At 42.0% G+C, this 143,849-nt stretch overlaps 7 protein-coding genes across 10 annotated transcripts in view; 6 read left to right on the forward strand and 1 right to left on the reverse strand.

Moving 5' to 3' along the window:
* Positions 1-478: 478 nt before the first annotated feature.
* Positions 479-11,774, forward strand: LOC121328766 (leucine-rich repeat neuronal protein 1-like). Its single transcript, XM_041273811.1, has 2 exons — positions 479-746; positions 9,139-11,774. The coding sequence occupies exon 2, from the start codon at positions 9,213-9,215 to the stop codon at positions 11,406-11,408; it is 2,196 nt and encodes a 731-aa protein (XP_041129745.1). The 5' UTR covers positions 479-746; positions 9,139-9,212; the 3' UTR covers positions 11,409-11,774.
* Positions 11,775-16,147: 4,373 nt separating this feature from the next.
* Positions 16,148-46,939, forward strand: LOC121328770 (OTU domain-containing protein 5-A-like). Of its 3 annotated transcripts, none has more exons than XM_041273821.1 (8): positions 16,148-17,072; positions 19,975-20,068; positions 37,437-37,501; positions 38,155-38,311; positions 39,635-39,792; positions 42,687-42,875; positions 46,076-46,280; positions 46,809-46,939. In XM_041273821.1, exons 1-8 carry the CDS (start codon positions 16,488-16,490, stop codon positions 46,928-46,930), a joined length of 1,575 nt encoding a protein of 524 aa, XP_041129755.1. In that variant the 5' UTR covers positions 16,148-16,487; the 3' UTR covers positions 46,931-46,939. The 3 variants fall into 3 exon arrangements, with proteins under 3 accessions (XP_041129755.1, XP_041129756.1, XP_041129757.1); XM_041273822.1 differs by having other exon boundaries at positions 42,690-42,875; XM_041273823.1 differs by having other exon boundaries at positions 19,978-20,068.
* Positions 46,940-51,935: 4,996 nt separating this feature from the next.
* LOC121328785 lies at positions 51,936-53,664 on the forward strand. The gene is made up of 2 exons (XM_041273840.1): positions 51,936-52,692; positions 53,469-53,664. Exons 1-2 carry the CDS (start codon positions 52,135-52,137, stop codon positions 53,583-53,585), a joined length of 675 nt encoding a protein of 224 aa, XP_041129774.1. The 5' UTR covers positions 51,936-52,134; the 3' UTR covers positions 53,586-53,664.
* Positions 53,665-55,311: 1,647 nt separating this feature from the next.
* LOC121328781 (serine/threonine-protein kinase pim-2-like) lies at positions 55,312-60,235 on the forward strand. The gene is made up of 7 exons (XM_041273835.1): positions 55,312-55,636; positions 56,621-56,721; positions 57,194-57,244; positions 58,280-58,509; positions 58,814-58,983; positions 59,535-59,711; positions 59,973-60,235. The coding sequence occupies exons 1-7, from the start codon at positions 55,570-55,572 to the stop codon at positions 60,137-60,139; spliced, it is 963 nt and encodes a 320-aa protein (XP_041129769.1). The 5' UTR covers positions 55,312-55,569; the 3' UTR covers positions 60,140-60,235.
* Positions 60,236-68,121: 7,886 nt separating this feature from the next.
* Positions 68,122-75,737, forward strand: LOC121328775 (UDP-galactose translocator-like). The gene is made up of 4 exons (XM_041273829.1): positions 68,122-68,345; positions 72,696-72,878; positions 73,246-73,397; positions 74,212-75,737. The coding sequence occupies exons 1-4, from the start codon at positions 68,264-68,266 to the stop codon at positions 74,977-74,979; spliced, it is 1,185 nt and encodes a 394-aa protein (XP_041129763.1). The 5' UTR covers positions 68,122-68,263; the 3' UTR covers positions 74,980-75,737.
* A 6,589-nt stretch (positions 75,738-82,326) lies between these two features.
* On the forward strand, positions 82,327-99,592 carry LOC121328783 (B-cell receptor-associated protein 31-like). Its single transcript, XM_041273838.1, has 8 exons — positions 82,327-82,496; positions 85,812-85,917; positions 86,101-86,201; positions 86,784-86,928; positions 90,836-90,971; positions 93,296-93,422; positions 93,710-93,810; positions 99,510-99,592. The coding sequence occupies exons 2-8, from the start codon at positions 85,826-85,828 to the stop codon at positions 99,546-99,548; spliced, it is 741 nt and encodes a 246-aa protein (XP_041129772.1). The 5' UTR covers positions 82,327-82,496; positions 85,812-85,825; the 3' UTR covers positions 99,549-99,592.
* Positions 99,593-108,774: 9,182 nt separating this feature from the next.
* Positions 108,775-143,849, reverse strand: part of LOC121328767 (sodium- and chloride-dependent creatine transporter 1-like) — a 37,888-nt gene continuing 2,813 nt past the window's right edge. For both annotated transcript variants that reach the window (XM_041273813.1, XM_041273812.1), the window contains exons 3-14: positions 132,281-132,412; positions 130,649-130,913; positions 128,170-128,302; positions 122,813-122,947; positions 120,876-120,979; positions 120,007-120,131; positions 115,182-115,294; positions 114,855-114,992; positions 113,780-113,882; positions 111,763-111,863; positions 110,780-110,950; positions 108,775-109,040 (exon numbers count right to left, since the gene is read on the reverse strand). In XM_041273813.1, the coding sequence (XP_041129747.1) occupies positions 108,900-109,040; positions 110,780-110,950; positions 111,763-111,863; positions 113,780-113,882; positions 114,855-114,992; positions 115,182-115,294; positions 120,007-120,131; positions 120,876-120,979; positions 122,813-122,947; positions 128,170-128,302; positions 130,649-130,913; positions 132,281-132,412 (1,661 nt within the window). In that variant the 3' untranslated portion in view covers positions 108,775-108,899. The remainder of the gene's footprint in view (positions 109,041-110,779; positions 110,951-111,762; positions 111,864-113,779; positions 113,883-114,854; positions 114,993-115,181; positions 115,295-120,006; positions 120,132-120,875; positions 120,980-122,812; positions 122,948-128,169; positions 128,303-130,648; positions 130,914-132,280; positions 132,413-143,849) is intronic.

Below are 143,849 nucleotides of genomic sequence, written 5' to 3' on the forward strand. Positions count from 1 at the left end.
AGAGAGTGTAAGAGCCTCCCTTTCTCTGTCGCTCTCTGTCACACAACGTTTCCACTAAAAGTCTTTCTCAGTGTCTAGAAATATTGTCTGTTTGTCATTACATTATGCGTTGATTAATAATAATAATAATAATAATAATAATAATAATAATAATAATAATAATGTTTGTATGTGTGTGTTATTAGTTTATTTTATTGTTAATGATGCCAGTCAGTTCTGCATTACCTCATGCATTATTTTATGTAACAGTGTTTACAAAAAAGGCACTTTGCCAAACACAAGACAAAAAATCAATGACGGATGAGTCAAACGCAAAGTACATGACCGGACTCCCGCGATACGGTATGAAATCAGCTCCCTTTATTGCATGTTCTGTGCATCACTAAACCCAACCGAGACCTATGACATCATAGCGGTACCGGGGGGAGAACCCGCCTTTTTGGTATGATTGGATGGGCACGGGGAAAAGGGGGCGGGACTTGTTTAGCGATTGGGCTTCAGAGTTGTCGGTCAGCGCTAGGTGGGCGGATCCGAAGGGGGCCGAGTTGAATATAATTATAAGGTAAGTTACAGAAGAGGCGAAGAGGAGAGATCCGTGCAGCAGAGAAAAAAAAGAGATGGAGAGATAGAAAACTACACAGAAGAAAGAAAGAAGCATGCCGGATGAAAAAAAGACTTATTTAAACATATAGGTACAGCCATAAAGCGGTTCATCAGAATACTCCCAAGCACACCGTGTTACCAAGGTAAGGGCGTCTCTCTCTCTCTCTCTCTCTCTCTCTCTCTCTCTCTCTCTCTCTCTCTCTCAGGAAATACAGTTCACATATATTACATAGTACTGGGGAGAAATATATGTTTATCTTAGCTGTTTTTTAATGGTTCTCTCTCTCTCTCTCTCTCTCTCTCTCTCTCTCTCTCTCTATCTATCTATATATATGTATAGTAGATAGATAGATAGATAGATAGATAGATAGATAGATAGATAGATTTTACTATTTTACTACAACCTAACTAGCAATAGACACGCTATTAGATTCTGCGCAAAGTTTAAATTTTGCTTCCACCTGCACTAGCCTGCTGTTTGCAGTATATCTCTCAAAGGATAATGTGCACATATATATGCAAATGTGAGCGTGTAATAAACCCGCATACGGTTACATGTTCTAAGACGCTTTGAAATGTTGCCTGCATCGTTACATCCAATAAACAATCTCTTTTAAAATCACACGCTAACAAGTTTGATTCACCAGTCCCTCCAGGATTGCTCCTACAGAAAATCGTTTTTTTATTTCTTCAGTCAGAAATACGGGCATGTTAATTTGGTTTTGTTTATTTTGCTACCCAGCTGCTCAGCGGCACTCTTTAAACTGTAGGATGACACGTGCTGCACACAGACACTGCCAAATAATGCTGAACAGAATCACCCGAACCTCGCAGGATGACAGCAGGAAACTGTTTTGCAATATTGAGAGACCATTGTGCTAAATTACCCAGACATCACCGTGTCTTGTGACACGTCTTTAGGCAGACAGATACAGCACAGGACACTGCGCACAGATACAGCACAGGACACTGCGCACAGATACAGCACAGGACACTGCGCACAGATACAGCACAAGTCACTGCACACAGATACAGCACAGGACACTGCACACAGATACAGCACAAGACACTGCACACAGATACAGCACAAGTCACTGCACACAGATACAGCACAAGACACTGCACACAGATACAGCACAGGACACTGCACACAGATACAGCACAAGTCACTGCACACAGATACAGCACAGGACACTGCACACAGATACAGCACAAGACACTGCACACAGATACAGCACAAGACACTGCACACAGATACAGCACACAGATACAGCACAGGACACTGCGCACAGATACAGCACAGGACACTGCGCACAGATACAGCACAGGACACTGCACACCGATACAGCACAAGTCACTGCACACAGATGCACACACTGCACATACAGCACAAGTCACTGCACACAGATACAGCACAGGACACTGCACACAGATACAGCACAAGACACTGCACACAGATACAGCACAGGACACTGCACACAGATACAGCACAAGACACTGCACACAGATACAGCACAAGACACTGCACACAGATACAGCACAAGACACTGCACACAAGACACTGCAGACAGATACAGCACAAGACACTGCACACAAGACACTGCAGACAGATACAGCACAAGACACTGTACACAAGACACTGCACACAGATACAGCACAAGACACTGCACACAAGACACTGCAGACAGATACAGCACAAGACACTGCACACAGATACAACACAAGACACTGCGTACAGATACAGCACAAGTAAACGTTTCCTTATAGATGTGGAGGCTATGTGAGCGACATAGCGCGAGCGTGTTTTGTCGAGTTCCTGGGTGCAGAAGAGGAAGCTGGCTGGGTCGTGGGATCGGAGGACACCCGCTGAACCTTCAGTTCTCCTGAGCAGCTGTGCAGGGGAATTGCTGCAGTGAGGGGGAAAAAATAATTGAACATTATAAATTGGTGTTCAAAACCATTCTTTTATACTTGAACTATTTCATAATAAAATGTAGTCAACATACAGTACAAGCAAACCTTTGGAGGCAGTTCATTCAAACAAATTCAGCTGGCGAAGAATTGTTTGTATTGTCGGAAGCAAAGCGATGTCGGCCGTCCTTCCGGGTTTGTAAACAAATAAAGCACTCTCAGCCTCAAGACCTGCTGGGAAAGAACTGCCAACGCCAGTCAAAAATTAGCACGGAAACTGAGGGAGGGTTCAGGAGACATGCAGATTTGGCTGTCAGTCTGTCGTCATGGAAACAAGGAGCTCTTTAGAACCTCAATATGCAGTGTTTACTCAACAGTGTTTAAGTTTTAATTGATGTGAAAAGATTATGAGAGATGACAGTGAGCCCTTCGAAGTCAATCTAGTGCGAGGGCCTGTTGGCATTTATCTTTGTGAAAAAAAAAAAAAAAATTAAAAAGAAATCAGGCTGTCTTAATTATTAATAAAGCTGCTGTGAATTTTTTTATGTGCTTTTATATGTATCTATAACATGCTGCTACAATTGAGCTGATTTCTGCTGATTTTTGACTAACTAGGTTGAAATGTTAAGATGTTAAAAAGTTAAGGTATCATTTTCCTGCCTCTCCTGGTCACTGTGTATTTGAAGTTTTAGGAAAAAAAAAGAGAAAGGGAGGCTCTTATACTCTCTGAACAGTCTCCCTCTGCTTTGTGTTGGTGGATCAGAGAGAGAGAAAGAGAAAGGGAGGCTCTTACACTCTCTGAACAGCCTCCCTCTGTTTTGTGCTGCTGGAGCAGAGAAAGAGAAAGACAGGGTCTTATAATCTCTGAACAGCCTCCCTCTGCTCTGTGCTGGTGGAGCAGAGAAAGTGAAAGAGAAAGGGAGGCTCTTATACTCTGAACAGCCTCTCTCTGCCCTGCGCTAGTGGAGGAGAGAAAGATAGGCTCTTATAATCTCTGAACAGCCTCCCTCTGCTCTGTGCTGGTGGAGCAGAGAAAATGAAAGAGATAATCTCTGAACAGGCTATGTGATTAATTCAATGCGTTTTTAAAATAGTTCATTTGAAGTGAATCATTTTTGGGGGTTTTTACGTACTATTCAGCAAGGCGAAAAACTCCTTTGTTCCCTCAGTACAAGTGGAAGGTGTTTCTGTTCCCCTGAGGGATGCAACCGCGCAGTCTGAGTGCTAAATTATGCTGTTCTAACTGAGCTTCAAGATAAAAGGAAAAAAGTGAAATCTAATTTGTAATGTACTTTTATAAAGTAAGAGGCACAGAGCAGAGGGAGGTTGTCCAGAGAGTATAAAAGCCTCCCTTTCTCTTTCTCCAAAAGTCTCCCCTCCCTTCTTTAAAGGAGTGCTTTCTTTCTGTTTTGCTGGCAATACAGTAGCTGTGCACTAGATGGCGCTGGTGCTTACTAATGTAAAGACACCGATCTAGCCTACATTACTTCTGTCTATGGCAGGAAATGACGAGCAGCTCCTGAATTTGCAGGCACTGTAAAAGGAAATGGCACATTAACCCATTCAGTGCCCTTATCCTTGTTTGAGGAACAGGTGACTTTGTTATTTTCCGCTATACTTTTTCTCTTGCACTATGTTGTAATGCTAGCTTACTCTGAATTTTGAATTTTGAATGCTATGCGACAGGCATGCGTTTTTCTTAACCATGCTCGTAACAGGGTCAGAGCGCATTCATTTTATAAAAGGGAGTGAAATTTTAAACCTGGTTGGGAAATGCATTTAGGGAGCTGATCAATGGTCTAGCTTTGTTGCACAAGTCAAGTCTTCTTACCAAACACAGTTTCAGCTTCACTGTAATGCAATCTTACCTGACAGCAGTGGCTGGTTTCACTAAGCACAGCTACAGTTCTGGCTAAAAGTTTTGCATCGCGTACAATTTTAGGATTGAGACATGAATAATAAATTCTCTCTCTCTCATATATATATATATGCTTTACAATGCTTCCCTATGCTTTACCAGACCTATGTGCTTTACAATGCTTCCCTATGCTTTACCACACCTTTCTGTGCTTTACAATGCTTCCCTATGCTTTACCACACCTCTCTGTGCTTTACAATGCTTCCCTATGCTTTACCAGACCTCTCTGTGCTTTACAATGCTTCCCTATGCTTTACCAGACGTCTCTGTGCTTTACAATGCTTCCCTATGCTTTACCACACCTCTCTGTGCTTTACAATGCTTCCCTATGCTTTACCAGACCTCTCTGTGCTTTACAATGCTTCCCTATGCTTTACCAGACCTCTCTGTGCTTTACAATGCTTCCCTATGCTTTACCAGACCTCTCTGCTTTACAATGCTTCCCTGTGCTTTACCATACCTCTCTCTGCTTTACAATGCTTCCCTGTGCTTTACCAGACCTATCTGTGCTTTACAATGCTTCCCTATGCTTTACCAGACCTCTCTGCTTTACAATGCTTCCCTGTGCTTTACCATACCTCTCTCTGCTTTACAATGCTTCCCTGTGCTTTACCAGACCTCTCTGTGCTTTACAATGCTTCCCTATGCTTTACCAGACCTCTCTGCTTTACAATGCTTCCCTGTGCTTTACCATACCTCTCTCTGCTTTACAATGCTTCCCTGTGCTTTACCAGACCTATCTGTGCTTTACAATGCTTCCCTATGCTTTACCAGACCTCTCTGTGCTTTACAATGCTTCCCTGTGCTTTACCATACCTCTCTGTGCTTTACAATGCTTTATTACACATTGCTGTGCTTTTACTACATTTGAAACATGGCTTTAGCTAGCTTTAACATCATTGGTTATCTGAGAAAAAAACATTGGTACAATAAGATCCAAAGTTAGGTTGAGCTAAGATGTAAACATGCCCTCCATTAATAAAACAGAAGTTTTGGCTTAACATATCTAGCCTTTTTATGTTTTTGACAATGATATGAGCAATATTTGAAAGAAACAAGGCGGTCGGCCTAAAAAGGTTTTTGAGAGCCTGCCATTGGTTCCCTGCTTTCTCGGGCGGTTACCATGGCAGCCTGGCAAGGTGGCCCTGTTCCCTGCTGTACAGAAGGCCCCCAGAGGCAGCTGTCTTGACCAGCACCTGTTAATGCAATCAGGCAAGCGTAGGAAACACTGTCACGCTGAATGGGCGAAACATCGGCTAGGGAAAAGGGGGGGGGCACCTTTTAATAAAACCTGGAGAAAGTGAGAGAAGGACACAGGCACATTCAAAAACATACATATATATATTTTTAGTAGCAGTGAAACTGGGGCAGAGAGAGAGAGAGAACAGCTTTGTCCAGCCCCAGATTTAAATTTAAAAGAGCCAGCTTCCCAACACTTGTCAAGGGAACGTGTGTTTGAAAACAGTGAAGTTGCTTCTAGGCTTTTGATGCCACGGTAACCGCACTCGCTAATTTCTATTTGAAATCTGTATACAGACAGAAAAGAGAGAATGTCACAGACAAACAGACCAATGAAATGTAGGCCAAAGTGTCTGTATATCAGTAACCTATTCAGCCGATGCTTTTATCTAAAGAGACAGAGACTAGGGGGGTGAACTCTGCATCATCAACAACTGCTGCTGCTGCAGAGTCACTTCCAATAGGACCTCGTTTTGTCTCATCTGAAGGACGGAGCACAAGGAGGTGAAGTGACTTGCCCAGGGTCACGCACACACACACACACACACACGCACACACACACACACACACACACACACACACACACACACACACACACACACACACACACACACACACACACACACACACACACACACACACACACATGCACACACACACACAGTGGCCGAGTCAGGATTTGAACCTCCTGGTATCAAGCCCCTTTCTCTAACTGCTCGATCCACCAAGCCTCCTTATGCTCCAATAAAATAAGGAAGGGAGTTTTCAAATCTCGATTCTCGCTCCTATGATACACAGTGCAATCTAAACTGGCTTCAGCTACTGGGGGAAAACAAAATCCCCCCTCCCCCTGCTGTGTAATTCACAGTGTTTATAGCGATCTGTCTTGGACTGTATTGAAAAGCTTTGAAAGCCCTGGCTGTTTTTTTTCTCTCGTCTGAAAGATTGATATAAAGCTGTGGAGAGTGCTGGCATTTTTATCACACACTCCGGATGCGTTTTGTATTTATTGTGGCAATTTATTTTTACAGCCCTTCTGCCGCGGTGATACAAGGTGTCAAGCTTCTTCCATATACTTAGAAAAAAACAAATTAATGCCATACTTTGTTTAAGCATCAAGCTCGGGAAAGGGTGTAGTTAGGAGGCTGTGTGGTCCAGTGGTTAAAGAAACAGGCTTGTAACCAGGAGGTTCAAATCCCAGCTCAGCCCCTGACTCGCTGTGGGTGACCCTGAGCGAGTCACTGAACCTCCTTGTGCTGCGTCTTTGGGGTGAGACGTTGTTGTGAGTGACTCTGCAGCTGATTCATAGTTCACACACCCTAGTCTCGTATCTTGTAAAGCGCTTTGTGAGGGTGGTCCCCTATGAAAGGCACTATATATACATTATTTATCAATGTAGTTAGGACTACCATTCTACCATGTGCAGCCTCATCCCTGTGCTACCAATGCCCCTCACTACAGAACCATTATTGCATTGCATTATTTAATTGATGCTTCTTGTAGTGTCGCTTCATGGCCCTGAATGTGTCTGGGGGAAGGAGAGAAGCCACTAGACTGCAGTGACACTGAGTGAGAGAGGCAGTCAGACTGCACTGAAATGAGCCAGCGGTCCTGCACTGAACATTATACCCTCCTGTGCAGTATTTCCACGCACACTGAGATCTCTTAGCAGAACCAGAGACTTGAAACCTCATTTAGTCTCTCTTGGTTCTCGGAAGACGGAAGAGGCTGTGCTGACTCTGCGTCTGGATCGCTAACCATTGGCCGCATTCCGTGAAGGACAGGCGTACTGCCCAATCAGGCATGAAGGGGACAGAAGTGAATGTGGAACCTGGTTTTTAGTATCTTGTTTAGGTTCTACTGTCGAAAGTGTTGGGCTGCAGTAGCTCAGTTGTTGGAGAAGGAAAGAAAGCGGAGGCAGTGGGTTTGAGGAGCTCAGTGGTTAGAGAAAGAAAGCGCTGGGCTGCAGTGTGGAAGGCAATGGGTTTGAGGAGCTCAGTGGTTAGAGAAAGAAAGCGCTGGGCTGCAGTGTGGAAGGCAGTGGTTTGAGGAGCTCAGTGGTTAGATAAAGAAAGCGCTGGGCTGCAGTGTGGAAGGCAGTGGGTTTGAGGAGCTCAGTGGTTAGAGAAAGAAAGCGCTGGGCTGCAGTGTGGAAGGCAGTGGGTTTGAGGAGCTCAGTGGTTAGATAAAGAAAGCGCTGGGCTGCAGTGTGGAAGGCAGTGGGTTTGAGGAGCTCAGTGGTTAGAGAAAGAAAGCGCTGGGCTGCAGTGTGGAAGGCAGTGGGTTTGAGGAGCTCAGTGGTTAGATAAAGAAAGCGCTGGGCTGCAGTGTGGAAGGCAGTGGTTTGAGGAGCTCAGTGGTTAGAGAAAGAAAGCGCTGGGCTGCAGTGTGGAAGGCAGTGGGTTTGAGGAGCTCAGTGGTTAGATAAAGAAAGCGCTGGGCTGCAGTGTGGAAGGCAGTGGGTTTGAGGAGCTCAGTGGTTAGATAAAGAAAGCGCTGGGCTGCAGTGTGGAAGGCAGTGGGTTTGAGGAGCTCAGTGGTTAGAGAAAGAAAGCGCTGGGCTGCAGTGTGGAAGGCAGTGGGTTTGAGGAGCTCAGTGGTTAGATAAAGAAAGCGCTGGGCTGCAGTGTGGAAGGCAGTGGGTTTGAGGAGCTCAGTGGTTAGAGAAAGAAAGCGCTGGGCTGCAGTGTGGAAGGCAGTGGGTTTGAGGAGCTCAGTGGTTAGAGAACGAAAGCGCTGGGCTGCAGTGTGGAAGGCGGTGGGTTTGAGGAGCTCAGTGGTTAGATAAAGAAAGCGCTGGGCTGCAGTGTGGAAGGCAGTGGGTTTGAGGAGCTCAGTGGTTAGATAAAGAAAGTGCTGGGCTGCAGTGTGGAAGGCAGTGGGTTTGAGGAGCTCAGTGGTTAGAGAAAGAAAGCGCTGGGCTGAATGGTTGAATAAAGGAGAGGCAACATGTTACAATTTGATCGCGTTATAGGCCTACAGTGACCTCTAGTGGGACAGAATTATAATGCCATCATGTGTAAACACTCTCTACAGTCAAATAAAATGCGCAGTATGAAGGCATGAGCAGAACTTGAGAGACTATTACAAGAGTTATTAATGAAGAGTGCATGCTGCTTATGAGGTTAACTATGACATAGAAACACACATAGCTTACAAGCTGTAATTTAAAGAAATCTGTGTTATTGCTGTAATGAATCCTTTAATGAGGAGAGGGGGTTTTTTTTTTTTTTTTAATAATATATATATATATATATATATATATATATATATATATATATATATATATATATATGTGTGTGTGTGTGTGTGTGTGTGTGTGTGTGTGTGTGTGTATATATATATATATTTATATATATATATATATATATATATATATATATATATATATATTATATATATATATATATATATATATATATATATATATATATATATAAATATATATGTATTTTTTGTCTTTGCAGATTGCTACCATTGTAGCTGACTGGACGCTTTCCAATAGCTGTAATTTCGGAGTCTTCTCTGTACCTTTGAAGAAATGGGGAGGAGAACCGTTCATAGGTGGCCCACCTTGGCATCCCAGCTCCTGGCGGCCTGTCTGGTCCTGAGCACCTCCCCTTCCTACTGCCCCCCGCAATGCGTCTGCGACACCCGTCCCTGGTACACCCCGCAGTCGGTGTATCACCAAGCCAAGACGGTGGACTGCAACGAGCTCCAGCTGAACAGCGTCCCTTGGAACATCTCGATGGACACTCAGGTCCTCCTCCTGCAGAGTAACAACATCTCCCAGGTGACCTTCGAGCTTCAGAACCTGGCCAACTTGACCGAACTGGACTTGTCCCAGAACCACTTCGCTGGGATCCTGGATGTCGGCTTGGCTAACTTGTCTCATCTCATCACCTTGTACCTGGAGGAGAACCAAGTGCAGGACCTCCCTGATTACTCCTTGAGGGACCTGGCCAGCTTGGAGGAGCTCTACATCAACCACAACCACATCTCCAGCATCGGCCCCAAGGCGTTCTCTGGCTTGGGCAACCTCCTGAGGCTCCATCTGAATTCCAACAGGCTCCGGACCATCGACAGCCACTGGTTTGAGACTTTGCCCAACCTGGAGATCCTTATGATCGGAGAAAACCCCATCCTAGGCTTGAAGGACATGAACTTCCAGCCTCTCTCCAAGCTCCACAGCCTGGTCCTGGCTGGGATGGAGCTTAAGGAAGTCCCTGCAGATGCCTTCAAAGGTTTGGAGAACTTGGAAAGCCTGTCGTTCTTCGATAACAAGCTGGCGGCCGTGCCCAGGGCGGGCTTGAAGACCCTCCCGTCTCTGAAGTTCCTGGACCTGAACAAGAACCCCATCGTGAAGGTCCAGACGGGCGACTTTCAGGATTTCCCGCACTTGGAAGAGATCAGCCTGAACAACATGGAAGAGCTGATCGCCATCGAGGAGAAGGCGTTCGACAACCTGCCAGAAATGGGCAAACTGGAGGTGAAGAACAACCCCCGGCTCTCCTTCATCGCCCGTGGGGCTTTCCGGAGAATGTCCGGCCTCCGCACCCTGATGATCAGCAACAACGACCTGGGCTTGCTGCACCATGAGGTCCTCGCCTCCTTCCCCAGCCTCGACGAGATCAGCCTCCACAGCAACCCTATCCGCTGCGAGTGCCTCTTGAACTGGGCCTCGGCCTTTGGCAGCCCAGCGAACGTCCGCCTGCTGGAGAGCCAGATCACCCTCTGTGCCTCCCCGCCCCAGCTGAGCGGCCACCAGCTCCAAGAGGTCATCTACAGCTGGGGCTCGACCTTCAACTCCTGCCTGCCCCTGATCTCCCCTCACGGGTTTCCAGACCATGTCAACACAACCAGGGGGGCTTCCTTGTCCCTGGATTGCTGGGCGACGGCCGACCCGGCTCCCCAGTTTTATTGGATCACCCCCGCTGGGGTTAAGGTCACGGTGGATACCACTTCAGGGAAGCACCGGCTACATGGACAAGGGACTCTGGAGATCCGGCAAGCAGGCGCCAATGATTCCGGGCTCTACACGTGCGTGGCGTGGAATTCAGAAGGCGAGGACACCAGGAGCATCACCTTGCACGTGGAGGGGGGTGGCCTCTCCCTTCCTGCTTCCGAAGCCTCCAATTCCACGGACGCCCTGGCGATCCTGGCCAAGCAGGTCCACGCCCGTTCCATGGTGGTGGAGTGGAAGCTGTACCCGGGAGGTCCCAGCCCTGCCCACGAAACCGGCCAGCCTAAATGGGCTTCGGCGACCGTGACGATCCACAACGCTCAGATCAGCTACACGGCTAAAGTCCCAGTTGACATCCCAGAGTACAACCTTACCCATCTCCAGCCTTCAACGGAATACAAGGTCTGCTTGACCTTGTCGGCCGCCGCTGGGGGTCACCAGAGCCAGAGCTCCTGCGTCAATGTGACCACCAAGGCCACCTCCGCCATGGAGATGGTGGACCAGCCCGGCAATCTGGCTCTAGCGGCCGTAATGGGGTCTATGTTCGCCCTCTTCTTCATGGCCCTGCTGGTGTTTTACATGGGCCGGCACATGAAGCAGAAGGCTTGCCACCACTCCCTGAAAAAATACATTCAGCACACCACCTCCATCCCTCTGAGCGAACTCTACCCTCCCCTCATCAATCTGTGGGAGAACGAAACCGAGAAAGAGAAAGAGTGCTCCCTGGAGCCACAGACCGTGCAAATAGACACTTCAAAGACATACATGTGTTAGTTACCTACTGCCACGGGACTACCAAAAGAAAAACTGGGGCTGGGGGGGGTAGATGCCATTCCTTCTAGGCTGGAAGATGCCAGATCACCCCCTCACATCTATGGAAATGGCACAGTCCGCATAAAGCATTAGTGGAATTCTGGGAAGTGTAGTTTTTTATTTGATGTTTCCTCCTTTGTATGAAGTTGCAGTTCGTTTTTTTTTTTGTATTTTTGTTTTTTTTATTTAGCTTTGGTAGGCAAAGGGCCTTAAGCGGATATAGTTTAGCCAAGAACAAAGTATAATTAGGGGGATTAGAGTCTTTAAAATCTTGGTTGACAAAGTTAACCCCAGTTATAAACACAGCACAGAAACCTCAACCAGAGGACACACAGTTGGAAATGAAGTGGAGATAGACTCAGGACAGAGGGAAGGAGACTCTTCTTCACACAGAGAGTGGGGAGGGGATGGAATGGGTTTCCTAGTCATGTTGCTGAAGGAGACTCTTCTTCACACAGAGAGTGGGGAGGGGATGGAATGGGTTACCTAGTCGTGTTGCTGAAGGAGACACTTCTTCACACAGAGAGTGGTGAGGGGATGGAATGGGTTACCTAGTCATGTTGCTGAAGGAGACTCTTCTTCACACAGAGAGTGGTGAGGGGATGGAATGGGTTACCTAGTCATGTTGCTGAAGGAGACACTTCTTCACACAGAGAGTGGTGAGGGGATGGAATGGGTTACCTAGTCATGTTGCTGAAGGAGACACTTCTTCACACAGAGAGTGGTGAGGGGATGGAATGGGTTACCTAGTCATGTTGCTGAAGGAGACTGTTCTTCACACAGAGAGTGGGGAGGGGATGGAATGGGTTACCTAGTCATGTTGCTGAAGGAGACTCTTCTTCACACAGAGAGTGGTGAGGGGATGGAATGGGTTTCCTAGTCATGTTGCTGAAGGAGTCTCTTCTTCACACAGAGAGTGGGGAGGGGATGGAATGGGTTACCTAGTCATGTTGCTGAAGGAGACTCTTCTTCACACAGAGAGTGGGGAGGGGATGGAATGGGTTACCTAGTCATGTTGCTGAAGGAGACACTTCTTCACACAGAGAGTGGGGAGGGGATGGAATGGGTTACCTAGTCATGTTGCTGAAGGAGACTCTTCTTCACACAGAGAGTGGGGAGGGGATGGAATGGGTTACCTAGTCATGTTGCTGAAGGAGACACTTCTTCACACAGAGAGTGGGGAGGGGATGGAATGGGTTTCCTAGTCATGTTGCTGATGCTGAATCACTGGGATCCAGCCAGGAACTGGATGAATGCCAATGGGCCGAACTGTAATCTATGACATCACAGAATCCCTCGATGAAATGATTTTCCTGTAACTCACTGAAGCTCATCTATTATTCTATATATTGGATTGGATTTTTTTTTTTTTTTTTTTTTTTTTTTTTCTCAGGAAATATCTTTTGTATTTAATTTATTGTTTCATAAATTAATAGTAATACATATATAACAATACTACAGTACTAGAATACTGCCACTATTATTATTATTATTATTATTATTAGCAGCAGCAGCAGCAATAAGAAGAAGAAACAAAAAAACGTATTATAATAATAAGTAGAAAAAATCCACTATACAAATCATTACTAAAATAACAGGTATTTACTGATACATTAGAAATAAAGAACTTCTTACAGTATATTTATTGAACTGTAGAATATTTATTAAAATAACAAAACATGCCCAAAAGTTTAGGGTTAATAAAACACACCACAAGACCCTGCGCACAGATATAACACAGGACACTGTGCACAGATACAGCATTTTACCCGATTTTTTCCCCCAATTTGGAATCGCCAGTTGTGTTATTATTAATCCCGGTTCACCGCTGCAACCCCTCGGCGACTCAGGAAACAGCAGCCGACACATGAGTCCTCCGAAACATGCTCCTGCCAAGCCGTCATTTTTTGCACTGTGGATCTACCACACCAATAGTGCCAGAGGACAAGACAGATCGGAATGTCTCCACTGCAGACCCGCAGACGCCCTGTCCCCTGCCCGCCTAAGCCCTCCCCACCCGGGCGGCGCTCGGCCAATTCTGCGCCGCTCCCTGGGAACCCCCGGTCACGGTCGGCTGTGACACAGCCTGGATTGGATCCTGCCATCTCCAGGCTATAGGGCGTTTCGTTTTCGCTATTCGTTTTCAATTCAGCACCCTGTTAATGCGTGTGGGCCAGTCATTCTAGGTTCCTTTGCAATAATATGATGTTGATCGCGTGTGTAAGGCATGGGCGATTTTAATTCAGAAAGTGCTTTATAATATCTAGGAGTGTATTAATAACAACAACAATAAATTAAACTGTAAAGAATTATTGATTGGGAAAATTGATCAGTCCAACAAGAAATGATATATTGGGAACACTATAAATAATAACCACGAGGAACCAGGATTTACTGACAACGAATGTCGATGATAACGAAACTTGGTGAATGGGATAAATGACTGGATTTCAATCAAATTTCATGGCATTTTTTTTCTTCATATTTTTTTCACTGGATTTTTCCCCGTACTGATTGTCAACTGGTTTGTTTTCTTCCCTATATTGTAGTACTGCAGACTTCATTTCTGAGCAATTAAGTCCTGTTTTGCAAAACATGCACAATATCACTGTAAAGCAGAATTGAATTCAGGATGATGAAAATAACTTAACTTAAAAAAAAAAAAAAAAAAAAAAACATTAATTTCTGTGTGGTCTTTCTTACTTTCTTACTAATGGCTGCAAATTCCGCACTTCCTCGGAAGTTCTGAAGTCATTCGTTTTGAATCCAGCACCCATGTTAATTCATGCGGGTTTCACACACACACACACACACACATATACAGTGTATGTGTGTGTGTGTGTGTGTGTGTGTGTGTGTATGTTATATATATATATATATATATATATATATATATATATATATATATATATATATATGTGTGTGTGTGTGTGTGTGTGTGTGTATATATATATATATATATATATATATATATATATATATATATATATATATATATATATATATATATATATATATTGAAGTGATATCTTGAGATAGCCGATCGTGACGAAAACTTGGTACGGGCATTCCATTGCACAAATAATATCCCCTTCAGTTACTGCTTGCACAATTCTACCATGTTATGTTTCCTCTCTTAACTGTGTGTATCTATTTTTATAAATGCATATATGTTTTCATTTCAAAGTTCGGGCAGGGGGGGACTTCTCAAACTCCATAGAGTTCACACAAACTGTAAAAAAAACCCCCCAAAATCGTGTGGCTCTACCGCTCTTCCTCTTTGTTACGCTGTCTGACTTGCACATAAAAAAGCCATTAATGAAGTACAGAACGTAAACAAGTCAGCGGGCTCTCTCAGGATTCAGCCTCTCTCTCTCCCTCTCTCCTCCCCCACGAACCCGCTTGCTGTCTGCAAGCATCACTCACTCACTGTCCCTGCTGCTACTTCCAGAAAAAGGATGTTATTCATGAAGTCTTCAAAATCAGTTTATCGCGTAAGAAAAGTCCTGTTATATTTTCCTCTTGTAAATTATGTATGTGATGTTTTATCGAGAACAGGTTGCCTGTACGTCTGATATTCTACAGTAAATTTTGTTTTTAATATATATATATATATATATATATGCACATTTTAAGTGTGACATTTTTAAATGCTTTTGGTAGAAAAATAAAATTAAATGTCTATCTACATATACAGTATCTCTCTCTCTCTCTCTCTCTCTCTCTCTCTCTCTTTCGCTCTCTCTCTGCGAGGTTCTGTTAGGAGAATAACTTTTTCACGTACAAATTGATGTTTTTGATTTCAGCATAACTTTATTCCAAATATAATATTTAGACGGTTGAAAATGCGTCGGTCACCTGTGACGACCTGCCCCACACTGGGGTTGGGTGTCACAGCGTATGTTCTTGCTTTTACAGTAGACAATTATGCAACTTTTTAAAAATAACAGAACGCTGCTACTGTGTACAATGACAGAAAAACGTTTTTACCTTTTATGTGAACATAAAATACAGAACTATATATAAATATGTGCCTGAAACGTTGACCCATGCTACAAAATACCACAGAATAATTGAAATACAACCAACCCCAAAAACTGTGACTAAAGTCTGCCCCAGTTGATTTCACATGCACGGTGGCGTGTTGGTTAGCACCCCGGGTTCGATTCTGCTCTAGGGGTCTGTCTATGTATAGTTTGCATGTTCTCCCCGTGTCTCCGTGGGTTTTGTCCCACTGTCAAAAGACACGCTGTTCACATTGATAGATCACTGAGTTGCGTGCATGCCTAGTCTTGCTGTAAATGAGAAACTGTTCTCAACGTTGATTGTGTGAGTGATTGATTGACACTCGAATGCATTGATTATTATGTCAATGATTACGCTACTCAAGAAAGACGACTCGTGTAAGTTATGCAGAAATAACTGAATAATCGGCGTACCTTGGCTTTTTTTTTTTTCTGCATTACCATTTTAGGAGGCAAAATATAAATGTTAATGTGAAATAGGTCACGGTTATGATTGTACTATTGTCAAACTTCCCCGGGAAATTCGTGCAATATTGGGACTCACATGTGTGTCAATAATAATAATAATAATAATAATAATAATAATAATAATAATATCATCCCCCTGTTGCCAGGCAGAGTGACACAGGGAGGTAAGCAATGACGTCAGCGGTCCTGTGCTGGAAGTGACGCCGACGCAGCTGTTTGTTATGTTTTGCGAGGCGCTGGAGGACGGAAGGAGGGCCGGTTTGTTTTTGTCTTGCGAGCGAAACGCGCTTGGGGAGGGGGGTGTGGAATTTTAAATAGTAATACATAAATAAATAAATAAATAAATAATACCGATACACAATCTATTGACACAAATACAATTAACGGGCAGCAAAAAAAAAAAAAAGGAATTCCTTCACGCAAACGCGCGTACGACAGCAAGGAGGAGCCGCCGCCAGCGTCGTCGTCGTCGTCGTTGTTGTTGTTGTTGTTGTTGTAGTTGTTGTTGTCTTCTCAATTCCCGCAAACCCACACAAACAAAACAGCCATGACGATCCTTCCCAAGAAGAAGCCGAGCTCCGCTGTCGGCGTGTCGGACCACCCGGACGAGGCTGACCGCCGCAGCGGCTCGGATCCTCACTCCCACCAGCACCAGCACGGAGGCCGAGCCGGGGCCAGGCCTAGGGCCTCTCCGCCCCGCTGGAGCTACCAAGCCGCGCCTCAGTCGTCCAGGGAGGACCGGCGAGGCGAATGCAGCTCCCGGCCGCAGCAGGCCTCCCCTCCGCCCGTGGGTTCTGGCTCGCCCGCTGGGCCCGGGGACGTCAGCGGGGGCGGCGGGGGGGGCGGAGGGGGCGGCGGTGTTCCGTGCGGCGTCGGCGGGCGAGTGGAGCTCGGAGGCGGCGGAGGGGTTGGGGTCGGCGCGGGGATTGGTAGCTGCTGTTCGGGACCGGGGCTTAGTAAGAGGCGGCGGCAGGCGGCCTGTGCTGGCGGAGTGGCCGGTGGAGGAGTGGTTGGAGTGGCCGGCGGGGGAGGATCGAGTCCGGACCCCGAGGAAGGGGCTGGCTACAACAGCGAGGACGAGTACGAGAACGCGTCCAGGTTACAGTCGATGGACCCGGCTACAGTCGAGCAGGTATAGTAACACCGGCTAACACACATTTGATTTGTGCCTGTTCTTGTTTTTTAACGTATTTCAAACAGAAGGCCTGTTTTTCTTTTTTTACGTCTGACAGACGTCCAGGCACGTTTCGTGCTGTCAAGTGATCCACTGCACGTAAACAAAGCGCAAATCTGTCACAACAAAGAACAATAGAGCTACATGTTTTCTCTTTGATGCTGTATTTTACAGTTCACAGTTGCCATCTACAGCAGGGCAGTGCAAACAGAAGCTCAACGTTTGGCAATGAAGATGTTATAAAACGCTCTTTTACAACAGCGCTGCTGTGCTCTGCAAAAGAGAGCTTGTGCAACATTTTAAAAACATTTAGAGTTTTTTTTTTTTTTAAATGTATTCTCCATGTTTCTGTAGCAATTGTCACGGGAGACAAAGTGCACATTTTCTTGTTTAACACAAGTGTAATTGGCTTCATATTCTCCGTGTCTGTATCAGCGTTTCATTTATGAAGTGTGCGATTGATGATTGTGTACCTTTGCACGATTGTTGCTGAGAATGCTTTTTTTTTTAAATTATTTTTTGCTGAGCTGCCAAGGTCAGTGTGTCGCTAAGAGGAGGCAGGCGCTGCGTTGTTGAAATTAGATTGAGGTGGCTAAGAATAGACTCATTTAGATGTTTTGGCTGCAGTAAGGTTGATGGAGAAGAGATGGTGAAAAAGAGGCCAAGCACTTAATCTAAAAAGAAGTAGACTTGGCAGGCTTGTTGTGGTTGTTATTTGTTGGCGGTGCACCTAAAAAAAAGGGGATCGTACAGTGCGCAGTACAGGGATGAAAATGAGACTCCCATTGCATAGCAGTCTGTAATAGTCTTCATTTTTTATTTAGCGCCTTTCATAGTGGAGCACCATCACAAAGCGCTTTACAAGATACAAGACTAGGGTATGTGAACTATGCATCAGCTGCAGAGTCACTCACAACAACGTCTCACCCCAAAGACGCAGCACAAGGAGGTTCAGTGACTTGCTCAGGGTCACCCACAGCGAGTCAGGGGCTGAGCTGGGATTTGAACCTCCTGGTTACAAGCCTGTTTCTTTAACTAGTGGACCACACAGCCTCCTATTCATTTAGTAACACACCTGAGCTTGTTACCTGTACAGTGGGGCTGAACAAGCTTGGAGGAAAACCTGGAATGGATGAAAGTGCTATGCAGTAAGAGTCTTAGTTCCATCCCTATATTGTATTGCATTGGCTGTGAGGAACTTAGACGCTACAGATTGGTCAGATACCATGGTTTTGTGTGCCACTCTGTGAGGGTGGACAGTAACTTCATTCACTTTAATAATTAGTGATGGGACATTAATGTTCACTGGTAAAAATTACCATTTACATATTTGTTCATGATTTGTATTTATAGAAGGAGTGAAGCAATGGATTGTGTATCGATGAACAGTGATGCTCCCGTCATCTTCTGTGTGAATTGCGATTTTCAGGGATGTAAGAAGTTATTGTGTATCGATGAATCGTGATACTTTCTTTACGTGAGCTGTGGCATCCTAATGCAGGAATGTTTGTGTCGTGACACAAGACCAGCAGCACAGCGTGGCTCGTTGTGGTTAACTGAGTAGTTCTTGCACGAAGAATCGGTGCGTTTTGTAGTTTTAGTTTGTATTTTTATCAAAATGCACAGAACCAAAAAAGAACACTAACCTACATCGTCTAGCTCAGTCTTTCTCGCTTGTGGCTCTTTCGATATCCATTCTAGTCCATGATCGTTTTTCCATCCAAGCCCTTAATTATTGATTTGGCAGCCCAAAGCTGTTCCAACCAGTTCTGACTGTTTAATTGATGACTGAACCTACATTTTGGAACAAAATCCTGGACTGGAATAGATCGAAAGAGCCACAAGTGAAGAACACTGGTCTAGCTAAAGTCATCCACCAAATGGTTCTTCAATCAGAAATAATGGGATTTACAATATTGAGGCTTTTTCTTCTTATGGCAAAGTAGCCCATTATCATGGCTTACTTGATATTAATCCATTAGACCCCTGCCATGCTGGCTACTTCATTAGGCATAGCTTTAGACCACGGGTGCTCAATCCTAGTCCTGGGGGGCCGGTGTCCTCCTGGTTTTTGTTCCAGCTGTACACTAAATTGCTTAATTATACCAATTAAGCTTCTAAAGTGGATGATTGGACCAATTAAGTAATTTAGAGGACAGTTAACAAAAGCCAGGAGGACACCGGCCCCCCAGGCCCAGGATTGGGCACCCCTGTTTAGACCCTCCACCCACTTCCAAAAGCACTTTGATTTTCCTAGAAGACGCTAAATAACATGCCTTGACTACCTGAACAATGCTGCTGATCAAGTTCCCAATCCTGTTGAGGTATAGCTTAAGACTCCCATTTCATACCAGTGTAATTGAAAACAGACACAGACACGTACCTAAATAAATAACTGTTAAGGCTCGCAGAGGTAACCCTGGAATGGCTTTCGACTGCAATGCAATTGGAGTCTGAAATTATTCCCGCTGGAATGATGGAAATAAGACTCCTAGTGCATAGCACAGTTTAATCCATTCCTGTTTTTACTCTTGAGTTTAACAAGACACAGCTGAGCTTGTGCCCTGTATATATTGGGGCTTATCAAGCTGGTAGTAAAACCTGGAATGGGTGAAACTGCTGTGCAGTAGGAGCCGTCCCAGTATTCCAGCCGGTTTACATGCAGGGTATTTAGAGGATTCTGGATTTAGAATTGAAATACGTTTGTCGTCGAATTTCTGAAAGTTTCTCTCGGCCTTTCTGAATGTCCCGGCTCCGCTCCCGCTCCCCCTCCCCGCTCCCCTTCCCTTCCTCTTTTCTCCCCGCTCAGGTGAAAACGGGGAACTTCCTTTTCTTTTAAACGTTCTTCTCTGTTTCACAGCAGGAGCACTGGTTCGAGAAAACGCTGGGAGAAAAGAAAGGATATGTCATTAAAAAAATGAAAGAAGATGGGGCTTGCCTCTTCAGAGCAGTCGGTAGGTTCCTCTTTATTGATGCCTATAAAAAAAAAATTTAATAAAAAAAAAAAAAAAAAATCACATACCTACCCAGGCTTTTCGTCATTGGTAGAGTAATTAGCCAGCAGATGGCTGCTTGAACGATCCAGTTCGATGGCTGCTTGAACGATCCAGTTCCAATCCAGTAAGGGCATTATATATATATATATATATATATATATATATATATGATAATTATATATATATATATATATATTGTATATGAATACAGTAGTGTGCAAGTGTGTTGAAAAACTGAAGATTTGTCACTGATATCCTTTTATATTCCTACCTGCATGCAAACCTCTGGGTGTGAGAATTTCAATTTTCGGTCAGTAGTCTGTGCTATAGCAACAGCAGGCACTCGTGTGTGAAAACGTTAGACCGCTTTGTGCTTTAATCAGGCATCTTAAAACAACTTCTAAAGTCTCGTGCATTTTACCGTCTGTGGCTCTGTGGTCCTTTACTCTTAAGTGAATTGCATGTGTGGCTTATTAAACATCACTTAAATTAGATTAAATCACTAATTTTTCTATTTTGACAATTTTCACAGATTTTTGGTTACAGTGGTTTTGATCTGATATGCAATGGGGTGTTCTCATACATTTGCACAGTACTGCATTTGTATGAATTTTAAATGGCATACATGCAATCTTATATTACAAACATATCCTCAAATACACAACTACTGCCAAAACGTTTTTCATCACCTAGAATTTTAGGATTAGGATTTTAGGATATGTGTGTGTGTGTGTGTGTGTGTATATATATATATATATATATATATATATATATATATATATATATATATATATATATATATATATATAGTATATAACAGAATTTAGATCTTTATTTAATATCATGGCATCAAAGAAACTACAAAATTATCTGGCCAAAAGTCATCTGGAAGTCACCATAATAGTAGTACAGTTAACAAGGGAACATTATCCAGCAGGTTTCATTCGACTTTATGAAGCAAAATGAGTTGATTCTGTGGGGTGATGCAAAACTTTTGGCCAGAGGTGTATAACTTCAGTTGTTAAAGTTGCAGGAATATTTACTTCCACTTGGGGGCAGTGTATGCATACATTTCCCCAGCTTAATTTAACACATTTCTTTTCACTGTGTGTTCCGGTCTTAAGAACTCTTGACCTACCTTCCTGAAAGCTACAAACCAATACCAAAAAAACTGTTTTGTGAACTGATCTTTAGGGGAATACCTTGGTTTGTATTCGGTTAACGGACCAGTAACCAGAGATGGAAATCAGACTCCCAATGCATAGCAGTTTGATCCTGGTTTCACTAGGAGTCTTATTTCCATCCTTGGATAATAATCAAATCATTGAGAGGATGCATTATTTAAGAAGCAACAAATAAATAAATACATAAAAGGAGAGTGTCTGCACAAAATCCTTCAAATACAATGGAAAATACTCCTGGTGCAGAATATTGAGCACAATGTGTGCCATTGAGAACATGTTATCATTAAAACTGTGCAGGAACAGATCAAATCCAACTGAAATCATAGAAGTGCGTATTAATAAACATAATAAAATGATGGCTTGAAATGTATTATTAAAAAGCAACTAGCAAAACCATGTACAGTAGACTTTGTGAAAACGTCACGTTCAGCTGAACTATTGTGCATATAATGTGTATATGTGTGTGTGTGTGTGTGTGTGTATATATATATATATATATATATATATATATATATGGATCCAACCCTAGGGCACAGAATCAATGTAATCGATCAATGAACGTTTAACTAAGGTTCGCAAAATTCAAAACCTTGGTGGTTTATATTTAACATTTTTTGTTTAAGTTGGTTTGCAGTAGACAGCGCTGAATATCTTTTTCTGCACCTTGCAGTTTGGACTTATTCTAAGCTGTTCCCGTCAACGCGGACATGTTGCGGCTGGGGGGGCTGAGGGGGTCTGTATCACTCTCTGGACGGGAAAGATGTGACAACCTTCCAGTAAACTCTTTGTATCTGTCAATTTTCAGTGCAGTGAGCTTTCTCTTCTAAGAACTGAGCTGTGATGTGGTTTGCTAGCGGTCTGCAGCTATTAGGTGTTACTAGGTTGGTTATTTAAAAAAAAAAAAAAAAATGTTAAAATGAAGTCTGCAGTCACAGAAAAGACTCTTTTTTTACCCCTTATAAACGTTTTGTCTTCTAGTTGTGCTGCACGTAGGATTGGGGTTCAGCTGAGTTTTTTCAGTTCGATGGTGGGGGTGGGGGGCCTGGTTATTGGCCTGTGGGTATAAGTACCCGTTTTCATTTTGTGTTCCTTTTGAAAAAAAATTTTTGATCGCATGTCTAAGGCACGCATTCATGTCAGGGGATTGTGAAAAGTTTCATTTCATGCGTGATTGCACGACTGACACGTGATCAACGTCATTTGTGTCAAAGGAACGTGGTATGAATCTGGGTAATTAAACCCATGTAAATTAACAGGCTGGATTGAATGACCTCAGATAAAGGTGGTGTACATGTGGGAGGTTGGAGATGTTGACATCAGGACCTCTTGTTGCAGAGATGATGTGGGAGGGAACAGAATAGGGTTTTTTGTTTTTGCCCTACAACATTTAATTTCCATGGAATCTGTGTCCCCATCCCCCCCCACCCCCCCACCCCCCGACACTTGATACTATTAAATTTCCCAGGGACTGCCCTGTAAAATATGAATACTAGCTAGCTAAAATATGAATACTGTGGCAGTAAAGATAAAGCTGTTAACGGGCTTTGTGGGAGAGCCTTAGCCAGAGCCTAAACCACTTGCTCAAAAGGGTCTTTTAGGGTCCTTTTTTAAAAAAAGATATGCTGACTCTTTCACGCTAATTGTACTCACCCCTCTCCGCACGGTGGAGAACTATCTTGATTTTGCAGTAAATTGCAATTGTTATTGCAGGAAAATTGATTCTGTCCTGTATGAAGTCCAGTGGCATTCCAAGTAAATTTTAAAAACAGAAGTAACTGAATTTCTACTGTATAAAAAACTATGTCAAGTAGACCAGCATTTCCGCTCAAGCCTTCGTGAGTGTACTGCTAATTGCGTTGAAGGAGACACTAGAGCCAAATTAGTTTCTTGTAGTTTTACCCTAAAAATGACCTGCTCCCCCTTTTCAGTGCTTCAGCATTGCATGGCTTTAACTTTACCCCTGAGTTACTGTTTAAATTAAAATGAATGCTTAAAAAAAAATAAATAAAAAAAAGTGAAACGCATGAAGCAAAAAATATATTGGACTTTGTTTTAGGAAGAGCACTGAAAAGCAATAATTTTGCAGGTGGGAATCTTAAGTAGACGCGTCAAAAAGAGATTATTCAAATATGAGGGGTTGGGGCTTCAAGCCTAAGCATGCCGCAGAAACCACATGCTGCCCGTGGCTTGCAAATTCACTATATCACTATATTATATGTGCGTCTTGTTCCTGTTGCTTTGGAATGTTGCCAGGGTGACTGGTAACCAAACCTGTTTTGAAATGCCATGCTTCAGTTGACACGAAGCTCAAACCTGAGTGGAGTGTTGGGGGAAGCTAAGCAAGGCTGGACCTGGTTAGTTTTCAGATTTAGGAGCCCAGGCCGGGTCAGAACAACTTCATCTTCAAAGATAAGTAGTTAAGCAGGGTTTGTTTTTCATCTTCTTGTGCTGTGATCTCCTCAAGATGTCTGGAAGATCAACACAGCAGGGTCAGGTGTGATCAGAACATCTTCAACTTCTTCTTCTTCTTCTTGGATCTCAGTAGACTAAGCAGTGCTCAGTCTGTCTAGTCTTTTAGTATTTTGATTTGGTCAGATATCAGGAGCAGCAGCAGGTTCATGTCTGGTCAGAACAACTTCGGATTTTGATCTTATAAATACCTCCACCTTGCTCGTTTGGTCATTAGCAGCAGTAATTCGTTCGAGAACTAGGGTGTCTCTCAGTAGCTCGTTGAAGACCCTCACATCTATGGGTACCCACAGGTCAGAAGTATTGTTTACTGGGGAGTTGATTCCAGACCCTCACAATTCTGTGTAAAAAAAAAAAAAAAAAAAAAAAAAAGTTCCTCCTATTTTCTGTTCTGATGAAACAGAAGCGCACACACGCTTCTCGTGGAATGCAACCTGGGCAGAAAAAAATAAACACAGGGCTGTAGGAAGACAGAAAAGCTATACGGCAAGGGAATCGCTTTTACACAGAAACTCCCGTGTCACGTTTCAGCTGGACTGTGTCCGGAGGCAGCTTTTGTTCCAATTCACAAATTGAACCTGACCGCTGACAGTTACTTTCTGTCAGCAAGCTGTACGCTTGGATTGGGCCCAATAACTGTAATTATTAACACAAGATCTAGGGTCGGGTACGGTATGTAAATTGGTACAACTGAATCTAAGGGGCCACTGTTTGGCAGGCTGTAATGGTGTAATTGGGGGTAATCCTTAATAGCCGAGCCATTTATGCTGCTATTTCTAGCAAACACGCAGACGTGCACAATTTGTGCCGTAATTGCTGGCTTGTGTATGCTTTTTAATGCTTCCCATCATTTAAAAAAAAATTAGACAAATAATATCTACAAAGCTGATTTTGTAAAATGTTCATAATCTTTACAACTTGACTGTTTGTTTTGTCCCAGAATGTATAATGGTCTGCTGTCCAGGTAGAAATGATTTTTGACAAGCCAGCCAAAACTTTTTTTCCGTTTTCTAGGAACGACTAACTACCTCCATTTATTGATTATTATCCCCAAATCCTGTCATTAGTTGCAACGTTCTCTCTAGTTGGTCATTCTCCCTGTCGCTCGCAAACTCTTTCTGCTTTGCGCTTGTTAGCCTTTTTTTTTTTTTTTTTTTTTTTTTTTTTTTTTTTTACAGCCTTTGTTCTCTCAGGAGAGAGAGAGATGGACTGAAAGAGGTTTTTATAGACAGATTGGTGAGGGAGAGAGAGAGAGAGGAACAACACATTTCTCTAGCAGTGGCACTTGTTCTTTTTAGTTGTGGACGACTGTCAGAAATAGTTATCAACTCTAAACGAATTAAGGGTAATGTAACGATAACATAATGGTATTCTGCAATTGCCCTAATCCCCCAAATCAAACTATATATTAATAAAAACAGACTTCCCACACATGTTTGCAGTGGGCACTCACTGCAAACGCTGGTGTCACATTGCAAGCACCAGTCTTGGCTTTGAATCTATCGGGGATGCCAAGTAGCCTTTACAGCTGTGGCCGAAGTTTTCTATCAGGTTTACATGATGTTAAATAAAAGATCTAAGTTTTGTTCATACAGTTACTGTGTTTTTTTTTGTTTTTTTTGTTTTTTTTTTATTGCCTCAATCCTAAAATTTTAGGTGATGCAAAACTTTTGGCCGTAGCTTTACAGTAGAGTGATTGGTCAGTCATTCTTTTTGTAATGTGAAAAGCATTTACGAAATGCGCAAGGGAGAGATGTTTAATTTCTGGAGACTTTCTGCTCAATTGCAATGCCGGCAACCGTTTTTTTGGAGATTGAAGAAGAGTGATGTAATGTTATGCAGCCCTGCCCTGCCGTGAACGCTGTGCCTCCAGCTAGCTGTGACTTCCACTTTCACTTGAAATTCAGCAGGAAAGGAAAGAGGAGGAGAGGGGGGGGAGGGGACTGACTTATCGGTATCATTGCTAAACAACTTACTACTGGCCACCTCTTGAGCAAGAGCCAGTGTGTTTTTCATTTGCAATGAACTCTTTCTGCAGGTAACTCTAGTGTCTTTTTTTTTTTTTTTTTAAGGTTCTTTTTCCCCCAGTTTAATGCAAAAAATTTGGTTATGAGAAAAGGCTATTCGGCCCATCAAAGCTTGTCTCTTGTCAACACACCAGTCTTCCTTATTTGTGTGAGTGGGGGGTGGTGGGTCAATTTAAAAACACAGAATTTTTTGGTTAGTTTTTTTTGTGAATTAAGTGCATCGATATTGATTATTGCCTGTTCGGTTTTATTAAGAGATTGATTGCTCTAAAAATCAACGTGTGTGCGCGTGTTCAAATGCATGGTTAGTTCGCCGGTCTGCTGTGTAGTAGAAAACCGAGGCACGATCTTTGGGTGCGGCTTCTGGTTTCACTCTTTCTAAGAATTGTGCACATCTTTATGTAGGTCTGTGGTGTTGAAAAGAGCTCCTTTTGTGTGTATGAAGCTGGCTCAGGGTTTGGTTAAAGAAATCAGCAGCAGTCTTTTTAAAAAAAAAAAAAAAAAAAAAAAAAAAATTTATTCATTATTTATTTATTTTTTTTGTTATTGGTGCACCACGGGGTTTGGCCAAAATCCGGTTACACGACTTCTCCTCCACCTAGGCCAGCAGGTTTACCGGTCGAAGGTCAGGTAGAGACCTCAATGCTTGACCGCGCTCTCCAATGTCATTTTAAGAAGAAACCACTTGAACGGCAAGCGCTCAATTCCTTGTGTACCTGAAGGCGTTCAACTTATTTTACTCCATAATAACAACAGAAGAAAACTTGTAAGTTACAGCTTGGTGTGGACGGTAGGACCCGGTATTTCCTTGCATGAGCCAGTCTCTAGCAGGCTGTATGAGGTTGCACTCGGGTAACAGCCATGATGGGAGCACAACCCAGTGCCCTTTACCCCAGACAGTGTCAGACGGAATTGATTTTGCACGCAGCTTGCTGTGGCTGCCAAGTCTCTTTGCAACATACCAGCAGCAGAGCCCTCAACAGCCTGCCGGTGACTCTCAACAATAAGCACTGAGGTGTGGTAACTCCTCTCAGTTATCCAAATAAGAGTGGGTAGGGCATACGGCACTGTTTCACCCAGACTGGCGCCCTTTCACCTAGTAAACCCGTACCTCCGAAAGGGTGTTAGATGGACAGTTTTAGACTTTAAAATGCAATAAAGGGGTTATTGCTCGCTTTTGGTGAAACGTAAAATGATTAATTAGTCATTTAGCAGATGCTTGTACCCAAAGTGATTTACAGAGACTAGGGTGGTGAACTCTGCATCATCAACAACCTCTGCTGCTGCAGAGACACTTCCAATAGGACCTTGTTTGTTTTGCGTCTCGACCAAAGGACGAAGCACAAGGAGGTTAGCTCTTTGCAGTCCATTTATTTCGGGTGCGTCAGGTCCAGTTTATTTACCCCCCCCCCCCCCCCCCCCCCCCCCCCCCCCCCCCCCCCCCCCCGAGTAAAACAGGTTTAAAAGGCACTGCATAAATCCTTTCCTGATCACTCGTTTTATCACCACCTCCTGGTGACAAGCCCCTTTCTTTAACCACTGTCTTGGATAAGGTGTTTTTTTTTTTTTTTTTTTTTTTTTTAAGTGCAGTCAACTCTGAACATATTGCTAATCTGAATAAGGTCAGAGTTACATTTTTTGTCTGATCTACCGAAGGCATAAGGTTGGCCTCAACTGATAAGCTCAGTCAGCACATGTCTTTGGACACACATTGGTTGAAGTGAACAGTTAGATGCGTCCCGGCCAACTTTTCTTAGAAAGCGCCTGCCTGACTGGTGCTCAGAAAGGGGCGATCTTGTCTTGCTGGTGTGCTTTGGGTACAGCTTCTGGTTTTACTCTTTCTAAGAACCACACAGTTTCCCTTCTTCCTTCTACGTTCTTTCGAACTCTTAGCTCTTTCACTCCCCCTTTGCGTTATATATATATATATATATATATATATATATATATATATATATATAATCTGAAATATATGTATATCAAGCTTTATAGAACCAGTTAGGTAAGAGCTTTTTTTTTTTGTAGTGCAAGAATTAGTGTTTCAGAATCTGGTGGTGTTTGTCAGTCTGTCTCTCATTACACTTCCACATGGAGTTTCATTTGTATGATCTACCCCTTGTCCAATAATGATACAGCTGCTGGGGTGTTTTCTACCACCAGATATTCGGGGGGGGGGTGTGGATCACATACAGTTGTGAAGACAATAACCAAGTCATTTTAAGATGAGACGTAAAACAAACAAGGTCCTATTGGAAGTGACTCTGCAGCAGCTGATGATGCATAGTTCACCCTCTAGTCTCTGCTTAAATTGCATTGGATAAAAGTGTCTGCTAAATGACTATTTAATAATAATCATACTACTACTACTAATAATAATAATAATACAGTTTTACCCATGTAATCTACAGCTTGTCAGACTGTGATAATCCTGCTAGGGACATTGTTTACCACCAGATATTGCCAGAATCTGGGGTAGTGTGGAGCTGTCTGTCCCACAGGTACATCACACACAGTTATGAGGAAAAATAACCAAGTCGTTAAAGATGTCCCAGTTTAAGGGATATGAAAATGTATGTAAATTAAGACTGAAAGAACGCATATTTGCAGAAAGCGTGGCTCTGGTATAATTGCTTAAACTTCCTAAATGAAATAGAGCATGCTTTATCATGACAGCATGGTGGCAAATGGGGCCTAAGAATTTGTTTTACTGTTATTTGTTTATTTAGGAGATGCATTTATCCAAGGCGACTTACAGAGACTAGGGTGTGTGAACTATGCATCAGCTGCAGGGTCACTTACAACAACGTCTCACCCCAAAGACGCAGCACAAGGAGGTTCAGTGACTCGCTCAGGGTCACACACAGCGAGTCAGGGGCTGAGCTGGGATTTGAACCGGGGAACTCCTGGTTACAAGTCTTTTGGATTGGTAATTTTACTTGTATTTCAAAATCTGCAAGCCCGTTGTCGACCAAAGTTAATTTCCCTGTAACACTGACACAAGCTGCTTTTTTTTAAAATGCCGTTTTACACTCTGAATACTTCAGCAGCCAAGCAAAAAAAAAAAACCTGCTGGATCCTGATATATATTTCTTAGAATCTGATGGTCGTAGAACCCAAGAAAGAGCTTTCGATGGAATTTCAAAGTGTGACTTTTTTTTTTCTGCAGTTCCACCCTGATAAAGCTACTTCGAGGAAGTGACAAACTGTGCCACGCCTTTGTTCTCAAGGGCGCCAACTTTACTAGTAAACTTGTTTAACCAATCGGAAAATTATAAAAAGCCCTCCATCACTTTGCATGAGTATTTGTGAGACTTTGTATGTGCAGCATTTAACTGTCCATTAACAGTTTAGCATCATCCTATAGAATGAACTAATTTTGTTTCATAAAGTCGAATGAAACCTGCTGAATAATGTTCCCTTGTTAACATATTGAATCACACACCCTCTATATAGAATGAACTCACTCAGCTTCATAGAGTCCAGTGAAAGCTGCTGAATAATGTTCCCTTGTTAACATATTGAATCACACACCCTCTATATAGAATGAACTCACTCAGCTTCATAGAGTCCAATGAAAGCTGCTGAATTACCTAATTAACATTGAATTTGTAGTTTTTCATATACTTAACAGAACACTGACATAAATTGAAAAAGGTTAGATGCATGACAAAACAAACCAGAAATACTGAAGCACTACTATTATGACTTCTGTGAATCTTGCGATATCATGTTGTAGTTTATTAGATTATACGATGTTAAATAAAAGATTTAATTTATGTTTCAATATATATATATATATATATATATATATATATATATATATATATATATATATATATATATATATATATATAATATCTTCCTAAAATTTTAGGTGATACAAAGCAGTTGGCTGTAGCTATACACAAATTGCCCAGCAGGCAAGTGGTTAAGCTTGTTCGATTTAGATTTGCCAATCGAAGTACCTCGTTATGTACATTTGACAGCAACTGAGTGACCAATTTGTGCTTAAAGAGCTCTTGTTCTTTAGAAGCAGTCCAAGAAAAAAATAAAAATAAAGGGTTGACTTTTTTTTTGAATGAAAAACTATTACACAGTTTAGCTTTTGTCTCAATTTTCCCCGAGAAAGAGATTGGAATGTTAGTTTTTTCAAGACCCAGATTTTGCAATGTGCAGAAAAACCAGTACAAGAGTCAGACAAAGCATATCTCAGCATCTCGGTGTAACTTTATATGAAAAGAGAGCAGGCAGTAAGATGACAGGCGCAGAATTTCTAAAGTTGAACTAATTGTAGCTAGCAGAATAGTTCCATTAGTGTTCCCTGCCATGCACGCCCGTACACAGTATAGCTCTTAAATGTGCATTTAAGTCGCATTTTTATTTTAATTATATCTAGTACTACACTAGGCTAAAGTAATCTCGGTTTTGCAAGCCAGGTTTTTGCCACATTGCTGCCTTGGGTCATTTGAGTTTGAATAGTCTCACCACTTCATGGCTGTCTTTCCTGGCAGCAACCAACCAGCACCTTCCCGCTAATGACTGACATGCTTTGCAGTCAGTCAAATGCTTTGACCCCAAAGACAGTTTCCCGGGGTAAAATGACCATGCAAATAAAGCAATTGCAAATCTCCGGGAGGACAAGGTACAAAAAAAAAATAATAATAAAATTCTGAGAATTTTGAGAATTTTGAGGGGATTGTCACGCCAGTTCTGGGTGTCCCCCGGGTTAGGGAAGCTAAACCAGCAGGGACTGTTTCTCCTCGTGGCGCTGCATTGAACCCTACTGGCCAGGCGGTTAGTGAGCTTGGAGCGGACACCTGCAGGGCTGGCTGTTGTCCTCCAAGGGCCGGTAGCTCGCTGACATCCGTGCTATTGTTCCTGGGTGAAAAAGGAAACTGCCTCAGTCGTGGGATCGGAGGACACCAGCTGAACCTTCAGATCTCCTGAGCAGGGAGGGGGGAAACCATTTGGGCATTCCAAACTGGGAGAAAAATCAGAGAGGAAAAATAAATTCAAATGTCAGTGGAACACAATCTATATATATATATATATATATATATATATATATATATATATATATATATATATATATATATATATACTTCTGTGAAAAAGTCTTCTGACACATTCAGGAGTTACAGTCAACAGCGAGCATCAGCGGTCTTTGGTTTGCGTTCGTCAGGGTCTTCAAGAATTTGTAATCACGGCAACCTAGGGGGTCCACATTTTTTTTTTTATATCTGTAATAATCTTTATTTTTATGTAGTGCCTTTCATACTGGACCACCATCACAAAACGCTTTACAAGATACGAGACTAGGGTGTGTGAGCTATGCATCAGCTGCAGAGTCACTCACAACAACGTCTCACCCCAAAGACGCAGCACAAGGAGGTTCAGTGGCTTGCTCAGGGTCACACACAGCGAGTCGGGCTGAGCTGGGATTTGAACCTCCTGGTTACAAGCCTGTTTCTTTAACCACTGGACCACACAGCTTATCTGTCAATGTCTTTCGCGAAAAATTATTAGAAACATGCAAAAATGTCTAAGACCTTTGCACAACAGTGTGTTTTTTTTTTTTTAATGCACAGTTCAGTTCATAAAAATTGCAGAACTGATTAAGATTTATGAAATTGATTCTTGAACTACAGCCACACATTCAGCCCAGGTGGTTCAGAGGAGTTGGGGTCCCCTGGGAGAAGCATAGAAAGATTCTCTGCCTCTCGTGGGATTTTGTGTACCGGAGATGAGTCAACGGTTTAATGGTTTGGCGAAGGGGAATTTCTGATCGAGCTGAAACTTTCCCCTGTCCTGTAGCGCTGCTGCACTATAGTGAGGAAGAGTCAGAGCCTTCTGTGGTCTGCCAAATGAAAGGCACAGGGGTGTGCAAGTTTATTTGAATACGACTCATCTTCCCCTGGATAAATAACATTTAAAAAAAAAAATAGTGTTGTGACCTTTTTTTTTTTCTTTGTATCAGCTGAAAAGTTTCAGTTTCAATAAAAAAAGCATAGTTGAAGGGAGAAATCCCCCCCCCCCCCCCCCCCCCCCCCCCCCCCCCCTTCTGCTGCGGGACTAATTAGAAGAGGTAAGGTCTGGCGACTAGTTTTGTTTCTTTTAGTAAGAAAATCATACGATACGACCACACACACACAACACACACAGATATATATATATATATATATATATATATATATATATATATATATATATATATATATATATATATTTTTTTTTTTTTGTTTGTTTTTTTCGAGTAGTGATTTTGCAATGTACCGAATTGGCGTGACCTGAAGAATGAATGAATTGTCTTGGTAATCCACTTCGCAGAGGTAGTGTGTAGTTTTAGTGTGAGCTTGCCATTAGGCATGCCCTGGACTGGAGGGAGCATCCTTTCTCTTTGGGGAGAGGGAGGGAGCAGTTCAGTCTCCACGCTTCAATCCTGTCCTGGACTGGAGGAAGCATGCTTTCTCTTTGGGGGGAGGGAGGGAGCAGTTCAGTTTCCACGCTTCAATCCTGTCCTGGACTGGAGGGAGCATCCTTTCTCTTTGGGGGGAGGGAGGGAGCAGTTCAGTCTCCATGCTTCAATCCTGTCCTGGACTGGAGGGAGGCAGCAATTTTTATCGTTGTGATGGAAATTGCAAAGATAATTTATTAATATGTGGTAATCTTGGGGGGGTGGGGGAGCTGTCTGTACATCCGTCCAGACAAACCTCTCCACCACGACGCACACAAGCGATTTGTACGCATGGTCCTCAGTGGAAGTAATTCATAGTGATATATTTCTTCATGCAACTGATGGCTGAAGTTTTTGTATTGAGGCACGGGGGGGGGGGGGGTTTGTTTACAGATATAAAAATTAGCTACACTCACACAGAAGCCGCCAGTAGCTTTTTTTATTTTTATAAGCACTGCTTGCTTGACTTTGACTTTGTTGTCACAATTTCATTGTAGGTCAACAAAGTGTAGGATTGTTAACTTGTAACCTAACTTGGTAAATATTGCCAAACACCACAGATAACGCAACCTCTGTGACTGGCTTCCTCTTTACTTAGAAAGGGCCTCTTCGACTTCCTTTTCAGATGTGTGTGTAAGATTGTGTGTAGATTTTGCAAATGCTTGTCGCCACGATTTGGTGCTAGATACTGATGTCTGTCATGGGTGCTTGATGGCCCGGTGGTGAAAGAATGGGGCTTGTGACTAGTTCCCGGTTCAGTCCCAACTCGGCCACTGACTCGCTTTGTGTGACCTTGAGCAAGTCACTTAACCTCCTTGTGCGCCGTACTTTGGATGAGACGTAAAGCAAACGAGGTCCTGTTGGAAGTGACTCTGCAGCAGCAGTTGTTGATGATGCAAAATGCACCCCCTAGTCTCCAAGTTGCTTTGGATAAAAGCGTCTGCTAAATGACTCATTAATAATAATCTGTACTGCAAAAGTCAGTCATTGCCGTAAAACCATTTAGGCTTGGGCGTCCCACCATTTATTGTCCTGTCTGTAAGCCCAATCTTGAAGAATAGCCTAGACAGCCCATTCGACAGTCTTCATTTCCCTACAGTTTAGATGAAGCTAGAAAGTCGTGTTTGAGGAGCTCAGGGATTAGAGAAAGAAAGCAAGCGTTGGGCTGCAGTGTGGAAGGCAGTGGGTTTGAGGAGCTCAGGGGTTAGATAAAGAAAGCGCTGGGCTGCAGTGTGGAAGGCAGTGGGTTTGAGGAGCTCAGTGGTTATAGAAAGAAAGATGGCGCTGGGCTGCAGTGTGGAAGGCAGTGGGTTTGAGGAGCTCAGTGGTTAGATAAAGAAAGCGCTGGGCTGCAGTGTGGAAGGCACAGCATTAATTTTCTGCAGTTACTAACACCTGTTCACCAAACGTTAATCACAAATGATTTGTAGAAGATACTGTTTGTTTCTATATATATATATATATATATATATATATATATATATATATATATATATATATATATATATATATATATATATATAAAATCACGCACATAAATAATACGTGTGTGTAATTTTTTTTCTCGTCTGTAATTAGCTTTGAAGTTTCGGAAGTGTGAAGTGAAATGGGTCTGGAGGTTTGTTGTTGCAGTCAAGACTGGGTGAACTGCGGTCACATCAGCTCGCGTAGAGATGGATCAAACACAAACTTGGCAAATATATTGTTTTTAATTCAACGCAGCCCCTCCCCAAAACCGTGGCCTGAGCTTAAGTTAAACCACAAAAGAGGAAATTGACTCATGAATTCTCAGAAGTTTTGTGGCGAGGTCATGTGACTTGCTGGAATGAGAGCCCAAATTGGTTCTCATTTGCATATCGGGCCCTCCTCCCCCCGGGGGCTCATTTTGCATATCGGAGGGGGGGGGGCAAAGGAAACCCGTAGTGCTTGTTTACATCTGCGGTGTTAACTGACTTGCTGCGCTGTAAGAAATAAGACCGCCAAATTGTCCTGGGTAGCTGCCGTTGTATATAACGTTATTGAAATGATCAGAATCAGGGTGGGGTGAAACTTGAAGATGTGTTATGTTTAGCGTGTTGCGTTTTTATATCTCCTTCGATCATTAATTGCATTTTTCTTTTCTGGAAATGTTAAAGTTTGTGCGAGCTCTATGGAGTTTGAGAAGTTGCCCTGCCCCTTTTTCTGAGATCTGAGCAGATCGCAGTCGAAGAAGTTGGTAATTGCTCTCGACAGCCTTTTTTTGGGTGCTGTTTCTGTGGTTTCGATCAGCTGTAATATTAATGCGTGCCACCCTCTCAGCTGTGCTTTATTTCCCATTCTGCTCCTGCTCAATAACAGAACGGCTGACCTCCATTGAAAACAGTTGGAGAACAGTGTCAGGTTAACTAACTTTTATACTGTTCCATTGTGAATGGTCTAAGATCTGGTGCTGTTGAATACAGCCTTATTAAATATTTAAGCCAGTTAGTAGGCAAATTTTGAAATGCTGATTGTTTAGAGCTTACCTCGGTTTTTGCATATTCCCACTGATCCTGTGAGTCACTGTGTAGCTTCTTGCTGTTTTTAGACGTGTTTGCTTTTAAAATAGCTTTGAAATGCTACCCAGGGTCATTACATATACAGCCTGTTAGCTTTATTTTCAGTGTTTACTTCATTAGAAAGTAGATTGTACAGTGTTTTACATGTAGGGGTACAGCTCTGGCCAAAAGTTGTACATCACCCTATAGAATGAACTCAGTTGTATGAAAGCTGCTGAATAATGTTCCCTTGTTAACATATTGAATCACACACCCTCTATATAGAATGAACTCACTCAGCTTCATAGAGTCCAATGAAAGCTGCTGAATAATGTTCCCTTGTTAACATATTGAATCACACACCCTCTATATAGAATGAACTCACTCAGCTTCATAGAGTCCAATGAAAGCTGCTGAATAATGTTCCCTTGTTAACATATTGAATCACACACCCTCTATATAGAATGAACTCACTCAACTTCATAGAGTCCAATGAAAGCTGCTGAATAATGTTCCCTTGTTAACATATTGAATCACACACCCTCTATATAGAATGAACTCACTCAGCTTCATAGAGTCCAATGAAAGCTGCTGAATAATGTTCTCTTGTTAACATATTGAATCACACCCCCTCTATATAGAATGAACTCACTCAGCTTCATAGAGTCCAATGAAAGCTGCTGAATAATGTTCCATTGTTAACATATTGAATTGCACACCGCTTTGGAGCTTTCCGTCTGCTTAACGAAAAACTGACAAATTTGAAGTCTAACGTGAAATACTGTAATGCTATTATGGCTACCAGTAGACACTTTTTTGCGATATCATTTTGTAGTTTATTTGGTTTCATAAGAGATCGAAATTATGTTCATATGGCTTTTATTTTTGACGTATATGAGGTCTGTCCTTTTAAAATCTAGGTGATGCAAAACTGAAATGTGGTGAATTGAGTTAAAGACAATGCAGTAAATAAAGGAAACCTTGCAACTCGCATGTCAACAAAATACTTAATTGGTTTTAAAAAAATAAAAATAAAAAACCACACATTTTGGCTTTGCAAATTGCTTTTATCAGGGTACAGCGCAGACGAAAGATAAGACCACTTCCCTCCCTCCTTAGCGCCCTCCCCGCCTCGCCTCCCCCCTGGAACCCAGTTGCTGCCTGCAAGCATGACTGACGCCCTGTCCCTGATGCTACTTGCAGCAATAGGATGTTATACACAAAGTCTTCAAAACCAGTTTATCGCTTAAGAAAATCCTTCTGTGGTGGTGTTTTGTCCCCCCCCCCCCCCCCCCCCCCCCTCTGTAAATTATGATTGTGATCTTTTATTGAGAACAGGCTGCCTGTACGGCTGATATTTTACAGTAAATTTCGTTTAAAAAAAAAAATATCTGCACATTTCAATTGTGACATTTTAAAATGTTTTTGGGAGAAAAAATAAAATGTCCATCTATCTACATATACAGTATGTCTGTCTCTCTCTCTATATATATATAATGCTCCCTCGCTATAAGGCTCTCAATTATAACACGCATCGATTACAACGCTCCTATAGCATGTCCCCCAGTTCCCTATGCTATGAACAACTTCTCGCTGTAACTTCCGTTTCTGTCTCCCCCTTTTGATCGAGTATCTGAACTGAAGAAAAGCTGCACTAGCGCTTTATAACACAGACGTATTATTCAGCATTCGTTTTATAACTAAATAAATGTTAGGCCTATTACGTGGTTATCTTTCCTAATGTATTTATTTTTTTGATGCGAAAGGAGCTGCGGCGTTCTCCGGGAGACCAGAAGCTTCAGCCCAGCTCCGGCAGCCGAACCTGGGGCGAGCCCATTCCCTCTTCCCCTCGCCCGACCCGCTCTACTTCTCGCACTTGGTTTGCTTGTCTGTCGCTTTGAACTGAACTCCCGACCGCTGTTTAGCCAGGCTGTTTATAGTTTTAAAAACTGCTGATTATAAATGATCCACGAGTGGGAACGTTACCTTTTTTATTTGTAAAATTATAGCGTTGATTACATGGTGCTTTATGCATGGTTAATTCACGGAAAGTTCCATGTTTGCTTCACTATATGTGCATTATAGAGAGGGAGTTATTTTTTATTTTAGTCAGATGTTTGTTGTTCCCGTGGCGCTCCCTACCCCCTCCCCCTTTTATTATAATAGTAATAATATATATATTTTTTTATATAGCGCCTTTCATAGTGGACCACCATCACAAAGCGCTTTACAAGATACGAGACTAGGGTATGTGAACTATGCATCAGCTACATAGTCACTCACAACAACATCTCACCCCAAAGACGGAGCACAAGGAGGTTCAGTGACTTGCTCAGGGTCACACACAGCAAGTCGGGCTGAGCTGGGATTTGAACCTCCTGGTTACAAACATGTTTCTTTAACCACTGGACTACACAGCCTCCTATAAACGCTCTTCGGTTACGATGCTCCCTCCACCCCAGACCCACGTTATAGTGAGGGAGCACTGTGTGTATATAGATAGATATTTATATTTATTTGAATGTGTTAGGCAAGACTTCCTGCCATAATTTTTGTTGGGAACTGTCTTTCTAGACTGAGTTCGATTTTGAATAAAACCGTTTTAATGAATTGAACACAAGCATTGAGGGTAAGAAAAAAGCCTTTTATATTGATGTATTTTTTTCTGTCTTCCAGCTGACCAAGTATATGGGGACCAGGATATGCACGATGTGGTCCGGAAACACTGCATGGATTATTTGGTAAGAGTCTTAGAGAACCGCTTATCCAAACCAGGTATCGCCTTTAGCAAAGAATTTGGGGAGGATCGGATTCAGGGCATACAGCTGTGGCCAAAAGTTTTGCATCACCCACAATTTTAGGAGTGAACATAATTTCCATCTTTTTATTTAACATCATGTAATCAACAAAACTACATAGACATCACAAAAAAAATCTACTGGAAGCCGTAATAGTAGTACAGTAGTATTTCCTGTTAGATTTTTGTCAGTGTTTCATTAAGTAATAACAGAACATCTGAACCGCATCGAAAACAATGGGAGAGCGGTGTCAGGTTAAAATGAACTGTAATGCCATTGTTGTTCTCACAAATATATTTAAATTAGTTATTTAGCAGGTGCTTTTATGCAAAGCGACTTAGAGACTAGGGGGGGTGAACTCTGCATCATCAACTGCTGCTGCAGAGTCACTTCCAATAGGACCTTGTTTGTTTTACATCTCGTCCGAAGGAGCACAAGGAGGTGAAGTGACCTGCTCAGGGTCACGCACACAGTGACTCTGAAACTGAGCCAAGACTTGAACTGGGAACCTCCTGGTATCAAGCCCTTTTCTTTTATTATTATTGTTATTGTTATTATTATTATTATTATGGTTTTGTTGTTGTTGTTATTTCCAGATGAAAAATGCAGACTACTTCTCTAATTACGTGACAGAAGATTTCACTACATACATCAACAGAAAGAGGAAAAGCAACTGTCACGGGAACCACATAGAGATGCAGGCCATGGCTGAGATGTACAACAGACCTGTGGAAGTGTACCAGCACGGCACAGGTCAGTACAGCACTCCGAGCACACAGCCTGAAACTAGCACAGGTCAATACAGCACTCCGAGCGCACAGCCTGAAACTAGCACAGGTCAGTACAGCACTCCGAGCGCACAGCCTGAAACTAGCTCAGGCCAGTACAGCACTCCGAGCGCACAGCCTGAAGCTAGCACAGGTCAGTACAGCACTCCGAGCGCACAGCCTGAAACTAGCACAGGTCAGTACAGCACTCCGAGCGCACAGCCTGAAACTAGCACAGGTCAGTACAGCACTCCGAGCGCACAGCCTGAAACTAGCACAGGTCAGTACAGCACTCCGAGCGCACAGCCTGAAGCTAGCACAGGTCAGTACAGCACTCCGAGCGCACAGCCTGAAACTAGCACAGGTCAATACAGCACTCCGAGCGCACAGCCTGAAACTAGCACAGGTCAGTACAGCACTCCGAGCGCACAGCCTGAAACTAGCACAGGTCAGTACAGCACTCCGAGCGCACAGCCTGAAACTAGCACAGGCCAGTACAGCACTCCGAGCGCACAGCCTGAAGCTAGCACAGGTCAGTACAGCACTCCGAGCGCACAGCCTGAAACTAGCACAGGTCAGTACAGCACTCCGAGCGCACAGCCTGAAACTAGCACAGGTCAGTACAGCACTCCGAGCGCACAGCCTGAAACTAGCACAGGTCAGTACAGCACTCCGAGCGCACAGCCTGAAACTAGCACAGGTCAGTACAGCACTCCGAGCGCACAGCCTGAAGCTAGCACAGGTCAGTACAGCACTCCGAGCGCACAGCCTGAAGCTAGCACAGGTCAGTACAGCACTCCGAGCGCACAGCCTGAAGCTAGCACAGGTCAGTACAGCACTCCGAGCGTACAGCCTGAAGCTAGCACAGGTCAGTACAGCACTCAGAGCGCACAGCCTGAAACTAGCACAGGTCAGTACAGCACTCCGAGCGCACAGCCTGAAACTAGCACAGGTCAGTACAGCACTCCGAGTGCACAGCCTGAAACTAGCACAGGTCAGTACAGCACTCCGAGCGCACAGCCTGAAACTAGCTCAGGCCAGTACAGCACTCATCAGTACAGCTGCTGCAGAGTCACTTCCAATAGGACCTTGTTTGTTTTAAGTCTCATCCAAGTGACAGAGCACAAAGAAGTTCAGTGACTTGCTCAGAGTCACACACACACGCACGCAGAGTCAGTGGCTGAGCTGGGATTTGAACCTCCTGAACCTCCTGGTATCAAGCCCCTTTCTTTAACCACGGGACTTGCCTTGTTTGTTTTTTATATATATATATATATATATATATATATATATTTTTGTTTTTGATGAGAACCAATCAACACATTTCACGGCATCCATCAGAACAACGACGAGCCGATCCGCGTCAGCTACCATCGCAACATCCACTACAACTCTGTGGTGAACCCCAACAAAGCCACCATCGGGGTGGGGTTGGGGCTGCCTGGCACCAAACCTGGGGGGAGCACTGTAAGTACCCAGCTTCTGCTGTGATAGAGCTTTTATGTTTTTTATTTGGAATCACCAACCACCCCCCCATTTTTCTCCCCGATTTAAAAGGTCGGCCAGGGTGTCCTCAGCTCGCCGCTCACCAGCGACCCTTGTAGTCTGGCCGGGCGCCTGCGGGCTTGCCTGGTAGCTGCCGGGGAGCTGTGTTGTCCTCCTGCGCTGTAGCTCCTGGGCGGCTGCATGGTGAATCCGCAATGTGTAAAGAAGCGGGCGGCTGACGGCACACGATTCAGAGGAAATCGTGCGTTTGTTCCTCTTCGCCGCTCCCAAGTCAGCACAGGGGTGGTAGCGGTGAGCCGAGCATAAATAATGATTGGCCATTTCAAATTGGGTGAAAATAAAAAAAATAATTGGCAACGACTAAATTTATTAAAAAAAAAAAAAAAAACAGTACTATTTGACATTGTTTTGTGGTTGAAGGCGGCTTGAAAAATTCTCTGAACAGGTAGTTGCTGATAAAGTCTTTTACTTAGTCTGTCTTTCTTTCAATGAAGTGCTCCAGTAACCTAAATTCTTGGCTGTACTAGTACCACACTTGACAGGAAACCAAGATTTGCAAAATGCTGAGCAGGAAGGTGAGAGTTAGCAAGATACATTGTCACCTCAAAAAATAAACTTCCAAGCGCTGTGTCTCCTGTGAGCTTTCTGTACTTGTAATCTCAACAACTGGGAAATTACACAAGCAACATGTGCAGCTGTCCCCAAATGTTTTGCATCAACAGCCTATAGAATGAACTAATTCTACTTCATAAAGTCGCTGAAACCTGCCAAAACTGTTGCATCACCTAGAAATGTGGAATTGCGACATAAAAATAAAACAACTACGAACTTCGTTTAGGTCTTTTTATTTAACATCAGTTAATCAAAGAAACTACAAAAGTCTTTCGAAAGCCATACTAGTAGGACAGTATTTTATGTTAGATTTCGAAATGTCACATTTTTTCCAATTCTTTAGTTTCTGGTGAAATATATGGGAAAACTACAAAGCTGGTTTGTAATTTGTTAACGTTAAATCATTCAGCAGGTTTTATTCAAAGCAAAATGAGTTAATTCTATAGGGTGATGCAAAAATTTTGGTCAGAGCTGTACGCTAAACCTTCTGCCGTTTTCACCTGATCTAGAACTACAGCTTTTAACAAAGAAAAATAGTAAGTATTTTGTTCATTATTAACTTCGTTCATTCATTTCAGGTTTTTAAGGTAAGATAGGGCAAGATATTTGCATGCTGGTACTGCTGTCAGTGGTCATATTCTTGTCTCTTGTTTTAGTGGCTAGCTACTTTTTTACATCACTATCAAAGGGACGGCACTGGTTATCAACCAACATCTAAATTTCACAGTGTCACGTTCGGCCCCTTCGAGGAGAGGCTGTCTGGAGCTCTCAGCTGAGGAGGGGACAAAAGTTCACAAGGCTGACTCCTGTGATCATCTTCCTTTCCTAGTCGTGGTCGACGACAATGTCCTTTTAAGTTCTTGACTGTCCCCAAACAATTATTAATCACGGTTTTATGTCTTAAATGAATCGCGACTTTAGTTGGAAGTTCTTTCTTTCTTTTAAAATAATAAATTCAATGGCAAGCGTTTCCACTGGAAGTCTTTCTCAGCGTCTTCAACAGAAACACTAAAAAGAAACGTCATAAATTCAACGACAAACGTTTCCATTAGAAGTCTCTCTTTTTTTTTGGTCAAGTTTCTTTTCAGTCTTTCTAAACTCGGCACGGCTGTGTGTTCAGTGGTGTTCGTAAGTCGTGTAAAACACAGCGGCTGCAGTTCAACAGAGTTCACTCAGGCAGCAGCTTCTTGGCTTTATTACTTGTGTTTTTACCATGTCTCTTGGTAGCAGTTTAGTGTGAGCGCCAGAGGCTATGGTCTGACCTCTTGGATACAGCTCCATTCACACAAGGAAAAAAGCAGCTGCAATTAGAGTGCGGAAGTGATGTACAGAACGTGTGTCGCTGTGGCTGGGGAACTCTTAGCTGCTCCCTTGCTGCACGTAGCATGTTAATGACCATGACCACTACTTCACAAAGATGCTGCAGAATGATCTGTCGATCTTGGGCAGGTGTTGTAAATTTACTATAATCGTAAATCTCGAAAAACTACTCACTTCTAAATCTTTTGTAGTCATTTTTGTATTACTTTAGTATAAATACATGTTAATTTGGATTCATATGTTGTTTTTATCTGACTTTATGTGAACAAAAAGACACAAGTGCCCGTTTTCTCATTGGAAATAGTGGTATTTTGAAATGTACCTGTCCTGGTCACAAAAGCAAAGTTTATGGTGATAATAATATAGCCATTTTCTATACTTTTGAGGCATAAGCAATTAGGAAATAACACTATCCAGGAACAAAAAAAAAAAAAAAAAAAAAAAAAAATAAGTTACACAGTGTTGTTATTAAGTTATTAAGTGCATGTGTTTGTTGTAGTCACTCCAGCGTGTCGTGGTCAAGGATGAATGATCGAGTTCTTAAAAAGAAACCAGAAACATTTCATCAGTGTTCGTCATTTATATACCTTATTTTTTTTCGAAAGTGTTGTAATAGTGATAAGTTTCTTTTGATGATCTTTGTACAAGTCTATTAGTCATTGCACTGTCAGCATAGTGTGATCAAAACTACCTCACATATTGTGAGCCTTCTTTCAGGTCTGGATGGAGATGCATTTCAAAAAACATATTTCAATCCCAGAGTCAACTCTTTGTTAATAGCATCTTTAGGTCTGTACCACAACCCCCCCCCCCCCCCTTGCCCCCAACTTGTTCCCATCCATCTCCAGCTGGCAGATATTCTTCTGCTTTCATTGAAATGAACTATTCGCTGCTGACTCTCTCACTCTCTGCGTCTCCTTCAGCAGTACGCAGACCAGTCGCTCATGAAGAACGCAATCAAGACCTCGGAGGAGTCGTGGATCGAGCAGCAGATGCTGGAGGACAAAAAGAGAGCCACGGACTGGGAGGCCACCAACGAGGCCATCGAGGAGCAGGTGGCCCGGGAGTCTTACCTGCAGTGGCTGCGGGACCAGGAGAAGCAGGCCAGACAGGTGAGGGGGCGGTGTGAGGATGCGATTCTGTTTGCGTGCGGGTATCGTAGTGTCTCTGCTGTGTGCGTCACTGTGAGTGTCTGCTGTGTGTCTGTGTCTCTTGTTACTGTGTCTTTGGTAATTGTCTTTGTTGAGTCTCATTGCAGTGCTAATAAAGGTTTTAAGCCCTCGCAATATTAATTACAGCTAAGTTATTTTTTTGTGTGCTAACGCTGGGTAGAAAAAAAATAAAATAATCAAACACGTTTTTGTACCAAAGTCAGCGTTAAACGAAACTGCGCCACCACGGGACAGTACAGTCCTGTGCACTGCAGAGGCATTTATGGGAAACCCTGCTGTTTCACTGAAGCCCTCACAATAGAGGTGTGAGGCTCAGAGTTCTAACAGCAGCACACTCTGGGTTCCTTTGCATCTGCTACACACATTCTCACCATGCCCACCAGCCAGGACACCTCGACCACCTCCAGTGCCTAATCCCCTGTGCTGTGTTATATAGTGAAGCACCTGAGATAACACCTTGAAACCACTGTGACCCAGCAGAAACTTTTGCGAAATCGACAGTTTCCCGTAAATGCAGAGCTCGACGCTAGAGGTGGTACAGCATCTCATTGGAAGAATAATAATAATTAAAAGTCTACATTTAATATCAATCAATCTAGCGCCTTTCACAGTGGACCACCATCGCAAAGCGCTTTACAAGATAGTGGAGATCAATGCATAATGCCTTAAATACAGTGAAATACAGGGCATAGCACATTCAGTACACACAATAAAGCATCTCCAGCCAAGCCCCACCCCTTGTTCTCTGTATTTTTCACATACCCCACTATAGACGTGCATACTGATAAATCCTCTCCTGATCACTCGTTTTATCACCAAAGTCCTCAATAATGTGATCCAAGTCATTATTTTATTACTGTAACATCTCAAAAAGCTCTGCAGATGTCTGATATTCTTTGAGCGCTGGATGCAGAAGCAGCTCTCTCCTCTGTTTGTGTCCGTGGTATCTCTGTGGTGCAGGGGCTGTGTGTTGCTCAGACGCGCCCCTTTTTTCGGCTCCTATCAGTCTTACTCGGCCATTGAAAGGTTTTCTCGACTTTTTTTTTTTTCCTGCAATTTTCAATGTGTGCGTCACTGTGAGTGTCTGCTGTGTGTCTGTGTCTCTTGTTACTGTGTCTTTGGTAATTGTCTTTGTTGCATCTCATTGCAGTGCTAATAAAGGTTTTAAGCCCTCGCAATATTAATTACAGCTAAGTTATTTTTTTGTGTGCTAACGCTGGGTAGAAAAAAAATAAAATAATCAAACACGTTTTTGTACCAAAGTCAGCGTTAAACTAAACTGCGCCACCACGGGACAGTACAGTCCTGTGCACTGCAGAGGCATTTATGGGAAACCCTGCTGTTTCACTGAAGCCCTCACAATAGAGGTGTGAGGCTCAGAGTTCTAACAGCAGCACACTCTGGGTTCCTTTGCATCTGCTACACACATTCTCACCATGCCCACCAGCCAGGACACCTCGACCACCTCCAGTGCCTAATCCCCTGTGCTGTGTTATATATGTGAAGCACCTGAGATAACACCTTGAAACCACTGTGACCCAGCAGAAACTTTTGCGAAATCGACAGTTTCCCGTAAATGCAGAGCTCGACGCTAGAGGTGGTACAGCATCTCATTGGAAGAATAATAATAATTAAAAGTCTACATTTAATATCAATCAATCTAGCACCTTTCATAGTGGACCACCATCGCAAAGCGCTTTACAAGATATCAATGCATAATGCCTTAAATACAGTGAAATACAGGGCAGAGCGAATTCAATACAAACAGTGAGGATAAATGCAGTGAAATACAGTGAAATACAGGGCATAGCACATTCAGTACACACAATAAAAAACAATGCAGATACATTAAATACAGTGAGATACAGGGCATAGCACATTCAATACACACAATAAAAAAACAATGCAGATACATTAAATACAGTGAGATACAGGGCATAGCACATTCAATACACACAATAAAAAAACAATGCAGATACATTAAATACAGTGAGATACAGGGCATAGCACATTCAATACAAACAGTAAAAAAATGCAATGTGAAATACATTAAATACAGGCATAGCACATTCAATACAGGGCTAGGATGTGAATTCTAAACTTTGTGAATGTGTGCGTCATTCAGAATCAAACGATTGAGATGGAGTGAAAGACCTGACTATTTAGACAACAGTTAATAATAGAGGTCAGGCTTGAAGAGCATTGAAAGCAAGAGAGAACAGGCAGGTCTTCAGAGTTGATTTGAAGGGAGCGACTGTGGGAGCTGCACGCGCTAAACCTGGGAGAGAGTCCCAGAGAGTCGGGGCCATGAAGCTAAAAGAGCGCTCTCCGAGTGGGGTGCACTTTCGCTTGGGGATAACAAGCGGGCCAGCGTCAGAGGACCTCAGCTTGCATGGAGAGACATAGCGGATCAGCAGGGTGGAGAGATACTTGTGTGATAAAGGGCCTTGTAGGTAAATAGGAGAATTTTGAAAGTAATCCTGAACTTTTTACAGGTAGCCAGCCGGTTTTAACCCTTAGCGGTCCATTTGTTCAGCGCTTGTCAGGCGCGTCAGGTCCAATTTATTTTCACCCGCACTGTTTATTTTACACGCGCTGTTTAAAATATATTTTTTTCAGAGTAAAGCATCTCCAGCCAAGCCCCACCCCTTGTTTGCTGTATTTTTGACATACCTCTTGATAGACGTGCATACTGATAAATCCTCTCCTGATCACTTGTTTTATCACCAAACTCCTCAATAATGTGATTCGAGTCATTATTTTATTACTGTAACATCTCAAAAAGCTCTGCAGATGTCTGTGATATTCTTTGAGCGCTGGATGCAGAAGCAGCTCTCTCCCTTGTTTGTGTCCGTGTTATCTCTGTGGTGCAGGGGCTGTGTGTTGCTCAGACGCGCCCCTTTTTTCGGCTCCTATCAGTCTTACTCGGCCATTGAAAGGCTTTCTCGACTTTTTTTTTTTTTCCTGCAATTTTCAATGAGGAATTCAACTTGATTTAGTATTGATAGTCCTCCTTTTAAATTTCCAATTTGATGTCAACGTTTGAAATGCCTTCTATGTAGGTTTTTCAAGTGCGCGTATCAAATTCAATATCTGTAAAGTAAGGCTTATTCATTCTCTCTCTCTCTCTCTCTCTCTAGCCTCGAAAGGCGACCGCCACTTGCAGTTCAGCCACAGCTGCGGCCTCAAGCGGATTGGAGGAATGGAGCGGGCGGTCCCCTAGACAGCGGAGCTCCGCCCCCTCCCCAGAACACCCAGAGCCTCACCCCGACACCGTGGGGAAGCCCCCCTCTCCAGCAGGGGCCGCCCTCCTCGCACCCAAACCCCCCTCGCCATGCGCTGCAGGTCGGAGCTCAAGAAATGTCTTCACACACCTGACCTGTTTTGATCAGTTTTATCACCAAACTCCTCAATAATGCGATCCAAGTCATTATTTTATTACTGTAACATCTCAAAAAGCTCTGCAGATGTCTGTGATATTCTTTGAGCGCTGGATGCAGAAGCAGCTCTCTCCCTTGTTATGTCTGTGTTATCTCTGTGGTGCAGGGGCTGTGAGAGAAACCCTTTTTTTCCTGTTTCATTCAGCTCCTCTCGGTCTCACTTGGCCATTGAAAGGTTTTCTCTGCTTTAACTGGAGAAAAAAAAATACCTTTTTTTTTTTTTTTTAATTTAGTCGTCTCCTCATTTTTACCCTGGTTTTCTCCCCAGTTTAGTGTGTCCAATTATTATCTGTATCCTCGGCTCACCGCTCGCAACCCCCCCCACCCCCTGGCAGCAGATTGCCTCTGGTGGAGTCTGTGGTTTTACTGAACCCGTTTCAGGTCATGACACGGATCTCTTCACTCTCTCTGTCTGTGTCTCTCTCCTCCACAGGTCTGGCGGACTGGGAGGATGACGAGATCATGGCTTCGGTCCTTGCTGCGTCTCAACAGGAGTACCTCGACAGCATGAAGAAGAACGCGACACACAGAGAACCTTCGCCGGAGAACAGCTGATACCCTGAACAGAACATACTCCCGCAGAGAAAGAGTGACAGAAACATCTTTATTTCATCATGAGAACTTCCAGACAGCCGTCGCCTCTCGATTCTCCCCGCCCCGCCCCTCCCCAGTATCATAATCCGTGATCTACCATCGTCTCCCCCAACCCCCCTCCTTTTTATCTCTCTTCTTGTTGCCTAGACACTATCGGACTTTATTTAGGTGCATGTTTAAATAAACAACAACCAAACAAACAAAACAGACAATACGCAGGAAAAAAGGAAACATTGTAATAATGTCATACTTATCTTCTTATTGATTGATGGTTTATTGATTTTTTTTTTTTTTTTTTTTTTTTTTTTTTTTGAGGGGGGTGGGTTTAAAAAAAAAAGACACCTGTTTTTTTTTTTTTTGTTTTTTTTTTTTCTTGGAATAAAAAAGAAGAAAAACAATAATGGAATAACGTTTCTTTGTGGAATTACACTTGTATTGAAAGTTTTGGGAATACACACACACACACACACACACACACACAGTTCTTTTGAGGGGAAACTCCAATATCTTATCATTCAGGGTTTTAAAAGATGGTTGGAAGTGGATTTCCCTCCCCTCTCTGGGGCAAATCCTCTTTCACTGCCCTTTACAAATGCCCTTCTCCCTCTGCTCCACCAGCTTAAGAAGTGTAGAGCTGACCTTAGTGCTTACAAAAGTTTGAAATATTCACCTAAAAACTAACATAACATACCCATCAATCTTTACATAGCTAACCTGCATCTTTGCCTATCGCTTTCAGGCCATCTCCTTTTGATGTTTATGGCTTAAAGTTTGACCCTCAAACCCTAGATTTTTTCCTTATTTGGGCGAAGTGCGCTAAGAATGCTTTGCTGTTCACACTGGAGCGTGTATAAATGAACCCGTTTTTTTTTTCCCCCTAGAGGGATGGTCGATCGTGGCAACAGTGCGTTGACAACAATGTGGTTTCCACAACACTGCTTGGACATTAAGGACTCCTCCTGAGGAGACGTTCATAAGTCAAATTGGGTAACGCAGGCAACCGCGGAGATGAAGAAATATTTCTTTGAAGTGCAGACTTCCAGAATGGTGTTCGGCAAGAGCTAAGATTCTGGGGACAAGCGTACAGCTCTGGACAAAAGTTTTGCATCACCTAGAATTTCAGGATTGAGACATTAAAAAAAAAAAAAAAAAAAAACTATATGAATATAATTTAGATCTTTTTATTTAACATCATGTAATCAAAGAAACTACAAAATGATATCGAAAAAAAAAAAAGCGGCTACCGGAAGCCATAATAGTAGCACAGTGAGTATTTCATGTTAGATTTTTTTTTAAATGTCACATTCTTGTTTCATTTGTCAGTGTTTCGTGAAGTATATGGGAAAACTACAAAGAGGTGTGTAATTCAATATGTGAACGTGACATTATTATTCAGCAGGTTTCATGAAGCAAAGAGTTCATTCTATTGGCCATTGCTGTGCACCTCACTGTTTAATAGGTCTTGGTAACCCCTTTGGGGAGAGAAGAATGAAAACCAACCTGCTTGTTGGAGGACTTGTAAGCAAGCCTGCACAGTAGCAGGCTTACTCAAACTAGGGTCGCACCTTTTTAGTACCTCTCTGGGGGGTTCGCTTACCTGTTGATGCAGAGCATCCAGGGGTGCTGGAACTGGGGGTGCAGTAGCACCCCTTGGTTTTGCATGCCTTCCATCATATACAGGGGTTACAGTTTTGTTAAATGGCTTTCAGCACACCCACTTTAAAAATTGTTCCAGTGCCACTGAGAGCACCTCAAGATTTTCCTTTTATATAGCTCCCTGTTTGTGTGGGCGCTCTTCATAGTTGCACCTGATTTTTTATTTTTTTATTTATTTATTTTTGGTGATGTCACAAGATGATGTCATCCCCAGGTAACGCTTTGATCTCCAGACTTCAAAAAGAAACCGTGCTAAACACCCTTACTTAACAGAAGGTGCTGTAAGTTACAACTTTGAAAAAGTTAAACCGCAATGAACCTGTTCAGTGCTTTCTTCCAGTCTGCTTAGGATGTAGTCTAAAACAAACTCACATACGGAAAGAGCCTAAGAGAAAGGGTGCTCCCTCCAGTCCAGAGCAGGCTTGAGGCACAGAGACTGAACTGCTCCCTCACCCCCCTAAGAGAAAGGGTGCTCCCTCCAGTCCAGGGTAGGGTTGAGGCACAGAGACTGAACTGCTCCCTCACCCCCCTAAGAGAAAGGGTGCTCCCTCCAGTCCAGGGCAGGCTTGAGGCATGAAGACTGAACTGCCCTCTCCCTCCCTTGCCCCTCCAGTCACTATCCAGCACTTTTCATGAACAATAAAACTCAAGAAGAAATGAACAGGAAATAGACCTGTCAACATTTTTTTTTTAAATGTAAAAAAAAAAAAAAAAAAAAATAAATGTTTTAAAAAAAAAAAAAAGTTATGTTTTTTTTTTTTTGTATCCTTTTTAAGAAAACTCAAAAGGCGTTATTTAGTGATATTGAAACGGTGCCTATCCTGATGAGGCGACATTTCTTACTCATTCTCTATTGTGGGACAGTCCCTAAAGCTAAGGGACGTGTCACCACAGTCAATTACAGCAACAACAAAAAACAACGTTTTTTTTTTTAAATGAGACAAACAATGAAAGAAAAACACTGTTAAACCGACCATAACTGTTAAACACAATAGTGCTGAATTTAAAAAAACAAAACCAAAAAAAAACCCAACTTATTAAATTCAATGATTTCTCAAATACAAGCTGTTCAGTTCCAAATTGACTACCGTAGAAATGTTACTAAGTAGGCCAGCCACTAAGTCTTTATATGACTAATCACAAGTGCACTGAGAGCAGAGTACTGTCTGCAAAGTCAAGCAAGCCTGCTCCAAAGTAACTGTTCACTAGATTGCACTAGCCTTTACTTCTTGAAAGACACTAGCCTATGTTACACCTAACTGTGGCAACTAGAACTGAAGATTTTAAAAGCCAAAACTTTTGAAAGGGGGAGGCGGGGGGGAGGTCCCCCCTTTTCACCCCCTCCCCCCCCTTGTCAATTAAACAGTTCGTTTTAACAGCAAAATGAAATTTACCATGTACAGCATTTTACAAAATAAGCAGAACATCTGCCTGGCAATCACCAGCAGGTTTTGGCATTATGACATCACGGTGACATCACAGCGACATCACATGCAGTCGCCATGGTGTTCGGAGGTAAACGCAAGAAAAAGCGGCAGATGTTTAAGATTTGAAAATAGGGGCTATGCTTTTTGACCAGGCGAGATTATTTCAATGGAGAGCGATCCTACAGTGGATTTTAATGAGAATCTCTCTTCTCCAGATGTTAGGTCCCCAGGTAAGACTCACATCTGTAAAGGTTATAAGTTAATTATTTCAGTCTAATTTTATACTTTTTTATATTTGTTATATCACTACTTCTTGTTTTTCTATTTTCCAGCTGATAAGTTTTATATTATTATTATTATTATTATTATTATTATTATTATTATTATTATGTCTATAAAGATCTCTAGTTCTATAAAGTCAGTCAGTCTATCGCCCTCTATAATTAAAATATCCTTCACAATCACTTCATATATACTTTTGCCAAATTTGAATGAATTATTCTAGATATTTAGACAATATCTGTAAAGCTGTATTTTGACCAGGTGACGGAACTTTTTAAAAAATTCATTATGATGTCACAGCATTCTAACTCATCGGATTGCATCAAGCAATGATGTCAATGCAATCTCTTGAGAGTTTGTATTATAAACAGGGTCCGAGGGAGGGAAAAAATGGGCAATGTAATCCCCACCCTTAGTCTTGCTGTAAATCATTTGCTATTGTCAAACTTTTGAGCACAACTGTAAGCTGGAACCTGCCCATCTGTACTTGTGTCGTCTAAACTTGGAGATAATAAATACAGGTAGTGGACAAAACAATGGAAACACCTGGGTAAATGAGGGACACTAAGTATATTGAAAGCAAGGGCTAACACACAGGCGTGGCTCATGCATTAAGCAAATAACATCCCAGCATGCTTAGGGTCATGTATAAAAATGCTGGACAGGCCGGGTTGCCTATAATTCTGGCTAGCATGGCTGCAAGAGGAGACCTCAGTGACTTTGAAAGAGGGGTGATTGTTGGGGCGCGTTTAGCAGGAGCTTCAGTGAGAGAGACAACTCAACTTGCTGATGTTTCAGGAGCAATGGTGTCTAAGGTGATGTCAGCATGGAACTCCGAGGGAATGACATCATCAGCAAAGGGCAGCAGTGGAAGCACATGCTCCTGATCGTGATGTCAGTGCATTAATTCGAAGTGCGAGGAAAAACAGACGAGCGACTGCAGATCAATTGACTGCAAATTTCAACCTGGGCCACGCAGCCAGTTCCATCAAAAACGGTCCGCCGAGAAATCCACAGAGCGGGATATCCTGATCGGGTTGCAGTGCACAAACTGCTCATCACACCTGGCAATGCACGTCTGCGAGTCCAGTAGTGCAAAGAGCATAGGCAATGGACTACCGAGCAGTGGAGAAATGTGAAATGGTCAGATGAATCATCCTTCACCTTGTTCTCAACAAATGGACGAGTGCAGGTGTGGCGCCAGCCTAAAGAACTCTACATCCCTGAGTGTTTGGTTCCAACAGTGAAGGGTTCTGGTTGTTCTATAATGTTGTGGGGTGCAATATCCTGACATGGTTTGGGTGCACTCATTCCCTTGGAAGGCAAGGTCAATGCTAATTGCTACTTAATGGTACTGAGTGATGTTGCAGCATTTCTTTCCTGCCGGAGGAGGGGGTGTCTTCCAGGAAGACACTGTCCCCATCCACAGAACACTTGTGGTCGCCCAATGGTTTGATGAGCATGACACTGATGTCATCCATATGTCATGTCCTTCTCAGTCACCAGATCTGAACCCAATCGAGCGCTTATGGGATATTCTGGAACGACGCGTGAGACAACGTTTTCCACCTCCATCAACCAGACGTGAGTTGATTGACTTTCTCATGGAACAATGGTGCCACATCCCTCCTGCACAATTCCAGAGGCCAGTAGACTCTATGCCACGGCGCATACAGGGTGTACTGGCCGCACGTGATGGCCCAACGCACTATTAAGTGACTTTACATTGGTGGTTCCAGTTTTTTGTCCTCTACCTGTATATCTCAAGTGTAAGAATGTTTGACACGGTTAAGTTTGTGTATGTCGCATTATGTCCTAAGTTGTTTCCAGTCTGTCCTATTCGTCCCTTCAGACATGGAAAACAAGAACAAATCTGGACAGAAGAGGAAGCAAGAGACCCACGATGAAGGAGAAGTGACCGAAGTCTTAAAGACAGAGAAGGATGCCACCCCTCTGCTTTCCGCCCGAGCGATCGGGGCAAAAAAACGGGAACCGTGCGGCGAGGTCGACCCTGACGGGAAACCAGGAAAGGAAGCGAGGAAGAAAGAGGAGGAAGAGGAGAGTTCCCCCAAACCGCGTAAAAGGAAATTTGAAGACGAAAGCTCAGAAGTGCCCGAAACAAAGATCCCCAAGAAGGAACCCCAGGAAGGAGTTGCGAAGGGTCCCAGATCGAGGGACCGAACCAAGGGGAGACGTCCCAACAGGACCCAGTCTGACAGCGTCATCGGCAGACAGGCGGCAGCCACTTCCGTCCAGGTTTTCCAGAACCGTAGAGGCAAAGACATGGAAGATTCTCCCGGGGGAGCGAAAGTGCCTGACGTCATTCTGAAGCAGGATCCCGTCATCACTTACTCCAAGGTGAATATCTGAGTTTTTTTTTTTTTTTATCATCAAACTGAAAGTGTTTTGCAGGGCAAACGATGGTTGTGTATGTGTGACGAACCTCATTGACCTTTATTTGAAAGAATGACGCAGATAGATACTGGAATACAAGGCGTTATTTTTTTTATTGTTATTTTAATTTGAACTAAGAAGAATAGAATGAAAAAGCAAGACTTATTATATAGCCAAGAGGCTCACAAGAGCAGTGTGGAATGGCTTCTGGTTGAAGAGACAAGATCCCACAGAGAAAGACACAGTGGGAAAAAAACTGGACATATTTATTATAATACTTTTAATATTAGTGTTATTGGGGTTAACTTGAGTCTACCAAAACCTAAAAGAAAAATAACTTTGAACAAAAAGACTGTGAACGGAGAATTGTTAAAGTCTAAAAATATAATGTGCTTTGTGATGTCAGTGTTTATAAAGACAATAAAAATAAGGACAACACATGGAAACCAAACAATTGGAAACCGATGATCTGTCTTTAGTTCATCTTGATTTTAGTCCAAGTGACGGGGAGCGCCACGCACTGGCTTCGTGTTTCTGTAAAAGGACGCTTCCTTGTTTTAATAACGTTGATCGATAATAACTATTTCTTTGTGTTTTAAGTGTTTTATTTTGTCTCCACAAAAGGAGACAGTCTTTTTATGACTAGCCTGTGTGCATGTTATTCGCCTCGAATTTGCTCGCTCGCGTCGTTCGCTCCCGGTGTGCATCGCCCTTTTGATAAGCCTCCTTTTTCTCCTCAGGTGCTCAGAGACCCTCCGCTCATCCTTGGGTTACGAGCTGAAAAAGAAGACAAAGATTTGACTCCTAATACAGATGACCCAAGGCGGGGTCCAGCGATCACAGGCACCCAAGGTTAGTGTAACTGTTGAACACCCAGAACTCATTAGTTGTTCACATTAATCAGCCTTAATTAGGGGAAATGCTTGCTTACCTCCATCCTACTTCCGTCCAGCAAAAATAATTTCCGACCTTTACCCAGCTGGTGTGTGTTTTTCGTTGAAGGGATTTTAAATAAATCGTGCAGCTCTACGCAGGTAAACGACTCAGTTGTTTACCGGAAGGAAGCGAACTGAACCGGCTGCCAGGTTCCTGAACGCAGCGTAACAGGCAGCGCGTCCGTCAGGCAAATCGCCCCAGTTTTGTGCCGGTGAGATGAACACGTTGACAGCAAGGTCTATTTTAAACTATGGCTGTGCTATTACAGTATATACTTATTTTACTTGCTTCAGAGTTGCTAGGGCTTCAGTGAAATGAAGAATATATATATATATATATATATATATATATATATATATATATATATATATATATATATATATATATATATATATATATATACAGGTTTTTTAAGTCTGGAAATCTTCCAACACTGTATATACCACGAAGCAAATGTCCCAGGAGAGCTTGAGGGCGATTCTCCATGTGAAAATACAGAAACAATCTATATCATGTATTACATATTATAGATAGACAGACAGATAGATAGATAGATAGATAGATAGATAGATAGATAGATAGATAGATAGATAGATAGATAGATATCATGTACTATGCATTTCTCTGTATTTGAAGTTTTATGGATTTGCTTCTTGTCATTGCATCTTGTAAAGCACTCTGTGGTGGTAGTCCACTCTGAAAGGCGCTATATAAAATAGATTGATTGATTGATTAATTGATGAATACAGTATGATCATAGTCACTTGTAAAACCAGGAGAGAAACGGGCAAGTCACTGAACCTCCTTGTGCTGCGTCTTTGGGGTGAGACGTTGTTGTGAGTGACTCTGCAGCTGATGCATAGTTCACACACCCTAGTCTCGTATCTTGTAAAGCGCTTTGTGAGGGTGGTCCGCTATGAAAGGCGCTATATAAAATAAAGATTGCTTGATTGAAACAAACAAACCACCTCGTTAATTTGCATGTCCTGGTTTGCGCTTGACTTTCTGGTGGGACAATAACGTGTTTTTTTGTTTTTTTTTTCTCTCTCTTTGTTTAATTCGAATTAAAAGAGACCTCTATTGAGCGCAAATGAGAATTCATCGTGATACACACACACACATACACACGCACTGACACACACACACATATACAATAACGGTTAAATTAAATACAAAATATGAAATTTAAAGTATGAACAAAATAATTGTCCCCTAGGCAAATATATCATTTAAAAGTAATGCAAATTATTGTATTGTAATAACGAAGACCTATACTGCAAACTGTACTATTTACAGTGTACTTATTAAGAAGCCTGACTTTGTTTTTTGCAATACTAGGTTTGATATGTGCATATTCTAAACGTGTATGGGTTAAGATTGCGATGCAGCAAACCCTCAGCCGTTTGCTAAATGTTGAGGGTGCAAAAATAGTAAAGTTAGTAATTCGTGTTACTGGAAGTGCGTGCAATCAATTCGCGTTCTGAGAAAACGCTCTCAATACCTGCTTAAACCGCCCGACTGAAATAACAGTGCGCTCTCATTGGCGGGCAGCGCTGCCAGTTGCGACGCATATTGCGCTGATTGGACAGTGCAGCTGGACGGGCGTGGCTGGAGTCTCCAATTTTAATAACGCGGCGCGCTGCGGAGGCGCTCAGTTTACTGGAGGAGTTGCCTGAGTTGTTGCGCTGGGGTTTGAGGAGCTCGTTTTAAGCGCTGTTTTACTCCGCTGAAAACGTTGTTGAGGTCAGAGGGAGTGTATTGCTTTTCAGTATGGACCTATACTTTCCCGAAGTGTGACCAATTAAAGTCGATTTTATTTCTTTTCTTTTTGCTGTATTAACCTTTTTGGTTTGTTTGTGCAATAATCGTACTTACTCGAGTTCTGTGACGTAAATACCGCTAGCAATGTTGGACATGCGAATTGAAGATTTGTATTTCCATCCCTGTTCCGAACTGAACGGAAAAAATCGAGGTAAGAAACGAGGTTTTAGGATGTGAAATATAACGTGATGACCTGACTGTGTTATATTAATGGACTGAAACAATAATAATATATAATTATATATGATAGATATATATATATATATATATATATATATATATATATATATATATATATTATATATATAGATAGATCGATCGATAGGCTGTAGACGGCAAGTTACGAACTGTAGATCGGCACTTACACGGCAAGTTAAGAACACAGTGTATCAATATTAATAACGACACTGCATTATAAGTTAAATAAACGGGGAGTATTTTTAGTCCGAGGTCGAAGGTAATTTCGTTTGTAAAGGTAAAGGTTTTTCGTTTATTTTTTTTATTTTGTTGTTGTTGTTGTTGTTGTTGGCGTGGCAGCTCCACGGTTGTGTAAATCCTTAGTTTAGTTATTTTATACTTACTGACACACATGTGTGTTTGTGTACACACACACACTTTTTCACACACTGTACATACACACACACACACACACACACACACACACACACACACACACACACACACACACACACACACACTGACACACACACACACACACACACACACACACACACACACACACACACACACACACACACACACACACACACACACACACACACACACACACACACACACACACACACACACACACTGACACACTGACACACACACACACACACACACACACACTGACACACACACACACACACACACACACACACACACACACACACACACACACACACACACACTGACACACACACACACACACACACACACACACACACACTGACACACACACACACACACAACACACACACACTGACACACACACACACACACACACACACACACTGACACTCACACACACACACACTCACACACACACACACACACACACACACAGAAACACACATTTAAATAATAAAAAGTTTAACCCATCTTATTTATTTATTTGTTGTTTGTGTTTTAGCCAGGGAACCGTTCGAAACTCGGTACGAAATGGGTTCGCTTCTAGGTCAAGGCGGGTTTGGATCTGTCTACGCTGGGCAGCGTGTATCTGACGGCTTGCAGGTAATTACTAAAATAATCAAATGTACATAATATCCAAAAAACGTGAAGTGTGTTAGTCTCTTTATATCACATGCATGAAATAGCGTGTTTATTAATTATACTATATTATAGTATGCATTAGAGTAAAAACAGAAAATAGAAAAACGCCTTTTTGAATTCAGTTTATGGAGTTGTGCAAAACACATATGCAGATGTTCGCGTTTGTTTCGGGTCTGATACAGAATTGCAACGCGAATCAGTGTTTGAAATTCAGCTAGATGTTAGATGAATGCCTTTATGGTTTATAAAGAATCCATGCATTTGTGAAAAGGCTTGAACTGCATATATTTTTTCCTTCTTTTTTTTTTTAAAGGAATTAAACACGCGTTTCAAATTAGTGAACCTGCCTCCCCCCACCGCTCAAATATCTAATATGACTGTTATTTGAAAGTTGCAGTACAGGGATTAAAATAACTCAAATTTCTTTACGCAGGTCGCAATAAAACACGTTCCAAAGGACAAGGTGCAGAAATGGACACGCTTGGTGAGTACTGGATATATTCATTTATTGCTTTTTTATTGTGATGTTGTATTTGATAAAAACGGTCATTTATAAGGTTTATTTTACCGATTACCTGGAAATCTTGAGATAACGCTTTCGAAGTTTGCTTTGTACCAGTGGGGTAAGAGTAGATAGGGTTTTAGTTTGTTACTCGTGATAATATAAACTGTAAACGCATTTGACATTGCAGGATGTCGTAAAAAAAAAAAAAAAAAAAAAAAAAGCGTCGTCATGGTGCTTTCTCTAATTTTAAAGATAAACACGAACTTTTTTAAATACCTAGTATTCGAGTTAATATTGGTGTTGGCAACCACTGTTTTGTTTACGTGAAAGGTGAGCATGGCCTGGGTTTTGGGTCGGTTTCGGTTTTGGGGCTGTTATCAGTTCTGCCCAGAGGGAGCGGTGTGTCTCCCTCGCAACACACACAAAAAAAACCCCGTGGCGCACTGCACAGGTCCCGACGGTCTGGGGCCCCCCCCCCCCCCCCAGGCCGCTCCCCAGTAAGAACCTTCAGGGACGACCGCTTCCCCCCAGTCAGAACTTGAGTCAGCTGGGCTGAGGAAACTTGGAAACAACTCCTCGTCGTGCTGACGTGTGCCTTTCTGGGGAGTCCGAGAAAGAAGGCGAGCTGTGGAAATTCCGCAGTGTGGTTCCCCCTACTGGAAATGTAAAAAAAAAAAAAAAAAACAAAACATCTGCGGTCTGCATATGGTGTCGTGTCGTGTCGTGTCGTGTCGTGTCGCGATTATAACACGGCGTGTTTTTAAGCATAACCAACAACATTCGAAGATATTATTATAAACACATACTTATTATTAACCGTCTAAAACACAATTATGGTTTTGTACAGAGAAAATATAATTGTACTGTTATGGTTTCCTGTAGACTTTTGCGATATCATTTTGTAGTTTCTTTGATTACATGATGTTAAATAAAATATATAAATGACGTTCAATGCTATTTATTTATTTTAATGATGTCCCTCGCTTCTTTCTCCCGCTCCCTCTCTCTCTGCAGCCCAGCGAGCCCCGGTGCTTGCCGATGGAGATCGCTCTCCTGCAGCGCCTGTGGAGCGGCGTGGCCACCTGCAAAGGCAGCGGGTCCCCCCCCCGCGGGATCATCCGCATGGTGGAGTGGTTCGAAAGGAGCGACGGCTTTCTGATCGTCTTCGAGCGGCCGCCGCATTGCCAGGACCTCTTTGACTTCATAACCGAACGAGGATGCCTGGAAGAGCCACTGGCACGAAGGTTATTATTATTATTATTATTATTATTATTATTATTAGTATGTGTTACAGGGCAGTACAGGATTACAGTGCAAGCTTCATATTTAAATAAGGTATAGTTTACAGTGGGTGCAAATAATAATGCTACTAGAATAAAATATGAACTAGGAGGCAACAAGTTAGGGTGACAGTGAGTTATATCTACAGTGACACAGCAGCAGTGCAAGGATAAGCGCCTCAGTGGAGGAACACGGTGCTGAGGTCAGTGCTAGGAGGTGCAGATCAAGAGCTGTCAACTGTTTCTAACACTGCTGGCTCCTCCTCAGATTCCTGCGGCAGGTGACTGAGGCACTGCTTCACTGCCAGTCCCTGGGAATCGTGCACCGCGACGTCAAGGACGAGAACATCCTGGTGGACACTCGTAAAGGGGAGACCAAGCTGATCGACTTTGGGTCCGGGGCCCTGATCAAAGAGAGCGCGTTCACTGAATTTGAAGGTGAGGGAAGTCAGGCAGAAAGAGTTCTGTTTAGTTTGCCTCCTGGCTCCTGGTGAAATTCTTTTAAAAAAATAAGAATAATATCTATATATATATATATATATATATATATATATATTATATATAATATATATATATATTGTAAGTATATATGAAGTATATATAACTTAACGTGTTCTATCGACTAGCACAACTTTTGTTCACCATGTGCACCGTAAGGTAACGTGTTATTAATAGGGGAAGTCAAAATGACGTTTTACACGTGTTAAGATTGGGTACAATATGTGAACACTGGTAAAAACAACAAAAAAAAAAAAAGACCCCTAAAGGAGAGAGAATTACACACATAGTAAAAATATTTATGATATACAAAAATTACATGATAGTTTTAATTTCAAAGTTAGGGCAGGGGGAACTTCTCAAACTCCATAGACTTCACACAAACTGTAAAAAAACAAAAAAAAAATCCTGGGGATCTACAGCTCTCCCTCTTTGTTACGCTGTCTGACTTATGCTCTCTATCTATCTCTCTCTTTACTCTCTCTCTCCAGGGACCCGAGTGTACAGCCCTCCTGAGTGGATTCTGCACAGTCGCTACCACGCTCGTCCCCTCACGGTCTGGTCTCTGGGGGTGCTGCTATTTGACATGGTGTGTGGAGACATCCCCTTTGAGGGGGACGCAGAGATCACCAGGGCCCAGCCTCGCTTCACCAAGCCGGTCTCCCCAGGTAAGAGACGCTCTTCAACTCACCTCGTTCCCCTTTAGAAAAACACAGGCCCGCGATCGCTGTGCATCTTCTAAAAGAGTTCCAACTGCATCTGTTCAAATCTCTTTTAACTATATTCATTCAAGACATTTTAATGGGCTGATCTTAAACTTGGCTTGGATTCCGCTAGTTCTCCTAGTTTGGTGTTTGACAGCCTGTCTTCTCATTGGCTAAAGGAAACGTTCTAATGCTTTGTCCCTCCTTCCCCTCCTCCCCTAACAGAATGCCAGTCTCTGATTGGCTGGTGCATGGCCTTCAGACCGGAAGAACGACCAACCATGGAAGAGATTCTGCTTCACCCCTGGATGACGGCTTCAAGCGCCGAAAGCGAACAGTACGACCCGATCCTGGGGGTGTGCAGAAACACCAAGACCCAGAAGAGCCCATAAAACAAGACTGGATCAGAGGTGACAGGGAGAGGGAGGGAGAGAGAGGGAAGAGGGGGTGATTGAGACGTGCCTAAATTATATATTTTTTGATTGAAAAAATTGTGTGGTTTTACAACCCCCCCAAAAAAAAACATTTTATGGTTTAATCCCATTTAACAGAACATGTTATTTATTTATTTATTTATTTTGTAGTTTAAAATTTATTTTTTTGGCAAGTCTAGACGTCTCTCCTCCCCACCACCTCACTTCAATTTCTCCCTCCTTCAAAGTCAGAAAACTAAACCAGCTTTAATTTATTACAATCGCCGTCATCGTTGACGAATGTTCTTTCATCTCTGAGCACCTGGTTTTACAGGTGACAAGCTACAGATCAGAAACACTCTTGAATAAACAAAACAAAACAAAAAAACCACGACAGCAAGTAAGGGGAAAACCAGTGACTGAAACTGTATTTAACAAAAACAATGTAACAATGATTCCTGAAGGCAAAGGAGTCGTCTCAAAGGACTTCGAGAACTTTGTGCACCTGCATAATTCTGTATGCGAACCGAACTAAACTGTGAGTGTAAAGGATAGCTATTCAGCATCAGGCAGCTTGCATAGAGAGAGGGGTTTATAGGATAAATTTTCAACTTGGTAGAGATACAACTCTTACGAACGTTGTACACCTCTATATATATATATATATATATATATATATATATATATATATATCTGTTTATATAAAGTTCTGTCTATTCAGAAAGTTTACTAAAACTACCCTACCTTTTCAAAACTCTTACGTCTTGTTCTTTTTAGATGTTTTTATTATTATATATATATATATTAATATATATATATATATATATATATATAATATATATATATATATATATATATATGCTGACCTGGATCTCAATGGAAGATCTTGTGCAGAAATCTGTACGCACACTTGAGCAAAGTTGCGTATGGACTAGGAGACTGTGTCAGGCAGCTGCGACAGAGATCGCAGAGTAGTTTTGCATCCTGAAGAATACTCCAGATAAAACGCTAAGCGATCACTTGCGGAACATCGCTCCTGCAGAAATCTGTTAGAAAATATCAATCCGTTCTGAAATGTTATTTTTTCCTTTCCCTCAGCTGAGACAAGTTGCAACTTGCCTTGTTTTTGAACTAAATTATGCAAAAAAAAAATCTGATAAAATGAAAGCAGATCTTACCCTCCTGTCTTGTGCTTGGCACAGGGACTGTTTGAATAGATTTGATTTAATCTTTTGATTACTCCATGAAATGCGTCCAACTGCATCTCTGACTCGCCATGCTTAATTCTGTCACAATCCTGATTTTGTTTTTTTTAAGTGCTGCGCTCTTGAAACTACATAAAAAAGAGAGATCTTTTTCGTTTCAAAGGCAGTTTCAATTCGGGGGTAATTATACTGCTCTGCTTTGTTAGCGTGGCTGCTAAGGAACAGAATTTGAACTCCCTGCACTGCGCTGTTTACTTCCTCTTTCAAAGTCCCTCTCCAGGACTCCTGTTCCATTCCTCACCTCTACACGCTGGGGCTGTGCAAGCTGGTAGTAAAACCTGGAATGGGTGACACTGCTGTGCAACAGGAGTCGCACTGCCATCCACAGTCTTTCTTTCATCGTTTTCAGTGCCAGTTTGGTTTGAAAAATAAAAGCCTTTGCACTGATCCACTGCAAAAGATTGAAGACCTAGAAATGACTTACCGTTAATCCTGACCTGAAGCAGGGTTGCTGAATTGATGTATTGTAAATGCTTGTGTATTTATATTTTTGTAAAGTTACATCTTTTCCTATTTCATTGTTTAAATGGGGAGAGGTGTTATTTGTTATGTGACCATGAATAAAATATATGGAATTGAAAACTTAACTGAGGACTCTTTTTTCTGTTGTAATTATTATTAGGATTATTAAGTGTTTTATTCATCAAGTAACTTTTGATCATATAAAAACATTGTTAGTATTTTCCCCACTGACAGTAAATAGCCTGACGCAGGCCTGTGCAAGGTTGGCCCCTTATTTCTAGATCAGTTCAATACGTAAATTTAAACCTGTTCTTCAAAGAAACTGCAAAATGAAATCGCAAAAGAAGTGTCTCCCGGAAGCCACAATAGCAGCACAGTGAGTATTTCATGTGAGATTTGGAAATGTCACATTATTTCAGCTGTCAGTGTTTCGTCAAGTATCTGGAAAACTATGGTGTGGAATTCAATATGTTAACAAGGGAACATTATTCAGCAGCTTTCATTGGACTCTATGAAGCTGAGTGAGTTCATTCTATATAGAGGGTGTGTGATTCAATATGTTAACAAGGGAACATTATTCAGCAGCTTTCACTGGACTCTATGAAGCTGAGTGAGTTCATTCTATATAGAGGGTGTGTGATTCAATATGTTAACAAGGGAACATTATTCAGCTGCTTTCATTGGACTCTATGAAGCTGAGTGAGTTCATTCTATATAGAGGGTGTGTGATTCAATATGTTAACAAGGGAACATTATTCAGCAGCTTTCACTGGACTCTATGAAGCTGAGGGAGTTCATTCTATATAGAGGGGGTGTGATTCAATATGTTAACAAGGGAACATTATTCAGCAGCTTTCATTGGACTCTATGAAGCTGAGTGAGTTCATTCTATATAGAGGGTGTGTGATTCAATATGTTAACAAGGGAACATTATTCAGCAGCTTTCATTGGACTCTATGAAGCTGAGTGAGTTCATTCTATATAGAGGGTGTGTGATTCAGTATGTTAACAAGGGAACATTATTCAGCAGCTTTCACTGGACTCTATGAAGCTGAGTGAGTTAATTCTATAGGGGAATTCAAACACGTTTAGCCAGAGCTGTAGATGCTGACCAAAGCAATATTGAGTCACTGGGACTGATTTTATGAAATATTATAATATATATATCTAGATATATGATCTGTATATAGATATCAGATAGATGTACAGACAGATCTGTCTATATGTCTGTCTGTCTTCTCTGTGTACAACAGATATAGATCTCTATATACAAACACACACAGTCTCAGACTAAAACCGTATTTGGCAGTTAAAAAAAAAGAGAAAATGAAAAAACCAACGAAGAAAGTTTTTACTTTTTGGTGCTTCTTTAACTAATGTTAGTAAAGATATAACAAAATAACTCTATATGTAAATTATGCCAGTGTTGTAAAAAATACCCTGTCAAAGGGGACCCCACAAAAGTGCTGGGGGACATTCCAACAACCACTTTATGAACCAACCCCGAATTGAGCGCTCATAGTTTACTTAATTAGACCTTATTTCATTGTTGTCAGCTGTTAAACAGTGGCAGAGTTTAAATTACTTATAAAATGTTATAGTTAACTTGAAATCTGCAAGTGTTTAACAGCTGACAACAATGAAATAAGGTCTAATTGAGCAAATTATCAGTTCAATGAAGGGTCTGGTTCAGTAATTGAGAGATCGGTTGGAATGAAAACCAGCAGCCACAGGGGGTCCCCGGGACAGGGGTTGGGAAACACTGGCATAAATGTACAGATAGCCTTTGTGTACAGATTCGGCTTTCTAATAAAAGAAAAAAAAAAATTATATATATATATATATAAAATATAATAATATATAATATATATATATATATATATATATATATATATATATATATATATATATCTATAGTATATATAGATATTATATATATATATGGTATATGTAATTTACTTTTATCGTACGTCTTTTGATAAACGTAAAACGGTTTCACGAACGCAGACAAAAGTGCTGCGTTTTCTTCTTCCTGCGACGGTTTCTGATCAGCCTGGTGTTCACATGCATGGATTTGCGTGAATCTCACAGTGCTTGAGGCTGTCAGTGGCAGGTTACGACATTTTCCTCTTCAAATCCCCCCCCCCCCCCCCCCCCCCCCCACACACACACACACACACACACAGTTTGAATAGGGAGGCCATCCAAAAAAAACATTCCACAGCATCTATATGGTTAACAATTCTCCCCATTGTGTTACCAGACCTCTGTGTGCTTTACAATGCTTCCCTATGCTTTACCATCCCTCTTTGTGCTTTACAATGCTTCCCTATGCTTTACCACACCTCTCTATGCTTTTAAATGCTTCCCTATGCGTTACCATGCCTCTCTGTGCTTTTCAATGCTTCCCTATGCGTTACCATGCCTCTCTGTGCTTTACAATGCTTCCCTATGCTTTACCATCCCTCTCTGTGCTTTTACAATGCTTCCCTATGCTTTACCACACCTCTCTGTGCTTTACAATGCTTCCCTATGCTTTACCAGACCTCTCTGTGCTTTACAATGCTTCCCTATGCTTTACCATCCCTCTCTGTGCTTTACAATGCTTGCCTATGCTTTACCATCCCTCTCTGTGCTTTACAATGCTTCCCTATGCTTTACCATCCCTCTCTGTGCTTTACAATGCTTCCCTATGCTTTACCAGACCTCTCTGTGCTTTACAATGCTTCCCTGTGCTTTATCACCCCTCTCTGTGCTTTACAATGCTTCCCTATGCTTTACCAGACCTCTCTGTGCTTCACAATGCTTCCCTATGCTTTATCAGACCTCTCTGTGCTTTACAATGCTTCCCTATGCTTTACCACACCTCTCTGTGCTTTACAATGCTTCCCTGTGCTTTACCACACCTCTCTGTGCTTTACAATGCTTTTGCTGTGCTTCATTTCACTTTGCTGTGCTTTTGCTATAGGAGGGTTCACACAGTGCAGTTTTCTGTGTGCTAGAGTACCAGAGCTGTAGCTTTTAATTGCCTGCCTAAGGCTCCGGAGTTGTACTGACGGTGAAACGAGTGCATGTGACGTTTTATGGAGCTTTAGACCTTGTGCCGAGTTTGGATAATTGAATTGTTTTATGCTGTAACTTACACAGGATTACAATGGTTCAAAGTGTGATAGAACCAGGGTTTCTTTGTATTATTGCTTTACATCAAATACGAATTCGTGGAACAGGACCCAGGTGGCTTTTTTATGACGTGTGTCATCATCCCTGAGTGCAATTATGCAAATTGAACTTCCAGCGGAAAGTGGCTGGACTAGTTAGGGAGCTGTTGCGTTTTATTCAGCAATAAATTCTACTGATAGTCTCAAATAAAGCCAAGAGAACGCACTCAAGGCTAATAATAAAGAGAACATCATAAATCTATTTATAAAAACGTTATCAGTGTTTATTGCATTTCTGGGAAAGAGAAGGCACATCACGTTATAATGATACCGATACAGTATTGACCTGCATAAATTGCGTTAACCCGGTTGAACTCTTAAAGGTGCTGCGCTGGAGTCTCGGTTTCCCAGCCGCCTTTTGCAAGACATCTGTCGGTTGTGACTGAGGTGCGCGAATTGGCTTCACTTGAATTTTTAAGGGAGAGTTGAAACGCCGAAAAGGAGAAGCTCTAATTAGATTGTATGCCGCACGCCACTCTCGTCGTTAAAGTTCTCTCAGGGAAGTAGCTAAAGACTGCCCTCTTGTGGTTCAGTTCAGTATTGCACTACCCCTCATACTTTATAGATGTTCTGGTTTAGTGGCAGAATGCGGTGAACCGGCTGGAAAAGGAATACACGCGAACCGTGGGTCACAGGTGTGAATAATGCAAAGGTGAAGGGAGCCTGTATTAACACTGTGGCTGAGGTGTCGGCGTTTTACAACTAGCTATAATAACTGGAAAACTTGTCAGCCCTTTCAAATACCGTAAGGACTTGTGAGCAAATGCGGCTCTGTTGAGTGTATGGGGAGACGGGCACTATTTTTTAAAGCAAACGCTTTTTTTCAGTTTTTAAAACATGTTATCTTGTGCTACGCTATCGATTACAGGCTTGTGTTTGTTATAGGCTCAAAGCACGACCCTCAATCAGGGAAGCGCAGGCGGTAGAATGCCCTGAAGGGGTGGGGACAACTCCCAAAGAACAAGGATATATTAAGCACACACACACACACTTAAGTATAATAATATAATAATATAATAATAATGTTTTTTTTTGGGGTGGAAACGCTTAGAAAAAAGTGTCCAACAGTAAAAGCATAGCAAAGTGTAATAAAGCATAGGGAAGCATTGTAAAGCACAGAGAGGTCTGGTAAAGCATAGGGAAGCATTGTAAAGCACAGAGAGGTCTGGTAAAGCATAGGGAAGCATTGCAAAGCACAGAGAGTTCTGGTAAAGCATAGGGAAGCATTGTAAAGCACAGAGAGGTCTGGTAAAGCATAGGGAAGCATTGTAAAGCACAGAGAGGTCTGGTAAAGCATAGGGAAGCATTGTAAAGCACTCTGAGGTGTGGTAATGCATAGGGAAGCATTGTAAAGCACACAGAGGTGTGGTAAAGCGCTAAATATTAAGGAGTCTCGGGTTGATAATGCAATTAGATTAGTGGTATAACTTTAAAATATTGAACTGTTTTCATGTTTGCAATAGTGTTTGGGATACAGCGCCAGCGTTAGTATTTCAATAAGGGGATCGCGCTGTAATTCGGTTGATGGTCTGGTGCGAATGTTTTTATGTAATTTGTCCCTTCAGAGCTTCTGTTCGCAGTTGTAGGCAGTGACGTGTGGATGAGCTGTACTGGGACTTGTAGTTTTTATCAAATTTATACCCGGTATCTTTTCTCACGAAGGCTTTTGATTGTTGTTTTTTTTATGCATAGGCCTGTGTGTTAATAATAAGCTTGTTTTCAGTTCAAACAAATTATTGGTCTATTTTTTTTAGCTATTTTTGAACTGACTTAGGGCTATATTAAACTCTGCAGCAATCTGGCAACCCTGGCAATGCATGAAGATTATTCTGTCTGAAGTAATATAATATGTTACACAACCATAACAAAACATGGTGTGTGGTATATAGCTCTCTCTATTCATCCATCTATCTATCTATATATCTATCTATCTAAATATATCAATACATTTTTAGAAGCGTTGATGGTTTCCCCATTATTGAAGTACTTCAGATAAATACAGTTTTCTTATTAAAACGATGCTAGTACTCCACTGGTATAATAAGGAGGTGTTTTTTAAAAGTATTTTCAAACTTCCATCCACTTAAAATATGGAGATACAATCTGTAGAAACTCAAACCGCAGAGTGTGGACGACAATATAAACACCAAGCTCCAGACAATGCGTGTCAGACTTTAATTGTGCTCTCAATCGTTATGGTAAGAATAGTTTTATTAGTTTAAAAATGTTTACTAGTTCCCGCTGACTGTCGCCGCTGTCGCTTCTGCAACAGTGACGCGCTCTCCCCTGTCACGACACGCTTACTAACATGTCAATCATGACGGCTGTCTATTAGGATTGGTGAAGTGGACAGGAAAAGGCGGGTACAGGCATTCTGCGAATCTGTGCTCGTTTTTTTTTTTTTTTGTTTCCTTCTGCAGGTTAGACAAATAATAATAATAATAATAATAATAATAATAATAATAATAATAAAGCATCTGTAATGCAGTTTGATAATCAGGTATTTAGCGTGTACAGTAGTAGTGTCATAAATATTATATTTTGTAAAAGTGACTTGTTTTATGAATTAATCGATAAAAAGCTATTTTTCTATATATTATATTATATATATATATATATATATATATATATATATATATATATATATATATATAACAAGTAAACATCAATCTCTCTTTCCTAATTTCACCTGAAGAGACCTTTGAGGTCTTGAAAGCTTGTGAATAATTATTATTTAGTTAGTCCTATAAAAGGCATCACTTCTCCTTCATTTTGGTGTTAATTCTTATACTTCTCAGATGTTCCACGAAGCGATCAGCTAAGCGTCGTCTTGTTTCACCAATATACAGCCTGTTACATTTGATGCAGCCAATGCAATATACTGTTTTTATATAGCATTGCTACTATTATATAACTGAAATAATAAAAAATTAAAATTACTGTATTATTTCTCTCTGTTCACCGTATTCCTCCAAACCGACAGGGGGTGCTCTGAGAGACCTGGCACCGGGCGACGATTGTTTTTGCTTCATAGGAGGGGCGTGCACATGGAAGAAAAAAACTAAAAAAAAAGGAAGGAAGAAGTAAGCCGAATGAAAAAGGAGAGAGGGGGTAGATCTGGGATCGGGTTACAGCGTGTCTGAAACAGGACTGCCAACATGACAGCAAGCAACGAAACAGCCGGTAACGGGATCGGAGTTGAAAAGACAGCAGCTACCGGGACCAGGCGGCAGAGTGAAGGTAAGAAACCCGGGGGGCGTAAAACCGACACAAAATCGACACAAAATCGCTCTTCTTAAAAAAATCTGCATTTATCCAGGTAGCTACGTGTCGGAATTGTGCTTCCGGTAGCAACCCGGACAGGAGATGCTGTGTGTTGAATTTTATCTGTATTGGTGGGCTGTATATATATTGCTGAACGGCCACAGGGATCTATCTATCTAATATATATATATATATATATATATATATATCATATATATATAAATATATATATATATATATATATATATATATATATATATATATATATATATATATATATATAACCCATACCCCCTGAAACATATACCGAACATCAATTAAACTTATCACTCTTGTAACACATTTTCCAAAATAAATAAATAAAGGTATATAAATGATGGACACTGATGAAATGTTTTTCTTTGTAATCACTCGATCGTTCATCCTTGCCCACGACACGCTGGAGTGACTGAAGCTCTTAATCACCTACTTAGTGAGACACTTGATTGGACGCTGGATACGGAGTAATTTCAGCTGCTGAATTGCAAGCTTGAATAAAAACAATGAAGAAAAACACACACAAAAAAAAAAACATGCCACGTCTGTGAAGAGAGCAGCGCCTTCGTGCGATCGGCATGCTGGAGGCTGGACTGGGGCAGCGCGCTGTGGCTCACAGTCTTGGGCGCTCACAGCCAGCGATTTCAAACCTGGCGAGACGGTATAACCAGACACACTCTGTCAAAGACAGAACCGGGAGAGACCAAGAGTCACAACACCAGCCCGAGATGGACAGATCATTCTGCAGCATCTTCGTGATGTCCATTGATAATCAGCACAATAAGTCACTGCACCTGCTCTGAAACAGAGTGTATCATTTTTCGACCATATCTACTGAATTTTATCCAACTCTAACTGATACGTTTCTTTTGATGCTCAGTATAGGGTATTACATTAACACAAAAACATTTGCTGTGATGTAGATTTCTGTCTGTCCCGGGCTGTTGATGGTCATGGTATGTGGATTGCCTCTCCCAGTTCAGGGGCTGTGATGTAATGTGTTCCATTGTGTTTACAGATCTTGGTGGTCCAGCGGTTAGAGAAAGGGGTTTGTTAATAGGAGGTTCTGGGTTCAATCCTGGCTGAGTCACTGACTCGCAGTTTTAATTTAAAAATCATTTATTTTTAAAAAAAGATGTCACTAAAAAAGAAAGTGATATAGGCAAAGTGGCCTAAACAGCGAGATTACATTTAAGATGTAACACTGGTATTTTATAGACTTGTACCCAGATTCACACATTAACAGTGTGTATTATTAGAATTCGGGGGTTGGTTTCACTTTGCAAAACGAAAAAAAAAAACAGCATTTTCCCATGTTCTGGATACATGCCTTCAGTTTGCTGAGAGAGTTAATTTGGCATTATTAGCAGATTTATTGAAACCTTTGGTTATTTGCAGAGGTTTTTTTTTTTTTTTTTTTTTTTTTTTTTTTTCCCCACAGCATCTGATTGATTGATATGCAAGTATTTCACATACAGCAGGTGCTACTGTGCTTACTGGTGTGTGATTTATCATAAAGGTCCCAGAATCAGCAGCAGCTTTTAATCTCTGTTGTTTTTCAAAAGGAGCCAAATTTTAATTTTGTAAAAAAAATTCAATAAAAAAACAAACAAAATAACAACAAAAATACAAGATAATAATATTGCTGGGAAGGAGTCAGAATCCTCTGGTAGTTCTGAACTTGAGCTTGGAATCCCCAGTTAGGTTTGTTAAGTGCAAATTTTTGCAGCCAGCAGCCCAGCACCCTAACCACTGAGCTCCTCAAACCCACTGCCTTCCACACTGCAGCCCAGCACCCTAACCACTGAGCTCCTCAAACCCACTGCCTTCCACACTGCAGCCCAGCACCCTAACCACTGAGCTCCTCAAACCCACTGCCTTCCACACTGCAGCCCAGCACCCTAACCACTGAGCTCCTCAAACCCACTGCCTTCCACACTGCAGCCCAACAGCTCCTCAAACCCACTGCCTTCCACACTGCAGCCCAGCGCTTTCTTTATCTAACCACTGAGCTCCTCAAACCCACTGCCTTCCACACTGCAGCCCAGCACCCTAACCACTGAGCTCCTCAAACCCACTGCCTTCCACACTGCAGCCCAGCGCTTTCTTTATCTAACCACTGAGCTCCTCAAACCCACTGCCTTCTAACCACTGAGCTCCTCAAACCCACTGCCTTCCACACTGCAGCCTTCCACACTGCAGCCCAGCTTTCTTTATCTAACCACTGAGAGCTTTCTTTATCTCCACTGAGCTCCTCAAACCCACTGCCTTCCACACTGCAGCCCAGCGCTTTCTTTATCCAACCACTGAGCTCCTCAAACCCACTGCCTTCCACACTGAAGCCCAGCGCTCTCATTCTTTTTTCCCTCCTTTCTTTCTTTCTTCCTTTCTTCACTAGTCATCATTGGTTTGTAAATTACTGTCTTGAGAATGGAATGCAATGCAATTCAAGCACTAATCAGGTTCTCCCAGCTGCAGGCTAGCTCACAATCTCTTGAAACTGGTAGCAGGTTCCGCGTGCCTCTGTTTTATTTTATTTCACAAAGCAGGACGTTGGATTCAGGCTGCAAGATCCTGTTCATAGACTGTTTCACAGATGGCTAAGGTAACACTGACGAACGACTGTAGGGGAATGCACTTTCACTATTGAGTCATTTTCCTGGTGGTTTGTGACTGTACCGTTGGCGTGGGGCAAATAGTGACTTTGCTACAGTCAATAAGAGCCTATCCCTGCAATACAGAAGCTGCCAAATTGATGGGTGTGACAACAGCTGCTATTTTTTATTATTTTATTTTTTACAAACCAGCTTAGTTTTTTGTTATGTTACAATCAAACCTTTATTTATTTATTTTTTATTTTTTCAATCGTTCTGTTTTTACACCAGCCTTTTATCATAAGTTTGCCTTTTTTTAATTTCTGCTTTTATAAAATTTTGCATTCAAGTTCTTAATGTAATAGTTTAATTGTTCATTCCCCCCCCCCCTGTGTTGAATACGCTGTAGATTAGAAATGAGAATTGGATTTTAACTGTGAATTGCATTGTGAGTAACTCAAGTCGAGGTTGAATGATCCTCTTACGCAAGTTGCTGACAAGTAGATTTTCTTTTCCTTTCATGTGGTGGTGATTCACAAGGCAAGGTTCGTTCTTGTTATTCCAGTTCTCCCAGTTTAGGGTTGCCGTGTGTTGTGATATGAGATGCGTTGTGACACAGGCATTGTGATTGAATGTGTGCCATTGTGTTTACAGATCTTTCATGTATGGCGGCTTGGTGCTCCAGTGATATTTAAAGGGTTCTGTTACCTAGATGTTCCTGGTTCAAATCCTCTGTGTGTGTGTGTGTGTGTGTGTGTGTGTGTGTGTGTGTGTGTGTGTGTGTCCCTGAGCAAGTCACTTCACCTCCTTGTGCTCCGTCCTTTGGATGAGACAAAACAAGGTCCTATTGGAAGTGACTCTGCAGCAGCAGCAGTTGTTGATGATGCAGAGTTCACCCCCCTAGTCTCTGGGAGTCGCTTTGGATAAAAGCATCTGCTAGATGATGATGATGATGATGATGAACGGTTTTAGCTCCACATTTTGTTATGAACTTCAAACTGAAGGGCAACGTGATTGCTCGGAAGAACGAAAGGTTCGCTGGAGCGATGCTTAGGAAATTTTGTTGTGCTGTTTTATGAGTTTGTTCAAATCCAGGGAGAATGTTTGTTGCATTTTCAGGCGACACCAAACTTTAAAACCGTCAAACTGCACACTTGCGCAACAATAATTTCCACCACACCTGAGGTTAACTTTAGAACTCTAATTATCACAGCAGAGTTGTTTGCTGAAATTGCAATGCAATTTATTTAGTTGCAATTACATACTGTAGAAATTTCTTGGTGGGGTGTCACTAAAAGTGGGCTCACTTGACTGTTTGTGTCTCCCCTTATAAAAATGTCCTATAGTAAATACAAGCACAGCAAAGTGTAATAAAGCACCATGAAAGCATAGGCAAGCATTGTAAATCACAAAGAGGTCTGGTAAAGCACAGGGAAGCATTGTAAAGCACAGAGAGGTATAGTAAAGGATAGGCAAGCATTGTAAAGCACAGAGAGGTCTGGTAAAGCACAGGTAAGCATTGTAAAGCACAGAGAGGTGTGGTAAAGCAGAGGTAAGCATTGTAAATCGCAGGTAGAAGTAGCCTAAAGTATATTAAAATAACAGGTAAACAATAGTCAATGCATAGTGTAACCAGAGGGAGATGGGAGACTGCAATAATACTTCTGACTTTGTCTCACCTTCTCTTCCTCCTCAGCCAATCAGAAGCTGAAGTACATCAGCCTGGCTGTGCTGGTCGTGCAGAATGCCTCCCTCATCCTGAGTATCCGTTACACACGCACCCTCCCCGGGGAGAGGTTCTTCGCCACCACGGCTGTGGTCATGGCTGAGCTGCTCAAGGTCGCCACCTGCCTGCTGTTGATCCTGCTGCAGAAGAGAGGTAACCCTCGCATTCCCCAACTTGGCCAAAAACGTTCTGCATCATCACAATCTAGAGTTAACAGATTTTTGCTTCTTGAAGTCGAATGAAAGCTGCTGAATAATGCTCCCTTGTTAACATATTGAATCACACCCCCTCTATATAGAATGAACTCACTCAGCTTCATAGAGTCCAATGAAAGCTGCTGAATAATGTTCCCTTGTTAACATACTTTTGATTACACAATGTTAAATTTGAAAAAAAAAAAAAAATGTTATGTTAAGTTTAGTTGATGCAAATGTTTGGTCATAGCTGTAGACACCTACAGGGCTGGCTTCTATTAGCTTGTGACCCTCCCTGTGTGGATGCCTTTTTCTCTGTGCTACAGGGAATCTGAAGGAGTTTTTGGTGCTGCTGTACAACTCGATCTTCATTCAGTACTTAGACACGCTGAAACTGGCAGTGCCATCTCTCATCTACACCCTACAAAATAACCTGCAGTACGTGGCAATCTCCAACCTGCCCGCGGCCACCTTCCAGGTGAGAATGACAGCAGTGCAGAGCCCAGGAGCACTCTGAGAAACATGATTCATTCAGTTACAGGCGTTTCCATTAGAAATCTTTCTCAGTGTCTTCAATGGAAACACTAAAAGAGACTTAACCCTTTGCGGTCCATTTATTCAGCGCTTGTCAGGCACGTCGGGTCCAATTTATTTTCACACATGCTGTTTATTTTACACTCGTTTAAAATTAGTAGTAAAACAGGTTTAAAAGGCATTGTATCACAAAAAGACACTCAGTACTGCATCTCCAGCCAAGTCCCACTCCTTGTTCGCTGTATTTTTCACATACCTCTTTATAGACGTGCATACTGATAAATCCTCTCCTGATCACTCGTTTTATCACCAAACTCCTCAATAATGTGATCCGAGTCATTGTTTTATTACTATAACATCTCAAAAAGCTCTGCAGAGGTCTGTGATATTCTTTGAGCGCTGGATGCAGAAGCAGCTCTCTCCTTTAAGTCTGTGTTATCTCTGTAGTGGACGGGGCTATGAGATACACCCTTTTTTTTCGGTTTCATTCGGCTCCTGTCTGTCTCACTTGGCCATTGAAAGGTTTTCTCTGCTTTTTCCGGAGAAAAAACGACTTGTGCTTTGCGTCTTTTTGATGATGTCGGACCTGGTCCGACATAGGACCGCAAAGGGTTAATAAATTCAACCACAAACGTTTCCACTAGAAGTCTTTCTCATTGTCTTCAATGGAAACACTAAAAGAAACTATATTGAAAAACAAGATTTGACCCCGACCCTGACCCTGACCCCATCACGACCTGGTTGCTTTTGTATTCCAGGTGACCTATCAGCTGAAGATCCTGACCACGGCCATATTCTCTGTCATGATGCTCCACAAGAGCCTGTCCAGGCTGCAGTGGATCTCCCTCCTGCTCCTCTTTGCCGGCGTGGCGATCGTCCAAGTGGAGCAAGAAGGGGGGCGGAAGGAGGCTTCAGTCAAAAACGACAACCAGAGCTACACCAAGGGACTGGCGGCCGTCATCGTCTCCTGCCTGTCATCCGGCTTCGCGGGCGTCTACTTTGAGAAGATCCTCAAAGGCAGTTCGGCTTCGGTCTGGATGCGTAACATCCAGTTGGGGATCTTCGGGGGCGTGCTCGGCCTTTTGGGGATGTGGTGGAACGATGGGGCAGCCATCGGGGAGAAGGGATTTTTTTTCGGGTATACGCCCTTGGTTTGGGGGGTCATCTTCAACCAGGCCTTCGGCGGCTTGCTGGTGGCGGTGGTGGTGAAGTACGCAGACAATATCCTCAAGGGTTTCGCCACCTCGTTCTCGATCATCGTCTCTACGGTCACCTCGGTGTACCTCTTTGGGTTTCACGTGGATCTGCTTTTTGCCCTCGGGGCGGGGTTGGTGATCGGAGCGGTTTACATGTACAGCCTCCCGAAGGGTGCGTCCGGTCTGCCTCCCGGGTTGCTGCCTTCTTCCCTCTCCTCTTCCTTGTCATCTTCCGCTGGGGCTGTTTCCTCCGGGGTTAGGAACCAGTTGTCGGGAGGGACAGATTCCGAGACGGACCCTTTCTTGGCCAAGTCAGTTCTGGTGAAATAATGACTTTTTCTTCTTCCTCCTCCTCTTCTCCTACCTTCTAACAATGCAACCCAAGACCTAATCTTCTCATCCACTCTTTCTAATGGTTTTCAACCTGCCTGTTTTTTTTTTTTTTTTAAATGAGTAAGGAGGTTCTAACATCATTTTATTTATTTTTTTAACTTTTACTGTTTTATTGGTTTGTGATCATTTCTGACAGGTTCCGTTTCTGATTTGAATGGAACAGGGAAACACTACACAGTGCCTTGCCCTCAGGGTTTTCCAAACAGCCTCAGAGCCTGGTAAAGGACAATTTTAGAGAAAAACAAGTGGGTTTGCAACACAATCCACACAGAGCGATTGCAGACACAATGAAACAGTATAGAGCAAAAAATAAATAAATTTGGAATGGTTTTTGACGCTCCGGTTGGTTTTGTTTCTCTCTCCTCTTTTTTCTGGAAAAAAGAAGAACTGAAGAAGTAAATAAAAAGGCACAGCATCTGTTTTTTCTGTAAACATTGGAGGGCACCAGACCAGTACCATCACCGCAGGATTGGCTGCTGAAATTTGCCACTGCAATTACAATTTTGTTCAATTACAGCAATTCCAATTACACATAGAAAGGAACATAAACCGCGAGACGCATTACCGTGGTTACTGTGATTGTTCTAAATAAGTGAGCAGTAATCCACAGATGGAATATACACAAAACACATGTAAACGAATTGGGCCAAATGAGGTCAAGCATAGAATAACGACCACTCGGTAAGCAAGGTGGAAACTGCTTGACGAAGGATTTGACTCCTAAAGAACCTTTCTGACGCCTGTAATTGCACATTCAAGTTAATGTCAAGAGCCAGGTAATGTTAATGACAATTACGCTTATCAATGCAAATAGTTACACAGTTACAATGGGAATTGACCCAGGTCTGGGTGGGAACACAGTAGACAATTTTTGTTGCTCTGTTAAAACTGAACGATGGCTGATTTGTTGGTGCCGGGCTGCAAAGAAGTGTTCATTGAACGGATTTAAATGTCTAGCACAAGGGAATTGCCTTAATATTTACAGATCGGCTTCAATAAAGTTGTTTTTTATTTGTGTGTTTATTTCGTTATCTCAACAATATAATCAAAATAAAAAGTTGATTTTGATATTAGTTTTAGGACAGAACTGCTTAAGTTGTTGCATTCCTGTGTTAGAATTCGACAAGCAATTGGTAATCAGAGCTTTTCATTAACCAGCTGAATTTTTTAAAATTAAAAAATGATTACAATGGCCAACTCGCTGAGTTGAATTTCAGACTCGTGTTTGTTGAAATCGCATTTGCATAATGTGATTGTTCTAAATAAGTGAGCAGTAATCCACAGATGGAATCCGTTTTTAATCGCATCTCCTCTCGTAATGCTGCATTCTGAAGATGGAAATTGTTCACAGGTGGCGCTCCCGTTAAACCGCAAAAGCTGATTTTATATTTTTGAATAAAAGTATCTTTTACTCCAGTTTGAGTTGGACCTAAAAACAAACCATTTACAGACGTCTCAGCTAGGAGTTTCAGATGCTGTGCCATCAAACCAAACCACATTTTATTACATTTTTCACCTGTATCAAACTAACTGTTGTAAATAGAATGGTTACGAAATGGGGCGGGCATTCGCCACCTTGACCAGTCGTGTTCGAGGCTGTGGGTGTGGCTTATACTCTAGATTAAAAGGTCAAATTTAGTTTTGGGGTCGGTGTGTGGTATTTTTTTAATTTGTTTTTTTTTTTAAATTTTTAGGAAATCACTTGTGTAAATAAAAATATAATAATAATATGATGAAAGAAAATGTTTGAAATAAATTAAATTATTTGTTTTAAAAGCCTTTTAATGTTTAATTAAATTAACTGACTTCTAACATACTTACTCTCTTTAGATATGTTTTCTTGAAACACATACACACACACACATATATATATATATATATATATATATATATATATATATATATATATATATATATATATATATATACACACACACACACACACTACTAGGTTAATAAAATCTGTTTGCAACACGTGCTTTCAGTTAGTCTTGCACTTGCTTGTCCCCACCCCTTCAATGGCTTCTTTCCTGTCATTAACCAACCAGCTGCTCTCCCTGTTGACTGACGCATGCTTTCAGCCAATAACATGCTTCAACCCAGAATACGGTTTAAAATGAAAATACACGCGTGCTATAACGTGCTTCTTTTGAAACTGCACATCTGAGAGCTCTTTAGCCAATGAAAGAGCAAAACTTGGAAGATTTGTGAAATGAGCTTGTTTTCTACAATTTGGGCTGTCTAGTTGTGCTAAATCGTACCATTATCACTGGCTCCCCTTTTTAAAGGAGTGCTGAACAGAGCACAGCATTTGCAATATTCAAGTTTCATGTGTTGGGAATGGGATCGGTGTTTGCTGGCGATCGTATGAGGAAAGGAAATAGATTATAAAAACTTGGCTGGCAACCCCATAGTGGGGGATAAAGGCACTCCTGCGAATTAGAGGTACGAATTCTGCCTATAGCCAGAAGTCACTTAGCATTAGATGAAAACAACTAAGGAGGCTTGGTACCAGACTCAGCTACTGACTCGCCGTGTGTGTGTCCCCCTGAGCAAGTCAATTCACCTCCGTGTGCTCCGTCCTTCGATAGAGACGTAAAACAAACGAGGAAGTGACTCTGCAGCAGTTGTTGATGATGCAGAGTTCACCCCCCTAGTCTCTGTAAGTCACTTTGGATAAAAGCAACTACTAAAGGACTCATTAATAACAGATTAGATTCCAGTATTTGATCATTACAACATTAGAATGATCAAATACTGGAATCTAATCTTTTGGCTTAGCACGCAGTGTACTAGGTGGCTCTGTTGCTAATATAATCAATTTTTTAAAATAAATATATAGTGCCATTCTTAGTGGACCACCATCACAAAGCGCTTTACAAGATACGAGACTAGGGTGTGTGAATTATGCACCCCAAAGACGCAGCACAAGGAGGCTCAGGGTCACACACAGTGAGTCGGGCTGAGCTGGGATTTGAACCTCCTGGTTACAAGCCTCTTTCTTTAACCACTGGACCACACAGCCTCCGAGCCTCTGTTTTATAAAATATAAAGACTGCTCTAGCCTTGGATACTTGTGTCTATGGCAGCAGAACTGAATATTCCATTAGCTACGAGAACCTGATAATTAAAAATACATATAGGAATAACAAATAACGATGATTGCAAACATCATAGAAAAAGGGAAGGTGTAATTGTACAGCTACGGTCAAAAGTTTTGCATCACCTAAAACTTCAGAATTGAGACGTAATTGAAGATAAAAACTATATGAACATCAGTCAGATATTTTATTTAACATCATGTAATGAAAGAAATTACAAAATGATATTGCAAAAAAAAAAATCCAGCAATATTTCATGGTAGGTTTGGAAATGTCACCTTTTCGTCACTTTTTCTTGAAGTAGATGCGAAAACTACAAAGCGCTGTGTAATTCAATGTGCTACCATTTTTCAGCGGGTTTCGTTCGACTTTATGAAGCAAATCATTCTATAGAGGGTGATGCAAAACTTTTGGAATTGGTGAAACTTGGTATTCACACTATTGAGCAGAAGTTGTTGGGAATATCGGATTGCGGGGATATGTGGAGCTGTAGATCAATAACACTGCCAGTGATCTCGCAAACACAAGAGGTTCTCCTGCATGCTGTGAATGAGTAATTTTAATACCTCATTTGCTTACCTAACGACATACAGGCATTTAAATACCACGGTATATAATTTTCATTACAGTATCCGTTGCCTTTTGTTATTCTCTGCATGCTGTTGATAAACAGCAGTGTTCAAAAGTTTGGAAACCACAAACGATTAAGAGCAAGACTAGGGCTGGGGACTGCTGTGCCATGTTTCCACACTCCGACCCCTTGCTTACTGAATATCCACCCCCTCTGAAAATCTGCTAAATATCTGAATGAGCAAGTAGAACCATCCCCCTGAAAATGTTCTCCTTTTTTGAGGAAAACAGTACAAACACGACTGTAAACATCATACAAAATGTAATGTGAATCTGTGGATGTTTGGTAAGTATTTGAGTGCCTAGGTTTTATACCAGTAAAATCCATGACTTCTGAATAGTTAGATTAGTCCAAGGCAGGCTTGATGCATGGAGACTGAACTGCTCCCTGCCTCACCCCCCTAAGAGAAAAGGGGCTCCCTGCAGTCCAGGGCAGGCTTGAGGCATGGAGACTGAACTGCTCCCTCCCTCTCCCCCCTAAGAGAAAGGCTGCTCCCTCCAGTCCAGGGCAAGCTTGAGACACGGAGACTGAACTGCTCCCTCCCTCCCCTGCCTCACACCCCTAAGAGAAAGGGTGCTCCCTCCAGTCCAGGGCAGACTTGAGGCACGGAGACTGAACTTCTCCCTCACCCCCCCTAAGAGAAAGGGGGCTCCCTCCAGGCTCCCTCCAGTCCAGGGCAGGCTCGACTGAACTGCAAAACCAAAGAAAACTTTGGCTCTTCTATAGAGGGCTGATCTAGCCTGTTTTTACAGAGATCTTTGTCAGGTAACTAGAATTCCAAGAAAATATCAAATAACATTTTTTTTTTTGTCTTCCTCGCAGAAGCATAAAAGAAAAGGGATGCTAGCGATTGGCTGGAGACCAGGAAAGTGGGCGAGGCTTGCCCCTGAAGATTCTTTCCCGTGACTAAGCGGCGCCAAATAGTATTATGGTATATCTATGGTGATTTTGTTTTTTTTTGGGAGTGCCTTCACACTACAATGTTCCTATGCCAACCAACCGGTTTAAACTGGGATAGTTGAAGACGAGTTTTAGTTTTGATTGACACGCACTTTACTTTCAAACAAAAAGGTTTTTTTTTTTTTTTTTTTTTTTTTTTTCTCTGCTCCACCAGCAAAGGGTAGAGAGAATGATTTTTCTGAAGGAATTCATTATTGAACTATTAGGGCTGTGCTGATACTCGCAATTGCCTTTAAGTATTTATGGGCGATTATTAAATACCAACCAAAAGTACTTAACCAAACACCAGGGAATCTCTAGTCTGCATCAGCCAGCCACACATGGTTACCTTGGCATTGCTTCTAAATCTAAATTTAACTAAAACGTGCTTTGCCATGTTTTTAATATGCTTTACAGACCTCTCTGTGCTTTACAATGCTTCCCTATGCTTTACAGACCTCTCAGTGCCTTACAATGCTTCCCTATGCTTTACCAGACCTCTCTATGCCTTACAATGCATCCCTATGCTTTACCAGACCTCTCTGTGCCTTACAATGCATCCCTATGCTTTACAGACCTCTCTATGCCTTACAATGCATCCCTATTCTTTACCAGACCTCTGTGCTTTACAATGTTTCTGTGTTTTACCACACCTGTCTGTGCTTTACAATGCTTCCTTATGCTTTAATATACCTCTTTGTGTTTTACAATGTTTCCCTATGCTTTACCAGACCTCTCTCCTTTGTTTCCCTATGCTTTACCAGACCCCTCTGTGCTTTACAATGCTTCCCTATGCTTTACCAGACCTCTCTGTGCTTTACAATGTTTCCCTATGCTTTACCAGACCTCTCTGTGCTTTACAATGTTTCCCTATGCTTTACCACACCTCTCTGTGCTTTACAATGTTTCCCTATGCTTTACCACACCTCTCTGTGCTTTACAATGCTTTCACTGTCCTTTGTTACACTTGACTATGGGGACATTTTTATAAGGGCAGATATTATTTTTGATATAACTTTCAAAATCGTGTGCCCTACATAACAGCTGCAGTTTCTGATTTATATTTTAAACCCAAGTTATTTTAAGGGAACTTTTTTGTAATGCATCTGTCAAAATAATGCCAGCGAACAAATACAATTCTGACGATTTATTATAATTTAATACTGCACATTACACTCCACTGCCTTAAGCTAAGCAGTGTCTATTTGAAGGGCATGTCTGTCTGTCAATTTTGAAAAAGGTTTCAAACTGGAAAGCTGCTCAGATGTTGATTTTTCATGCAACATTTTTTTTTTTTTTTTTTTTTTATCTTGTATGTCCGCTTAAATTCGAATAACGATCAAATAAAACTGGTTTCAATGTTGCAGTGACTTGAGTCTGTCTGTTTCTCCAGTTCTACAGTGACTTGTTATTTGAGATACAACACTGAATCCATGAATCTGTACTGATCTACATGGCTTTCAATCTTTCTCCATTATACATTGATAGATCGATTATTTGCCCTGTTTCCTTTATAGAGCCGTGGCGATGGATGTTATCGATATCCTTGTCTATAGTACAGTATTGTAATAAAACTAAATGTAAAAATATATACAGCAACTGACAATGTGTGGCAATCTTCGTTAATCGAGCTACAACACTGGGTAATTAACAATTAGCACTGTTTAAAAACAATACTTAATAACGGCGTTTTCGCATAAAATTTTTTAAAAAAACGTAGAAAATGACAATTAACTCTCTGAATTTCATTCTATTCTGCCCCGCTTTCCTTCTCCTAGCCTCATAAACTTCGTGTAGAGAAAATACCTGATTGATAATCCTTGTGTAACTTTTAATAAAAGAGCCCCCGTATTTTCAAAACAATTGCAAACGCTTCAATTTTTACCTTCGGCCTTGCTTTCCAGCTGGGTTGCCAGGGCAACACACTTCCCGAGGCTGTGACAATGATGTCATAAGTGGGCGGAGCTAGTAAACCGTGGCGCCAGTTCTGGAGCCCGTAGAGCGCATTTGTGACGTATTCGCTCTTGCCCTGGCAAAAATGTTTCTTGACATCACCAAGCATTAATTCGCATAAATAACAGTCACTTTATATTAGCGATCTTTTTTGTATTCTTATCAGAAAGAAAATATCGGTATATCCTGGCGCTGCAACACAGCATCGCCGCAATGTATTCAGTAGAGTGGGCTCCACAAATGGCGCCTGTAATTGAGTACCGAACTGCATCACGGGATTGACTGTCCTATCCTGCTTTATATAGTCCCAGTTTCGCTAAAGGGGAATCTCTCCTAGCGCATCGACGATGTTGTAACATAGTTCTGTGCTATAGAAATATTATGTCACCTAGCATTACGTCAATAAAATAATAGTAATAAATACATAATAATTTGTTTTTCTTTCTTTCTATATAGAATTGAGCATGCTGTGCAACTACAGCCCTGTCTACGCCATTTTGGCTCCGGGGCGTCTTCGTTTAGTATAGGATATTAACTTCTTTTCCTAACCCCCTCCCGGGTCTGATTCTCAAGCCCCCTTGAGTGTTTAAAACTTGCCTCCCTGCAGATTTAATCATTCATATATATTTTTGGATTTTCTCCGCCCTGTCTGCTTCCCGTGTTGCCGGAGTCAGAGTTGAAGGGTCGGCTTGAGATTTGATGCGTTGGAGCAAAGCAGAATTCACCAGAAGCTGCACCGTCCTAACCTTGCAATTGCAAAAATAAATAGAAAGCAACGACAAAACTAACCGGGACTTCACGCACAGAGAAAGCACTGATAGGCAAAAAAGGTAACTACGCTGCACCGGGGACTGTATCATACTAGCACGACTGGCAAAACCAAAATAAATAGAGCGGAACATATATGAATAGCGCCTGTAAAAAAAGAAAAGAAGGGAACGCTTTGTAAAGTCGAATTGAATTATGATGTCGACTCTTCTTTTATTATTCTTGTCTGTTTTAAATAGTTTGAACATATTTTAATATATCCATTTATTTTATTTTTTTTTATCAAAAAAAAAAAAAAAAAAAAATCCACTATTATATAGTTTGAATGTCATCAATACTTCTTATTTGGTAATTTAGCAGTTTATCAAAAGCGACGCTTATACTGTTAATATTAAGAACCTCGGTTTATTATTATTATTATTATTATTATTATTATTATTATTATTATTATTATTGTTGTTTTATAAAGTATCACCGTATTCTAGGTGTGGCTGACGTCACATGCTTACGGTGCTGACACTTAGTACAGGTGATACAGTAATTAACATAATAATATACGAACAGGTGTGTAAAAATCCTTACAAATCAGGTATTTATTAATAATATTAATTACAAAGTAGGTCTTTTTTTCCTCTCTCGTTGACGTTTTTCATACATAACCTGTAGTATTAAAATATTGTCAATTAGTTCGATATTTAACACTGTACTGTGACCTTTATTTAATATCTGGATGAATGCGTTATTATTAGCAATGGCGTGTTTCTGTTTTTTTTTTTTTTTTTTTTTTTTTTTTTTTTTTTTTTTTTTTTTTTTTAAATTCTACCAAAAATGTTGAATCCGGATCGACGATTGGTTCGTCTCTGTTAGATGACGCAACCTTTCTTTACGAGGGCGCAGCATTACACCAGCTAAATTGTGTCAAGCAAGTAACGTGACACAGATAAGACTTACTGATCGAAATCGTGAGACCGGGTTTATGGGTCAGTAGCAGGCTGTTGCAGTGGTCTGTACACAGCTGCGGTTTGTTATGTGGAGATTCAATAATGAAGTACAAATAAAAGAAGACAATTTTAAAACTACCAAAAAATTTTTGTGCACACGACCTGCAGCCAAGCGCTTTCTTTCTCTAACCACTGAGCTCCTCATACCCACTGCCTTCCACACTGCAGCCTAGCGCTTTCTTTATCTAACCACTGAGCTCCTCAAACCCACTGCCTTCCACACTGCAGCCCAGCGCTTTCTTTATCTAACCACTGAGCTACTCATACCCACTGCCTTCCACACTGCAGCCCAGCGCTTTCTTTCTCTAACCACTGAGCTCCTCAAACCCACTGCCTTCCACACTGCAGCCCAGCGCTTTCTTTATCTAACCACTGAGCTCCTCAAACCCACTGCCTTCCACACTGCAGCCCAGCGCTTTCTTTATCTAACCACTGAGCTCCTCAAACCCACTGCCTTCCACACTGCAGCCCAGCGCTTGCTTTCTTTCACGTCATTCTATTTTATAGGCTGTAGTTTAGATTTTAAAGCAGCAGGTGGCGCCATTGAATTATGAAACCTGGGCTTATACACTGAAGCCAAGTTTATATACTGTGTGTGCGTGTGTATATATATATATATATGAGAACAGTATTGTACAATATTTAAGTTGCACAACAAAACAGGAATATGCCTTGTATCGACTCCTGTGCTGTGTTACTGCAGGGATGGCAATAAGACTCCTGATGCAGAGCAGCGTCACCCAGTCCAGGTTTTACTACCAGCTTGATCAGCCCCAGTGTGTCTAGGCAACAAGCTCAGGTGTGTCTTAATTTTAAACTCCTAGTGAAACCAGGACTGGATCAAACCGCTGTGCAATGGGAGTCTTATTTCCATCCCTGCCACTGTGTAAGCACTACCGCTATCTGTATTGGGGGAGCATGTCTGTGATGATGGTAAGGGTTTACAGTACAAACTGGGGAGAAACTGTAAACTGTACAATTCCTGTTTTAAAATCAATTCCCAATTCCAATTCAGTGGTGGTGCGGTGGTTGGCGCTGCTGCCCCACGGCGCCAGGGTCCCCGGTTCGATTCCAGTCTAGGGGTTGGAGTTTGCATGTTCCCCCCGTGTCTGCGTGGGGTTTTCTCCGAGTACTTCTGTTTCCTTCCATAGTCCAAAGACATGGTGTTCAGGTTGATTGGTCATTTTAAATTGCCCTGTGTGTGTGTGTGTGTGTGTGTGTGTTGTGCCCTGCGATGGACTGGCGTCCCATCCAGGGTGTAGTCCTGCCTTGCGCCCTGTGACTGCCAGGTTAGGCTCCAGCTCACTGTGACCCTGTAAAGGATTAAGTTGTTATTGATAATGGATGAATTTTAGAGAGAATAATAATTATTGCTGTAATTGTTCAACTGCTTTCGTTTGAAGACAATTTTACTTGATAAAAAACAGCGACTTCAGTTTGACGTGAATTTGTTGCCACTGTTGTGAGAAGCTCGTTCGAACATTTTGCTGCCGACTGAAAAACAGGAATTGACCCCAAACCCTGAACCTCAGTCCCTTTTAAACAGATCATTAAAAAAAAAACCTGTCTCGTCACATGTCTTCAATTACGTGATGCGGGCACTAGATGGCACTGTGGTTTAAGCTGTGTGTCAAGCCAGTTCAGTGGTATTCACACGTCCTGGGGAATGAGTGACAGACACAAAGCTCATTAACAATGCATCTGTCATTGAGTCTCATTCATGAATTCATAATGAAGTCAAATGAGGCAACGGTTTAATCCGAAGGTCATTAGAAACCCCTTCAGGCTTTGAAACTCGCGCTAGCATTGGGTTTCAGAACTCCCCTCAATGAAATCTTGTATTATTATTATTACTGTTGAAATGATCAGGAGCCAGGAGTTTGAGCAGGGTTAGAAACTCACATTAACCCTGCTGCTGCTGCTGCACCCAGTCTTGGGGTTCAGAACTCCCCTTAATGAAGTCTAGTATTATTAATATTGAAATGATCAGGACCCAGGAGTTTGAGCAGGGTTAGAAACTCACACTAGCCCTGCTGCTGCTGCTGCTGCCAGTCCTGGGGTTCAGAACTCCCCTCCGTGAAGGCTGTTATTATTATTATTGGAAGGATCAGGAGCCAGGAGTTTGGGCAGGGTTAGAAACTCACACTAGCCCTGCTGCTGCTGCACCCCTCAGTGAAGTCTATTATTATTATTATAATATTGAAATGATCAGGAGTTTGAGCAGGGTTATATGACAGTTTAAAACTGATTGCACAAAGGTTTACATTTTAAACTCTATTAAACACAGATTTTACCGCTTTAGTTGGAGAATAAAGTAAGTGTTTTCCAGCACTGACTGGCTTTCCCCCTGCTCTCCCCCTCTCTCCTTCTCTGCAGCCGTTTGAGTGAAGATGAGTCTGCAGTGGACTGCCGTTGCTGCTTTTCTGTATGGAGAGGTGTTTGCTGTTCTTTTGCTCTGCGTTCCCTTCATCTCGCCAACCAGGTAGGAACGAGGTAACAGGGTCCCTAAACTAAGGCGTCTCAAGCACAGGGTTAGAAACGCACACTAGCCCTGCTGCTGCACCCAGTCCTGGGGTTCAGAACTCCCCTCAATGAAGTCTCTTTTGGCGTCTGTAATTGAAAGAGCTCTGTGTGACACTCCTTGGCTGCTGTTGTCTCTCGGCAGATGGAATCGAATCTTCAAGTCTCGTCTGGTGAAGATGGTCATGGCTTATGGCAACACCTACTTCGTTGTCCTTATCGTAATACTGGTCTTCCTGCTTATGGGTGAGTGGAGACCTCTTCTGGAGAGGTTGAGTAACTACAGACATGTTGCTGAAAGGAATGCTGGCACATTTAAAATCCAATTTTCTCACCTCCTAAGACTGGCAAAATTATTACTGGCCCTAACTTTAACGGAGTGCAAAGCAAGGGTTTAAAGTCCATACTTAATAGCGTTCGGTGTGCGAATCTAGTACATGTTTACAGTTAAATAACAGGCATAAAGATATATACAGCTGTGGCCAGAAGTTTTGCATCACCCCCCCCCCCCCCCCCCCCCCCTTTCGAATGTTGAGCGTCTTGCTTCATAGAGTCCACTGAAAGCTGCTGAATAATCGTTCCACTTGTTAAAGCTGCTGAATAATGTTCCCTTGTTAACATACTGAATCACACACCCTCTATATAGAATGAACTCACTCAGCTTCATAGAGTCCAATGAAAGCTGCTGAATAATGTTCCCTTGTTAACATATTGAATCACACACCCTCTATATAGAATGAACTCACTCAGCTTCATAGAGTCTGTTATGTTGGCGGCGTCTCTTGTAGCGTGGGTTTTCACAGCGCCCCCCTCTGTCCTCTCTCCCAGATGCGTGTCGTGAGGTGCGCAAATACAGCGTCACTGAAAAGGTGGACCTAACCAACAACCCGGTGGCCGTGGAGCACATTCACATGAAGCTGTTCCGAGCTCAGAGGAACCTGTACATCGCCGGCTTCGCCCTCCTGCTGTGGTTGTGAGTACAGTGCACTGCGATACAGCAGTGGTTCTCAAACTGTCTCTACACAAATTACATTTAAAAAAAGAAAAATCTATCATGCCGATGGCTTCTTTGTACGTCACTGCTGTCACGTTTTTTTTGTCTTTTGCATGACAGTCCGGCGAGAGTTGCTGGTGTGGATCGTGCTGCTTCACCGCTCAGAGACAGAAACAGCTGCCTGGGTTTGTGTGGGTCTCTGTTCTCCGCAGTTTATGAAAAGCAGGGGTCATCGCAAAACCCAAGCGGCTGTTTCTTTACTGGTTTCACTCTGAGCGGTGAATCAGCCCGCTTGACACAAATCGCCAACTCTAATGATCAACACCGTTAAAGGCTTTCTAGTGGAAACGCCTATCATTGAATTGATAAAGTTTCTTGTAGTGTTTCTTTATATACACTAAACAAAATTAAACAAAACTTTTCTTTTAGAACAGGGGTCCTCAAAGTAATTTTGAAACGGGCATAAATTGATCTTACTTGGCTGTTTGCGAGCACGCTGGCTGTATCATTGGTTCTTATCTTGCACACTGCCTTCCCGTGACACATACGATATATTATAGAGGGAGTTATTCTTGGCTCACTCTGATAAGGCAGAGTCTCACGGGCAGTAATCGTGCGTGCTGCACTTATTCTTTAAATAATTTATATAAAATATGCAATGCAAAATATTTTTAAATAGCATGTTCACACAGATAACCGTGAATAAACGAAAATAAAAGAGGATAGATAGCGTCTCGCTTTGTTTCAATTTGGCAAATTTGTCAGCACTGCTCTGTTTTAAAGATCGCTCCTTTCCAGTACAGTTATTCAGAGAAAGAGGATTCGTAACTAAATCTACTTCAGGGTTCCCCTTGTCTGGTGAAATAAAAAAATATAGAGAGAGAACATTTAATTCTGCACACTGAAATGTATAATTCTTCTCAATAAGTCAGCGAAATTCAGTGCTCACCCGGCATATTAACACCCCGCCTCTGCTCACGAATGATTCGACCGCTGTCAGATCTTTCACTTTCCCATTGGCTGCTCACTCGCCTTCAATTTTCATGCAGAATACCGTGAACGGCCTCTGCTTTGCTTGTGATTGGACAGCTGCATAAAACTTGGCAAATATTTGACTCTCCTATTGGTTAAACTTACTGTCAGCACCTGCACCTGAAACAGACACAGACTCAGCTAGCTGATTGGGCTACCGCAGAGACGATGCAGATATTCAATTGGTTGATTGTATCGCAGAGGCCCATGAGGAAAAAAATATGTCGAGTACATACAAGCACAGCATAAACTGAGCAGCGCTGTCAACAGACTGCTGTGGCGCTTTTGCTGGAAAACGTGCTTAAAGCTTTCTTTATTTTCCCACGCTACGACCCGCTAGAAATGTGTTCACCACCCATAATTTAAGAACAGCTGATTACTCCTACTGAAACAGCTGATTGCTTTCAGCTGCTGCTCCACACGGACAGGTAGCGATCCCAAATAATTTAATTAATCTTTTTACACAAATCCATATATTTACAAGAGTTCATCTCAAATATACATATATGCTTAATTCCCCATGTGCAGGGCTGCCTCCCTGGGATGGCCTTGTATAATTTTACACACAGCGATGAGTAATTCGCTCCTGAGCTTATTGTAACAGCTGCTGTATTACAGCATAGGCTTGCTCCAGGCTGCAGTCTTTGTTGAACAAATTCAGCTTGGGTAGCAAATGTAAGCACAGTGCATATTTTCTCCATACAGGGGTTAAAGCTGGGAATGGCGGTCTATTTATATCCTCTATCGTAAACATCGTGGTTTGACAAATGGAGGGGGTAGGGAGGGAGAGCTGGCACAGTGCTGTGCATCTGCAGCTGTCTCTTTTGAAACCAGATCTCGAACGTTGATTGAGAAATGGTAATGAGATCCGAGTTGAGTAGCGGTTTCACCCATTCCAGGTTTTACTACCAGCTCGATTAACCAGTGTGTGTCTAGGCAACAAGCTCAGGTGTGTCTGAAACTCCTAGTAAAACCGGAAGTGGATCAAACAGCTGTGCAGCGGGAGTCTTATTTCAGTCCTTTCTTATACACATGGTGGCAAATCCAAACTACTAAAACCGTTTTTTTATGTGCGCCCCACAGACATTAAGGCGCACACTTGCTCATGTTAATGTTAACAAAAATAGCAGAACTGCTGACCTTGCTGTTGACTGCAGATTAGTGAGCCTGATTTATGAATTGTCTTGTAATGTATAAGGTTAGGATCTGGGCAACAGATGGATCATCTGTGATCTGGCCCTGGTAAAGACTGGGGATTTGATATTGATATTCGCTTTGTAATTTATTGCGGTAGATTAAACATTAATTTGAACCCTTAGCGGTCCATTTATCCAGCGCCTGTCAGGCGAATTGGCTCCAATTTATTTTCAGGCGTTGTTTTAAATTTTTTTTTTTCAGAGTAAAACAGGTTTAAAAGGCATTGAATCACAAAAGCACACTCAGTGCTGCATCTGCAGCCAAGCCCCACCCCTTGTTTGCTGTATTTTTCACATACCTCTTTATAGACGTGCATACTGATAAATCCTCTCCTGATCACTCGTTTTATTACCAAACTCCTCAGTAGTGTGATCCGAGTCATTATTTTATTACTATAACATCTCAAAAAGCTCTGCAGATGTCTGTGATATTCTTTGAGCGCTGGATGCAGAAGCAGCTCTCTCCTTTGTTTGTGTCCGTGTTATCTCTGTGGTGCAGGGGCTGTGTGTATTGCTCAGGTACACCCCTTTTTTTTCCGGCTCCTGTCGGTCTCACTCGGCCATTGAAAGTTTTTCTCTGCTTTTCCAAGAAAAAATGACTAGACCTGTGCTTAACGGCTTTTTGATGATATCGGACAGGAAAGGGAAAATTGTAATGACAGACCTGGTCCCACACAGGACCGCAAAGGGTTAAAACCTATCTGCCATTACTTTAGATTGAAGAAATCACTGCTTGCAAGCAGTTTTAGACTTGTCCTGTTCTGTCCTGCTAAGAGCTGAGTTCACTATTTTAGACCCCCTAATAAAACGTGCATTGATCAGTTCCCATCAGTAGTGTTCAGCTGGCAGCAGCAGCCTGTGTGAACAGAGGGGATCGGATCTTGCAGGATCGAATATTCCGCTGTAGTTGCTACTGTACTTCAACCTGTAGTCTGAACCACGCCATAGAGAAGTGCACGCTGCAAGCAGTCGTGGAAATCTAAAATTCAGGAGTTGCTTTTCGGTTCTAGTCCCCTGCTGTAGGTGGAATATAGACTAGATGATTCAGACTGCCAGCCACCACCCTCCACTGCGTAGCAGGGCACTGCCGCCAAAAGCTTTGCAATCCGCCTGGGTGCTTCAGCCTGTCAAACACTGTGTTTCAAACAGCAGAAAAAGAACATGCAGTTTGAATCTGTGGCTCTCGTCGGTGGTTCAGAGCACACACTTCGACCGAGTGCCGCTTTTTGGGACGGAGCTGTATTCTGTTATTCTACAGCCTTACAGGAGGTGCCCACTGTTTTAACCAATTTTTGGTGTGTGTATTAATGCAAGTGGGATAAACAGACTCCAGCGATGGAACAAGACTCCTATTGCACAGCAGTGTCACCCAGTCCAGGTTTTACTAGCAGCTCGATCAGCCCCCAGTGTGTCTAGGCAACAAGCTCAGGTGTGTCTTACTATTAAACTCCTAGTGAAACCAGGAACGGATCAGACTGCTGTGGAACTGGAGTCTTGTTCCCATCTCTGTAACAGAATTTAGACATAATGTAAGGGAATAAGCAAAGACAGATGTGCCAGTGAGAAGAACTCTTTTCTCCAATGTCTTCTTTCCGTCCCTGTCCTTTTGATCTCGTTCAAATGCTCTAGCGTTTTGTTTTGTTTTTTTGTTTCTCCAGTTTGCTGAGGCGCCTGATCACCCTGCTGTCTCAGCAGGCCACCATGGTGGCTTCAAACGAGGCCTTCAGGAAACAGGCAGAGGGAGCGAGCGACGCGGCCAAGAAGTACATGGAAGAGAACCAGAGGCTTCAGGAGGCCAGTTGACCACGTTTTTTTTTAAGTTTACAATGCTTCCCTGTGCTTTACCATACCTCTCTGTGCTTTGCAATGCTTCCCTGTGCTTTACCACGCCTCTCTGTGCTTTACAATGCTTCCCTATGCTTTACCAGACCTCTCTGTGCTTTACAATGCTTCTCTATGCTTTACCACACCTCTCTGTGCTTTACAATGCTTCCCTATGCTTTACCAGACCGCTCTGTGCTTTACAATGCTTCTCTATGCTTTATCAGACCTCTCTGTGCTTTGCAATGCTTCCCTGTGCTTTACCATACCTCTCTGTGCTTTACGATGCTTCCCTATGCTTTACCACACCTCTCTGTGCTTTGCAATGCTTCCCTGTGCTTTACAATGCTTCCCTATGCTTTACCAGACCTCTCTGTGCTTTGCAATGCTTCCCTATGCTTTACCAGACCTCTCTGTGGTTTGCAATGCTTCCCTATGCTTTACCACACCTCTCTGTGCTTTACAATGCTTCTCTATGCTTTACCAGACCTCTCTGTGCTTTGCAATGCTTCCCTGTGCTTTGCCACGCCTCTCTGTGCTTTACAATGCTTCCCTATGCTTTACCAGACCTCTCTGTGCTTTACAATGCTTCTCTATGCTTTACCAGACCTCTCTGTGCTTTGCAATGCTTCCCTGTGCTTTACCACACCTCTCTGTGCTTTACAATGCTTCCCTATGCTTTACCAGACCGCTCTGTGCTTTACAATGCTTCTCTATGCTTTATCAGACCTCTCTGTGCTTTGCAATGCTTCCCTGTGCTATTCCCTTCGGAGGGTCCTATTGTGAGTGACTCTGCAGCAGCGGTTGTTGATGCGTAGTTCAGCTCTAGTCTGTGTAAGTCGCTCTAGATAAGAGCGTCTGCTAAATGACTAATTAATATATATTACACTTTTTGCTTTTACTGTGGGGAAACTTCAAAAGGGTATACTCAACATCACGATGCACAGAAGGAGCTAAAAATAATGTCTGGCTCTTCATGATGAAGTTGCTGATGATAATTTGGCTGCTTCCACCGGTTGAGTCCAGTTACATAAACACCAGGCTTGCCAGGAACCTGAAATCAACCTGCAGGACCTTTGCTCTTAATACATATCCCATCTGATGGTTAAATGTGTAATTCTGCAGTTGCAGATCTCTCTCTCTGCCTAGAAAGTAGCAGAACTTCCAGGAATATTGTGGATAGGAGCTTATTGACCTAGGACAAAGGGAAGGAGACACTTCTTCACACAGAGAGTGCTGAGGGGATGGAATGGGTTACCTAGTCATGTTGCTGAAGGAGACACTTCTTCACACAGAGAGTGGGGAGGGGATGGAATGGTTACCTAGTCATGTTGCTGATGCTGAATCACTGGGATCCTTTAAGACCCGACTTGACAAAGTATTGAGATCAGTCAGCTGCTAGGAACCAGATGAACCTAGATGGGCTGAATGGTCATTTTAATATTTAAAAAATAAATAAGTAAATTGCTGCCCTACCAGTATTTAGCTCTGTGTGAAAATCAATCGCTATATTGATCAGCCACTAATAGATAATAGACTAATAAAACAGTGCAACCAAATATTGGATTTTCTGATCGTTTAGAATCAAGTTTCTGATATTAATTTCTTAAGCTTTACTATGAACCGATGTGTTTACAGGAATGGGAAATCAGACTCCAATTGCACAGCAGTGTCACCCATTCCAGGTTTTACTGCCAGCTTGATCAGCCCCAGTGTGTCTAGGCAACAAGCTCAGGTGTGTCTTATTATTAAACTCCTAATAAAACCAGGACTGGATCACACTGCTGTGCAACGGGAGTGTTATTCCCACCCCTGTGTGTGAGATATTATGAGTTATTTGTTTAGTGTTGAGCAATTAAATGATCAGTAATCTGCTAAAAGTTATCATGATATTCACGATTTATCTTATATCATTTTATCTCATATTAATTATCTCATATCTTTATCTCATATTAATTGCTCCTGCTTTCTCCTTCTGTTCCTTCTACCGCGTACACTTTTTTCTTCTATGTTTTACATGATTTTTTTAACTTGTTATTAAACCCCTTTGTCCTCATTTGAGGACAGACTTTGTATTTTTTGTATTTTTTTTTTGGTGTTGCAAATACGCCTGTCATTTCACACTTCTAAAAGATTGAAAACTTTCAGAATTGGTAGCATATGGATTTCGAATGTATTAAAAGAACACACACACACCTACTCGATCTTCAAAGCAAAATGAATTCGGTACTTAGTGTGGCAAACTAGAGACAGCCAGACTCGGCCTTGACAAAGTGCGCCTCGTTTATGATTTGCAGAAGCTGAAAGAAGCCGGCATCGAAGTACCGGAGGGTGGGAGGAAGGGACTGGATGTGGAGGAAGAGAACAAGAAGCTGAAAGCAGAGCTCAAGAAACTGAAGGAAGAGTTTGAGATAACCAAGAAAGGTAACTACTGCTTCATCCGTTCACTTGCTAAACCTGGAGGGAGCAGCTCAGTCTCCACGCCTGGTCTGCACTGGAGGGAGCAGCCTTTCTCTTAGGGGGGTGAAGCAGTGAGAGAAGGAGCTGTCTCCATGCCTCTAGTGGTTAGAGCTGAGGGACTGGGAGGGAGGGAAGCAGTGTGGCCTAGACTAGTGGTCAGAGCTGAGGGACTGGGAGGGAGGGAAGCAGTGTGGCACACTACTTAGAGCTGGGGGACTGGGAGTCAGTGAATTGTTTATTTATTTTCCCAGCTCTGCAGACCTCGGAGAATGACGTGAAAGCAATCAAAAAGCAGGCGGAGAACTTGACCAAAGAGTACGACAGACTGCTGGAGGAACACAGCAAGCTTCAGGTAAGCGTCGGGGTGAGGTTCTGTGTTTTCAGTCACTTGGTGCAACCAGTGGAAACAGGAGCATTGATTTGATTGAGCATGGTGTTCGAAAAACAGGAGTGTTGGTGTTTACATATTACGTCCTGAAGCCATGGTTAGGGATGTCCAGTTTAAAAGAGTGGTCACTTTGTTGTATCCGAGTAGTTTATTTGAATATCTTCTGTCCCGGACAACTCCTTAAAAAGTTTTTTTTAGCAAAGTTTTGAATCGCCTAGAATTTTAGGATTGAGACATAATGATTATTAAAAAAAAGCAAAACCTATACGAACATAATTTTAACATCATGTAATCAAAGAGAAACTACAGAATGATAACGCAAAAAAACCACATTACACATTTTTCAATTTTCGTCAGTTTTTTGTTCACGTATCTCTGGAAAACTCCAAAGCGGTGTGCAGTTCAAAAATGTTAACATTATTCACCAGCTTTCATTGGACTCTATGAAGCTGAGTGAGTTCATTCTATATAGAGGGTGTGTGATTCAATATGTTAACAAAGGAACATTATTCAGCAGCTTTCATTGGACTTTATGAAGCGAAATTAGTTCACTCATATATATGGTGATGCAAAATGTTTGACCATAGCTGGAGACTAATTATCTAATTAGTAACATCTGCTTCCCCTGTGCATTGCTGGGCTAAATCTCTTTCTTTGTATTACTTGTGGGATGAGAAATATCAGAATCTAATAGCAAGAATCAGATACCGTCTTGATTTTGAATGCTAGAATTAAAGGGCACGTAAGGACCTTTTTATTTTATCGGGTTACGTGTTCCCATGTGTTGCTACAGCTGTTTACGGAAGGTGTGTGTGTTTTTATTTTTTATTTTTACATTTTGACCACTTTTTAAAATTTTTTAAATTGCATTCCCTGCCTCAAGATGGCTTCACATGTACCTGCATGAACCTCTCAGAACTACATTTCCCATCATCCTCCTGCTCACAGGTGAATCCATCCCAGTTACATATGTGGGCAGGAGGATGATGGGAAATGTAGTTCAGAGGGAACATGTAGCAATAAAATAATAAGGTCCTTATGTACCCTTCAACAGCCGAGTCGTTTTATATAAAATATATGCAGATGTATGAAGGGTGGAGAGTCGCTGTTTGCCAGTCAATTAAGTTGGCTTTTAAAGAAAGTAGTTAAATAATTCTTATTGTTAGTGTCTTTAAAATATCAATTCCAATTGCTTTCAAAGGATCTGGGATTAGAAATTGTTTTTAAAAAGAAAAACTGTGAATTAACCTCACCTTGCTTGTAAGTTTTAAGCTGTATTTGAAGGCTGAAAGAGTCTTGAATTAACTACTTTCTTAAGAATAACAAATTGTTCTCAGTGTGTCTATTTCGATTATTATGAATGAGTCATTTAGAAGATGCTTTTATCCAAAGGACTAGGGGGTGAACCAACAACTGCTGTTTACAGCAACTTACAATATAATATATAGACACTGTCTTTATTTTTATATAGTGGACCACCATGCTTTCCAGAGGCAGGTTGTGAACTGTGCGTTATATGCAGAGTCACGTACAATAGGACATTGATTTAACATCTCATCATCACACAGGACAGAGCACAAGGAGGTGAAGTGGCTTGCTCAGCGTCTCACACAGTGAGTCAGTCAGTGGTAGACCTGGGATTTGAACCAGGTACCTTCTGGTTACAAGCCCTGGACTTTAACCACTGAATCACACTGTCTCCTGTACAATAGGACCTTGTTTGTTTTATGTCTCCTCTGAAGCACAGATCTTTCATTATCACCTATCCGATCAGCAAAGGGTCTGTTGATTGCTTCTGTAGGAATGAACAGTCTGGATGACGACACCAGTTTATCTTTAGTCTTGCCTTGTTGATCGGTTCTCCCCTCTCCCGTTTCACGAGGGGCAGATTCCTTGCTCGAGTCTATAGAGCTGGGCTGGCTTCAGCTGGTACAGTAGTGTGTGGGTTTTAAGCACGTAGCGCCTACTGATTTAGTCTTTTCTAAATAAGCTCGGCGTTTGAACTATTGAGCCTTGGCGATGGTTTTAAAATTCAAAATTTGATGCATCTCCCTGCAAAGCCATTTTTATTCGAAACAGCACAGGATTGGAAATAAGACTCCTGTTGCATAGCTGTTTCACCCGTTCCAGGTTTTATTACCAGCTTGATTAGCCCCAGTGTGAAGGTGACAAGCTCAGGTGCATCTTATTAAACTCAGAGCAAAACCAGGAATGGATCCAACTGCTGTGCAGTGGGAGTCTTCTTCCCAACATCTGCCACAGAATTTCAAAATGCTGTGTGATAAGCAATGAGAAATATTTAAATGAGAGGAATTCTTTTTCTCAATATCTTTTGGTGGAAACGTTTGCCATTTACTAAGCAGGTGGTATTTTAGTCTTGAGCTTAGCGCTACGAAGTGTGTGATGAATGATGTAACTGAATGAAATGCATAAATGGAATCTGAACATTCCATGGGCAATAATTAATTATGTGTGGCATAATTACATTGTAATCTACTCCAGGACTGCCACGTGCCCTGGCTTTGTGAATGGGGGGGTGGGGGGTGGGGGGGAGCAGAGCAGCAGCTGTTTTTAACTTTAAACCTGTGAGATGTTCTCCAAACCAGTCAAGAAGCAAGCCGTGTGCTAAATGAGGGAATGAACTTTGGATCGCAATTCGATCTCGTATCAGCTGGCCTGTCTTTGCCAAATGTCAGAAAGCCTTGCTGATCAGCCATGTGATTCGACCACTGAAATACCTCGTGCAGTCAACCACTTAGCCCGCCACCCCCACACCCAAGTGATTTTGAGCGTCTCTGGGCAGAAACGACTTGTCTGCATTTTCATCTTATGTATTTATGTGCCTGGTCTAATGTTGTTCCACTGGTCAATGGCTCCTAATTACTGAAGACCTCACTGATTTCTTACGCTGCAAACAGCTGCCACATCAAGTTTACATGTGCTTTAAAAATGCAAAACCCAAGCTCAAATAAACACCCAGCAGCAGCTGCGAAACTTGCTCTGCACAGTGTTGCTTAGGAGGTAAAGCTTTATCAGTGGAAGGAACTCAGTCAAGCAGTTTGGGATTTCTTCTGCAGTCTACTGTGTAAGAAACTAAATCAAGTAAACAAACTGACTGGTCTGCTTGACTCGGCCTCTTCTAGTTTCAGTAACACTGATAAAGGCACTAGAGCCCAAACGCTGGTCTGCTTGGCTCAGATGAAGGCTCTTCGTAGTTTCAGTAACACTGATAAAGGCACTAGAGCCCAAACGCTGGTCTGCTTGACTCAGCCTCTTCTAGTTTCAGTAACACTGATAAAGGCACTAGAGCCCAAACGCTGGTCTGCTTGACTCAGCCTCTTCTAGTTTCAGTAACACTGATAAAGGCACTAGAGCCCAAACGCTGGTCTGCTTGACTGGGCCTCTTCTAGTTTCAGTAACACTGATAAAGGCACTAGAACCCAAACGCTGGTCTGCTTGGCTCAATCTCTTCTAGTTTCAGTAACGCTGATAAAGGCACTAGTTAGAGGTAAATTAATATCAGCTAACTTTGTTCTCCTTCTTTCAGTTTAAGTTTGGAGCCTGATTAAAGGTATCTGGATAGCAAATTGTCACTGCTGTATATTAAGGGGGGAATTGGTTTTGGAGGATTAAGCAGACCACTCCTCAAAGGATCAGTAATTCTAATGTTAGATTCAGCACGTGGCATTGCCTATTCGGTGGTTAACAAAACAGATTTTGGGACACAAGGGGTTAACTCCGCCTGCTCGGTGCAGCTGCTATATTTGTCTTTGCTGTGGTTAAGCTTGGAGCCAGAATCAGTTACCTCTGGGACAAGTAATCAGTCAGAGACTGCCTTTAGTGTCACTATGAATCGACACTCAGATTTATTTATAGAATCCTCCTGCTTTTTATTTGAAGATTTAGTGGTGTTTGAGTTACAGGCTTACTGGGTCCTAAGGAGACACTCCTGCAAATATATTTAGGGTATAGTGGATAATGGTTTGTACAGCTTAACTTGGACAGCTGGGGCCAAAGGTTTTGCATCACCTTATGAAATTAACTGATTTTGAATGAAAGTGGAAATTAAATAATGTTAAAAAGTTGAATTATCACACGGCTTTGTAGTTTTCCATGTACTTCACAAAAATACAGTTATTATGGCTTCTGTTAGAATCGACCCCAGGTAGGATATGAATTCACGGGAAATTAAGTAAAAATCGCTGCATGATAAAAGACGGACCTGTTATTAAAAATCCCTTGTAGTTTGTGCTTTTGAGGGTAGAAGATTCAGTGGTATTTGCCAACACCAAGCGTCAAAGGTCATTAGTGCAATAAAATGAGATCGCCTCTCTCATTTAGGGTTGATTGGCGAGCAGTCTTTATTTGAGTCTCTCTTATCTGATCACACCTTTCCTCACAGCCGAGATAGGACCGAGATCAATGCGCCAGTAAACACAGCAGTGCCATGTGTGCCCATTTTAACATTCCAGCCCCCCGAAGCGCTTCAAACAGAAAACACGCCCCTTCAGCTCCCCGATTTGGTTAAATGTGAGATGCAACACGGCTGTCATGTGGTTCCAAGGTTTTATGTTTTTCGCTCAGCGCGCAAGTGATCTAGTCTGCTACACAGTCCTTAGTGCTAAAGTAACATCTGCAAGACGGGCGGCTTTCCAGCAGGGCGGCGACAGCCACTTATGTCCCAGGTGAAAATGAAGCTAACTTTCTTATTTTTGCAATGAGGTGCATTGAACAGGGTTTAAAATGTACTGACAAGGTGATCATCCAAGTGATCAGTTTCCTTGAGTGATATTTGAGTCGCTCTCAAATGTATTTTTAAGAAGAAACCGTTTGAAGGACAAGCCTTAAGGAGTCATTAACCCTTTGCGGTCCGACATCATCAAAAAGAAGTCAAGCACAGGTCTCTAGTCGTTTTTTTCTCCGGAAAAAGCAGAGAAAACCTTTCAATGGCCGAGTGAGGCTGATAGGAGCCGAGAGAAGCTGAAAAAAAAAAAGGGTGTATCTCATAGCCCCGTCCACTACAGATATAACAAAGACATAACAAAGGAGAGAGCTGCTTCTGCATCCAGCGCTCAAAGAATATCACAGACATCTGCAGAGCTTTTTGAGATGTTATAGTAATAAAATAATGACTTGGATCACATTATTGAGGAGTTTGGTGATAAAACGAGTGATCAGGAGAGGATTTATCAGTATGCACGTCTATAAAGAGGTATGTGAAAAATACAGCGAACAAGGGGTGGGGCTTGGCTGGAGATGCAGTACTGAGCGTCCTTTTGCGATTCAGTGCCTTTTAAACCTGTTTTACTCTTGGGGGGGGGGGGGGGGGGGGGGATTTTAAACAGCGCATGTGAAAATAAACTGGACCTAACAAGCGCTGAATAAATGGACTGCAAAGGGTTAAGGAGTTCATTGAACCAGCTGCAATGCATTGGGGTTAGATTATAATGACAGTCGTCAATTATCGCAATTGTGTCTTCAGATCCACACAATTTGTCATTTGCCAGTAACTGTTCAGTACAACATTGAAATGTCCGACCTTTATCGTAATTAATATTTCCTGCTCTGGCATGTTGTGGGTTAAGTGCAGGGAAGCTAATTTATTTCTGAGTATTAAGAACATTTGTTTTTACTGATCTGTCTTCTGTGTTGTCTTTCACCAGGCTCAGGGGGACACACCAAGAGTTAAGAAAGACGACTGAACGGACTTGATTTGGATGTGGGGGTCCCACGATCACTGTACCCCCCAAAAACCGTGCAGTCGCATCAGTAAAGCAACTCATTGATGCTGTTGAAAAGCTGCAGAACAGATGTTGCTCTAGAACCTGCCTGCTTATTCCATAGTCATGCATATTGTTTCACAACTCTCCACCTATTGAGACAGAAGTACAGACCCCTTTACTCCCTGTAATAGCCTGGTATCTCCTGAATAGATCATCGTCTCCTCTTTAAAAATATGCTCAATATTTTAAGATCCGGTATAGTCGGAGTGGAGTTATCCGGCAACAAACTCCCCGACCCCAGCTGTGCTGCTTTCCTAGGAAAAGGAGAACATTTTCGGAGGACCGTTCAACTTGTGAGACTCTCGCTCATTCAAATGTAGGATATTATTGTCTATCCAGAGATACCCTGGTGTTTAGTAAGTAAGGGATCTGAGTGAGGAAACACGGGCAATGCAATCCCCAGCCCAAGCCTTGCTGTATCCTTTGTTGTTTTGCCAGAATGTGGGACGGCAGTGTGCATACACTACAGTGTGACAATTGACCGACTAACATTCTTTACATGTTTTATAGAGGCGTGAATCATTTGCATCTGGGTTTACAAGCCCAAAAGCACACCACAATGCACATCGTATTGTTGGTAAAGCAAAATAATTCGATTTTATTATGCATCGGGGCTATCAAACGGATTTGTGATGCATACAGCTGGGCGTGTTTCAATTAAAAATCTGCATTGGTTACCTTAACAGACGGTTGTATTAATCCAATCAGCTGTGCGGTTTTTCTGTTCTGTATGGGGTTTACATTGTCTTGCCTCACTCCATTCGTAATAACTGCAAACCGAATACAAAGATAAAGGTTAAAAACAAATGTTGAGGGTGTTTTTGCAGACTGTGTAAGAAGACTTCCCCGTTTTGTTATGTTATTTTTAATTTTATTTAGCTTAGACTTGTGGCTGTCTTACAGCGCCACCCCCTGGCCTGATGATGTAATGACAGCTGGAATTTTTTTTTTCTTTTTTTTTTTTTTTTTTTACACTGCACTTGTTGAGTAAGTTGTAAAACTATGTTTCTGATAATAAATAAATGTTTGTTTTGGTGGGCACAACGGTTTACAATACAGTTATGTTAAAAAATAAACTCTTGAATTTGTGTTTGATATTTTGACATTCATTTATATGCTAGTGGAACCTGTAGCCATTCCAGCCTCTTAATAAATCACATTTTTTCATCTTTTCAACGCTGACAAAGGCATTGACCGACTCCTTTTGTCATGTTAAGAACATGGGGAAAAAAAGATTAACTTTGATTGATGTGTCTTTCACAATGAATAGGCTATGGAGAAAGCCTTTTTGTGCCTGCATGGAGCTGTGTAGACTCCTGGCAATGCGTTGCAGTCTAGAATACCTTTCTCACAGTTTGTGTAGTGGGATGCAGTATCACAGACCTTGTATATTTACCAAGACTTGATCTTAGTTTTCATCTGCTTTTTTGGAAGTCTAATCTATGGATAGTTCATTTGAAACAGAATGTGCAATCCTTAACAGGTCTTTTAAGGTCTGTCTCTCTATCCGTAGTGTCCCTGTCTCTGTCTGTCTTCATTGCCATTGCAGTGCCCCTGTTTGTCTGTCTGTCTGCATTGCCATTGCAATGCCCGCCTGTCTGCATTGTCATTCCAGTGCCCCTGTCTGTCTTTTTGTCTTCTGTCTGCATTGTCATTGCAGTGCCCCTGTCTATCTATCTCTGTCTGCATTGTCATTGCAGTGCCCCTGTCTATCTATCTGTCTGCATTGTCATTGCAGTGCCCCTCTCTATCTGTCTCTGTCTGCATTGTCATTGCAGTGCCCCTGTCTCTCTGCATTGTCATTGCTGTGCCCCTGTCTCTCTGCATTGCCATTGCAGTGCCCCTGTCTGTCTGTCTATCTCTCTGTCTGCATTGCCATTGCAGTGCCAGTCTGTCTGTCTGTCTATCTCTCTGTCTGCATTGCCATTGCAGTGCCCCTGTCTGTCTGTCTATCTCTCTGTCTGCATTGCCATTGCAGTGCCCCTGTCTGTCTGTCTATCTCTCTGTCTGCATTGCCATTGCAGTGCCCCTGTCTCTCTGCATTGTCATTGCAATGCCCCTGTCGGTCTGCCTTAATAAAATCTTGCTTTAATTCAGAACCGCTTCCACCACTCGCCTCATCATTGCACAATTTCTAACACATGCCACTTTTTTCTTTTAACTCCCAGAAAGGTACAGCACTGCAGCTAGCCTAACTAGAGTCTCCTTCACTGACTTTACAAGATCTCATGATTCCTGGAACTTCTCTCTGTGGTTTGTGAGTTCCATTAAGGGCTATTGGATCCAATCCCAAAGATGCCTGCTTTCATTTCTCCTAGCAGGCAGAATTGAATACAGGGGGCAACCTGTCATGAAACCCGGTACTTGGTTGTGAGATTTGAGTCAGGAAATTCAATACAGCAGGGGCACACCTACGCTTCAAAACATTGTAGTATAGAGAACTGAAATTGAAAAGTATTGGAACACCTCAAAATCTCACATTGATAACCTTTATATAACTGCCTGCCTGCATGAAAACTTCTGGGTGTTAGAATTTCCGCTCAGTAATCGGGAAATAATATAGAAACAGCAGGCACTCCTGTGTGAAAAGGTTAGACCGCTTTGTGCTCTAATCAGACAACTTATAAAAAGTCATGCATTTTACCGTCTGTTCCTTTTGTCTTATTTTAAGTGAATTGCCTGTTTGGCTCATAAAATTCATCAATGAAATAGACACTAAATCTGAGGTTTTCAGTTCCAGTGGTTTGATTTCATGCACGCAACAAATCACATCTACAGAAGCAATGGGGGTGTTCGAATACATTTGCACACTGCTGTATAGTAAACGTATTCACACCCTCTACTGCGCCCACCAGGAGACTGCGAGCAGCGCTCATTCATGCAGGAATGCACGCCTCATACATGTGACCAACAGCATTTGTTACAAAAGGAACATAGAATAAATGGGGGTAATTAAACCCACATGAATTACCAGGGGGCTGAATTCAAAGCGAATGGCTGCAGATATTCAGGTGTTCTTGCTGTGGGATTCAGAGGGAATTCATTAGGAATTTACAGCCGTTGTTTGAAAGCATTACCGCAAAGTTTAGGGGACAGAAAAAAATGAAGCACTTTAAAATGACGGCTTTTTTTAATAACCCTAATTTTGAATAGTTTCTCGCAGTCCCTCTTTTTTTCTACCTTAGCAACCCATCCTTGTGATTTGTGGGGTGGTGATGTAAATGAGGGGTTAATTTTGGCAGTTTTCTCAGCTGCTTGTACAGTACAGGCTAAATACAGCGGTGACGTACAGCTCTCACAAAGAGACTGGTGTCACCCGGAGGACAAAGGATATATATATAGGAAAGAAATGCTGTGCAGTCTTAATATGGCAGCCCTCATTGCACTGAAAACCTAAAAAGCCAGGGATGGGAATAAGACTCCTATTGCATAGCAGTTTCACCCATTCCAGGTTTTACTAAGAGCCTGATTAGTCACCGTGTGTATAGGAAACAAGCTCAGGTGTCTTATTAAACTCATAGTAAAACCAGGAATGGATTGAACTGCTATGCAATCGGAGTCTTATTCCCATTCCTGTTTTGAGCAAGGCAAAAAAGGATCATGGGAATTTTGTCTGAAAATCTACAAAAAGGCCTTACAGAAGGAGATACATTTCTTGAAATCGGTTATTACCAAAGCCTTTTGACAGTTTATTTTGCTTCAAAAGATGGGGGCAAAGTTCAACTTCCAGGTGATCAAGAAAGTGCAACGCTGTCTGAAATCAACGGCAAAAAGAGACGAAGCATTCAGACAGTGCAAAACAATCTGAAAACAGTAAATACAAAACAAAAAGTTATATAAGTTAGATCCAGTGGTTAAAGAAACAGGCTTGTAACCAGGAGGTTCAAATCCCAGCTCAGCCCCTGACTCGCTGTGTGTGACCCTGAGCGAGTCACTGAACCTCCTTGTGCTGCGTCTTTGGGGTGAGACGTTGTTGTGAGTGACTCTGCAGCTGATGCATAGTTCACACACCCTAGTCTCGTATCTTGTAAAGCACTTTGTGATGGTGGTCCACTATGAAAGGCGCTATATAAAAATAAAGATTATTATTATTATTATTATTATTATTATTATTATTATTATTATAAGTAGACAAATGTTTTGGCTAGTTCTTTCATCAGTGTGCTGGATGAGAAACCGAGTCAAGCAGACAAGCGTTTCAGCTTGTGCCTGATATCATTCTGGTTGTTATTTTAAACACACATTGAAAAAAAAGGCTGTTTTCTTAGATTTCACTTGGAAGAAAAAAAAACAGAGAAGTCAGGTTTTCTTTTGTTAGTTCCAGTTTATTTGTATTGCCACATTGAAGAAGACGCACACACAAGTCACAGTGGTGAAGCCTGAAGCTCCTTTTACAAGAGAAAGGGGACAGGGATAACAGTGAGGGAAGTACATTACAGTAACACTGACCAAAAGTAACAAGTGAGAGCCCTAATTAGTTAAACTACAGAATTATGATGTTGGAAGAAGGAAGATTGTTTAAGCTTTTTCGATGGCTTTCGACAATTTATTGTTGGCGGTAAACCCTTCAAATAGGGTGCCCCTAGAAGATAGACATTTTGCCTACAAGACACAGCCTAAAAAATGTTTGCTATGAAACCACCATAGAGATATTTTTGCAAAAACAGCTTTTTTTTTTATTTGCATAGAATCCTATGCATTTTAAGTCTTCTAATTAGCATCAATTTTACATTGTGAATGCCATCTTTAAACAATCATTCTATTACATTCTCAACAGTGCTAAATGTATGTGTGTGTGTGTGTGTGTATATATATATATATATATATATATATATATACATTTCCACATTTTGCTTGACATATATACAGTGGATGACGATATTGTTTTATATGTTTAAAATAGACAGTGGCATGTTAAATTAATATACAGATATGTTTTTTACATACATTCGATATACGCTGTACATTATGTGCATGCATTAAACTCATTTGGCATACATATGATTTGATATTTCTTTACATCTTTGTGGCTTAGAAAATAATTTCTATATGGGAAAAAAAAAATATCTCTGATATGAAAACTGTCCTTTCTTTAAAAAATATACGAACCATTATTTAGGCTGGGTTAAATATTTCCTATGTTCGACACAAATATATTTTGCATATGTTTTTAACCTAAAATACTTTTAAAAAGGTCACACATAGTGCTAATTCAGGGATGGAAATTGCATAGCAGTATGATGATCCATTTTTGGTTTTAATAGGAGTTTAATAACACACACACACACACACACACAAGATTGTTACCTGCACGAACACTGTCGCTAATCAAGCTTGTATTAAAACCTGGTGAAACTGCTATGCAATAGGAGTCTCATTTCCATCCCTGTCATGTGATTGCTTTGTACATTTGTATCCTGGCTCGCTTTGTTTTTTTTTTAGTAAGTTTTATTCTATTCACTTTTATGGAAGTAGGCAAACTTTTCTGCCGATGCCTTCATCAGTGCTCTGACCTGGTGTTTAAGAATCGAGGGATGGCTGAAACGAACCGCGTGTTGCATACTCTGAGTTCACTTCACTTCACTTTGTTCTCTGCAGATGTAAAGGGGCGAAACCAGATTCAAACCAAACTGTACCGAACTCAAGCTGTATTTATGTACTTTGATACGTTGTAAATCAATATGCTACCATATGCTGTGAAAGTTTTCCGAAGTCGTCGAAGCGCACATTTCCAACATATAATCCCTGCATCCTATTTTGAAGACTGTCAAGTGAGGCCTGTGAGAGCAGAAATGTGTTAGGCTTGAGTTTCTTATTTTATATTGAGGCGTCATAAAAGCATCTGAAGGCTGTATTTGCAGAATGAACAGCTACATTTAGACTTGCGGTTAACAAAATTAGTGTAAGTTAACGATATAGTTAAAGGGAAAAGATAATGTGCTTTCTACAGCAGAATACAGTCAGTGGATACAAAGTTTCTGGGAAAATCTGTATTATTATTATTAATAATGTTATTATTATTATTATTATTATTATTATTATTATTATTATTATTATTATTATTATTATATTATTATTTACAAGTGTTTTTTAAGCCTGGAAGTAAACTTAGCATTGTCACATTTTCTGGGATAATTCTTGGCGAAAGCCTATTATCCTGGCTTATTTCCCCCACAATTCCCAAGTACGCTTGGAAAGTCCATGTGTCATTTGTTTAGCAACGGGCTTAACGACCATGAACCTGGTTCACAAAAAACCAGCGTCATATCATCGCCAGTTCATTTTTACAATGTTCCTGTTTTATTCAGCAATGAACCGAAAAAGTTACAGTAAACATGATGTACGGTTCTGCTTCTACTAATGCATGTTACAGTTTTTCTTGTGTACAAGGACTGTCTTATTATTATGAGTAACTATTATTATTATTATTATTATTAATATTATGGCTACATACATATCAAACCTTGATTATAATACCATGATGAATATTTTATTTCAGGAAAAATATTTAAATAATTTCTTATATACAGTACTTGATAGATCAGGTTTGTGTCGAACCACAGGCCTCGTTGCCCTGGTAACGTGACATCACACTTTCTCTAGCGCACTGAAACATCTGTTTGGAATCCATTCAGAACAGATTTTACGGGAGTCTTGTACCTCCACATGGCTCAGTCCGGTTCATTTTAGCTGCTAAACTGAACTAAAGGGAAAGAATCAAGCAGACAAACTTGTCAAGCCTTTGTCCTTCGTCAGCGTCAAATTGTCTAGCTTAAACGTTTAGGGTTGAGTGTTGGGACATGGACGAAAAGCTCAATTCATGTAGACCAGGGGTGTCCTATCGATCCCGGTCCTGGAGGGCCATTACTCCACTCCAGGTTTTGCTGGTAAAATGAGATCGTGAACTGCTTCAGGGTCTAGATGGAGGTTTAATTGGTTCAACTAAACATAGAACAGGGTTGGAGCAAAGACCAGGAGCGGATTACCAACCCTGAAATGTACAAAGGTTTCGGCTGATGCCTTCCTCAGTGTAATGAAGGTGAAATGTGTGAACATGGCCTTTTCAGTTCTGGTTTCAATTCACTTCTCTTTGCTTTCTGGGTGTGAACCAGATTCAAATCAGATAAACAGACACGACCAATAGACTAATACAGGCTTCTGATAGTCCAAAGCTGTACAGCATAACTCTTAATGCGTTGTCTCTGCTGGTGGACGGTCTGGGCGAGGTGCAATTAAGGGAGTCTGTCTGCGCTTCAATGCCACTTTGACCCACGAAGTAGTAGCAAGGTCATAGTGCATCAGTAAAAGGTCACGTTGGATTATGGGATTGATTTACATGCAGGCAAGCGAAGCTGAGTAAAGCCGAACAGGCGATTGTGGCTATTTTTTGATTTTAGGTCTTTACACAGCTGTCGGTCAGCAATCTTATTAATGAGGTCTCGACAAGAAGCAGTGAGAGAAAGAATTTAGAGACAGGGGCTTGTTACCAGGAGGTTCAAATCCCAGCTCAGCCACTGACAAGCTGTATGTGACCCTGAGCGAGTCACTGAACCTCTCAGTCCTTCGGATGAGACAGTGCTATGTGTGATTTTTTAAAAATAGATGCTCTGTAATCAAATCCCGCTAAGCAGTGAATGGCAAAATCAAGCAGAATACATTTCGGTGTAGTTATCAAACTTAACGGACAGATAGTAAAAAAAAAGTTAAAATGTTTGCACAGTGGACTGGCTCAGCGAGAATGGAAATATCCAAACGGCAATGAACAGTGAGTAAGCAAGATTCGCAAGAACCAGACTTTTGCTGTCCGGTCAGTGGTTCTGACCAAATAACCTTAAAACCGGATGTCCGGTCCAAAACCGGACGGTTGGTAACCCTAAGTTGAGACGAGGCATAACTGTTTATGTCTTCATGAGCAAGCATTCTCATTACTCAAGGCTTCTTCCAAAGACACGATTACTATCAATTACTCAGTAATTACTGTGGAAAACATGCCCAACAGCTGGGTGTTATTTGCTCAGCTAGACAACAGTAAAAGTAAGCAGTGATAATGTTAGAGAGTGTAATAAATAGGGTTTCAGCTTGGCACTCGTGGAATGGCACATGTATATGTTAGTTAGGAATCCTCCATGTAGGGTAAAATCGCAAGGATTTCGGATGGGAATTTTCTGGATAAATGTGTTGCTTCTGAGTAGTGAGAAAGGCAATACAGAAGGGAAATAGGTCCCATGTTACCCTATATATCTTCTCCATTGCATCCTATTGCATATTTGTGTGTCTCATTCCTTGCATCAAGAAAAACAGCCTTTGTTATTTACTGCATCAACCCATTCTTTCTTTATACATATATTTACAAATGAAATCATTCACAAAATAAAGTAGTAACAATAATAATAAAACAACAGAAATAAAAAATAGTCTAACACGATTCATTTTTTTCATAAAAGGTGCAAGCAAGATCAACATTGTGCAAACATAGCCTGTTCTGGATTACAGTTTTTATTACCGTTGATCGTTTTTTTCTGTTTTGTTTTGTTTTTTTCAAATAGCTGTGTTTGGCAGAATTCCGGCAGGCAGAACATAGAACACCTTAAAAGCATGTTCGGTGGGGGTCCTAATTGAACTTTGCTGCTTCTCGCTCAAGTTTTGGCGTTTTTCGCTACCCCTCCTGCTCGTTTCTGATTGGTTGAAACCGAAAGCAGGTTATTAATTTGTAATGAAGTGTACCGCAAAGCTGGGACACAATATCCAGCATTATTCATGAGCTCATTTCTATCAGCCAATCAGGATGCAATGGGAGGAGTCTGCATATAGCTCACAGCGCAGAAGTCACTGAAGAGCTTAAAATATATATATAGCACATCAATTAGACACGTGCAGCAATATATATATATATTATATATATTATATATGATATTTATATATATATATATATATACACACACACACACACAACACACACACACACACACACACACACACACACACACATTGATATTGTGATGAATACATGCTTGGTTCTAATGCAATGCCTGTTAGAATTCTGTCAAAGTACTGGGATGGAAATAAGACTCCTGCTGCATAGCATTTACACCCATTCCAGGTTTTACTAAGAGCCTGATTAGCCCCAGTATGTCTAGGTAACAAGCTCAGGTGTGTCTTATTATTAAACTCACAGTAAAAGCAGGAATGGGTCAGCAGGAGTCTTATTTCCATGCCTGTGGTACAAGCTGCATGTGCTCTGATGGAGATGAGATGACCGGTGGGTGGGGTTTACATGACGCTTTCGAATAGGATGACCTTGTTGTCCTCCGAGTTGGGGGTCAGCGAGGCCAGGCTCTTGATGTCCGTGTCTTCGGACATGTATTCCAGGTGATGACCGCCCCACACCGGCTTGGTCAGGTGATCCCAGCGCTGAAACACACGCACAGTCCGTCAGGACAGCATCGAAGAGGGATCCCATTTTCTGATGACCCCCCCCCCACCAACTATGTATTTAAGATATAAGAAAATCCATATATATGTTGTTGAAGCCGAAACCCTGGGATCCTTCAAGAAGCTGCTTGATGAGATTCAATAAGCTAGTAACGACCAAACAAGCAAGATGGGCTGAATCTGGGTCGATATATAGGACAAAGTTCTTCTTACATTTTGACATACTGTGTGTGACAGGACAGGGGCCCTGCCCAGGGTTGTGTTTGTGCGAGTGAATTGGGGTGAGTAACCTGTGTGTTGCTTTTGTATCAGATGCTGCTTAGTAGCGATGGTGAATGCCGAGCCTACAAGTGCTGTTTCATTGTGTTTAAACCTTTTTGTTTCTCTGTTTTATGTTCACGAAAGCATTAAACTGGAACTCCTTGGCTATGACCATGTCCTTTTGCACTTCCATTGTTCACTCCAGCCACATTCTCGCATGCGGGGAAAGATTAACCCCTTCCCTGCCAACTCAACACAACCCCTGTGCGGGGCCTTCACCCCGTCACACTGTGGGTATAAATTAGAATTGTAGAATTAGAATAGTTTTGTCTCTGTGCTTTACCTGGTTCAAAAAAGGGTACAATTAATGCTTTACCAGACTCTCTCGTGCTTTACAATGCTTGCCTTCCCTATGCTTTACCATACCTCTCTGTGCTTTACAATGCTTCCCTATGCTTTACCAGACCTCTCTGTGCTTTACAATGCTTCCCTATGCTTTACCAGACCTCTCTGTGCTTTACAATGCTTCCCTATGCTTTACCAGACCTCTCTGTGCTTTACAATGCTTCCCTATGCTTTACCATACCTCTCTGTGCTTCACAATGCTTCCCTATGCTTTACCAGCCCTCTCTGTGCTTTACAATGCTTCCCTATGCTTTACCAGCCCTCTCTGTGCTTTACAATGCTTCCCTATGCTTTACCAGACCTCTCTGTGCTTTACAATGCTTCCCTATGCTTTACCAGACCTCTCTGTGCTTTACAATGCTTCCCTATGCTTTACCAGACCTCTCTGTGCTTTACAATGCTTCCCTATGCTTTACCAGACCTCTCTGTGCTTTACAATGCTTCCCTATGCTTTACCAGCCCTCTCTGTGCTTTACAATGCTTCCCTATGCTTTACCAGACCTCTCTGTGCTTTACAATGCTTCCCTATGCTTTACCATACCTCTCTGTGCTTTACAATGCTTCCCTATGCTTTACCAGACCTCTCTGTGCTTTACAATGCTTCCCTATGCTTTACCAGACCTCTCTGTGCTTTACAATGCTTCCCTATGCTTTACCATGCTTTCACTGTGCTTTATTACACTTTGCTGTGCTTTTTTTACAACTGTAAATCGCATTTATTCATCACTTAAGACACTTTCATTCGAGTATAGGTAACTATAATCTGTTGCTTCTGGTCAAGAATTAACATGTAAAATTAAAATAAGTGTTACACAATGCATCATTAAAGCCATGGTATCTGATGGTATGGGATGGGATTGATTGGATGGTATAGGATGGGATGGAATGGTATGGGATTGGATGGTATAGGATGGGATGGGATTGGATGGTGTAGGACGGGATTGGATGGAGTGGAATGGCATAGTATTGCATGCTATAGTATGGCACGACACGGCATGATAAGTAAAACCAGCGGTGGCAGGTGTGGTGTCTTGTCGGGCGGGGACACTGACCTCTCTGAAGGTGCCCTTGGTGCGGAAGAGCTTGTAGATCACGGTGACCGGGATACACAGCATAGAGGAGAGGGCAAGGACCCAGCCCACTGCCTCTCCCCACCAGGGGTACACATACGTCTTGTTGTAGGTCAGAGGCTTGTAATTGACAAGGTGGAACAAGAAAATACCCTGCAGGCGAGACAGAGAGATTCAAATCCTGCAGTTACAGCAATTAGTTTTACGGTCTATATGAAAATGTAATAGCATGTGGTAGGGCAGATTTTTACAACAATGGAAATGACTGCCCCACTTTTACAGGGATTCATACAATGTCACAACGCTCAGACTAACACTGAATAAAACCGATTCAGACTTACAGTTTCAAAATAGCGAGCATCAAAAGAAACTGATCCCTATTATAACACATTTATTTCGAAAAGAAATCAGGTATATAAATGATGGACACTGACAATGTTTCTGGTTTCTTTTTTATCACTCGATCGTTCATCCTTGCCCACGACACGCTGGAGTGACTGAAGCTTTTAATCAACCTAATTAGTGAGACAGTTGATTGGATGCTGGATACGGAGTGATTTCAACTGTTGAATTGCAAGCTTGAATAAAAGCAATAAAGAAAATCACAGAGAAAAACCAATATGCCACGTCTGTGAAGAGAGCAGCGCCTTCGTGCGATCGGCATGTTGGAGGCTTGACTGGGGCAGCGCGCTGTGGCTCTCCGTCTTGGGCGCTCGCAGCCAGCGATTTCAGTGTTATCTCTGTAGTGGATGAGGCTATGAGGTACGCCCTTTTTTTCAGTTTCATTCGGCCATTGAAAGGTTTTCGCAGTTTTTTCCAGACAAAAAACAACTAGAGACCTGCGCTTGACGTCTTTTTGATGATATCGGACAGGGTCCGACATGAGACTGGAAAAGGTCGATTCTACAATTCTAGGTGATGCAAAACTTTTGGCCAGAGCTATAGCAGTAGACTTCAGGTCTTACCATGCACACCAATGGGGTGATGACTGACCAACACCACTTCATCCAGGGAAATGGCCGGTAGCCAATCATACGAGCGATATCATCCATGAACCGATCAGCCCCTGCCAAGAGAGAGCGAGACAGCGAGAGAGAGAAGGACCTGTCAGTAACGCAACACCATTGTCTGGCTCTGCAAATCATTTTAGCAAAATACAGACTTTCTTAAAAGTTATTCCTGAACGAATTCCCATTTTATTTGTCTACTGAACTTCTAGTAACACACATATAATAAGGTAATGCATTGATCTAATTTCTACAAAGTGTCTTTCTCCACCTTGTCAGAATGCTTTGCAGTATTGTCGTGGTTGCGTGTGTCAGGGGCCGCGTGTGTTTGTGTCCACAGTCGTGGTCGGTGCGCTGTCTGTTGCTGTCGTCTTCGTCAGCATTTTCGGCTTCTTAAAGAAGTAGTTTGCAATAGAAGACGTTCCTAATGCTCTTTTCATCGCAGCAAGAGGACTAGTGACTGAATCAGGCAGTTGTGCGGGAGATGGGAGCCATGTGACTTAGCTTGGAGGGGGAGGGGGGACTAATTTAAAGACACAGAATCTCTTTTTCTTTGAATTATCCCCAGTGATTCACTAGTTAATCTGGTAGGCTATGCCGCATATTTATAATTGTGTAAAATTTTTTTTAAAGTGCTTCCTACATCCTGTTCTAAACTTGGTGCTAAATTTGAAGTTGTGTCTTTGGTTAACTTTATCTAGACCATTTGTGAATGTATAGACTTCTGTCAAGACCGATTGAACAAATATAGAATTGCCTTGAAAACAAGGTTCTTGGAACTTGGCTTCGGTTTTTGGGATCAGCCCCATTTGGTGTCAATGCGTTTCCCACGGCTTTGAGAAAAAGGAGGTCACGGATTGGCTGACGTTGTGATGTGTTCTTAACAGTGACGGCTTAACCAGGATAAATGACGGATTGACCAGGATAAATGACGGATTGACCAGGATAAATGATGGATTGGTACTCATGGCCTTTCACTGATGTTTGACTAACAACGATGAGCGATTGCCTGGGAAGCAGTCAGCTGATGAATGAAGACATGGTTTGATTTTTTAAAGTGGATTCATAGGAAGAAGCACTCTATGAAAGCTTTTTAAAAGCCTTTCTGTATAATTGCGGAAATTATAATTAAGTACAAAGATGCCTTTGTGCCCAAGGGCCATATTTTTGAAAGAGTTTCCTCTATTCTTTAATGATCATATTTTTTGAAAGGAGAAAAAGGCTTAAGAGGACTTGAAATATATAACTGTTGAATGGTTCTAGTTTTGCAAAATTAAGAGGTGTTTGCCTCTTACAAAATAGCTGTTAATCAAAGTCTTTAGTAATTGCTTTAAAAATATAGCCACTAAAGTATACAGAGAAATTCTTTAGAAAACGTCATTATATTACTGGTCTTACAACAAAGCTTAAACTCAGTACCTTGCTATCCCTGCACGATTTTTAGCAAAGGATAGTAATTATGTCACAGAAGGAACAAACTTAAAGGGTAAATAAGGACCTTTTTATTTTGTTACATGTTCCCATGTGTTGCTACAACTGTTTACGAAAGGTGTGTGGCTTGTTTTATTTTTTTTACATTTTGAACACTTTTTAAAAAAAAACTGCATTCCACTGCCTCCGAGATGGCTTCCCATGTAACCGCACGGACCTCTCAGAACTACATTTCCCATCGTCGTCCTGCTCGCTGGTAAATCCATCTCAGTTACATGTATGAGCAGGAGGGTGATGGGAAGTGTAGTTCTGAGCAGTCCATAAGGGTACACGGGAAGCCACCTTGAGGCAGAGAATGCAAGTTTTTTAAAAAGTTTAAAAAAAAACCCACACACCTTACAGTAAACAGTAGCAACACATGTGAAAATGTAACACAATCAAATAAAGAGGTCCCCTTTAAGATCCAGCGGTTTTATAAAACTGGCTGTTCCCAGGTTTTCCTTATAGGACCGTTTCCTTATAAAACGCAGTACTGATGCCTTACCATAAACCCAAGAGACAACCACGCACTCCCAGAATGCCTGCCACAGAAGGGTCATCCCACTGGCGGAGTAATAATCAAATAGCTGGAAGACGTACATCCCTCCCTGCAGACAGACAGACAGACAAACAGACACAGCCAAGGGCGTCAGTACCACTGCAAACCAGCTCACCCTTGTTTTGCTACAGCAGCTGCTAAATTAACACATTCACTGGTGAATGATTGCTGTTATCTACACAGCAGTGATGGTTAGGGATCCAATCTTTCCTTATTTCAGTGTCAAAGTTTCAAGCTATTTGTATGTATTAAAGCAGAAATATATGGCCACATAAAGAAATGATCATACACGTCAGAGTTATTATACAACAAAATGTTCCTAAATATTTAATCCTTTGCGGTCCGTTTATTCAACGCTTGTCAGGCGCGTCGGATCCAATTTATTTTCGCACGCGCTGTTTAATTTTTTTTTTTCAGAGTAAAACGGGTTTAAAAGGTGTTGAATCGCAAAAGGACACTCAGTACTGCATCTCCAGCCAAGCCCCACCCCTTGTTCGCTGTATTTTTCACATACCTCTTTATAGATGTGCATACTGATAAATCCTCTCCTGATCACTCGTTTTATCACCAAACTCCTCAATAATGTGATCCAAGTCATTATTTTATTGCTATAACATCTCAAAAAAGCTCTGCAGATGTCTGTGATATTCTTTGAGCGCTGGATGCAGAAGCAGCTCTCTCCTCTGTTTGTGTCCGTGTTATCTCTGTAGTGGACGGGTCTATGAGATACGCCCATTTTTTTCGGTCTCACTCTGCCATTGAAAGGTTTTCCTGGCTTTTTCCGTAGAGAAAACGACTAGAGACCTGAGCTTGACGTCTATTTGATGTCGACATCGGACCGGAAAGGGAAAATTGTAGGACCACAGAGGGTTAAATGCTTACCTGGAAATGCTAAACTGTAGAATATTTCCGCCTTTTTAAGACTTTCACCAGCAGTGAGTAAAACAAACACATGTCGTATTTTGTAAAAATGTGCACAATAAATAAATGTAAAAAAGTCGAGTTTCTCTCATGGTCTTACCTGTGTGACCATGGACAAGTCAACAACAAAACAGAGTGTACAGCAGAGGGCAACCGCGATTTCTCGACGGTAGCGCTGGTAATATTTTCCAGGGTACAGGTCCAAGATTCCTGTGATGAAACCCTCCACCCCCACAAACTGAGAGAGGGGAGGACAAGGAAACAGCCGCGTTAGAACCCGGGTCATTTGACATCGAAGAGAAAAAAAAAAAAACAATTCTCATGTTTTTCTGTTTTATATATGTCGCTATGCTTTGCCAGTGCATCGCAGCATTATGTTAGCTGTATACTAGACTCCTTTAAAATGCCAGTGCTGTGTGGGTATTACCTGACTGTCCAGCCCCAAGAGCAGAAGCATGAAGAAGAACAGAGCTGACCAAAGAGGAGACACTGGCATCAGGGTGACTGCTTTGGGGTACGCTATGAACGCCAGTCCCGGGCCTACCAAGAAACAAGAAGAGAGGGGGTCAGAGAAGACGGGGCACCCCTAAGTAAAAGGGGGTTCCCGCTGTACGCACACAAACACACTTCATAGAGAAAGGGCACACAAGTGTCTGGCTTTACTGATGGAAAGCAGCTACTGTAGATACACGGAAACGGTCAATTGGAAAAAACGTTTTATTGTCTGAGAATTTATTTCATTTATTAACTCTGTTTGCAAGGTAGTTAACTGTATTTCTATCTTTAAGTTGTAGTCGATCGCAGCGCGAATGGAGGCTTTGAAATCTATCTTATTAGCACTAGTCACATGATCACTGGCTCCTGGCTAAGGAGTTCTGCAGTAGACAATTGTCCAAGATTTTCAGTTCCGGTAGATTGATTTAATCTGCACAACAAATCAAAACTACAGAAGCAATGGGGTGTTCTGATACATTTGCACAGTACACACATGACCCATATATTTTGACTTGACAATTTAGTTGTGTTATCCCTATTAGAGTTTGCTATATATATTTTTTTGCTTTACATCTGCTGTTGAGAGTACAGGATTATGGTTTGAAATATGCGCAATGATTTACTGTACAAATGAGACTTTGGCTCTCTCTACAGCTGTGCCCCGAGGTTTTGTATCACTCTGTAGAATATACTTTGCTTCACAAAGTCGAACGAAACCTGCTGCAGAATGTTACCTCGTTAACATATTGAATTACACTTTGTAGCTTTCCATATAACGAAAAACTGATCAAAATTTCTAACCTGAAACTTTTTGCGATATCGTTTTGTAGCGTCTTTGATTACACAATGTTAAATAAAGGATCTAAATTATGTTAAAAAATCCCCCAAAAAATACAGATTTTAACATCCACTACGTCCTGATGCAAAACTTTTGGCCACAGCTGCAATTGATTCCTAAGGATGTTATTTTGCTTGTCTCAATTACATCAAACAGTGGTCCTAGATCCCTATTTAGGCATCCTATACTCATTGATAACATTACAGCTTCAGCAGTGACAACCAATTAATATCATGCACTACTGCATAAATGTCGCATCTTCATTTAACATGCATTCAATTTAAAAAAAAAATAAGATTAAAAAGAAATGTTTATTATTTTATGTATTAAAAGGGGAATTTTATCATCTTTTACGATTTCTCAAAATTGTAAATTGTAAATTTTTTACCCAGGGGGAGGCGCTGTAAGAAATAAAGATCGATCAATAATCTACATTGCTGTGGAAACTTAAAATTTTAAAAAGGGGTATTTTTGTGTTCCTCAAAACTGAGATAAATGGAACAACCCTAGTCTGCAAATCTGTTTTTTTTTTTTTTTTTTTTTTGCTTCTTGCTTTTGAATACTAAAACGAAGCCTCTGTTTTTGTCGGGTACGAGAGTGGATTGGGTACTGGCTGTCGCTCATTTCATTGGCTGGTTAGATTAGGGGGTGAGAATGCTGTCATTTGAATAACAGAAGTTTACCTGCTGGAGAGTCAGTCCCAGGACCCCTCTTGAAAACGAGATGTGATCATCTCAAGAGGCATTTCCTGGTTAGATAATTTTTTTTAATTAAAAAAAAAAAAAATGTAAAAAAAAAAAAAAAAATCCCCCCCCCCCCCCCCCAAAAAAAAAACAAACAAAAAATTCACAATTTTTTTTTTTTTTTTTTTAAAAAAATTTTATATTTTATATTATATATATAAAATTGGTCAAATCCTTTGTCCCACTTTCTTTTTAGTGGGCTTATGATTGTGTGTTTTATAGTTAGGAAACAGACGCTATGGATAGCAGTTACCATACGCTTTCTTGAGACTCTAGTGTGTCAACCATCCTGATGGTACAGTAAGCTAGCTCCGTTATAATGTATTTGAATCCACGTCAACATCTGTCACGTGGAGTATAGACTCATCCTGCATTGGAAAATACATGCCTGCATGGAAACCTCTGGGTGTGAGAATTTCAGTATCCAGCGATATATAATCAAAGTGCGAAAATGTTAGACCGCTTTGTGTTTTAATTAGGTAAACAAAAAGTCTTGTGCATTTAAATAAAACTTTTCAAATTTTTAAAAAACTTTTAAAAATTTCAAATAAAACAGACTAATTTGACCGTTTTTGGAGATTTTCAGTTCCAGTGGTTTGGTTTCATAGGCGCAACAAATCACAACTACAGAAGCAATGGGGTGTTCTAATAAATTTGCACACCATTGTATTCAAATTCCTGTCCCTAAGCCACATGCCACCTTTCCATTAGATTTCCCCAATTAAATCACTCCAGTACCAAACTGGTTCCTGTCTGAGGTTTACAGCCTAAACTGCAAATGAATCATTCACAAAGGTCGCAGATGGCCAATACTGTTTGTGTCACATTGTTGTAAGTGACGGAACTCTAACCGCTATACGTTTTCATTTGGCCTCTTTTTTCAACCCAATTTGAAAATACCCAGTTGGAGTCTCCCCAACCCGACTGCCACATGTAACCTAAACAGGGTACAGCCCTGCGAAAGCTAATGTGCGAAAGCCAAGATCGGCAAGATAACTCGAACCCCAATCACGTGACTCCCCCTGCGCTCCAAGCCGCACTGTCTTTACTATAAGACACACTGAGCTTTCAACCCCATTCATAAATCTTTGGAAATGTGGCAATATAACTACAAATGAGGGGGAGGGGGAAGCAAAGGGAAATTATATGTGTGTGTATATATATATATATATATATATATATATATATATATATATATATATATATATATATATATATAAGGATAAATATGAATTGTATGAAAAACAACACTTTTTGTTCGTTTCTTAAGCAACTATAGTTGAAACAGTCTTTGCAAGTAATTTGTTTAATTAAATTGCAGGGCCCCATCCCTCCTCCTTCCCTCTCCCAAGGGGCAGGGATCCCCCCTTGCCTACACGCACGCACGCACACACACACACACACACACACACACACACACACACACACACAGAGCTATCAAAGTGAGAGTCTAACACACAAAGGTCTTCCAGGGTTACACAATTTGTAGATCACTTAAGTGTGATTCAGTTCCCCCCTGTATTGTGGGAGATTGGTTTGACTTTGTTTTTTAAAAACACTGGAAACCCAGGAGAGAGAGAGAGAGAGAGAGAGAGAGAGAGAGAGAGAGAGAGAGAGAGAGAGAGAGAGAGAGACGCAGTTAACGGAAGTTAAAACATAATTTAACATCGTAATTATTGTAGACAAACAAGAATTTAGATTTCCAGAATTCTAGAGTTTTCACTTCGCTTTGACTGAAGTCCGTTTAGTAATAAATGAAGGTTTTGGGATGCTGTTGTCTATCTAATTAAATCTAAGAATATTATTTTAAAGTTAACAGAACCTCACTTTGCAGCTGTAGTCTATATTTCCTACCCACCTCTTTAAGGTCATCAGTATGCAAGCAAACATACCCAACGTGTAATATTTCTTATAATCACAATACACGCACACTACTCAGAAATGTTTACTGTAAAAACATTTGTATAAGTCTATTTTCTACGTATTTTAGGAGGTCCTAAAAAGGGGTAGCGAACATGTTTTTTTTTCTGTATAAAACAGAGTTTGATATTCAACCCCTCTGTGGATTTATAATATGAAAATGTAATAAAAAAATCGTATTTAACCCCTTCAGGCACAACTGAGCGGTCGTTCAAACGGTTTCTTTTTTAAAGAATACATTTGAGAGAGACTCAGATATCACTGAAGGGTTTTCTTTTTTTTCATGCACCTCTTTGCAAAAACTTTTTCTTTCATTCGCATTGTTTTTTTTTTTTTTTTTTTTTTTTATATATATATTTAGGGTCCCCATGGGGACACCCTGAAATTCCAACTTCCAAAAAATAAACAGGACATTGTTACACCGATATGGTTTGTCTAGGAAATAATGTCATGAATATCAAACTGTATCTTACTAAAAATAAAAACAAAAAAACAAAAACGTATCTAAGCATTGTGCGATCAAGCCTGCGCGACACTGAAATTCTTCCCTACTTCACTTCCCTGCAGTGTTCTTTTTACAACAATCTCTAGCATCTATAACTATAAATCACTCAATACTAAATCAAAAATGTCGTTTAAATCCAATTCTTCTTTAAAATAAATTCTCAATTCCCTTGTAATCAATTCCAACACATCACTGACCGGCAATTCGCAGTATTCTGTTAAAATGAGCTTCTCACAGTGGCAACAAATGACTTTAATTGAAGTCGCTTTTAGTTAATTAATTGGCTTCGAACGAAAGCGGCTGAACAATTGCAGAAATTATTATCAATACGTGTCTAAAATATCAATTTCATTTCCTCTGAAGGAACTGATTTAAAAAAAAAAAAAAAAAAGGAATTAGAAATGACATTAGAATTGCAAAAACAAGAATTGACCCCAATGCCTTTTTTTTCAGATCGTTGCCTGCCATGCTTGCCAGAAAAACAAAACTTGACACATTTTCTCCAAAGGCATTGACAAAGAGCTCCAGTCAAAAACTTTACTGGAAAACAAAGCCAGCAGGATAAAGAATGAAGCAAAAACAGCCATAGAAACCCAGGCAGAACACACAACTGTTGACCAGGAAACCAATATCTTAAGATAATGTCTATGGTAGCGAGATGTGTACCTGGTGCTGTCTAACACATGGTCACATGGTTATTGCAAACCGGGTCAGGGTGGGGGTGAACGGGGAGGGTAACGGGGACCCCTACCTGATTCCGCCACTTGTGAGATGTGTACCCCCTGCTCCGCAGCCATGAACCCCAAGATTGAGAAGACCACGAAGCCAGCGAAGAAGCTCGTGCCGCTGTTAATGAGAGCTAAGAGTAAGGCGTCCCTAGAAGAGAGAGCGCAGGAATGAATATCTGTTGAAATCGACATGCAGACCGTTGCCCATCATGACTTAAGCCTGGGTTTCAGTTAGAATAATAAATAATTCTATTTCAGTTTATTTGATTTTATTTATATAGCAGCTGTCGGTTAAAACTGAAGGACACAGTGTCAAAAAGAAGTAAAAATGACAAATAATAATTCTATCAACCAATAATAATTATGCATGATTATATTATGTATTTATCTTAGTTTACTCAGTGTAGCCATGTTTATTAATATGCTTTACCATACCTCTCTGTGCTTTACAATGCTTCCCTGTGCTTTACCAGACCTCTCTGTACTTTACAATGCTTCCCTATGCTTTACCAGACCTCTCTGTGCTTTACAATGCTTCCCTATGCTTTACCAGACCTCTCTGTGCTTTACAATGCTTTCCTATGCTTTACCAGACCTCTCTGTGCTTTACAATGCTTACCTATGCTTTCACTGTGCTTTATTACACTTTGGTATGCTTTTATGATGGGAAACTTTTACCAACTATAAAATCACATTTATTCATCACTCAAGAACACTGGTAACTATAATCTGTTGCTTCTGGTGAAGAATTAAAATGCAAATTTACAAGCGGTGTTGCCGATTGTCGACACACAATGCGGTGTTGTCGACACACAATGCATCATTAAAGCCCAGGTATGGACACTGTATTTTTTCTGATTCAACCCACTCAGGTGTACAGGAAGGCACATACTTATAGCAGTCATTGTTGAATCTGTTATAGCTGCCGAGTGCGGTGAGAGCACCAAGTCCGATTGCGTAGGAGAAAAAAATCTGCGTCCCGGCATCGATCCACACCTACAACACAGAAAACAGCCATCGGAAAATATCCAAACCACTCCAACCCCCAACCCTATCCCTATGCCTTTTTTGATATCTGATCGCATATTGTGCAAAAAGATTTACACATCAAAGAGTAAGTAGCCCGGGTTCCGATAATATAGCGTTACACGTCCCCACATTTTGCTACAACTGTTTCAATAACGGACCTGTCATTTATTCTTTTCATTGTCAACATCCTGACAACTTTTTACGCTTATAACTTTCAAGTCTGTTTCAAAGCTCTTTTCGAAATGTCCGCTCTAGTGCACCGGGGTTTGAGATCTGCAGGAAGTGATTAAAAAAAAAAACTAAAACAAAACATAAGTGCTCTGGTTTTTCTGTTCTGTAACCACGCCACGGATTGTTATCGCTGTGTTGCCCGTTTGACAATACTGGCAATTATCCTGACGCTGTCAGTGCACTAGAGCGGGCATTTTGAAAAGAGCTTTGAAACAGACTTTAAACTTATAAGCGTAAAACGTTGTCAGGATGTTAACAATGAAAAGAATAAATGACAGGTCCGTTATTGAAACAGTTGTAGCAAGACGTGGGGGACGTGTAACGTTAGATTTTTCGGAACCCCGCTACTTACTCTTTAAGTACATTGTAACAATGCATAATAACATTGTAACAATGCATAATAACATTGTAACAATGCATAATAACATTGTAACAATGCATAATAACATTGTAACAATGCATAATAACATTTTAACAATGCATAATAACATTGTAACAATGCATAATAACATTTTAACTATACATAATAACATTGTAACTATGCACAATAACATTGTAACTATGCACAAAATTGTAACTATGCATAAAATCATTGTAACTATGCATAATAACATTGTAACTATGCACAAAATTGTAACTATGCATAACATCATTGTAATTTTGCACAATAACATTGTAAATATGCATAAAATTGTAATAATGCATAATAACACTGTAACTATGCATAATAACATTGGTGACGTACCATTACACATTGATACGTGGTAATTATTGTAACACGTTGACAACTGTAAAGCATTATAACATTACTACACCGATGCACATAACCATAAATTCGTCGAGCATCGACACCGGTGCTTCAAAACGTAGTGGTGAACCTAAAATCCTAAATCGAAAAAAAAACTGATGTACTTAGCTTTTTTTTGACTATTAACATCTTTAAATAAATTCGTAGTACATTCAGTCTCTTTGAGAGAACTACAAAATGACATCGCAAAAAAAAAAAAAAAAAAAAAAAAAAGGCTACCGGAAGCCATGCTAGTAGTTCAGTAGTATTTCATGTTAGATTTCAAAATGTCACATTTTTTGGTTTCTCGGTTTTTGGGAAGCGGTGTGCAATTCAATATGTTGGAGGCTGTGTGGTCCAGTAGTTAAAGAAACAGGCTTATAACCAGGAGGTTCAAATCCCAGCTCAGCCCCTGACTCGCTGTGTGTGACCCTGAGCGAGTCACTGAACCTCCTTGTGCTGCGTCTTTGGGGTGAGATGTTGTTGTGAGTGACTCTGCAGCTGATGCATAGTTCACACACCCTAGTCTCGTATCTTGTAAAGCGCTTTGTGATGGTGGTCCACTATGAAAGGCGTTATATAAAAATAAAGATTATTATCATTATGTTAACATTATTCAGCATGATTCATTTGACTTTATGAAGCAAGGTGAGTTTATTCTACAGTTGATGCAAAACTTTTGGCCAGAGCTGTGCTCTGTAAACACACAGTACTTGGAAACGCCGAGTCAAGTGCTACGCTGTGTTGCGAGAATTGAGGTTTGGTTTGCTTTGGAAGCTTGCCTGTGCTGATTTTAGCTTGGACCAGTCTGGTCTTAGATAGTAGAGAATCCCTTCATAGGCTCCGGGCAGGGTGACCCCTCGGATTAGTAGAATGATCAGGACAACGTAGGGGAACGTGGCCGTGAAGTACACGATCTGAAAGAAAACCAGAGAGCGCCAGATCAATTCAACTCACGAAAGAGGAAGGGTTAAGGGGGGGGGGTGTTGCAGGACTAGCCCACTGCCTGCCTAGGAAAGGAAGGAAGAAGATGTACAGGCTTTCTGTCTTCAGCAGCTGCAGTGTCCTGCCACCCAGTTCAGTGCCACCGAGTCCTTGATGTCTGTGTGATTGCAATGCAGTCTGTTGTTTTGGATTGTGTGCATTTCTCTCCCCCCCGCCCCCTTTTCCATCTCTGCATTATCGTTTCTCAGTTGGACTGCATGAGGAGAAGCTGTTCGAATGTAAAGTCACTTCAGCTACCCTTACACAGAACTACATCTGTATGCATTACACGATTTTGTTGCATGATGTATAATAATGCCCTGGGCTCGATTTTTCCGCTATTGCAGTTCTCCCACGGTGGGGTCAATTTGTATGCGACTTGCCCATAGGAGAAAATATTGGCCAGTGTATCACGTCAATTAAACACAATTCCAAGGGTATCAGTTTCTTTTTGGTTTGACACTCAGTCCTGTAGTAAGCTGAGAGTGACTTTTTAGTATGGGAAATTCCAGTAGAGCACAGAGCACGGAGAATTAAGTCAGTTTTCCTGGCAGCTGTGGTTGCCATGGAGATTATAGATAGATAGAGTTACTGACCTTATTTTCTGTGTGAACTAATAAGACTCCTATTGCAAAGCAGTTTCACCCACTCCAGGTTTTACTGCAATGAGCTTGATTAACAACAGTGTATGTAGACAACAAGTTCAGGTGTGTGAGTTTTGAATTAAAAGTGCATCAAACAATCAGACAAGGCTCGCACACAGCCAGTTCAAATCGGCATGAATTCAGCCCACGCCCTGGTATGCACCACAGGTCACACTTGGGGTGGGGAGGGTTTAGGTCGGCCAGGGAGTCCTCGGCTCACCGTGCATCAGCGCCCCCTGTGGTCTGGCTGGGCGCCTGCGGGCTTGCTTGTAAGCTGCCCAGAGCTGTCCTCCGACGCTGTATCTCTGAGGCGGCTGCGCGGTGAAATTGCAGGGGTGGAAATAAGACTCCTACTGCACAGCAGCATCACCCATTCCAGGTTTTACTACCAGCTTGATTAGCCCCAGTGTGTCTAGGCAACAAGCTCAGGTGTGCCTTATTATTAAACTCCTAGTGAAACCAGGAATGGACCGAAACTGCCATGCAATGGGAGCCTTAATTCCATCACTGCCATGGTAGTGTTGATAATGTTAATAAGTGGCAAGGAATAGATTTAAAAGCCTTCCTTTGAACGCCTTTTAAAAGGGGCACAGAGATAATGTTGCCTGTGTGAATAAGAGGTAAATAATTTTATTTTACAAGCTTTGATTTGCAGTCTTTAAAGCAAGTGGCCTGTCTCTGACTACAGACTGGAACCAAAAAGGCGACGCTAGCCCTTTAAATCTGGGCCTCGAAAAGAAAGAGGCCATCTCGGCTGTCACGTCTCACTGCAGTCCACCTTTTCAAAGCGACCAATAGAAACGCGGAGAGGCCAAGGCATGAATGATCACTCCCCCCCCCCCCCCCCCCCCCCCCCCCTTCCTTCTCCTCCTATTGGCGTTGCCATGGGGACTAGTGCAACAGTAAGTGCTTTTTGAATGAGTCAAGGTTAAATACACGGCATTCTGTCTATAACTCCAGGGAGGGTGGCAGACTTCATGATGAATAATCCGCCCTTGTTATATTAGGCATAATAATAGGAGCAGACGGTGAGCACAATAATCTGTTATACAATGACATTAGAAATGTGTGTAGCAAAGGACAAGCCATACTAATGGGGGATTTCAACTTCCCCCAAATAAAATGGGAAAACCCGGTGGGTAGCGCGAAGGATGAAATAGAAATGGTGGAAATGACAAATGACTGCTTCCTAACACAATTTGTCAAGGCACCGACTAGAGGGGAGGCATGCCTTGATTTAGTCTTTTCAAATAACGAAGGTAGAATAACTAAAACAGAGGTCAGAGAACCACTGGCAAACTCAGACCACAACATGGTCTCATTTGAAGAGTTTTTTAAATCCCCAAAAGTAATGACTAAAGCTAAGGTTTACAATTTTAGAAAAGCAAACTATGAAGGTATGAAACAGAGACTAACAGAAGTAGATTGGAGTAAAATAGAGAAAACACCCACAGAAGAAGGATGGTTGGTCTTCAAAAATGTAGTACTAGAGGCGTAAAACAATTATATCCCTAAAGTAGACAAATCTAAATGTAAAACTAAACTGCCAAAATGGTTTAATAGATCAATTAAAAAAAATATTCAGCGAAAAAAGGCACTTTACAGAGCATTAAAAAAGGACCAAAAAGAAAGTACGCAGAAAGAGTACACAGAACTGCAAACGCAAGTCAAAAAGGAAGTTAGAAAGGCCAAGAGAGAAATAGAAATTAATTAATTCTCAAACTGAACGCAGTTGGGATTCAAGGAAACGCATGTACATGGATTAGGGAGTGGTTAACATGTAGAAAACAGAAAGTACTGATTAGAGGAAAAACCTCAGAATGGAGTGTGGTAACCAGCGGTGTACCACAGGGATCAGTATTAGGTCCTCTGCTATTCCTAATCTACATTAATGATTTAGATTCTGGTATAGTAAGGAAACTTGTTAAATTTGCAGACGACACAAAAGTAGGAGGAGTGGCAAACACTGTTGCAGCAGCAAAGGTCATTCAAAATGATCTAGACAAGATTTAGAACTGGGCAGACATATGGCAAATGACATTTAATAGAGAAAAGTGTAAGGTACTACACGCAGGAAATAAAAATGTACATTATAAATATCATATGGGAGATACTGAAATTGGAGAAGGAATCTATGAAAAAGACCTAGGTGTTTTTGTTGACTCAGAAATGTCTTCATCTAGACAATGTGGGGAAGCTATAAAAAAGGCTAACAAGATGCTCGGATACATTGTGAAAAGTGTTGAATTTAAATCAAGGGAAGTAATGTTAAAACTGTACAATGCACTAGTAAGACCTCATCTTGAATATTGTGTGCAGTTCTGGTCACCTCGCTATAAAAAAGATATTGCTGCTCTAGAAAGAGTGCAAAGAAGAGCGACCAGAATTATTCCGGGCTTAAAAGGCATGTCATATGCAGACAGGCTAAAAGAATTGAATCTGTTCAGTCTTGAACAAAGAAGTCTAAGTGGCGACCTAATTCAAGCATTCAAAATTCTAAAAGGTATTGACAGTGTCGACCCAAGGGACTTTTTCGACCTGAACAAAGAAATAAGGACCAGGGGTCACAAATGGAGTTTAGAAAAAGGGGCATTCAGAACAGAAAATAGGAGACACTTTTTTACACAGAGAATTGTGAGGGTCTGGAATCAACTCCCCAGTAATGTTGTTGAAGCTGACACCCTGGGATCCTTCAAGAAGCTGCTTGATGAGATTTTGGGATCAATAAGCTACTAACAACCAAACGAGAAAGATGGGCCGAATGGCCTCCTCTCGTTTGTAAACTTTCTTATGTTCTTATGTTCTTATTAATACAGTCAAAATGTGTCTCACTGGGGTCCACGTCAGCATTTACTAGACCTGCTGAAATGTCCAGAATGTAATGGGACCCAATCAGATCACCTGCTAATATATCACTTGGGTTTAAAGAAAAAACCTTTCTCAACAGCACACAAGACGTATTGCAAAATAAACTGTGTTTTCTCCTACAGGGCTTTAATGACAGTCCAACGTTGATATGTTTGTTTTCGGGGCTGTGCTCAGGATCAATGTGCAATACGTTATCATTGCAGCTTGCCAGGCTTTTTGGCAAAGACTCTTGATTCTAAGAGTCCTTGATAACACAAGCTTTTTTGCTGATCCTTTATAATGCGACATAACAAGAGATAACAGAAAGAAAGAAAGAAAGAAAGAAAGAAAGAAAGAAAGAAAGAAAGAAAGAAAGAAAGAAAGAAAGAAAGATCAAGCAGTAATACACATGTCAATGCAAACAGTGGTACTACAAAATGGCATTCCTTCTGTACTTATTGTTATTCAGCAGACACTTTTATCCACAGTGACTCGCAGAGACTAGGGGGGTGAACTCTGCATCATCAACAACTGCTGCTGCTGCAGAGTCACTTCCAATAGGACCTCGTTTGTTTCACGTCTCGACCGAAGGACGGAGCACAAGGAGGTGAAGTGACTTGCTCAGGTTCGCACACACACACACACACACACGCACCCACGCACACACACACACACAGACACGCACGCACGCAATGAGTCAGTGGCTGAACCGGGATTTGAACCAGGATGTTCCTGGTAATGAGCCCTTTTCTCTGAACGCTGGATCAGCAAGTCTGCTTCTGCTTATTATTGCTTTGTTGAAATATCCTGAATGCCAGACTGTAGTGGGAGTGAATGACAACTTGCAATATCTCTCCCACGCTTAATATCAAGAAGCAACAGAGTAGATGCTTTACATGCGAGTGAGTTGCAGTGCTGTGCTGAAATGTTCTGACACGGCAACGTATGCTGTATGTCTAAAGTATTTCATGTATTAAAAAGGTACAGTACAGTGACATTTCTGTTGTAGTCAATGCACTATCTAGTGGTATATAGTTCAAGTTTCAGGGTAAAGTCAACTTTTATCAAAAAGGATTTGACTGTGTATTGTATTGTATTATTATATATTACATTATGTTAAATAGTAAGAGACCATGGTTGGGTTATAAGGGATCCTTCTTAAGTGTTTCCCATAGTAAAGGCAAAACAAAGTGTAATAAAGCATAGAATAGCATAGGTAGGCATTGTAAAGCACAGAGAGGTCTGGTAAAGCATAGGGAAGCATTCTAAAGCAAGGAGAGGGGTGATAAAGCATAGGGAAGCATTGTAAAGCACAGAGAGGCCTGGTAAAGCATAGGGAAGCATTGTAAAGCACAGAGAGGTACGGTAAAGCATAGGGAAGCATTGCAAAGCACAGAGAGGTACAGTAAAGCATAGGAAAGCATTGTAAAGCACAGAGAGGTATGGTAAGGCATAGGGAAGCATTGTAAAGCACAGAGAGGTATGGTAAGGCATAGGGAAGCATTGTAAAGCACAGAGAGGTCTGGTAAAGCATAGGGGAGCATTGTGAAGCACAGAGAGGTATGGTAAAGCATATGGAAGCATTGTAAAGCACAGAGAGGTGTGGAAAATCATGTTATCCCAGTAAACTTTTGGACGTGTTTAAGCACAAGAGGCGGAATTACCTTCCCGGTTGACTTGACTCCCTTCCACACACAGAAGTACACAATGACCCAGGTTGCTAGGAGACACAGCGTTACTTCCCAGTTCATCACACCAGGGTACTCCAGTCCTTCCGAGATATTCAGGACCTTGTTCCTGAAAAGCACAGGGAGGACACCATCAGCGCAAAGCAAGAAACCATTTCAACGCGGAAATCCAGCTGCTTTGTGTTTGCCTCCAGTTCTTTCACTCCTAAAGGTGCCGTTTCACAGTCAAAGAAATTAGACCCGGCTGGAGGCAGGTTCACTGGAAGCACTGTTTTTCAAATGCAATCCCAAAACATCTGTGGGAGCCCGGGAGTGTGCGATACAAGATTGAGGAAGATTGGAGTAAAATTAGGGCGAGTTATCGTGTTCATAGACAGACGGATGCAACATTTTCTGATGCCATACAACTCAATTGGGAAATAAAAGCAGAATATTAGTACTTGTGACCCATTCATTGGTCCTCATTTGAGGAACAGGAATTTTTGGAGTTTTTTTTTTTTTTTTTCTGATGCCAGCTGCCTGTTATTTGACTATATTGTTATGATAACTTACTCTTTTATGATGACTCAATATAAACAATTTTAAAAATCCAGCCTTAAAATGATACATTTCTCAGTGCTTTCCTCCCCACAGCGATGATAAAGCTCAGTTTTCTATGTGTTGAGTTTATAGGAGGCTGTGTGGTCCAGCGATTAAAGAAACAGGATTGTAACCAGGAGGTTCAAATCCCAGCTCAGCCTCTTACTCGCTGTGTGTGACCCTGAGCAAGTCACTGAACCTGCTTGTGCTGCGTCTTTGGGGTGATGCATAATTCACACACCCTAGTCTCGTATCTTATAAAGCGCTTTGTGACGGTGGGCCACTATGAAAGGCGCTATATAAAGATTATTATCATAGCTGGTGTGAGATTTCACTGCTCTGATTACAATAGCACGTCTCACTTGACGGTCCTCAAAATAGGAGGCAGGGAATATATGTTTAAATACATCACTTTACACTGCTGAAAAGAAGCTAGAATATTGGTTTAGAATATATCAGATTGCATCAATGCACCTTGCGTTGGGATTTTTTTCAAAGAAACATGTATTTGGTACTTGATGGGTTAATTATACACACTTTTTCAAACCGAAAGAACGTTTCAATATTGTATTTGAAAGCTGAAAAGAATGTAGTTACCAAGATTCTATCCTATTAATTATATTCTCCTTGTTCCCAAATACTTTTTTTTTTCTTGCAAAAACCCCCCACGTTTGTCGTTGCTCTCTGTTATTTTAACACAGGCTTTCGTTTGCAACGTTCCAGTTGAAATGGGTCAAGCCATTTGCCTGAGCTGTTGGCGTCTCGCTTCAGTGGGCAACGGACATTAACAAAAGCCGCAGGAAGCTTGGAAGAGGACCATTTACATGCTGAATGATTCAGAAGTGGTTTGTATTTGCTGCTGGTCATCAATAATAATAATAATAATAATATAATAATCTTAATTTTTATACCGCGCCTTTCATAGTGGACCACAATCACAAAGCGCTTTACAAGATACGAGACTAGGGTGTGTGAACTATGCATCAGCTGCAGAGTCACTTACAACAACATCTCACCCCACAATGGAACTTTATTGAGAGAATCATAGAACGCAGCCGTGTACCAACAATACAGACACTATCTCAAAGGGCATGGTCTGATCGTCGAGATGGCCAATTAAAGTGAAGGGTGATGTTAGATTTTGCATACCCTGTAAAATATGATTTTCTATCTTGTAAAGCGTTTTGTGATGGTGGTCCACTATGAAAGGCGCTATATAAAATAAAGATTGATTGATGAACCGACTGATGAGATTCAAACTCACACCAGCTTCAAAATTGCAGTTATATCAACAGGGGTGGCCTGGTCCTGGAAAGCCACAATCCTGCAGGGTTTCTGAGGCTCAATGGCTAAAGACCATGTTTTTTGTATTGACCAATTAAAAGGATATACAAGGACCTTTTTATTTTATTGTTTATTTTTTTTTACATTTTGACAACTGTTATTTAAACTTTTAAATTGCATTCCACTCTCCAAGATGGCTTCCCATGTACTCGCATGGACCTCTCAAAACTACATTTCCCATCATCCTCCTGCTCACATATGTAAGTGAGATGGATTTACCAGTGAGCAGGAGGATGATGGGAAATGTAGTTCTAAGAAGTCTAGGCTAGAAGAAACAGCCAGAGAGCGCTGCAATTTAAAAGTGGTCCAATTTTTTTTTTTTTAAACAATACATGCACCATACTTAAACAGTTGTAGCAACACATGGGAACATAAAATAAAAAAAGGTCCTTAGACACCCTTTGAAATTCAGTGAAGTCATTGAGAACTCATGGGGAAACGGAAACCAGAAGACCCCGTGGCTCTCCAGGACCAGGCTTGGCCACCTCTTGCATGACAGGACTGGGTTTCTAAATTAAGCAGCGATACTCACTCCCAGAACTCGATGATTGGCGAGCGCCCGTTGGCCAGCTCTTCGCAGGTCATGTTGCCGAAGGTGGCGTTGCCAATCGTGCCGTTGTGGCATTCGTCGTGGCGGAAGAACTCGATGCAGTCCACGGAGTTCCACGGGTTCTTGCAGGTTGCCCACGGCAGGGTAGCGCTGAAGGACTTGACAAAGTAATAGACGCCCCAAGCCAGGACCATGATGTAGTAAGTGTTGCAGAAGAACACGATGACCATTGAGGAGTAGCCCAGGCCTGAGAAGAGAAGAGGTAGCGATGTCATAAGATTCTGGCAATCCGTTCAAGGCTAAGCTGGTTACAGGGAAACACAGTTAGGAGTGTCATCAGACCCATTCAGCTGCCACGTTCTGAATGAGTGTCTCCGGACCGACGTTGAGGCCAATGCTAAGATTCAAGCTTAGAAATGCGAAAAAAAAAAATGTTAAGCTTGTCATTGAATGTATGAATTTTCTTTTCGTATCTCGTAATTTAGCATCTACGGCATGATCAGAAATATAAGTAGTGACAGATGCCTGGGACTTTGAAGACATTGAGAAAGACTTTTAGTCTAAACTTATGCTTCCCTCCCAGTCCCTCAGCTCTAAGCACTAGACTAGACCACACTGCTTCCCTCCCTCCCAGTCCCTCAGCAAAAAACCACTAGACTAGGCCACAATGCTTCCCTCCCTCCCAGACCCTCAGCTCTAACCACTAGACTAGAGCCACACTGCTTCCCTCCCAGTCCCTGGCTCCAACCAACTACAGCCACACAGCAAGAGACAAGATTTCTGTCACCGATTGTAAAAGCTTGGCCAGCTGAAGAGAAAATCCCTCTCCAAGCCAGTGGCTGTTTTCTCATTGTGCGACACAGCTATTTAACCCTATGGCCTCACCGAAGCGCGGAGAACGCTCTTTGGGGGGGAGAGAGTTTAGTCTAGCGAGAGAGTTTAGACAATGGTTTGTATTGAGTGAGCCCCTGGGATTGCCCACACAGTTGCTGTAATTAAATTCAGTTCAGATCGTTCTTGAAGAGTTTTTTTTTTTTTTTAACTCTGAATGTGCCCTTCCAGACGTAAAATCTCAGACTTGTGAAGTGCAGTTTTTCCATTGACAATTGAGAAACCTTAGAACTGGTTCTGTGATGAACACCTTCCGATACTGAAACCAGACAGCTCCAGTGTAATAAGGAAATGAGCCAATATCGTTAGTATTTCTCTAATAAAAACCCTAACCCTTATCACATTTTTATTGGAAGAAACTTCCATGTAAAATCAAGCTTGACCAAGAGAATCGTAAAGCACAGGGATGGCAATAAGACTCCCATTGCATAGCTGGTTGATCCATTCCTGGTTTTACTTTAAGAAGACACACCTGAGCTTGTTACCTAGACAATCAAGCTGGTAGCAAAACCTGAAATGGGTGAAAATGCTGTGCAACAGGAGTCTTATTTACATTGCTGGAATACAGTGTTTGGTCTTTACCATCCAGAAAAACTAAGGTAAGGAAGGATCACTGCGGGCACAACAGTATTTTCTGCCCTGACAGTTACGAAGGGGACAGAAATGAAAGTGGTCAGAACTGGTGGTCGCTGCTCATCACCCTTTCTTGGATCTGTGACTGACCTTTAAACAGAGGGGCGATGTTCCACACATTGATGCTGCCTGCCTTCATGAACTGTCCCAGTGCGATCTCCAGGAAGAAGATGGGGATGCCGCCTAGCAGTCCGATAATAATATAGGGGATGAGGAAGACTCCTGAGAAAAAGAGAAACAGAGCCGTGCTTTAGATTGGACTGGTTCTGTACCCTGGGGCTTTCAACCATCCCTTTAACAAGCATGGCACTGACAGCTATCCTTCATCCTCCATCCATGGTCGTGACGGACAGCAGCAGGATAAGTGTCTCTCCAGGGATGTGCAAAAGCATGCACACACAGACCGACCCCCCCCCCCCCCCCGTATTTTGTTGACCTGATATCCTCAGGAAGTAATGTTAACATCAACCAGTAAGGCAGTCCATTCCCCTGTACACAGACAGCTGTGTGCAAATGTATTAGACCACCCCCATTGCTTCTGTACTTTTGTTCCGCATATGAAATCAAACCACTGAAAGTGAAAATCTTGGGAAATGGTCAAAAATAGGCAAATTAGTGACGGTCTAATTTAACTGATTTTAATAAGCCGCAATTCAAGAGAAAAGGAACACACAGCCACAGATGGTAAAATGCCTTGAGAGTTTCTTGCAGTTGTTTTAAGACGCCTCATTGAAGCACAAAGGGGTCTAACGTTTTCACACAGGAGTGCCTGCTGTTTCTATATCGCTGATTACTGAGCGGAAATTGAAATTCTCACACCCAGAGGTGTTTTCATGATCAGTGACAAATCTGGGTGTTCCATTAAACTTGCACACTGCTATTCATCACATTGTCCTGTATATAATATTACAGTGTGCTACTGTATAGTCAGGATATGGTAGTACGGTACAGCAACTCAAATACAAGTACCAATATGATGCTTTTATTATTATTATTATTATTATTATTATTTTATTATTATCTGGAGCTTCTCACCATTAATTAGTGATACAATAATATAAGTTTGATTAGAATAATAATAATAATAATAATAATAATAATAATAATAATAATAATAATAATAATCATAACTGTTTGACTGAGTGTACATATAAATAGTAACAATGTACTGAAATGACAAGCCACAGGAGGCAGTGTGGTCCAGTGGTTAAAGAAACAGGCTTGTAACCAGGAGGTTCAAATCCCAGCTCAGCCACTTGACTCACTGTGTGTGACCCTGAGCAAGTCACTGAACCTCCTTGTGCTGCGTCTTTGGGGTGAGAGCTGATGCATAGTTCACATACCCTAGTCTCGTACCTTGTAAAGCACTTTGTGATGGTGGTCCGCTATGAAAGGTGCTATATAAAAATAAAGATATTATTATTATTATTATTATTATTATTAGAAGCTATAATCCCTAACCAGGTGAATCAGTATGGACAGCACTGGGAGCTTAGCATTGAGAGAGAGAGAGAGAGAGAGAGAATTGGAGATAATCTGCAGCACTATCCAGTGGACTGAATGAACCAAGCAGGGTCAGTCGTGCAGCTAAACTATACAGCACGTGAGTCCTCTGCTTACGTAACTGCAGCCTGTTGGTCTTGTCACAAAAAGGCTGCAGAAAAGGGGGAAGGACTTGTCGAGAGTCAGAAAGGCTTGCATCAGTAGGTCGGCATTCTGTTTGTGTGTAATATGTGGATTGAATGACGCACGACCGAAACAAACACCGTTGCCTGGTTTTTTTTTTTTTTGTACTAAATCTTTCAGTTCTCTGTTTTGCTTTGGTGTCCTGCAATGTTTTTAACAGCTTCTAGTTAATATGCAAAGATTTTTTTAGGTCGCTCCCAATCTACTGCGGGTTTAGTTAGCAGAACACTTTTCAACGGCTTGCAAGCAGCTCCTGTAATGCCACCGACAAAATTGTCATCGTTTAAACTTTGTCGCAGCCGTTGTCAAGCGCTTGAATAATGACTCTGATTCTGCTAGTGCAAGACTCAGTGTCAGCAATGACTGAACAGCTAAATTATAGCTGCCTCTTAAGCCCCTTTCACACTTGACAATCCTATGTAGGTCCACTGCAACTGAAAATCATGTAAAATTGTCAAAGCAGGCAAATTAGCGAGTGTCTGATTTATTTGATGACTTTAATGGGTCACACATGCAATTCATTAAAAAAAAAAAAAAAGAATCCTTAGCCACACATGATGAAATGCATGAGACTTCTAATGTTACGGTTTTGCAAATCAGTGGGATGCGAATCAATTGCATGACTGATAAATAGTTGCTAATATATATATATTACTACAGAGAACTGTGGCTATTAATACATTTGAATGGTGACTGGTTCCAGTGCAGACTTGGGCGCTAGCCAGCGAATCTGGATTAAAAGATTAGCCGACACTTCTCTTAATCCCCCTGTCATGTGCGATCAAGCGCTGACATCACCCGGCAGATGGCTGAAGGCCCATTGTATGTCTCTGTGATGACCGCCCTGGCCGCTGGACCCTCCCATTTGCACAGCAACTGCCAGCTGACCCTTGCCCGACCCCTGCGCCCCTTATCAAGCACAGGGATCTAAAATTGCTGCTGACCTCTGTATGATTTTTAACACCTTTTATGGGTACACCTATTTCTGTGCAAATTGCCATTGTAACACATTTACTATGAAGGGGGAAAATTCCCTTGTAGGGTGTGGTATTTTTATGTTTATAACTGGGTAAGAAAGAAAGAAAGACAGAAAGAAAGAAAGAGAGAAAGAAAAAGAAAGAAAGAAAGAAAGAAAGAAAGAAAGAAAGAAAGAAAGAAAGAAAGAAAGAAAGAAAGAAAGAAAGAAAGAAAGCAAGCGCTGGGCTGCAGTGTGGAAGGCAGTGGGTTTGAGGAGCTCAGTGGTTAGATAAAGAAAGCGCTGGGCTGCAGTGTGGAAGGCAGTGGGTTTGAGGAGCTCAGTGGTTAGATAAAGAAAGCGCTGGGCTGCAGTGTGGAAGGCAGTGGGTTTGAGGAGCTCAGTGGTTAGATAAAGAAAGCGCTGGGCTGCAGTGTGGAAGGCAGTGGGTTTGAGGAGCTCAGTGGTTAGATAAAGAAAGCGCTGGGCTGCAGTGTGGAAGGCAGTGGGTTTGAGGAGCTCAGTGGTTAGATAAAGAAAGCGCCGGGCTGCAGTGTGGAAGGCAGTGGGTTTGAGGAGCTCAGTGGTTAGATAAAGAAAGCGCCGGGCTGCAGTGTGGAAGGCAGTGGGTTTGAGGAGCTCAGTGGTTAGATAAAGAAAGCGCCGGGCTGCAGTGTGGAATGTAGCAACTTTGGAATTGTTTTTTTTTTTTTGCGACCAGGTAATTCCAGGAATAGCACAGAACAGAAAATATCTTTCCCATTACAGAAATGGAGGCAGTGATCGGTGGCAAATAGAAATGGGATTGTATAGCAAAAAAAACCCCTCCCCTGTCGCCACAGTCATGGTCATAATAACAGCACAGGCTGCCAAGGACTCACGCCAGTATAAATCTCAGGATAGGGAGTAGCTGTTATGTCTCACTGCTTAAGATAAATGATCAGAAAGTCAGCAAAATTATATTAGCAGAGTACGTGCCTTGCTGTGTGTGCTCCAGTCTCAACTCCAGGCTGTATTTTTAATTTCTTTTTTTGTTATTTTCTCCCCAATTTAGCAGTGTCCAATTATTTTTTTTTTTTTTTTTTTTTGGGGGGGGGGGGGGGGTGGGTCATTTTCTTAGCCTTCTGCGAACGGGCACTGGACCTCTGAAGAGTGTGTCGTCAGCCGCAGACTCACCGTGCAGCTGCCTCAGAGCTACAGCGTCTGAGGACAGCTCTGTGCAGCTTACAGGCAAGCCTGCAGGCACCTGGACAGACCACAGGGGGCGCTGGTGCACGGTGAGCTGAGGCTGGGGACCCGACCTAACCTTCCCTCACCCCAGGCGGCGCTGGTCCAATTGTGCGCCAACCCCCTGGGAGCTTCCATCCACGTTCGGCTGTAGACTAGCCCTGACTCGAATTGGCGACCTCCAGGCTATGGTGTGCATCCTGCACTCCACGCGGAGTGCTTTTACCGGATGAGCCCCTAGGCTGTGTACATTCTTGATAGTTCAGTATGATATCGGACCGTGCCTTTCTAGCTAGATTCCAGCTTTTTTGACATAAACTTGATTTCTCAGACCGCTAATAAGGTTTGTGAAAGTGGCCCTAGGGAGGTGTAGTGTGGAAGGCCGAGGGTTTGAGTATTTTAGTGGTTAGAGAAAGAGAGAAAGAAAGAAAGAAAGCGCTGGGCTGCAGTGTGGAAGGCAGTGGGTTTGAGGAACTCAGTGGTTAGAGAAAGAAAGCGCTGGGCTGCAGTGTGGAAGGCAGTGGGTTTGAAGAGCTCAGTGGTTAGAGAAAGAAAGCGCTGGGCTGCAGTGTGGAAGGCAGTGGGTTTGAGGAGCTCAGTGGTTAGATAAAGAAAGCGCTGGGCTGCAGTGTGGAAGGCAGTGGGTTTGAGGAGCTCAGTGGTTAGATAAAGAAAGCGCTGGGCTGCAGTGTGGAAGGCAGTGGGTTTGAGGAGCTCAGTGGTTAGATAAAGAAAGCGCTGGGCTGCAGTGTGGAAGGCAGTGGGTTTGAAGAGCTCAGTGGTTAGATAAAGAAAGCGCTGGGCTGCAGTGTGGAAGGCAGTGGGTTTGAGGAGCTCAGTGGTTAGATAAAGAAAGCGCTGGGCTGCAGTGTGGAAGGCAGTGGGTTTGAGTAGCTAAAGAAAGAAAGAAAGAGCTTGGCATTGCTACCTTTCCCAGACAGACAAACAAACGAATTCAAGCCACTGTATATTACACTGTGCTACGTGACTCGGGTCATGTTTTAAGGAAGTAGCAGCTATATATAATGCAGGTGTTAAAAGAGCATAAGCCTTGATTCACGTGATCGAGCAGTTGTAACGCCATAAAGCAGACGAATCAGCAAGGCAAAGGTTATCTGCACAATTACACAAAGACATTTAAAGCTGTAACACTACAGTAGTTGTTCAGTCTGCAGTGCCGCTGTATGATCCAATGGCCATTCCAAAGCTGCTGAATCTGGCTGCCAGTACAAGCAGGCATGATGTTAGAGACGAGTTCTTCAGCTCCAAATCCGCCACCTTGCTTTCTGTCAGAAATTAAATGTGACATTTTAATATGATTGCAACCTTCTGTGGAAAAACATCTCCTCTGCTCAGTGCTGGTGAAGCACAGAGAGAGAGAGAGAGAACAGTGCTCTTATACTCTCTGAACAGCCTCCCCCTGCTCTGTGCTGGTGGAGCAGAGAAAGAGAAAGGGAGGCTCTTATACTCGCCTCCCTCTGCTCTGTGCTGGTGGAGCAGAGAAAGAGAAAGACAGGCTCTTATACTCTCTGAACAGCCTCCCTCTGCTCTGTGCTGGTAGAGCAGAGAAAGAGAAAGACAGGCTCTTATACTCTCTGAACAGCCTCCCTCTGCTCTGTGCTGGTGGACTACAGAAAGAGAAAGGGAGGCTCTTATACTCTCTGAACAGCCTCCATCTGCTCTGGGCTGGTGAAGCAGAGAAAGAGAAAGGGGGGCTCTTATACTCTCTGAACAGCCTCCCTCTGCTCTGTGCTGGTGGAGCAGAGAAAGAGAAAGGCAGGCTCTTATACTCTCTGAACAGCCTCCCTCTGCTCTGTGCTGGTGGAGCAGAGAAAGAGAAAGGCAGGCTCTTATACTCTCTGAACAGCCTCCCTCTGCTCTGTGCTGGTGGACTACAGAAAGAGAAAGGGAAAGGGAGGCTCTTATACTCTCTGAACAGCCTCCATCTGCTCTGGGCTGGTGAAGCAGAGAAAGAGAAAGGGGGGCTCTTATACTCTCTGAACAGCCTCCCTTTGCTCTGGGCTGGTGGAGGAGAGAAAGAGAAAGACAGGCTCTTATACTCTCTGAACCACCATCGTTCACAGAGTACTGTAGTTAGTTATTCCACGATTCCCAACTCACCCAGGTTCCTCTTTGTTGTGATTGTGTTTTATGGGAAACTAAACATGCAGTTCAAGATCAGACTTGCACGCGACTGAATCCCAGTGAAGTGAAACTTTGACCCTCCGTGGCTTGGTAATAAGTAATGCCTCTTGAGCTAGTGAAACTATTTCCTAAGAGAGCTGGCATAATCTGGCAAGAGATCTAAGAATGAAATCTAATTAGCCACAAATACTGGATCTGAGCACAAGAATCCTGAATTGACACTAAAGCAGCAGGTCAGATACGAAGCGGAAAAGGACAGCAGTTTGTAACACAGACAGACAGTGGCACTAGAATGGCAATGATTCTGGGTAGCACAATGGTAGCACAAGGGCAGCTTCAATGGGATGAGGCTGGTAGAATGGGACCACAGCATATAACTATACCCCTCCCAAATGATTACTAGTGGCAATGCAGACAGACGGACAGTGGCATGAGTTCTGTACTAGCAATAGTGCCACAGGGGCATTGCCTGATTTTGGCATTTCCCAGGAACCACTCCACTGTCCTGGTTTCCTGTGGCCTCTGCTGTCTTAATCAAAACCCACTTCAGTTAATCATTGACCTGATCCCTAAACCTCACAGTAAGCTGGAGGTCAGAAGGAAATCTATGAAGATAACAGCGGTTGATAAGAGCTAAACCAGAACCTTGAAGGGCACTCAAAGACATTGTCAACGTTAGCTTTCTAAACAACCTATTGGACCTAATCTCAATGCCTGTGTGTGAGCTGGTAAATCTATACATTGACTGGTTAAATCGGTCAACGTATAGATTAACCACTAACTATATAGATTTCAGGAGGCTGTGTGGTCCAGTGGTTAAAGAAACAGGCTTGTAACCAGGAGGTTCAAATCCCAGCTCAGCCCCTGACTCGCTGTGTGTGACCCTGAGCAAGTCACTGAACCTCCTTGTGCTGCATCTTTGGGGTGAGACGTTGTTGTGAGTGACTCTGCAGCTGATGCATCGTTCACACACCCTAGTCTTGTATCTTGTAAAGCGCTTTGTGATGGTGGTCCACTAAATTATGTTCATAGGTATATATTTTTTAATTCAATATTTTATAGCAAGAACAGGAGTATAGAGTTCATTTTTCCTCACTCAGACACCTAACCTATTAAATAGTATCTCTGGATAAATAATAGCCTCCTCTTTTTAAAAAAAATATGCTAATTATTTTAACGAGCAAGACATCTCAGAAGTAGAACGTTCTCCTTTTTCACAGCTGGGAACAGGGAGTTTGTTGCTGGATAACTTCTCTCAGACTATACTGGCTCGCTAAATATCTTGGTAGCCCCGAATAGATAATTGTCTCCTATTTTAAGAGAAAATTTAAATAGCAGGTACGTGATTCCAGTTTAAAAAACTCAAAAAAATTTACAAAGTAGGCTGTTACATTAATAAAACCGATGGTAAGCAGTTTTGTGACCTGCAAACTTGATCTGATTAATCAATGATCTTTTAAAAAAAAAAAAAAAAAAATCTGTAAGGTTTTGTGAACTGCTCTGGGAAGATGATTTAAAAGACTTTGTTTGCGCTCACCGCATAGTTTGCATTCCAGCAGAGTTTTGAAAAAGCCAAGAGAGAGAAGTTTTGCAGAAGACAAAAAACAGAACAGAGAAGTTAAGAGAGTAATTGGATTTTGAGTCAGTCGAGCTGGCACAGGGCTGAGATTGAAAGCGACATTCTCACTTCGTTTACAGACTGATGCGCGGTGTGGCGGTTTTGTACGTAAATGGATCTTTCAGGGTGGTAGTCTGGTTGATACTGGCAGCGGTTGGTACTCAGCTCAAACTGGCATCTGAGCCAGGAGAACTGAACAAGGGGATCTTTGATTTTAGCCGGAGCCTAGTTGTTCAAACGTTTGGGGAACTGGCCAGTTTTAAGGAGATCAAACAAAAAAAAACAACATTTTTTCTTTTAGGTTAGTGATTTTTGTTTTTTTTAGCCCACCCCAGTCTCTGCAAAGCCAATGCACCATTGTATAAATGTTGTAGCTTTCCTTTCTAACTGGCAAAGATATCAAAGCCTCTTTTGCTGACTCCCAACAACTTGATACTGAAATAACAGTTATCTTAAAGAGTTAGATTCATTTGAATTGCTTGGTTTTTTTTTTTGCATTGCTAATTCATGGGGTTTTCAATCGTCTTAAATTCGAAGGAATGCGGTATTGAGTTTTATAGCAGGTACTAGGAGGGGTTCCGAGATCCGGGACCTTTTTTGTCTGAATTATACAGGATTTCAAACGATGAACGATTGTATGACGAAAGTAACACTATGTATTTTTAGGATGCGACACCTGTGAGTAAGAAAGTGACTCGTTTGTCTCTCCAGTTCATCAGATCAGTCGCTGGTATCGTTCAAACCTGAAACACAGCGAGGCAAAGGTGGTCATGCAGCTACTGCCACCAACAATAAGACACGAGAAACCTCCCGATCCACAGAATTTGAAGCGCATATGGGTGCTTGAAGCATTAGGTCTAATGCTATATCTCTTGCATAACTATAAGATCCAATTTTTTGTCTATGGATTAACCTCTGAGGTCTATTGATTTCCCTCTGGAAGGTCAAACTGGGCCATGAAGGTAAAACAAATTCCCTCAAGCAATGGTCTTTTCTGAAGGTAATGGGATCAATCCTATTGATCTAGGCAGGTTCAAATAAGGTTACCGTTTGCTAACTGTGCCTGCAAGTCTTGTGAGTGTAAAATTTGCATCTGTTACCACCCGATCAACAGAACAGACCACAGTGAATCTGTTCACTAATGTTCTGTTTAACTCTGTTCAAATCAGACTCTTTTGTTTCCATCAGCAAACTCATTTCAACTGGGACTCAAATACCCAAGTGGCCAGACTCGATTGTCATCAGCAGCAGAGCTGAGATCAAATCCATTTCAATCGTCCATCCCTCCTATTTAGGAGTGCAGGCTGGCAGAACTCGGCCGCTCCACACTGAAGGTGGAAGTCAACTAACAAGCTTCCAATGCGAAGGGCGCAAGAGGCTGGTTTGAAATCTCGGACTGTGGAAATATGAGGGGTGAATTTGAAAGCCGTCAGGAAATATTGGAGGTTGGTGAATGCATTTATAAATAGCAGTGCTACAGAAACGTGCCACATACACATGAGCTTTGACTTGTTGTGTAATTTCCATTTGGAGATTGCAGACTGCAGATGGAACCGGCCCCAGTTTGATATTGAGATTTATGAACTGTCACAGATTAAAATAACCTACGTGGCAATAATCTAAGTGATTCTGTTATGGATAGCTTGTCCCTGTTGGCTCAGATTATGAACTGGTGATAATAACGAGGCTAACGTGAGTGATATTAAGCGGGTTTGACTGAAAGTGTGAAAAAAGACAGTCAAGCTATGTGTGAAAGGTAGCTCTTGGGGGAATAAGCTGAATTATATTTAACTTAACTCATAACTCAGCTGGATAGGCAAATAAGGAGGACATTTGCTTTGGTTGTGCAGTTTGAGTGTCATCGGTCTCTGCTTGGTAGTAAAGACAGTGTCTCCCTTTCAGGTTAGAAACAGACAGGTGTTATAAGGTTGTGGAAAAACCCATTTTTTCTTTGTTTGTCTTGAACCAAGTCCAGCTTTTCTGGATGTTCTTTTAGAAATTTTTATTAGAGATGTTTGTACAAGAGGTGATACCTTCCACACTGCAGCCCAGCGCTTTCTTTCTCTAACCACTGAGCTCCTCAAACCCACTGCCTTCCACACTGCAGCCCAGCGCTTTCTTTATCTAACCACTGAGCTCCTCAAACCCACTGCCTTCCACACTGCAGCCCAGCGCTTTCTTTATCTAACCACTGAGCTCCTCAAACCCACCGCCTTCCACACTGCAGCCCAGTGCTTTCTTTCTCTAACCACTGAGCTCCTCAAACCCACTGCCTTCCACACTGCAGCCCAGCACTTTCTTTATCTAACCACTGAGCTCCTCAAACCCACTGCCTTCCACACTGCAGCCCAGCGCTTTCTTTATCTAACCACTGAGCTCCTCAAACCCCACTGCCTTCCACACTGCAGCCCAGCGCTTTCTTTATCTAACCACTGAGCTCCTCCAACCCACTGCCTTCCACACTGCAACCCAGTGCTTTCTTTATCTAACCACTGAGCTCCTCAAACCCACTGCCTTCCACACTGCAGCCCAGCGCTTTCTTTATCTAACCACTGAGCTCCTCAAACCCACTGCCTTCCACACTGCAGCCCAGCACTTTCTTTGTCTAACCACTGAGCTCCTCAAACCCACTGCCTTCCACACTGCAGCCCAGCGCTTTCTTTATCTAACCACTGAGCTCCTCAAACCCACTGCCTTCCACACTGCAGCCCAGCGCTTTCTTTATCTAACCACTGAGCTCCTCAAACCCACTGCCTTCCACACTGCAGCCCAGCGCTTTCTTTATCTAACCACTGAGCTCCTCCAACCCACTGCCTTCCACACTGCAGCCCAGCGCTTTCTTTATCTAACCACTGAGCTCCTCAAACCCACCGCCTTCCACACTGCAGCCCAGCGCTTTCTTTGTCTAACCACTGAGCTCCTCAAACCCACTGCCTTCCACACTGCAGCCCAGCGCTTTCTTTATCTAACCACTGAGCTCCTCAAACCCACTGCCTTCCACACTGCAACCCAGTGCTTTCTTTATCTAACCACTGAGCTCCTCAAACCCACTGCCTTCCACACTGCAGCCCAGCGCTTTCTTTATCTAACCACTGAGCTCCTCAAACCCACTGCCTTCCACACTGCAGCCCAGCGCTTTCTTTATCTAACCACTGAGCTCCTCAAACCCACTGCCTTCCACACTGCAGCCCAGCGCTTTCTTTATCTAACCACTGAGCTCCTCCAACCCACTGCCTTCCACACTGCAACCCAGCGCTTTCTTTATCTAACCAGTGAGCTCCTCAAACCCACTGCCTTCCACACTGCTGCCCAGCGCTTTCTTTATCTAACCACTGAGCTCCTCAAACCCACTGCCTTCCATACTGCAGCTCAGCACCCTAACCACTGAGCTCCTCAAACCCACTGCCTTCCACACTGCAGCCCAGCACTTTCTGTATTAGAGCACTCACAAATTCAAATGCAGGCAGTAGCACATCTTTCAGATGGCTGTAGCTACAGGATCCAGTGCTCTTGCGTTTACCAGACCAGACAGAACTGGCCTCATCTGGCTCACACTGATTTTAGAGACATCCCAAGTTCAAGCTATCTGAAGCAACCTTGAAGTGGCAATCGAACAGGAGACAATCTGCACAGTACTAGCGGCACAGTATTTCACGTTAGATTTCGAAACATCACACATGTTTCAATTTTGATCAGTTACACGGAAAACCACAAAGCCGCGTGCAATTCAAAATGTTACCCTAACATTAATCAACAGGTTTCATTCGACTTGAACCGAAATAAGTTCATTCTATTGGGTGATGTCAGCCTCCTTCAAAGCTTTGTAGTGCAGCACTGGAAGACCGTAAAGCAACACAGCACACACGTACAACACGGCACTGTTTGAAATGCATTCCTTTCAGCTAGCCTGCATTTGCGGTCAAGGGGCTATGCTAGAATTGTATTGATCAGTTTCATTGTAATTATAGACACCGTCACATATAAATCGTAATCCACACTGACAATAAAACAAGACAGTGCTGTTCTCA

This window comes from Polyodon spathula, chromosome 16 (assembly GCF_017654505.1).
Source record: "Polyodon spathula isolate WHYD16114869_AA chromosome 16, ASM1765450v1, whole genome shotgun sequence".
Taxonomy (NCBI): Eukaryota; Metazoa; Chordata; class Actinopteri; order Acipenseriformes; family Polyodontidae; genus Polyodon; species Polyodon spathula.

What these genes read in the sequence shown, in the direction of transcription:
- LOC121328770 (XM_041273821.1), top strand. Translation starts at nt 16,488, where the DNA reads ATGACGATCCTTCCCAAGAAGAAGCCGAGCTCCGCTGTCGGCGTGTCG. An exon ending in ACCCGGCTACAGTCGAGCAG is followed by an intron (nt 17,073 to 19,974) that starts GTATAGTAACAC and finishes TCTGTTTCACAG; the next exon opens with CAGGAGCACTGGTTCGAGAA. An exon ending in AACACTGCATGGATTATTTG is followed by an intron (nt 37,502 to 38,154) that starts GTAAGAGTCTTA and finishes TGTTATTTCCAG; the next exon opens with ATGAAAAATGCAGACTACTT.
- LOC121328781 (XM_041273835.1), top strand. Translation starts at nt 55,570, where the DNA reads ATGTTGGACATGCGAATTGAAGATTTGTATTTCCATCCCTGTTCCGAA. An exon ending in GAAGAGCCACTGGCACGAAG is followed by an intron (nt 58,510 to 58,813) that starts GTTATTATTATT and finishes GCTCCTCCTCAG; the next exon opens with ATTCCTGCGGCAGGTGACTG. An exon ending in CGCGTTCACTGAATTTGAAG is followed by an intron (nt 58,984 to 59,534) that starts GTGAGGGAAGTC and finishes CTCTCTCTCCAG; the next exon opens with GGACCCGAGTGTACAGCCCT.
- LOC121328766 (XM_041273811.1), top strand. Translation starts at nt 9,213, where the DNA reads ATGGGGAGGAGAACCGTTCATAGGTGGCCCACCTTGGCATCCCAGCTC.
- LOC121328775 (XM_041273829.1), top strand. Translation starts at nt 68,264, where the DNA reads ATGACAGCAAGCAACGAAACAGCCGGTAACGGGATCGGAGTTGAAAAG. An exon ending in GATCCTGCTGCAGAAGAGAG is followed by an intron (nt 72,879 to 73,245) that starts GTAACCCTCGCA and finishes TCTGTGCTACAG; the next exon opens with GGAATCTGAAGGAGTTTTTG. An exon ending in TGCCCGCGGCCACCTTCCAG is followed by an intron (nt 73,398 to 74,211) that starts GTGAGAATGACA and finishes TTTGTATTCCAG; the next exon opens with GTGACCTATCAGCTGAAGAT.
- LOC121328783 (XM_041273838.1), top strand. Translation starts at nt 85,826, where the DNA reads ATGAGTCTGCAGTGGACTGCCGTTGCTGCTTTTCTGTATGGAGAGGTG. An exon ending in CCCTTCATCTCGCCAACCAG is followed by an intron (nt 85,918 to 86,100) that starts GTAGGAACGAGG and finishes GTCTCTCGGCAG; the next exon opens with ATGGAATCGAATCTTCAAGT. An exon ending in GTTTGAGATAACCAAGAAAG is followed by an intron (nt 93,423 to 93,709) that starts GTAACTACTGCT and finishes TTATTTTCCCAG; the next exon opens with CTCTGCAGACCTCGGAGAAT.
- LOC121328785 (XM_041273840.1), top strand. Translation starts at nt 52,135, where the DNA reads ATGTCGCATTATGTCCTAAGTTGTTTCCAGTCTGTCCTATTCGTCCCT. An exon ending in CCGTCATCACTTACTCCAAG is followed by an intron (nt 52,693 to 53,468) that starts GTGAATATCTGA and finishes TTTTCTCCTCAG; the next exon opens with GTGCTCAGAGACCCTCCGCT.